General features: G+C 41.9%; 2 protein-coding genes across 13 annotated transcripts; one reads left to right on the plus strand and one right to left on the minus strand.

The window, feature by feature from the left end:
• The first annotated feature begins 26,969 nt into the window (after positions 1-26,969).
• Positions 26,970-66,664, plus strand: LOC110508777 (ATP-dependent 6-phosphofructokinase, platelet type). Of its 12 annotated transcripts, none has more exons than XM_090224823.1 (24): positions 26,974-27,474; positions 39,543-39,616; positions 41,472-41,549; positions 42,352-42,541; positions 42,755-42,920; positions 43,081-43,125; positions 43,369-43,477; positions 43,740-43,835; positions 44,087-44,182; positions 45,235-45,327; positions 45,682-45,807; positions 46,117-46,181; positions 46,422-46,491; positions 48,318-48,341; positions 50,965-51,111; positions 53,643-53,713; positions 53,838-53,925; positions 54,647-54,799; positions 63,165-63,329; positions 64,646-64,707; positions 65,018-65,129; positions 65,305-65,404; positions 65,608-65,713; positions 65,904-66,664. In XM_090224823.1, exons 1-24 carry the CDS (start codon positions 27,381-27,383, stop codon positions 66,043-66,045), a joined length of 2,472 nt encoding a protein of 823 aa, XP_090080949.1. In that variant the 5' UTR covers positions 26,974-27,380; the 3' UTR covers positions 66,046-66,664. The 12 variants fall into 12 exon arrangements, with proteins under 12 accessions (XP_021445263.1, XP_036822876.1, XP_021445265.1 ...); XM_090224824.1 differs by lacking the exon at positions 54,647-54,799 and adding an exon at positions 62,172-62,324; XM_021589588.3 differs by lacking the exon at positions 43,740-43,835 and having other exon boundaries at positions 26,970-27,474.
• Positions 66,665-66,822: 158 nt separating this feature from the next.
• On the minus strand, positions 66,823-87,186 carry LOC110508776 (presequence protease, mitochondrial). The gene is made up of 27 exons (XM_021589582.3): positions 86,804-87,186; positions 83,644-83,749; positions 83,372-83,478; positions 83,001-83,152; positions 82,803-82,917; positions 82,620-82,716; positions 82,307-82,467; positions 81,942-82,068; positions 81,570-81,658; positions 81,248-81,376; positions 80,931-81,044; positions 80,751-80,847; positions 79,506-79,640; positions 79,120-79,258; positions 74,747-74,863; positions 73,360-73,489; positions 72,877-72,997; positions 70,621-70,697; positions 70,286-70,451; positions 70,034-70,134; positions 69,808-69,928; positions 69,531-69,587; positions 69,147-69,259; positions 68,647-68,769; positions 68,131-68,276; positions 67,608-67,710; positions 66,823-67,422 (listed from the first exon to the last, which is right to left on the minus strand). The coding sequence occupies exons 1-27, from the start codon at positions 86,851-86,853 to the stop codon at positions 67,329-67,331; spliced, it is 3,087 nt and encodes a 1,028-aa protein (XP_021445257.3). The 5' UTR covers positions 86,854-87,186; the 3' UTR covers positions 66,823-67,328.
• Between the last annotated feature and the right edge of the window lie 56,993 nt (positions 87,187-144,179).

Raw genomic sequence — 144,179 nt, forward strand, 5'->3', positions numbered from 1 at the left:
CATAGCATGATCCGAGGTGAGAGGTCACTTGGTTGGGTCAACAGGAAGTATTATTAAAGAGATACTTTACATTGAAATACAGATAGAGATGTAGTAGTCCCAGAGTTAATGATCCAAGGTCAGTTTGGCATTTCCCCTCCTGATTATGATGATTGACAGTGATAGAATACAAAAAACACAAGGCTAAATCATGCTCTCTCTCTCTCTCTCTCTCTCTCTCCATTCTGTCTTTTGTCTGCAGGCATGTTTTGATGTGAGAGAGGATGCCAACCCCCAGTCCCGTCATCGCCACCTCACCCGCTCTTAAGATAACCTTCGGGCCGACTGGGAGCCCAAGGCTGGTTAAGAGACACCACTAGAGACACTATTATGTAATTGTGATGAACTGAGAGAATATTAGGGTAGCACTGTGATTCATTAATCATATGCCGTCTTCCCTGCTCCTATGTTCTTACCTCTTTCCCTTTCTGTCTTTTACACCTCTCTCACCACCACTTTCTTCCTCTGTTTTTATAATGCACAACAGATCTGCACTTGAACTTGTATTTATAATATAATATGACAATTAGAATATTTATAATGCATGTATTATGTGTTTATAATATTTGGTTAATTAACTTATTTCGATAAAACATTCCACATTCTCTACTGGTTGAAATTAAGTCTCTCATTTGATGAAATACTACACTTATCCTGTGTTTATCAGATCAATGCAGATGAAGGAAATGAGATATTGTGATTAACCGGTTTTAGAGTATTGACATGATGAATAAGAAGTGTAGTGTACTGTTTTCTTTTCATTCTGTTTCTGTATATATGAATTACAAATCAGCCTTTAACCCATTAAATCATGTTTCTAGTCTATTGCATAGTTACAATGTGTAAGCATTAATGTCCCAGCACCAGGATTGGTAAATACTGTTGAAGTGTATAATTGTAATTACATACATGCAAACACAGCATCATTCAAAGACTGGAATTTGATACTCCTGGTATTGGTTATGACTGAAAAAGAACATCTCACAGACATTCATACCTGAACTGCACCATTATTTGCCAAGGTAGAGTACATGGGGCATGAGAGTACATCAAAACAACTTGCACCAATTCTGTTTTTTTTCTTTTCTCAATCCAGTTTTCCCATTGTAGTGAGGTTCAGACTCCATGGAACCACGAAGGCTCATAAGGAAAGAACAAAGTGTTATTCAACTTCAATATGGTGACGAGGTGAAGCAACAACATTTTTTTCAGAACATGAAGCTCGTCTCCTATCTGTTAGTCCCCCAACACTAAAAAAAACGTTGCATCTTTCCTGAAGCGTATTTACCTCTTTGATCACTTTGTTGCATATGTTGATGAGAGGTGATGGAACAATCGGCTGACAACCTCCTCTTATTTACCTGTGAACAGCCTCTCTGAGGAAACCAACACAGTCAAGTAACATGAATGAAACTATGAAACTGACACAATTGGCTAGGCTACTGTCTGCCAAAAGTCTGCATCTCCACTGAGAGAGTGACATCAAATGAAGGGTGGGGGGGGGACACAGCCAGCCTGTCATGGTTAGGAGCCAAAGTGAGTTCCGTGGGCTCACTTTGATGCCACTTTTCCCAGACTCAAGTAATACATAATAATACATAATATACCGCAAACTATTCATGTAGTTGTGATGTTTGTTGTTCATAAGCAGGTTGTTCCCATCTGCAGGAATCAGAGAAACAGGAAGAGAACTTTATAATATTCTAAGAGAGAAGGAGCCATATGTCACCCTAGACACATCAACAGCGGACACTATAAGTTCAGTTTGGACTGGTTATGTACCAGACATTACACAATGAACATAGCTAATGAATATTAAAAACTTCAGAGAAAAAAATTGGCTTTCCAGTTTAGTTGGTATTTAAGAGAAAAATCAGGGGCTGTATGTATTAAGTATAGTATATGCCATTTAGCAGAAGCTTTTATCTAAAACAACTTACAGTCACGCGTGCATACATTTTATGTATGGGTGGCCGCAAGACTCAAACCCACAACTCTGGCGGTACAAGCGCCATGCTCTTCCAACTGAGCTACAGAGTAGGAGCGTTGAGCTAGGATCAGGTCCTCCCCCCGTCCATGTAATCTTGTTGATTGTGATCTAAAATGCAAAACTGATCCTAAATCAGAAGTCCTACTCTGAGACGCTTGACACATACAGTCCTGGATCTTTTTTTAAAACAGCCCACCCATATTATCTTTATTTATTTTTATTTCACCTTTATTTAACCAGGTAGGCAAGTTGAGAACAAGTTCTCATTTACAATTGCGACCTGGCCAAGATAAAGCAAAGCAGTTCGACACATACAACAACACAGAGTTACACATGGAGTAAAACAAACATGCAGTCAATAATACAGTAGAAAAATAAGTATATAAATAATGTGAGCAAATGAGGTGAGATAAGGGAGGTAAAGGCAAAAAAGGCCATGGTGGTGAGGTAAATACAATACAGCAAGTAAAACATAGATTTGCAGTGGAAGAATGTGCAAAGTAGAAATAGAAATAATGGGGTGCAAAGGAGCTAAATAAATAAATAAATACAGTAGGGGAAGAGGTAGTTGTTTGGGCTAAATTATAGATGGGCTATGTACAGGTGCAGTAATCTGTGAGCTGCTCTGACAGCTGGTGCTTAAAGCTAGTGAGGGAGATAAGTGTTTCCAGTTTCAGAGATTTTTGTAGTTCGTTCCAGTCATTGGCAGCAGAGAACTGGAGGGAGAGGCGGCCAAAAGAGTAATTGGCTTTGGGGGTGACCAGAGAGATATACCTGCTGGTGCGTGTGCTACAGGTGGGTGCTGCTATGGTGACCAGCGAGCGTAGATAAGGGGGGACTTTACCTAGCAGGGTCTTGTAGATGACCTGGAGCCAGTGGGTTTGGCGACGAGTATGAAGTGATGGCCAGCCAACGAGAGCATACAGGTCGCAGTGGTGGGTAGTATATGGGGCTTTGGTGACAAAACGGATGGCACTGTGATAGACTGCATCCAATTTATTGAGTAGGCTATTGGAGGCTATTTTGTAAATTACATCGCCGAAGTCGAGGATCGGTAGGATGGTCAGTTTTACGAGGGTATGTTTGGCAGCATGAGTGAAGAATGCTTTGTTGCGAAATAGGAAGCCAATTCTAGATTTAACTTTGGATTGGAGATGTTTGATGTGAGTCTGGAAGGAGAGCTTACAGTCCAACCAGACACCTAGGTATTTGTAGATGTCCACATATTCTAAGTCAGAACCGTCAGAGTAGTGTTGCTGGACGGGCGGGCAGGTGCAGGCAGCGATCGGTTGAATAGCATGCATTTCGTTTTACTTGTATTTAAGAGCAGTTGGAGGCCACGGAAGGAGAGTTGTATGGCATTGAAGCTCGTCTGGAGGGTTTTTAACACAGTGTCCAAAGAAGGGCCAGAAGTATACAGAATGGTGTCGTCTGCGTAGAGTTTGATCAGAGACTCACCAGCAGCAAGAGCGACATCATTGATGTATACAGAGAAGAGAGTTGGCCCAAGAATTGAACCCTGTGCGGTCATAACTTTGGACTAGAGAGGAGAATATCTCATAAGGTCCACTCAACCAGAGGCTCAGACTGGGTAATTGTTGTAAAAACCAGTCAAGCAGTGAGATGTATGAGCAAACCCTCACTGTGACAGTCAGATCACACACATTCTGTTCCTCAAATCAATCATACAGTAGATCAAATCAAAAACAAATACAGACAAAAGCCATTCAAAACTAAACCTTATATCAAAGCGCTCACAAACACTTGGAACTGAATTATGAACATTTTTCCTAAAACATATGGTGATGGCAATTTCATTGTAATATGGGATAATAACAATGGCATACTGTGGCACAAATCTGTGGCTCCCCGTTGATACAACAGCTGTGAAAATGGCCTCATTTCAACTAGTAACACCAATGACATCAAACCATTAAACCAAATACTATATTTCCTCTAATCTATGTTGCCTTCTAGTACAGTGAGCAATTTAACAAATGGGGTGGCAGGTAGCCTAGTGATTAAGAACATTGGGCCAGTAACCGAATGGCTGCTGGTTCAAATCCCTGAGCCAAATAGTTGAACAATCTGTCAGTGTGCCCTTGAGCAAGGCACTTAACCCTAATTGCTCCAGTAAGTCACTCTGAATAAGAACATCTGATTAAATGTAGCTTTTAATGTCAGTGAAATCAATCAATAAGAAAGGCTTGATTTAACTTTTTTTATTTTTGCAAAACAACAGCACTCTCTCAAACGATCTACTCACTGTCTGGGATAACATATTGAGGATATTGTTATGGGTTTCTTTACTACAGCAATGGTTAATGAATAATACAAGAAGTTGTTGAGTAACAGCAAATACAATAAGAGTAAGAGTAAGAGTAAGTCTGTTTCAGTTGTCGTCTGTTACAGTGGACAGTAATAATTAGAGCTTTATTACATCAATATAGATTTAAAGTTGACTGGTTTCCCTAATGCATGAAATAAGAGGAAAACATTTCCCTTGTGCTGATTGACAGTCTGTCTGTCTGTCTGTCTGTCTGTCTGTCTGTCTGTCTGTCTGTCTGTCTGTCTGTCTGTCTGTCTGTCTGGCTGTTTGTCTGTCTGTCCGTCCGTCCATCAGTATTTTTGAAAGCATGCAGCCTAGTTGACTGCACTTATGTCTGGTTTCACTGCAACTTCACACAACCAATACAGCTAAATGCAGACCTGACATTTTAACACTGCAATCATATCAAAAGCCTTTGTCTCCCTCCTAATATTGCACAACTTTCCCAAATAAACCAAGTACAGTATATAGCACTGAATAGTCTCTAGTCCATGCATGGTGTATATACTGTAACATGAGAGTCTGATCGTTGAAAATGGTAAGTCATTTACCAAATTAACAGTAACTTCTGTCAATCATCAAACCATTATTGTCTTTGAAGAAAACTTGTTCCAAGGCCATACATTTGTCTCATAATTTGCATGTTTGTATACTCAAATGTTTACCGCATCTGACTGGGACTGCTTTTAAGTATTTTGAAGGTAGGAAAACACTCTTCAGGAATCCATAACAACACAATACATAATTGCTCATACTGGGAATGACGGTTTTTGTATGGATCCTCCTCTGACCAAACATCCAATTGGCTCTTTCTTGATGAACACTGTAAAGATGACATTCATCAAAAGAGCAATATACACCCACACCCACAACCCTTCTGTAAATATATCAATTAAAAATAGCTTAACATTTTAGTTAAATCATTACAGCACAATACCCCAATAGAATGCCACTTTTTAGACATGGTGTGCTCTATGTTCAGCTGGCGTTAAGGCGGCGCTAATGTCAACATGGGAGGTCTGTCTTTAAATTAAAAACGTGTGCCAATTTCAAGCAGCGCTACCAGTGATAACTCACCAAAAGCTGGTCTTAGCGGTAACGCAATTGGTTATGGTATCGATTTTGCCAGTGGAGGCGCACAGTTGCCTATTCAGTAGCCTATAACCAATGCTTTATTGAAATATCATAAGCAACAAAACAGTCAGACATTCCCATTTTTTCATTATATATTGTATATAATTTTTGTCCATATGTACCTTCTGTGGACTCATTAGGCATATGTGTAATGCACATTGAATGGATGGTTCAGACAATGGTCGGCTTATTGTTTTTCCTTTATCATTTAGTTGAAATATGACAACTTCAACTTTCATCTGCTGGACTTAACTGTCAAATGGCGGGAATTCTGCTGTCCTTGGAGCTGAATCTGCTTGTAGCCTAGGCTATTTTCCTGTTCCTTTGTTTATGTTTTACATGGCTAACTCTCTAACAGCCCATATCAACAACGATGGTAGACTAATCTTATTATAATGTTTGGGACAATGTCTAAATGTCCATGGCTCAAACATGCAGTGCATTTTCGAAATCCGAACGCAATGACGAATATTTCCATGTTGAAGCCAATAAAATTAGCAACATGTTTGTTATAACTAGGCCTATTGTAGGGTTACTGTATACTATTTAAATTAATAAATGTCCTATTTAGAAATATTGTTGTTTTGTTTTTAAAAAATATATAGTTTTTTGTTTATTCAAAAGATTCATGGGTTTATGTTGAGAACATACATTGCTCGAATGCAATGCAATTTTGTCTGCTATTTCTGGAGAAGTGCAAATATGATCTATGGTTCCATAATGGTTATAAAACGTAACATTTTTGAGCAGTATGACCATAGAGATCCTATTAAATCAGCCTGGTCTCATACATTAGATGTAATATAGTAAACTAAACTCTGAGACACTCAAATTAGTATGATAAGTTAAGTTTGTTATGGTTACATAAGACAGAAGGTTACTTAATGCAAAAACGAAAAATTAGGCTTGTTGGTCGGGGTGGATGGGTTGGCATGTAACGGCACTGTATATCAACCTAAAGGTTACAAGTTCAAATCTCATCTTGGACAACTTTAACATTTTTGATAATTTGCAACTTTTAAACTTGGCTACTTACTGCTTTTTATCTACTTTGCAACTACTTAGCATGTTAGCTAACCCTTCCCCTAACCCTAACCTTAACCCTTTAGCGTAACTCCTAAACTTAACCCTCACCCTAACCCTAACCCATAGCCTAGCTAACTTTAGCCACCTAACCAACTAGCTAGAATTTGTAACATATCATACGGTTTGCAAATTCGTAACATACAGTACATTTTGCTAATTCATAGCATATAATACGAATTGTAATTCAAAACATATTACACAAAATAGGTGATGGATATCCACAAATTACTACATCACAGGTGATTGGTGGCACCTTAATTGGGGAGGACAGGCTAGTGGTAATGGCTGGAGCGGAATAGGTGGAATGGTATCAAACACATAGACACATAGTTTCTATGTGTTTGATGCCATTCCATTTGCTCCGTTCCAGCCATATTATGAGCCGTCCTCCCCCCAGCAGCCTCCACTGTACTTCAGACCATAAGAAAAATAACATATACTAAATGGAGTGTCTCGGATTTAGAATAGAATAATATGAAATACTGTGAGACCAAATGGATTACATTTGTATTCTAATTCCCAATTACATGAGTATAGTATAACAGTGAGTGGGCATTCACCCTTTCTCTTTATATTGGATATTTTTCCAACTCCTGTGAAAAGTTTGGATGTGCGTAAAAACCCCTCCATAGTCTAAGTTGCCTTGTCTGCATTATACGCCCAAAGGGAGCAATTATGGTGCCTGTAACTGTATCCATATTGAAACAATGTAATTAGAACAATGTGGACCGCAAACATGTTTAAAATATTTTGCAAATATTGGGCAGGCTAATAAACAAACTAGGCTATAACAGACTAACATTCAAATTGGAGTTGATGACAACCCTATACATAAAATACTATAAATACACAACTTGAAGAAACCACATATTTAGCCATGGAGCACGTTCTGATTGGCCAGTGAGGGGCCAAGCCTTACACACTCACAACTTGTTAATTTATCAAAACTCCCTTCGAGCCACCGCCAGCTACTGCGGCCATTATTCCAGCTGTGAAGAATATTTCTGACATACCCCTGGACCTATAATTATATAAAAAATTATAATAAAATACAAAATATTGTTGTATATCAACAATGACAAGACCTGGGGTCTGACAACTTTTGGATGGAAAATTACTGAGGATAATAGCGGATGATATTGACACTCCTATTTGCCACATCTTCAATCTAAGCCTACTAGAAAGTGTGTGCCCTCAGGCCTGGAGAGAATCAAAAGTCATTCCCCTACCCAAGAATAGTAAAGCCCCCTTTATGGGATCAAATAGCTAACCAGCCTGTTACCAACCCTTAGTAAACTTCTGTAAAAAATGGTGTTTGACCAGATACAATGCTATTTCACAGTAAACAAATTGACAATAGACTTTCAGCACGCGTATAGGGAAGGACATTCAACAAGCACAGCACTTACACAAATGACTGATGATTGGCTGAGAGAAATTAATGATAAAAACTTTTGACATTATCGATCATAGTCTGCTGCTGGAAAAATGTATGTGTTATGGCTTTACACCCCCTGCTATATTGTGGATAAATAATTACCTGTCTAACAGAACACAGAGCGTGTTCTTTAATGGAAGCCTCTCAAACATAATCCAGGTAGAATCCAAATCCAGGTATTTCAAAAACTAAAAGCATTGTATTTGGGACAAATCATTCACTAAACCCTAAAACGCAACTAAATCTTGCAATGAATAATGTGGAAATTGAGAAAGTTGAGGTGACTAAACTGCTTGGAGTAACCCTGGATTGTAAACTATCCTGGTCAAAACATGTTGATGCAACAGTAGCTAAGATGGGGCGATGTCTGTTTATAATGAAGTGTTACTCTGCCTTCTTAACAACACTATCAACGAGGTAGGTCCTACAAGCCCTAGTTTTGTCGCCCCTGGACTAAATCAAATCAAATCAAATTATATTTGTTACATACACATGGTTAGCAGATGTTAATGCGAGTGCAGCGAAATGCTTGTGCTTCTAGTTCCGATTATCCAGTAAAATCGAACAAATAATCAAACAAATTCACAACAACTACCTCATACACACAAATACACACAAATGTAAAAGAATGAATAAGAATATGTACATATAAATATATGGATGAGCCATGGTGTGCGGCATAGGCAAGATGCAGTAGATGGTATAGAGTACAGTATATACATATGAGATGAGTAATGTAGGATATGTAGACATTATTAAAGTGGCGTTATTTAAGGTGACTGGCGAAACCTTTATTAAGTCTGTTTATTTAAGTGGCCAGAGATTTGAGACTGTATGTTGGCAGCAGCCTCTCTATGTTAGTGATGGCTGTTTAACAGTCTGATGGCCTTGAGATAGAAGCTGTTTTTCAGCCTCTCGGTCCCAGCTTTGATGCACCTGTACTGACCTCACCTTCTGGATGGTAGCGGGGTGAACAGGCAGTGGCTCGGGTGGTTGTTGACCTTGATGATTATTTTTGGCCTTCCTGTGACATTGGGTGCTGTAGGTGTCCTGAAGGGCAGGTAGTTTGCCCCCGGTGATGCATTGTGCAAACCGCACTACCCTCTGGAGAGCCTGGTGCAATTGCCGTACCAGGCGGTGATACAGCCCGACAGGATCCTCACAATTGTGCATCTGTAACAATTTGTGAGTGTTTTAGATGACAAGCCAAATTTCTTCAGCCTCCTGAGGTTGAAGAGGCGCTGTTGCACCTTCTTCACCACGCTGTCTGTGTGGGTGGACCATTTCAGTTTGTCCGTGATGTGTACGCCAAGGACCTTAAAACGTTCCACCTTCTCCACCACTGTCCTGCCGATGTGAATGGGGGGGTGCTCCCTCTGCTGTTTCCTGAAGTCCGCGATCATCTCCTTTGTTTTGTTGACTACTGTTCAGTCATGTGGTCAGGTGCCACAAAGAGGGACTTAGGAAAATTACAATTGGCTCAAAACAGGGCAGCACAGGTGGCCCCTAAATGTACACGAAGAGCTAATATTAATAACATACATGTCAGTCTCTCCTGGCTCAAAGTGGAGGAGAGATTGACTTCATCACTACTTGTTTTTGTAAGAAGTGTTGACAAGTAAACTACTAGCACACAGCTGGGACACCCATGCATAACCCACAAGACAAGACATGTCACCAGAGGTCTCTTCACCATCCTCAAATCCAGAACAGACTATGGGAGGTGCACAGTACTACATAGAGCCATGACTATATGGAACTCTATTCCACATCAGGTAACTGATGCAAGCAGTAGAATCAGATAACAAAAACAGATACAAATACACCTTATGGAACAGCAGGGACTGTGAAGAGACACACACATAGGTACAGACCCACGCTAGCACACGCGTACATTGTAATTTTGTTGAATGGTTTTATTATACATGTTGTATTGTAGATATAAAGTGGTGTAATAATTGTATATGATGTACTGTTTTATAATTTAAATGTTTTATTTCACTAGTCCTGCATGTTGGAGCTCAAGGCCTAAGATATTCACTGTACCCTGCAATCACACCTGCAACCCTGTACATGTGACTATTAAACCATCTGAATCTGATCTTTTGTTTTATGTGTGATGTAAGTGCATTAATGTGTTTGGACCCCAGAAAGAGTAGCTGTTGCCTTGGGGATACCTAAAATAATGCAGCACTAAGATTTACCTTTGCATTAGGTAGGTTTGTTAAAACAGAGCCCTGTGAAACCAAGGCTGCATCCCAAATAGCTCTGGTCAAAAGTAGTGCACTATATAGGGAGCAGGGTTCCATTTGGGATGTATCCTTGGTTTCACAGGGCTCTGTTTCAACAAATGTACCTCATGCAAAGGTAAATCAGGGAATAGGGTGCCATTTGGGATGCATACAATGTATTCACCCTGTGTATCCTTATATACTCTCCCATTAATTCACCTTGAGCAGCAAAAGGTCGATAGATCATAAATGGAAGAGAATAGGCTTAAGCACTTTGAATGAGCATAGGTTTTAATATAAAACCCCTTATGAAATAATCTGTAGCATGTTCTGAGGATTAGTGTGTCCAGAACAAACGGCTGTTTAATCCTAAAATATGACCTGTTGCCAAGAGGACAATAGAAATGATTGTCAGGGCTTTCATGAAAATGAGAGTGAATTTAAATAACAGGAGATGGAGGCGGAGAATTGTCAAAAGCCATTTTAATTGTTTATATTTTTGTATATATATTTGACCATTTATTTCATATCCGAAACATACAATGTACTTGCAGTGAAGCCACTCAACAACTACATCACACCAGTCATCCAACAGCCAAGAAAATGAACTAAAAAGAAAAAGACAAAAGAAAACATCCAACAGCAATGCAAAATAATATATAAATACAAATAAATACATAAACTAAGGATATCAAGGACAACTAAAATCATAACAGCAATGCCAACTGTATATGTTTGTGTGCATGTCTGGCACTACGTCCGTCAGTGTATGCGTGTATTCGATTAAGAGTGTGTGTATATAAGTATTTGTGTACAAACACCAGACTGGCATCAGTCTCAGGCAAACCGGCATTAGTTGTAAAAACACTGCCCCTCAGTGTCATTCAAACTTACTTACTTTTAAATCTTTATTTTGACTTTATTTTTGACTTTTATCTTTGACCATCATTCTATCTCCCACACAGCAACTCCACTCCCACTTCTCCAATTCCACATCCCAACCCTCAGCATTTGAATTATTGCTCAAAGGCATTCTGTTGATTGGAGTTAGCGTATTTTTATACTATTCTTACTGATCAACTCAGGGCCAAAAGCCCTTAGTCAATGTTCCCTCTATTATTTTGGGGCACTGAGAAAATGTTAGGGCTTGTGAGCGGAAACTTGAACACTGTGACAATTTTGTGCAACTGCCTGTACACGTTTACAGTGAAGACTGAGGCTGTACCCTTACAGGTTTAGACAGTAGCCAATAGGCTATTGTGGCTATTGAGCATAATGTAGGCCTACCAACAAAACAAATGGAGCAAATCACATAACATTTTCACATGGAAATAGCTTTTGATTTCTACGATATAGCCTACAGAGGCCTATATGTGGTGGTCATTGCAGGCCTAGATTGCATGAGACTTTTAAAAACGTTTTTACATTATGAAGGGGTTCCCGAGTGGCTCAGTGCAAGAGGTGTCACTGCAGTACCTGGTTCAAATCCAGGCTGTATCACATCTGTCTGTGATTGGGAATCCCATAGAGCACTGCACAATTAGCCCAGTGTTGATTGGGTTTGGCCAGGGTAGGCAGTCATTGCAAATAAGAATTTATTCTTAACTGACTTGCCTAGTTAAATTTTTAAAAATGAAGGGTTTGACATTAATTAATGATTTTTTACTTGGTCTGTTAAACCATGGGCCAAATAGGTGACTGTAAATGGCATTGTTTTGTGTTTACGAAATACAATGGATTATTATTACCACACAGATAATTAGACAGTGTGGGCTACCCCTCTGCCTATTGGCTTATTTGCATATTCAACCCTGTCTGAAAATACAACACTGCCCCTTTAATTAGACATACACTTTTTATCTGACGGGTTTTTCAAAGACAGCTTGAAATGTAGCCTACACGTTTTGTGCTCGTCTAGGAAGCAGTAACTCCCTATTAATGACCTATAATTATTCATAACTGTGCTAATAACTTGCTAACTATAAAAGAATATCAACAAATGTGCACACGCTTGGCTTTGCGCTGTGACCTGAACCGATCTGAAAAGCGCATTCACTCGCGTGTGATTGAAAGACCGCTCGTGGGCTACCCCAGCCAATAGAATTCTACCCCGTTGCGCTCTGGCTCTGCCTACAATAAAATCAATCTTGCAAAGTTAGATTTGTTTTGGTTTGTTGATCACAAATTTTTCTGTATTTAAATAGTGCAAATTAAAGGGGCGAACTCAGTGAAGTTCAATCTCTTACGTCTCTGCGCAGCATGGCATTTCTTGTGCGCGGCAGTACTGGAGGAAGTGCGCGACCGCGCACGCGTACAGTTTAGCGTGAACATTGCTTACAGTATAACAATATGAGAATCAAATTCATCACAGTGCATTTTTTTGTTGCCTCCAACATGAGATACATTTATATAGTTCTTAAATCACTTTACTCCAGGTGATTCGTTTTACGGTGATCCTATTTGTAATCATGTATGTAGATTTATTTTTATGGCCACTGGCAAACCTTAGCATAAATAACATAAATATATTCACAATAACCATCAGTGACAAATTATTCCTGCGTTTATTTCGGGCTATGGGCTATGATTTATTGCCTACAAAGGCACCCTCAAGGCAAACGTTATAATCTTAACAAATCAAATGGTATATTGTTTGATCTTCTGTCCACATTCAACTCCTTGCAACAACTCATCATTTGTCTACTGACCTTTTCTTGTCGACCTCCTCCTTCTCCTTTTGAACTGGCTTCTCAGCTCACAATCTGAAGTTCCCATAGTTCGGGTGCTGTTTCCAAGAACCGCAGCCATGAGGCACAAGAATAAACTCCTACAGTGGCCGTGGAAGGCTGTTCCCTCGTTGAGAACTGGTGAAATGAGAAACTGAGACTTTCCAAGTAAAGTCCCGTACTATTTCGCCGAAGCGCGGTAGTGATGTGTGAGTTTTACCGCTGGAATCTCCCTGCTGCTGTTTTGGGGGGCCACCTACATTCTTGCTGTGACAGCCTTTTTATAAAGTGACATCATTTAGACTGGATAGGAGAACCAGCACACGCTCGAAGGGCTTAGCACTGTATTTTGCTCTAATGCGAAGTGATGTGTGCTTTGTTCCCTTTTCAAAATGAACAATAATATGCATTAAACATAGTTTTATGTGCAAGAACGCAACACATTTATGCTGTTTTTTGGGGGGAATGTGCGCAATTGCACATACCTCAGGAAAGCGCAAGTGTATTTAGGGTTGGGGAGTAACGGATTAGAGTAATGGATTACAGAAAAACAGTAACTGTAATCAGTTACTTTACCAGCAAAAATATTGTAATCAGATTACAGATACTTTTGAAAAACTAGATGATTACTTCGAGGATTACTTTTAAATTCATCCAAATCAGCGTTTGAAAAAAATGCCCGTTTAAATTTGTTGCACCTGAGGGAGTCTGACCACAAATCAGACAACACTATGATGACACACATAATGGGTTTGATGGATCGCGGGAAAAGAGCGGGAATAGGCTTTTGTAGACTACAGTCCCTGCTATGTCTTCCAATGTTAAGACTGCTGTCGGCATCCAAAAATTATCCAACTTGAATAGATGCTTGGAGGTATGGATGACAACAGTGGTGTAGTCTACGGCGATACAGATATCACTTATTATTGATATCTACATATCGCATTAATGTGAATCACACTGCTGCTCTCTCATTTAGCTATTTGCGCCTTACAGATTGTGGTTGTTATGGATGGCTGTTCACAAATCTAAATGTGTATTTGAACCCAATATTGGGAGAAGCTGCCTATCAATCATTGTTTTTGAAACCAGTGGACAGCCAGTGAAAAATGGCTCTTGCAACAGCTGCACATTGCGGGTCACAGCCTATGGGAAAAAAATGGGGCTTTTATTATTGCTCAATCTAATTCATGCTGATACATTGTTTCAATCCATAGACCTAATAGACACATGTTTAAACTCGCACACTTTTGATAGACTTAAACGGGCAATATGTACTTGCTACATCCATTTTGGACTTATAAATTCAAATAGCCACCCTTTGCCTTGATGACAGCTTTGCACACTCTTGGCATTCTCTCAACCAGCTTCACCTGGAAAGCTTTTCCAACAGTCTTGAAGGAGTTCCCACATATGCTGAGCACGTGTCGGCTGCTTTTCCTTCACTCTTCGGTCCAACTCATCCCAAACCATCTCAATTTGGTTGAGGTCGGGGGATTGTGGAGGCCACGTCATCTGATGCAGCACTCCATCCCTCTCCTTCTTGGTAAAATTACACAGCCTGGAGGTATGTTGGGTCATTGTCCTGTTGAAAAACAAATGATCGTCCCACTAAGCCCAAACCAGATGGGATGGCGTATTGCTGCAGAATGCTGTGGTAGCCATGCTGGTTAAGTGTGAATTCTAATTCTATCAATCACAGACAGTGTCACCAGCAAAGCACCCCCACACCATAACACCTCCTCCTCCATGCTTTACGGTGAGAAATACACATGCGGAGATCATCTGTTCTCCTACACGCGTCTCACAAAGACACAGTTGGAAGCAAAAGTCTCAAATTTGGACTCTAGACCAAAGGAAAAATTTCACCGGTCTAATGCCCAATGCTTGTGTTTCTTGGCCCAAGCAAGTCTCTTCTTATTATTGGTGTCCTTTAGTAGTGGGTTATTTGCAGCAATTCGACCATGATGGCCAGATTCACACTGTCTCCTCTGAACAGTTGATGTTGAGATGTGTCTGTTACTTGAACTCTGTGAAGCATTTATTTGGGCTGTTCTTGCCATAATATGGACTTGGTCTTCTACCTTGTCACAACACAACTGATTGCCTCAAACGCATTAAGAAGGAAAGAAATTCCAGAAATGTACTTTTAAGAAGGCACACCTGTAAATTTAAATGCATCCCAGGTGACAACCTCATGAAGCTCGTTGAGAGAATGCCAAGAGTGTGTATAGCTAGGGTGGCTATTTAAACTATCTCAAATATAAAACATATTTTGATTTGTTTAACACTTTTCCATCAATTCTTGAAGAATATAACTCATGAGCTTAGTTCAACTGTCACACTCCCAAAATATAAGCTTGTTTTACTCCAATGTTTGTAAACATTGTACATGTAATCAAACACTGTATAGCCTCATAACATAGTTAAAACAATCATTTAGATATCATGGATGGTCAGTCGTTGCATCCACAGCTCTGTCTATTTAAACAGCTGCATATTATCAAGATGTCAAAGTGTCACCAACAAAAAGTTACAAAAATAGGCAATGCAGCATATGGCATTCATTTTTCACATGTAAATAGCACTTTTCAGTAGTGGTCAAAGCAGGTACAGTAACTAGTAACTGTAACAAATTACATTTATAAAGTAACCTACACAACCCTAAGTGTATTACAGTGCCTTGCGAAAGTATTCGGCCCCCTTGAACTTTGCGACCTTTTGCCACATTTCAGGCTTCAAACATAGATATAAAACTGTATTTTTTTTGTGAAGAATCAACAACAAGTGGGACACAATCATGAAGTGGAACGACATTTATTGGATATTTCAAACTTTTTTAACAAATCAAAAACTGAAAAATTGGGCGTGCAAAATTATTCAGCCCCTTTACTTTCAGTGCAGCAAACTCTCTCCAGAAGTTCAGTGAGGATCTCTGGGAATACTTTCGCAAGGCACTGTATATGAAAAAGAGAAAGAGTGATGACTATTATTTTCTCTTACAACAATCAAGTGACCATCCATTCAAATGAATTAACACATGACATGTAAATAGGCAACTGTTTTCATTGATAGTTTCAGAGTTTAGTCCCTCTTCCGGTCATGGAAACTCAGGCTTAAGGCAATCATATTTGCTTTCCTGTCTGAATCATGCATTGCAAACAGTCATTATCGTAATGGTGGAACCATTACCTGCTTTCATTTATCCACAGCTTTAAAAAACCACATCCATGAAGAATGCTGAAGCAATCACTTTTCAGTGGACGCATGTTTGAATGTGGTTCATGCAATCCTCAAACTCATGTCGTTTGTGTCATAATACCTATTTTGAATAATCCTCCCAATAAATACCATTCAAACTTTACTTTTAATTAACAGGTGTTTAATCCCTGCCAGTCACATACCATTATTGTCCTCAGAATGATAATGATCATAAATCATATCCCAATTATTGTTCCAATTATGGCACACTTTGTACACAGGGATGTAACAATACCATATCAATATCTTTCTAATTGTGGCTGTCATATTTGTTTCATTTCCAGCTGTATGGAGAGGAGAGATGCAGGTTCAGGTTGTTTGGGTGCTGACTATAACTATAAGCCTCCTCGAGGGGATTAGTTTGATACTGTAACCTCCTCCTTTATCTCTGCCTCTGGCTATGTGTCTGGGGGTTTGTGTTGGGCCCTTTGGAACCCTTCTTCCAGATAACATTTTACCTCACTGCCTTTGTGTGTTTTTAGTCTCTACCACAGGAGGTTGGTGGCACCTTAATTGGGGAGAACAGGATCGCGGTAAGGACTGGAGCAGAATGAGTGGAACAGTATCAAATACATCAAACACATGGTTTCCAGGTATTTGATTCCATTCCATTTGCTCTGTTCTGGCCATTATTATGAGCCGTTCTCCCCTCAGCAGCCTCCTGTGGTCTGTACCCCACAGTTCCTTTAGATACTGAGTCACAAATCTCACCCTATGCCATATTTAATGCACTACTTTTGACATTTCACTCTGAAATGGTCAAAAGTAGTGCACTATATAGGAAAAGGGTGCCATTTGTGATGCAGACCATCTCTCATCTCACCCTGTCCCTCCATTTCCATCCCAAACTTGGGACTTATCCTTGTACCCTGAAATTATTCCACATGGACACAGACCGTAAGAGAGGCACGAGTAGTTTTCTCCACGCCATGAAGATTATTTTAGCTGTAGTTTATATATCTGTGTCCTAAATGGCACCCTACTCCTTATAAACCCTTGTAAAAGGAATGCACTACGTAGGGAATAGGGTGCCAATTGGGACATATGAAATAGCTCAAGCAGTGACATGCCTCCAGATATCAGCCAAAGGGAAGCATTTGAAAAAGGGCCACATGAGAGAGTTCTCAAGATCGCATTATGAGTTAAGGTTCCGTGTGTGGTTTGCAGACGTTTCCATTTGTTTTGTTTCAGTTTGAATCACAAGAGTTTACGACAACAAACCAACCTCATGTTTATGCCAACAGGACTGCAGGAGACAGACACACATGAGTGGCCACAGATATGTTGTATACATACTTAGAAACTACAAATTAGTGGCTAATATGTGTACCTCAAAATAAAGTGTTACCCAGATTTTGTATTAGACAACCTATGGAATAACACCTAGTTGTAACTGCCAGGATGCTCCCAAATTGCACCCTATTCCCTATATTTCCTAGGTAGGAAATAGGGTACCATTTGGGACATAGCTAGTGATGTGACCTCTCTTCCCCTCAGTTCAGATTGAATTCATTATGAGATATCAGCATTGTTTTGGCATCAGAGGCAAGCCTCATCGTGCCTCATAAGGAACATAGAACACATGCTCCAACCAGTGTCTGAGACCCCAGAGGATAGGCAGGGGGAATGAGCTGCTCTCACAATGAGCCCATGGGCCGCTCAGCCAAATGGGGTACAACATCTTGCATACGCTCTCCTGAGGCCAAGCAGATTAGAGAATATAGATCTGACCCAATTCCAATGGAAGTGTCTCTTCCTCCAAGATATGAGGAAAAGTGCTTCTCTTTAAAGAGATGTTTACCCTATAATGTTTGGCTCTCTATTCTCTCTTAGTTTTTTTTCAACCAGATTTGGCATCAGAGTGGAAATGTGAAGGTAAAATGCTTTCTATTTAGTTAAATGCAGCATTTGGCATGAAACCTGACTCTAACCTTTTTTCATATATAACCTACTACAGTTGTCAGAATTAGATTTTGACTTTGTTCCTCATATTTTGGATGGAGACGGTTGTCAAAGGTTGTTTTTTTTCTATCTATGAGCCACTAGTCAACTAATCACGTCATGCTTGATTGAAAATTCCATACTAGGATCTTTCATTAAGACACGGAGTAAAGATTATGATTAGCTTGATTACATTTCCTGAATATTTGAAAGGCATATCAAATAGCTGATTAAATATTTACAGGCAGTTTAATTCTAGAGGAGTGAGGTATCATTTCATATTTCCCAAACTCCTTACTGTATCTCTGTCTCTATTACTAACTCATGATGATCAGATGTGTATAGTTATATAGTATTTCTTATGTTCTGTTATTGCATTATCAAATATTTATTTAATTTCATGTGTTTTACAAGAAATAATTTACAGCTGTCTAAAAACAATATATCAAAATTGTAGTTGATAGGTTTGAGTTTTTCCTGACCACTTGACCTGATGAGAAAAAAAGTCCTTCATGCTCTGAATAATAATACATCCTTAGACCAGAAGTGGACCATAAACTGTCTGATTTAGGCAAAACACAAACCAGATTCATCTAAATGTGTCATGTATTGTCATGTTGTGTCTTTCTGTCCTTTCCTTTCACCCTGTCTCCCTCTGCTGGTCGTATTAGGTTACCTTTTCTCCCCCGCTTTCCCCCAGCTGTTCCTTGTCTCCTCTTGACTACCTCGTCACCCCTTCTCCCACCTGTTCCCCTTTTCCCTCTGATTAGGTCCCTATATCTCTCTCTGTTTTTGTTCCTGTCCTTGTCGGATTCTTGTTTGTTGTGTTTCATGCCTGAGCCAGACTATCGTCATGTTTGCTGTAACCTTGTCCTGTCCTGTCGGAATCTGCCGGTCTATCTGAGCCTACCTATGTTTGGTTATTAAAGAAGCTCTGTTTAAGTTAGTTCGCTTTTGGGTCCTCATTCACTCACCGTAACAGAAGAATCCGACCAAGAATGGACCCAGCGACTTCGGATCCTCTCCACTCAGCCGTCGAGATCCAGGGAGCGATGCTAGGCAGACACGAGCAGGAATTGTCTGCTGCTCGACATGCCGTTGAGACCCTGGCCACCCAAGTCTCCAACCTCACAGAACAGGTTCATCATCTCCGCCTCGATCCACCGGCCACTTCCAGGGCTTTCGAATCTCCGGAGCCCAGAATCAATAACCCGCCGTGTTACTCTGGGGAGCCCACTGAATGCCGCTCGTTCCTCACCCAGTGTGATATTGTGTTTTCTCTCCAGCCCAACACTTACTCCAGGAGCACTGCTCGTGTCGCCTACGTCATATCTCTCCTTATTGGACGGGCTCGTGAGTGGGGCACGGCAATCTGGGAGGCAAGGGCTGAGTGTACTAACCAGTATCAGGACTTTAAGGAGGAGATGATACGGGTTTTTGATCGATCTGTTTTTGGGGAGGAGGCTTCCAGGGCCCTGTCTTCCCTATGTCAAGGTAATCGATCCATAACAGACTACTCTATTGAGTTTCGCACTCTTGCTGCCTCCAGTGGCTGGAACGAGCCGGCTTTGCTCGCTCGTTTTCTGGAGGGTCTCCGCGCAGAGGTAAAGGATGAGATTCTCTCCCGGGAGGTCCCTTCCAGCGTGGATTCCCTGATTGAACTCGCTATTCGCATTGAGCGACGGGTTGATCTTCGTCACCGAGCTCGTGGAAAGGAGCTCGCGTTCTCCGTTGCCCCCCTCTCCGCATCACTACCATCTTCCTCTGCCGGCTCGGGAGCTGAGCCTATGCAGCTGGGAGGTATCCGCATCTCGACTAAGGAGAGGGAACGGAGAATCACCAACCGCCTCTGTCTCTATTGCGGTTCTGCTGGTCATTTTGTCACTTCATGTCCAGTAAAAGCCAGAGCTCATCAGTAAGCGGAGGGCTACTGGTGAGCGCTACTACTCCTGTCTCTCCTTCAAGATCCTGCACTACCTTGTCGGTCCATCTACGCTGGACCGGTTCGTCAGCTTCCTGCAGTGCCTTAATAGACTCTGGGGCGGAGGGCTGTTTTATGGACGAGACCTGGGCTCGGGAACATGACATTCCTCTCAGACAGTTAAGGGAGTCCACGGCCTTGTTCGCCCTGGATGGTAGTCCTCTCCCCAGGATTCAGCGTGAGACGCTACCTTTAACCCTCTCTGTTTCTGGTAATCATAGCGAAACCATTTCTTTTTTGATTTTTCGTTCACCTTTTACACCTGTTGTTTTGGGCCATCCCTGGCTAGTTTGTCATAATCCTTCCATTAATTGGTCTAGTAATTCTATCCTCTCCTGGAACGTCTCTTGTCATGTGAAATGTTTAATGTCTGCTATCCCTCCTGTTTCCTCTGTCTCTTCTTCACAGGAGGAGCCTGGTGATTTGACAGGGGTGCCGGAGGAATATCACGATCTGCGCACGGTGTTCAGTCGGTCCAGGGCCACCTCTCTTCCTCCACACCGGTCGTATGATTGTAGTATTGATCTCCTTCCGGGAACCACTCCCCCCCGGGGTAGACTATACTCTCTGTCGGCTCCCGAACGTAAGGCTCTCGAGGATTATTTGTCTGTAGCTCTTGACGCCGGTACCATAGTCCCCTCCTCCTCTCCCGCCGGAGCGGGGTTTTTTTTTGTCAAGAAGAAGGACGGGTCTCTGCGCCCCTGCATAGATTATCGAGGGCTGAATGACATAACAGTTAAGAATCGTTATCCGCTTCCTCTTATGTCTTCAGCCTTCGAGATCCTGCAGGGAGCCAGGTTTTTCACTAAGTTGGACCTTCGTAACGCTTACCATCTCATGCGCATCAGGGAGGGGGACGAGTGGAAGACGGCGTTTAACACTCCGTTAGGGCACTTTGAATACCGGGTTCTTCCTTTCGGCCTCGCTAACGCTCCAGCTGTCTTTCAGGCATTAGTCAATGATGTCCTGAGAGACATGCTGAACATCTTTGTTTTCGTTTACCTTGACGATATCCTGATTTTTTCACCGTCACTCCAGATTCATCTTCAGCACGTTCAACGTGTCCTCCAGCGCCTTTTAGAGAATTGTCTTTTTGTGAAGGCTGAGAAGTGCACTTTTCATGCCTCCTCCGTCACATTTCTCGGTTCTGTTATTTCCGCTGAAGGCATTAAGATGGATCCCGCTAAGGTCCAAGCTGTCATTGATTGGCCCGCCCCTAAGTCACGCGTCGAGCTGCAGCGCTTTCTCGGCTTCGCGAACTTCTATCGTCGTTTCATCCGTAATTTCGGTCAGGTGGCAGCTCCTCTCACAGCCCTTACTTCTGTCAAGACGTGCTTTAAGTGGTCCGTTTCCGCCCAGGGAGCTTTTGATCTCCTCAAGAATCGTTTTACATCCGCTCCTATCCTTGTTACACCTGACGTCTCTAGACAGTTCGTTGTCGAGGTTGACGCGTCAGAGGTGGGCGTGGGAGCCATTCTTTCTCAGCGCTCCCTCTCTGACGACAAGGTCCACCCATGCGCGTATTTTTCTCATCGCCTGTCGCCGTCGGAACGTAACTATGATGTGGGAAACCGCGAACTGCTCGCCATCCGGTTAGCCCTAGGCGAATGGCGACAGTGGTTGGAGGGGGCGACCGTTCCTTTTGTCGTTTGGACTGACCATAGGAACCTTGAGTACATCCGTTCTGCCAAACGACTTAATGCGCGTCAGGCGCGTTGGGCGCTGTTTTTCGCTCGTTTCGAGTTCGTGATTTCTTATCGTCCGGGCTCTAAGAACACCAAGCCTGATGCTTTATCTCGTCTCTTCAGTTCTTCAGTAGCCTCCACTGACTCCGAGGGGATTCTCCCTGAGGGGCGTGTTGTCGGGTTGACTGTCTGGGGAATTGAGAGGCAGGTAAAGCAAGCGCTCACTCACACTCCGTCGCCGCGCGCTTGTCCTAGGAACCTTCTTTTCGTTCCCGTTCCTACTCGTCTGGCCGTTCTTCAGTGGGCTCACTCTGCCAAGTTAGCCGGCCACCCTGGCGTTCGGGGTACGCTTGCTTCCATTCGCCAGCGTTTTTGGTGGCCCACCCGGGAGCATGACACGCGTCGTTTCGTGGCTGCTTGTTCGGTCTGCGCGCAGACTAAGTCCGGTAACTCCCCTCCTGCCGGCCGTCTCAGGCCGCTTCCCATTCCCTCTCGACCGTGGTCTCACATCTCCTTAGATTTTGTCACCGGACTGCCTTCGTCAGCGGGGAAGACTGTTATTCTTACGGTTGTCGATAGGTTCTCTAAGGCGGCTCATTTCATTCCTCTTGCTAAGCTTCCTTCTGCTAAAGACACGGCACAAATCATCATCGAGAATGTTTTCAGAATTCATGGCCTTCCGTCAGACGTCGTTTCGGACAGAGGTCCGCAATTCACGTCTCAATTTTGGAGGGAGTTTTGCCGTTTGATTGGGGCTTCCGTCAGTCTCTCTTCCGGCTTTCACCCCCAGTCTAACGGTCAAGCAGAACGGGCCAATCAGACTATTGGTCGCATCTTACGCAGTCTTTCTTTTCGCAACCCTGCGTCTTGGTCAGAACAGCTCCCCTGGGCAGAATACGCCCACAACTCGCTTCCTTCGTCTGCGACCGGGCTATCTCCTTTTCAGAGTAGCCTCGGGTACCAGCCTCCGCTGTTCTCATCTCAGTTCGCCGAGTCCAGCGTCCCCTCCGCTCAGGCTTTTGTCCAACGTTGCGAGCGCACCTGGAAGAGGGTCAGGTCCGCACTTTGCCGTTATAGGACGCAGACTGTGAGGGCTGCTAATAAGCGTAGAACTAAGAGTCCTAGATATTGTCGCGGTCAGAGAGTTTGGCTCTCCACTCAGAACCTTCCCCTTAAGACGGCTTCTCGCAAGTTGACCCCGCGGTTCATTGGTCCGTTCCGTATTTCTCGGGTCATTAATCCTGTCGCAGTTCGACTTCTTCTTCCGCGATACCTTCGTCGCGTCCACCCGGTCTTCCATGTCTCCTGTATTAAGCCCGTTCTTCGCGCCCCCGCTCGTCTCCCCCCCCCCCCCCCCCATCCTTGTCGAGGGCGCACCCATCTACAGGGTCCGCAGGATTTTGGACATGCGTCCTCGGGGCCGTGGTCACCAGTACCTCGTTGATTGGGAGGGGTACGGTCCTGAGGAGAGGAGTTGGGTTCCCTCTCGGGACGTGCTGGACCGTGCGCTGATCGAGGATTTCCTCCGTTGCCGCCAGGTTTCCTCCTCGAGTGCGCCAGGAGGCGCTCGGTGAGTGGGGGGGTACTGTCATGTATTGTCATGTTGTGTCTTTCTGTCCTTTCCTTTCACCCTGTCTCCCTCTGCTGGTCGTATTAGGTTACCTTTTCTCCCCCGCTTTCCCCCAGCTGTTCCTTGTCTCCTCTTGACTACCTCGTCACCCCTTCTCCCACCTGTTCCCCTTTTCCCTCTGATTAGGTCCCTATATCTCTCTCTGTTTTTGTTCCTGTCCTTGTCGGATTCTTGTTTGTTGTGTTTCATGCCTGAGCCAGACTATCGTCATGTTTGCTGTAACCTTGTCCTGTCCTGTCGGAATCTGCCGGTCTATCTGAGCCTACCTATGTTTGGTTATTAAAGAAGCTCTGTTTAAGTTAGTTCGCTTTTGGGTCCTCATTCACTCACCGTAACAAAATGTGCAAATTTAGGCATTTTTTACTTGAGAAACTTGACTTTGGTAAACTTTGAATGTGTGGCTTAGGTTGTATTCACTAGGAACCAAATGGCAGCAATTGAAGCAAAACTGTGAGGCACCTACTTGAATTTATCCAATAAGAAAGGCTTGTTTTCCATGCAAAATGTTTTGTAACAATGTGCACTAATGAATACGATCCTCAGCTTGGGATGATCAGAACCAAGCATTTGACATTTAAGCAGGACAACTTTATGTTGATTATAAGAGAAAGATCATCCTCTAGATGCAACATTTCCAGACAACTATCTATATAAATAGAGAATACATGTCATTGAATATCTCATGTTTAGTCTTCATGTTGGATGTTGTTTGCCTGTGACTCACCAAATGGGGTGTGTTGATGCAAGATTGCATGATTAGGAGAAGCTGGTTCTAGAAAGAGTCAGTCTGTCTCATCTTTAACCTGAAGACAATAAGATGCAGGCACAGATACAAAATCTGACAGAAAAATGTATTTATTTGGGGGTCCTGGCTAAGTTTTTTGTAGTTGTTTTTCCAGATAAATCCTACTGTCCCAGCCAGGGTTGGAGAGTAACTGATTACTATTACGTTTCAGGTAAGACCCAAATGTAACAATGTTTATTACAGCAACAGGGGCAGGCAAACGACAGGTCAAGGCAGGCAGGGGTCGATAATCCAGAGTAGTGGGACAAAGGTACAGGATGGCAGGCAGGGTCAGGTCAGGCAGAGGTCTGTATCCAGAGTAGTGGGGCAAAGGTTCAGGACGTCAGGTAGGCTCAGGGCAGACAGAAAAGGTCAAAACCGGGAAAAACAGGCATAATCAATAGACAGGAACCGAGGGGAAAACTGCTGGTAGACTTGACGAAACAAAACAAACTGGTAACAGACAAACCGAGAACACGGTTTGTGGAAAATGGGGAAAATGGGCGGCACCTGGAGGGGGTGGAGACAAGCACAAGGACAGGGGAAACAGATCAGGGTGTGACAGATTACATGTAACAAAAACATTGTAATCAGATTACAGATACTAAAAAAAACTAAATGATTACTCCTTGGATTACTTTAAAATTCAGAAAGAATGTTTTTGAGAAAAAAAAACCATTATGACACCTTTCTGATTTCTCAATGACATTGAATTCAGCATTGAAAAAAGGCACAAGTTTAAATTTGTTCCACCTGAGTGAGTCTGACCAGAAGTCAGAGACCACTATGATGACACACCAAATGTCTTTGATGATCCTTTTTGTCTTCTAATGCCTCAAGGGGAAAGTCATCCAAAAGTAACATAAAGTAATCAGATTACGTTACTACATTTGGGTAATCCAAAAATGACATAACTGATTATAATTTTGTACAGGCAACTAGCAACTGTAACAGATTACATTTAGAAAGTAACCTACCCAAACCTGGTCCTAGCAACAAAAGATAAGCCACATAGTTTTCCGAAGTCTAATTTTAGAGTCATTTTTTGGGGGTTGAGCTCCCCTTTCTGGTTGGAAAGCAGAGTACATTCATAAAAGGCCACAACAGCCTGCAGAGATGCAATATGCCACTAGATGTCTCTCTTTACTGACAGTAAAAAAACAGATGCAAATTTAAAAAAATGCATCATCAAACAAACCTCCAATGAACTGGAATTCTATGACAAAAGTAATGAATTTGGACTTAATGTGCACATTAAGGAAAACAGTAAAATTGAGGAAAACAGTGATGCCTTTTTTTCTTAAATTTTTTGACAATATGCTGTTTCATTAATTAAATCTAGCAGTATCACACCAACGCTGGTCAAATTATTTCAGACCCAGTGTTTAGAGGACTTTCACGCCTGCTTTGCTTGCCCTTTTTGACATGGTTAAATAACCAACACTGAACAACCAACCTGCGAGAGGCCATTAAAACAAAGGAGATGTTTACTCAATATGAGTAAACACGAGTAGCACCCAGAACCTAATCTTGGGTGAGCACTAACTCCTGGCCAGTTAAGCCTGTCAACCAGAGACTGGTCATTGTGAAATGCAGGACCAAAACTGCTCGGTGCTGTATGTGCAATATCAGACCATGGCATTCCAAGAGCTGTGTGGGCTCTCCCCTCTCCTCTCCCTCTCCATCACCCCCAGCACCAGCCTGACCCAAGGCAACTCTATATTTAGAAGTTCTGCATCACTGCTTGTCATATCTTCTCAGAGAATAACATACACACGAAAGGCTCTACTACTCCCCCACCTGGACTTTCATTAATATTTTAGGGCTTTGTAAGGAGAGGCTTTCCAGGAATAATATAACATTTAGGCAGACAATAGCTTTGTGTCAGTATGGCTGCGTTCACACAGGCATCCCAATCTGAACTTGTTCACTAATGGGTACATATTTCAGTAAGATCAACTCTGAAAAAGAGTTGATGTGAAAAGATCTGATATGATTGGTCAAAATACCAATTAGTGGAAAAAGTATCAAAATTGGGCTGCCTGTGTAAATACAACCAATTAGGTAATGTGGTGTGGGGCAGAATAATATTGCATGCTACTGACATCCTTGTGTCTGTTCTTCATCATCCATGTCCTTTCTACCAGTAGGTGTGCCCCTCTCTCTTTTCTGGCCAAGCAATTGATTCTTCACATAAATATTCTATAGCCACCCCTTTCCAGAGTAGTATCATTTCAGTCTGGATGAAATCTGAAAATAAGGATGTCTGGAGGGTAACAAGCTTGGTGGGGGCTATTAGTATGACAGCGGATCGTCTCTGAGATGCCATCTTGGTTTCTTGCTCATGATAGGGCTGTGGCCTGTTATGTAATATGATGCAGTTGGTCTAGGCTGAAGGAGTGATGCAGAACAAAATAGTTATAATCAGACAATATTAGAGACTATATTTCATTACATAGTAAATTCACTTTGAGGTTAAAACTCAACTATGCCTATGGACAGATTTATAAAAAATAAAATAAAAACTAGTAAAATGCCAGCTACTTCATTGCTCCCTGTTTAACTGTTCCTAGTCCCTACCTCATCGTTGTCCCTGCCTTATCGTTGTCGCGCTAGTAATTTCTACCGGCCCAATTGGTCAGAATAGTTGGAGGAATATACGTGATGCAGCATTCTATTGGATGACACCACTGTCAATTAATTACAGGATGATTGCGTTATAGGCTCTCCGCTGGGTTTTGACTAGATGGGATACAGTTTATATCATAATTTAACAGATTTTGTTTAAGCAGCACGTTAAGATAATTAACTTATCAGGTTATGATAATTAGATTACGGTTATGAAAAGGTTTAGGGTTAGCTACCCCACCCCCCCCCCCAAAAAAAAATATACTTTAGACGTTAATTTGACACAAACTGTATCCCATCTAGCCGTGACCTCACTGTTGCCATCGGTGACTGTCAGAAGCGAGTCAGCGAAGCAGGGAAAGGAAGGGGGCGTTAACCACTGCATTAATTTACAGTCGGTCTCTCAAATACCGACACCTATTTAATTTCAAAACCTACATACCAACAAAAAATAAGACTTTTCGTATATAATCTTGTGAAGGGTAGAAGAGGGAGCCATGGCGAAGCGGCAGGACACCAAGAAATTCTTTGAGAATCTTTCCGGTGCTGGAAAATCCATCGGCGTTCTGACAAGCGGAGGAGATGCTCAAGGTATCAGTTACTGTTAGGCTACAAGTGGATTAGAGTGATACTGTAATAAACGCTGGAATTGTGTAATCATTACGATACTAAAAGGGAAACAAAGTGTCGAATTAATATCAGTATTACAAGTGCTGTCATTGTGTTTAGCCTAAAGGAACTTAGTATTTTGTTCTCATATGTTTGACTTAATTATTCAAAAGATAATGTAGGCTAGTTGAGTATTGACCAAAAAAAGCTGTTCAACATTAAATAAAATTCATAATAACATTATTTGTGGAGTATGTAGGCAATTGGTAGGCTATTTTTGGTTAGAATTGTCACACCATTGGAAAAGGGAGATGATGCATTATTGTAATCAACAAAAACACGGAGCAAAAAAGTGTATCATACTGAAGGGTCGGTGCTATCCGGCAAGGGATATTTATGTTTAAGGTTAGAGTTAGGGTAAGAGTGTGGACGTCCCAAGAATCCCGGATAGCACTATCCGACACTGAAGCCTGCATTGCGGAATTCCATTCGTTGATAACCTATGGCGCAGATATGTCATCACGTCTGCAGGCGCACGCCCTGGATGTTAAACTCAACTTGCCAATTGCAGAGAGCTAAGCATATGTGCATAGTAGCAGTTGCGATTTTAGCATGTAAATCTTGGTGGGGCAAACTCAACAAAAACAAAAAATTGGGATCCATGCCAGCAAAGCCACTACACAACACAATACATTAATTGCATTATAACCGTGACAAACAATGCCCACAAACTGTTAGGGCCTACATAAAGCTGTCCCAAGAGCAGAGCTTTCTTTTCAGCACCATGGAGTGAATCCTTACCACTGCTACACCTGGCTATCAGAGGAGCCTTGTCTGGCAGCTAAACAGTTAATTCAGCCTCATTTACTGCCTTAAAAAAACAGCTGATATAGCTGACTTGCTTAAACAAATGTGGTTTCTACTAACAATTGAGATGTACAAACTATAGCATAAGGGGACGACAATCGGATAAGAGGCTATTTGTCATTTTGATTAAGACATTAATGAGCGAGCTTGGACGGACGTAGACGGACGTAGTCAACTATTTGTTCAGCACTTTTGAAATGTGCATTAATAGAATTAAGTTAATGGGCCATTCTTACAGTATTTTCCCTGTACACCAAGATAGAACCGTGGGATAAATGAAGGGGGCATATAAGCAGACAATGAAAGCTCTTAAAATATGAAATGATTACATTTCTCTCAAACAGGCTATAGGCTACATGTGCACCACCAAGTAAGAACAGTAGGCTAGGTTATGAGGGGGAAAGGGACCAAATTAATAGGGTGCGCCACATGGGCTACTAATAGCTTATTACACAACATACACTTAGTATTGCTTTCTTAGCTACAGTATACATATCTCCCTGGCATATTACATAATTTATGCAGTAGCATACAATATATTTTGTGCTGTGCTTACTTGAACAGGAAGGTGGCACAGCGGTCCTTCTTGTGGGCAAATTTAGTCATCAAAGTCTGGCATTTTCTGGATTGATGGTGCTTTCAAGACAACTGGGAACTCAGAAAAAAACAAGGCCGATTCATGACGTCAGTGATCTTCAGGTCGGAGCTCTAGAAAGAAGCCCAAGTTCCCGACATCCGAGTTGGATAATCGTTCAAAATGTATTTTCCAAGTCCGAGCTAGTTTTTGTCAGCGTTCCCATTTCTCTTGAACTCACTGAAGTCTGTTGCATGTGAATTTGTATTATTTTAAGCTTGGAAAAGAGACCCTTAATCCCAGACTTGGACAACACACCCACTCCACTGAATAGCAGGCTAGTGATTGCTTAGCAATGCTTGCAGTTAGCCACTGATTCCTTCGAAGCTTCTCATTGTTGAATTTCCATCTTGTTGTGTAATGTTTATGTTCAATGGCCGATGAGCACCGATACGTTTTATCTATAATTTATCTTCATATGAAAAGGATTTGCCAGTAGATTGTCGACTTGATTCATGAGGATAACTGCTTGTCTAGCTTGCTAGCTAAGATTTTGAAAGTTTGAGGTTGACATGATCAGTCCAACCTAAGCTACAGTAGATATAATGTGATTTGATGTCATTTTATCTGTGGTCAATGACCTTGAGCCTTTGATGGGCACTTCTAATGTAACTGTATGTCAGCACCAAAGGGCCTAGAATTTTCGAGTTCTCTCCGTAGATTTTGCGATGACGTAGTGTCCCCGTGAGTGACAGAACACTTAGCCAATCACGGCGCAACAAGAGAACATTACCAACCCCTACGCTCCGTATTTTCCACTGGCTGCCCCACCACCACAGAAAGCACTGAGCTAGGCTGAAACACCTTAATTTTAGAGCTGCCTTACTCAAGAAAGCAAAAAACAGACCATGTTTGTGTGCGGCTTTATTAACTCAATGATATTTTATTTTTTACATTGTTTGCAAACTGATATTAGCATGTGTTAATGCAAAACAGGCACTTTTTTTCAGCTCTGCCTCACCTGTCCTGAATGATGGGTTGCCACTGCATACGAGCCTATCAATATTGTAATGTATTTAATTTTATATCAGCCTATTTCAATGTGACTATCATTATAAAGTTCCCTGTGCATTAAAACATCTGAGGATTAACATTTGTGCCAGCCTGGCAGGAAGTGGCAGGGGCTGTATCCCAAATTACCAATTCAGCGTACTACTTTTGACCAGGTGTACTTTACAGGGAATATGGTGCCATTTGGGACACTGCCACAGTGCACCTTATCATGGGACACAGAGGTGGCTGCCAATTAAAACACATCTTGACTATTGTAGCGCGCATGGCATTACTAATGGGCAGACAAGCACTTAAAGAGGAAGATGGGGATGAGAATAGGGTAGACCTACGTGAGGCGCTGCAAGTAGTGGAGTTGTCCCCTGGGTTTCTCAACTCCGAAATGTAGCCTACCTCTCACAGAGTTGAGAAATTTGGCTACCTCTATGCGTCACTATAATGTGGAAACACAACTGACATCTCAGTAAAGGACTGTGGTAGTAATAAGTGTGACTCAGCCATTCATTGTTCCATGCCTGGCCCTGGCTGTCATTCACTAATAATATTGTACTCTCTTTACATGGACTATCTTATTGGCAGACTACAGCAGGCTGAGATTTCCACTGAATGTATGATACTGTAGTACATTTGCAACAATAGTCTACTGTATCTGTCATTAAAGTGTGACATAGTGGGGAGTAGAGTAGTAGGCTACTCCCTTTCTCATCAGAGTACTAGTTCTAAAAAGCCTACACGTGTAACCATGTAATGACGCTTTATCTCTTCACAGCTTTAAAGATTGTTACTGGCATGGCCCAAATATTTTCACCTTGCTCAAAGCCTTCAAACACACTGTTGTGTCGCTTTGTTTCATTGGCCTGCTGTTCTTTACTTTGCTTGATCCTATCTTGAAGGGTCAGTAGTGCTGGAAGGAAGAGGTTGTATGCATATGTCTGTGTTGAGAAATACACTGCATCCTGTTACTGTAGAGCAGGGATCATCAACTAGATTCAGCCGCGTCCAAATACATTTTTTTGAGTGGCTGGTCAGTGGGCCAGAACATAATAACACTTTTTTTTATTTTTTTACTGCAAATGGACCACAAGAAGACCATAATATTTGACTAAAACATCATTTCAAACCTTGCTTACAGTTGTATACAATATCTCTATTATGTGTGGGAATACATGGGAACAGATGACCAAAATTAAAATCACTATGGCTGATTTCCTGGTGTTGTTATTGTCTTCTATGTCCAACAATGAAAATGCATAAAAATAATCTTGGGTGGGCCAAATAAACTACCAGTTGGGGAACCCTGCTGTCAGTTGAGTGAGTGGGTAAAATCACTGGAGAAGCCAAGCACCCCCCCGTTAATTAACAAAAACACGTTTACCATCTTTTGGCTTTCACTGATGCTGACCTTCTGAACATCTACATTTTAAAAAGTCTAATAAATACATGTAATATAGCCTACACCTTCACAATAAAGAACAGAATAGCATACTCTGAGTTGTCCTTATGTTAGGTCCTGATCTGGCTAAGCCAAATGGCTGTGGGCTACAAAAGTGAATTTAGCAGACAAGATTTGCTTAGAATTCCATGGCATTATTTTATAGTATGAAGAATACAACTGAACAAAGCTGAATAAAATAGAAACTATCAGGAATCAAGGTAAGACCCAAGTGCAGACTGTGTGAAGTAACAATGTTTATTGTAACAACAGGGGCAGGCAAACGACAGGTCAAGACAGGCAGGGGGCGATAATCCAGAGTAGGAGCAAAGGTACAATACGGCAGGCAGCCTCGGGGTCAGGGACAGGCAGAGTTCAGCAATCCAGAGGTGGAGCAAAGGCACAGGACGGCAGGCAGGCTCAGGGACAGGCAGAGTGATCAGGGGGGTGGGTACTTGGTCAGGACAGGCAAGGGTCAAAAACCAGGAGGACGAGAAAAAGAGAGACTAGGGAAAAACAGGAGCTGAGACAAAACGTTGGTAGGCTTGAACAAACAAGACGAACTGGCAACAGACAAACAGAGAACACAGGTATAAATACACAGGGGATAAGGGGGAAGATGGACGACACCTGGAGGGGGGTGGATACAATCACAAAGACAGGTGAAACAAATCAGGGTGTGACAGAAATAATATTTTCTCCAAACGATTTGAGGGAGTGCGCACATGCAGCTATTCTGTGTTGAGTGGTTAACAAATCAAATCAAATCAAATTTATTTATATAGCCCTTCGTACATCAGCTGATATCTCAAAGTGCTGTACAGAAACCCAGCCTAAAACCCCAAACAGCAAGCAATGCAGGTGTAGAAGCACGGTGGCTAGGAAAAACTCCCTAGAAAGGCCAAAACCTAGGAAGAAACCTAGAGAGGAACCAGGCTATGTGGGGTGGCCAGTCCTCTTCTGGCTGTGCCGGGTGGAGATTATAACAAAACATGGTCAAGATGTTCAAATGTTCATAAATGACCAGCATGGTCGAATAATAATAAGGCAGAATAGTTGAAACTGGAGCAGCAGCACAGTCAGGTGGACTGGGGACAGCAAGGAGTCATCATGTCAGATATTCCTGGGGCATGGTCCTAGGGCTCAGGTCAGTTGAAACTGGAGCAGCAGCACAGCCAGGTGGACTGGGGACAGCAAGGAGTCATCATGTCAGGTAGTCCTGGGGCATGGTCCTAGGGCTCAGGTCCTCCGAGAGAGAGAAAGAGAGGAGAGAATTAGAGAACGCACACTTAGATTCACACAGGACATCAAATAGGACAGGAGAAGTACTCCAGATATAACAAACTGACCCTAGCCCCCCGACACATAAACTACTGCAGCATAAATACTGGAGGCTGAGACAGGAGGGGTCAGGAGACACTGTGGCCCACTCCGAGGACACCCCCGGACAGGGCCAAACAGGAAGGATATAACCCCACCCACTTTGCCAAAGCACAGCCCCCACACCACTAGAGGGATATCTTCAACCACCAACTTACCATCCTGAGACAAGGCTGAGTATAGCCCACAAAGACCTCCGCCACGGCACAACCCAAGGGGGGGGGGGGGGGGGGGGGGCGCCAACCCAGACAGGATGACCACATCAGTGACTCAACCCACTCAGGTGACGCACCCCCTCCAGGGACGGCATGAGAGAGCCCCAGTAAAGCCAGTGACTCAGCCCCTGTAATAGGGTTAGAGGCAGAGAATCCCAGTGGAAAGAGGGGAACCGGCCAGGCAAAGACAGCAAGGGCGGTTCGTTGCTCCAGAGCCTTTCCGTTCACCCTCCCACTCCTGGGCCAGACTACACTCAATCATATGACCCACTGAAGAGATGAGTCTTCAGTAGAGACTTAAAGGTTGAGACCGAGTTTGCGTCTCTGACATGGGTAGGCAGACCGTTCCATAAAAATGGAGCTCTATAGGAGAAAGCCCTGCCTCCAGCTGTTTGCTTAAAAATTCTAGGGACAATTAGGAGGCCTGCGTCTTGTGACCGTAGCGTACGTGTAGGTATGTACGGCAGGACCAAATCAGAGAGATAGGTAGGAGCAAGCCCATGTAATGCTTTGTAGGTTAGCAGTAAAACCTTGAAATCAGCCCTTGCTTTGACAGGAAGCCAGTGTAGAGAGGCTAGCACTGGAGTAATATGATCAAATTTTTTGGTTCTAGTCAGGATTCTAGCAGCCGTATTTAGCACTAACTGAAGTTTATTTAGTGCTTTATCCGGGTAGCCGGAAAGTAGAGCATTGCAGTAGTCTAACCTAGAAGTGACAAAAGCATGGATTAATTTTTCTGCATCATTTTTGGACAGAAAGTTTCTGATTTTTGCAATGTTACGTAGATGGAAAAAAGCTGTCCTTGAAAAGGTCTTGATATGTTCTTCAAAAGAGAGATCAGGGTCCAGAGTAACGCCGAGGTCCTTCACAGTTTTATTTGAGACGACTGTACAACCATTAAGATTAATTGTCAGATTCAACAGAAGATCTCTTTGTTTCTTGGGACCTAGAACAAGCATCTCTGTTTTGTCCGAGTTTAAAAGTAGAACGTTTGCAGCCATCCACTTCCTTATGTCTGAAACACATTCTTCTAGCAAGGGCAATTTTGGGGCTTCACCATGTTTAATTGAGATGTACAGCTGTGTGTCATCCGCATAGCAGTGAAAGTTAACATTATGTTTTCGAATAACATCCCCAAGAGGTAAAATATATAGTGAAAACAATAGTGGTCCTAAAACGGAACCTTGAGGAACACCGAAATTTACAGTTGATTTGTCAGAGGACAAACCATTCACAGAGACAAACTGATATCTTTCCGACAGATAAGATCTAAACCAGGCCAGAACTTGTCCGTGTAGACCAATTTGGGTTTCCAATCTCTCCAAAATAATGTGGTGATCGATGGTATCAAAAGCAGCACTAAGGTCTAGGAGCACAAGGACAGATGCAGAGCCTCGGTCCGATGCCATTAAAATGTAATTTACCACCTTCACAAGTGCAGTCTCAGTGCTATGATGGGGTCTAAAACCAGACTGAAGCATTTCGTATACATTGTTTGTTTTGAGAGGAATGGAAGATTCGATATAGGCCGATAGTTTTTTATATTTTCTGGGTCAAGGTTTGGCTTTTTCAAGAGAGGCTTTATTACTGCCACTTTTAGTGAGTTTGGTACACATCCGGTGGATAGAGAGCCGTTTATTATGTTCAACATAGGAGGGCCAAGCACAGGAAGCAGCTCTTTCAGTAGTTTAGTTGGAATAGGGTCCAGTATGCAGCTTGAAGGTTTAGAGGCCATGATTATTTTCATCATTGTGTCAAGAGATATAGTACTAAAACACTTGAGCGTCTCTCTTGATCCTAGGTCCTGGCAGAGTTGTGCAGACTCAGGACAACTGAGCTTTGAAGGAATACGCAGATTTAAGGAGGAGTCCGTAATTTGCTTTCTAATAATCATAATCTTTTCCTCAAAGAAGTTCATGAATTTATCACTGCTAAAGTGAAAGTCATCCTCTCTTGGGGAATGCTGCTTTTTAGTTAGCTTTGCGACAGTATCAAAAAGGAATTTCGGATTGTTCTTATTTTCCTCAATTAAGTTAGAAAAATAGGATGATCGAGCAGCAGTAAGGGCTCTTCGGTACTGCACAGTACTGTCTTTCCAAGCTAGTCGGAAGACTTCCAGTTTGGTGTGGCGCCATTTCCGTTCCAATTTTTTGGAAGCTTGCTTCAGAGCTCGGGTATTTTCTGTGTACCAGGGAGCTAGTTTCTTATGAGAAATGTTTTTAGTTTTTAGGGGTGCAACTGCATCTAGGGTATTGTGCAAGGTTAAGTTGAGTTCCTCAGTTAGGTGGTTAACTGATTTTTGTCCTCTGGCGTCCTTGGGTAGACAGAGGGAATCTGGAAGGACATCAAGGAATCTTTGTGTTGTCTGTGAATTTATAGCACGACTTTTGATGATCCTTGGTTGGGGTCTGAGCAGATTATTTGTTGCAATTGCAAACGTAATAAAATGGTGGTCCGATAGTCCAGGATTATGAGGAAAAACATTAAGATCCACAACATTTATTCCATGGGACAAAACAAGGTCCAGCGTATACAAATAAATAGGTATTATTATATGCTTAATTTAGAGTTATTAATGTAACTTTAGTTGTTCTACAAATGTACGTTCATCTCTAGGAGACAGAACGCGTATCCTTCCTGAGCGGTATGACGGATGTTTTGATTTTTTAATTTTTAAGGCTGCATGATGCGACTCTAATGATGATTTGAAAAAAGTTGCTTGAAAGGCATGATCTCTGCTTTGTTTTTTGCCTAGGCTGTACACACTACATCAATCACTCATTCACAATTTGACAAGCACTTGAACATGTCTAGAATTTTATGGCGGCATCCCCTTTGTGTGGCCGTAATGCACCCTAAAAAAATCCATGCCTTTTGTGGCCAGTGAGTGCTGCACACTCAATCATGTGATCAGGTCTTTCTCACAGGCTACAAGTGAAGACAGACACATCAGGGACACAACTGCGCACGTCTTTATCCAATTCCGAGGTGAACTTTGAAGATATTGGAAGAACTGTCCACATTTACTTTTGTCAGCCAACAAGATGAGTAGGTTGAAGTCGGAAGTTTACATACACCTTAGAAAAATGCATTTAAACTCAGTTTTTCACAATTCCTGACATTTAATCCTAGTAAAAATTCCCTGTCTTAGGTCAGTTAGGATCACCACTTTATTTTAAGAATGTGTAATGTCAGAATAATAGTAGAGAGAATGATTTATTTCAGCTTTTATTTATTTTCTCACATTCTCAGTGGGTCAAAAGTTTACATACAATTAGTATTTGGTAGCATTGCCTTTTAAATTGTTTAACTTGGGTCAAACGTTTCAGGTAGCCTTCCACAAGCTTCCCACAATAAGTTGGGTGAATTTTGGCCCATTCCTCCTGACAGAGCTGGTGTAACTGAGTCAGGTTTGTAGGCCTCCTTGCTCACACACACTTTTTCAGTTCCGTCTTCTATAAGATTGAGGTCAGGGCTTTGTGATGACCACTCCAATACCTTGACTTTGTTGTCCTTAAGCCATTTTGCCATAACTTTGGAAGTATGCTTGGGGTCATTGTCCATTTGGAAGACCCATTTGCGACCAAGCTTTAACTTCCTGACTGATGTTTTGAGATGTTGCTTCAATATATCCACATCATTTTGCTCACTCATGATGCCATCTATTTTGTGAAGTGCACCAGTCCCTCCTGCAGCAAAGCACCCCCACAACATGATGCTGCCACCCCCGTTCTTCACGGTTGGGATGGTGTACTTCGGCTTGCAAGCCTCCCCCTTTTTCCTCCAAACATAACAATGGTCATTATGGCCAAACAGTTCTATTTTTGTTTCATCAGACCAGAGGACTTTTCTCCAAAAAGTACGATCTTTGTCCCCATGTGCAGTCGCAAACCGTAGTCTGGCTTTTTCATGGCAGTTTTGGAGCAGTGGCTTCTTCCTTGCTGAGCGGCCTTTCAGGTTATGTCGATATAGGACTCGTTTTTACTGTGGCTATAGATACTTTTGTACCCGTTTCCTCCAGCATATTCACAAGGCCCTTTGCTGTTGTTCTGGGATTGATTTGCACTTTCGCACCAAAGTATGTTCATCTCTAGGAGACAGAACATGTATCCTTCGTGAGCGGTATGACGGATGCATGGTCCCATGGTGTTTATACTTGCGTACTATTGTTTGTACAGATGAACGTGGTACCTTCAGGCGTTTGGAAATTGCTCCCAAGGATGAACCAGACATGTGGAGGTCTACAATTAGTTTTTTTTTATGTCTTTGCTGATTTCTTTAGATTTTCCCATGATGTCAAGCAAAGAGGCACTGAGTTTGAAGGTAGGCCTTGAAATACATCCACAGATACACCTCAAATCGACTCAAATGATGTCAGAAGCTTCTAAAGCCATGACATAATTTTCTGGAATTTTCCAAGCTGTTTAAAGGCACAGTTATCTTAGTGTATGTAAACTTCTGACCTACTGGATTGTGATACAGTGAATTATAATTGAAATAATCTGTCTGTAAACAATTGTTGGAAAAAATACTTGTGTCATGCACAAAGTAGATCCTAACTGACTTGCCAAAACTATATTTTGTTAACAAGAAACTTGTTGAGTGGTTGAAAAATGAGTTTTCTTGACTCCAACCTAAGTGTATGTAAACTTCCGACTTCAACTGTAGATGGTTGTCACGTAGAGAGACAGAGGAGCACTGTTTTGATCACTCGGATGCTTTCTCCTGTGAGAAAATTATGAAACATAGAGAGATGAAAGATACATTATTTTATGTGTTTTTATTTTTTTCTTGATACGTTTTTGGGGGAAGCCTGGTTTCCCTTGGTATTCATGAATACACACCACTACCTGCTGTAGAGAAATCAAACATAACTAAACATACCTAATCCATCATCTCTACGAACACTACTTGGCCGTCGTAAAGATACATTTGTCCCTCGCTATCAAATAAACACCCGAATCAAACTTTTGTCACAATCACACTACATTCCTGCTGTGTCAACAGTGGGCTACCATTAGACCAAGCACTTTGTACGAGAGTACCTACCATGAAATCTACCATTGTCTACACAGCAGGAATATAGTGCAAAAGTCCCGTCAGAATCCAGCTGTGGTCGAAGCTAGAAAGCATCCTGTAGCCTACCCTGAAGACTAGAACATTCACATGATGTAAGTAAAAACCACTAAGACTTCTGGCAGTCTTATCTGCCAGAAAATATCAGTTGGTTCTGTATATAGGGTGATTCCTAAAATTAATTACAGAACCATTGGCCATGCTTCAGGAAATCTTCCAGTGGGATTCAGTGTTTATCATTGTTAACCTACATTGGCTAATATATGCACAATTTTCTGTGTACACACAGGTCTCCTTTATCTTATATTGTTACTGGTCTCCTAGCAACAGTGACTGGCACCAGCCAACCCACAGTACCAGAATCAGTGCTCGTTAGCATCGACCCAGACAACAGACCCTTAATATCTGTGCCAGACCAACCATGCACTCTGGTCTCGCTACAGTCTGTTTACTGTGAAGGCATGCTGATTCTGAAATGAAACCCTATATCATATATAGTGTACCCTATGTGGGCCCTGGTCAAAGTAAGTGCACTATATAAGGAATAGGGTTAAAAACTAGTGCACTATAGGGAATAGGGTCCCATTTCAGATACACGTGAGTTCATTGTTGTGGGCCTAAGAAGCTCTTGGAGGCTGACACTAACAATAATGACATCCAAGGCAGCGCCTGCTCCCGCCCACACTCAGAGTGCTCTGGGAAGCCAGTGAATAGCAGCCTTGTTGTGTGGTGTGGGAGAAGTGGAAGGACATCAGCATAGAGCAGTCTTGGCACCACAGGGCTGCCCTACTGTTCTTGGCTGCGTGTACAGACTAATGAGAATGTAGCTGTAAGCAGTAAGTGCTACACTCTTAGAAAAAAAGGGTTCTAAAAGGGTTCTTTGGCTGTCCCCATAGGATAACCCTTTTTGGTTCCAGGTAGAACCCCTTTGGGTTCTATGTAGAGCCCTCTGTGGAAGGGGAATTAAAAAGGAACCAAAAGGGTTCTTACCTGGAACCAAAAATGGTTCCTTAAAGGGTTCTCCTATGGGGACAGCCAGATAACCCTTTTACTGTAGGTACTAGATTAGAGTGTATTGTCTTGTCCGTAATAAGTTAACCAAAGATACTGCATTCAAAATGATTCCCACACTTGTATAACAATATTAACGTAGTTTTGGTGCAACTAAGATGCAAGTCTTTGTAATCATTATGACCAATTTCCACACTGTCAATGGAAAATGTACTAGATACTGAATCAAGGTCAATGCCTATGCAAGTATCTTTCTCTGCTGGACGGAGCACACCATGTTAACTTGATTTACATGATTCATCCCATCTCCCTGATTTGTATTTTCAGCCTGTAGCCTACCAAATATAACATGCATTGTCATATAATGAATGTATTTTTCATTCTCTCTGACTCTCTCTGCCTCTGTGTTGTTGTTGTTGTGCAGGTATGAATGCTGCTGTACGGGCTGTGGTCCGCATGGGTATTTATGTGGGAGCTAAAGTCTACTTCGTCCATGAGGTGAGATCATGATAGACACTCCCGCGGGCTTGTACTGTTCTACCACTGACACTGAGACAAATCAACACCGACAAGCTCTGTGCTCATAGGGCAAAGCTTTTTCTTTGAGCAGTAGTGGTTTGGATAAACAAAATGTTACAGAATGAAATAGAACACTAAATTAAATTGGTGATTAAAAGGATCTCTATGCAGAATGTGTCATGTTTAAATAAAACAGAGGAGGAGCGATTCTTCGGCATAAATGTTCAACGAGATGACTTTTAGTTTATTTAAGGGTCATGAAAATGAGAAGCATTTGAATTGGAAACTTGTGAAGTCATGGTGTTGGTAGCGGGAGCAGTTTCCCATACATAAGCAGCTAATTAATTTTCTGAGGAAATCATACTCTGGAGGTTATCTAATAATGTTCCTGTCCACTGGGGTCAAATCAAATTGTATTTGTCACATGCTTCATAAACAGGTGTAGACTAGAGTGAAATGCTTGCTTACAGGCCCTTCCCAACAATGGGGTCAAATAAAATAATTTCAGGGCTTAAGAATGAACTTAGGTGTGATTCTGTCTCTACAGATTCTGTCTCTACTTTCACTTAATGCTTTTATAAGGATGACGTAACGCCTGGTCATAAGAGGTCATGATGGAATACTGTATGAGAATATCAAATCAAACTGTATTTGTCACATGCTTTGTAAACAACAGGTGTGGACTAACAGTGAAATGCTTACTTACGGGTCCTTCCCAACAACGCAGAGAAATAATAGAAAAATAATAACACAAGGAATAAATACACAATGAGTAATGATAACTTTGCTACTGTATATACACGGGGTACCTGCATACATAGACAACTTGAGGTAAGATCAATCTGGCCCAAACATGAAAATTAGATGAACCATCCCTTTAACACTAGCACAAATGATGCCCACTTATTAAAGGTACACTGATGTATCTCACAGCATGCTGTTGTTTATTCAGACTCATGGCGATGGCACTACAGGGACGTCTGAAACTTCCTGTAATCCAATTATTTAGACATTGACACCAGAGCTCTTATCCTCCCGCCTCTGTTGAGTCAGACAGAGTAGATAACAACATGTTACAGTTAGCCTCTTGCAGAGTGTATGTCCCAAATTCCAACCTATTCCGTATAGTACACTACTTTTGGTGTGCATAGGGCTCTGGTAAAAAGCTGTGCACTATATAGGGACTAGTGTGCCATTTGAGACACAGAGAGTGAGTGTGCTGTGAGCCTGCTCAATGGAATACCTTTCATCAGTCATCAAACACTGGAGTCTCTAACAATAGACGACACTTAAGCAAAGACTCCAGCCACCCAAGTCAAAGGGTTCTCTCTACTAGCACACAGCAAGCACTACCGATGCAAGTATGGAACCAACAGGACCCCGAACAGCTTCGACCCCCAAGCCATAAGACTGCTAAATAAATAGTTAAAATAGTTAACTAATTAGCTACCTGCATTGACCCTTTTTGCACTAACTATTTGTCTCATCACAAACTGCTGTTACTGTTTATCATCTATCCTGTAGCCTAGTGACTTCATCCCTACCTATATGTACATATCTACCTCAATTACCCCTGCACATCGACTTGGTACTGAGAGACAGCCTCCATGATAATCTGTTGTTTACTTTTGCTACAGGTAGCAGTTAGCATGATTTAGCATTGTCCTCTCAAAATGAATGTAAGTCAATATCCCTGATGTTATCAAAGATGCGTTGCAGAGTCAACGACTGTTACTATGTAACAACATTGTAATTCATGAATATGTTCATATTACTATTAGGAAATATAGGCCTATGCTGTGAGATAATTTTCATATGTATTTTCTCTATGCAGGGTTACCAGGGTATGGTAGATGGTGGGGATAACATTGAAGAGGCATCATGGGAAAGTGTCTCCAGCATGCTGCAAGTGGTAAGTAGTGCAATGAATGCCTTTAGGCAAAATACTATGGATTTGTTTAACATTATCATCACAGTCACAGGCTATATATATAGTATACATAGTGGTTAATGAATATTTTGGCCAGAGGCTACAGTATACTATACAGTATATGATGGTTAATGGTTTGAATATATCAGTGGTCCCAGAATTGACAAATTGCATGTGACAGATGAGCGCAGCTGCATTTCTGGCCGATGCTAAACAGAGTGGAAGGTGGATTCTGCATGAACCTGATAGTTAATGACAACAAAACACACCACACAACACAACACTAAAACAATATGTGAGAGGTTGAATTAATGACACCTATCAATGCAGCAGTGCTCAATTGTGTCAGATAATATCATCCATTGGTTTGCTCTAGAGCTGTTTTGTTCCATTCATCCTACCTTCATCCATCCATCCATCCATCCATCCATCCACATTCATCCGTCTATCCTTCTAACATTAATTAATTCAGTCATCCATCCATCCCTCCATCCCTCCATCTATCCTTCACCCATCCATCCAATCTTCATTCATCTATCCACCAACCTCAACCTATCCATCAATCAATTCAGTTGTCATCCATCCATCAATTCAGTTGTCATCCATCCATCAATTCAGTTGTCATCCATCCATCAATTCAGTTGTCATCCATCCATCAATTCAGTTGTCATCCATCCATCAATTCAGTTGTCATCCATCCATCAATTCAGTTGTCATCCATCCATCAATCCATCTTTCCAACTGTCATTCATCTGAATTCTTGACTGTTGTGTTTTCCTGTCAGGGTGGCACGGTCATTGGCAGTGCCCGCTGCAAGGAGTTCCGCAGCCACGAGGGGCGTCTGAAGGCTGCCCACCACCTGGTGCAGCGTGACATCACCAACCTGTGTGTGATCGGAGGGGACGGCAGCCTCACTGGGGCCAACCTCTTCAGAGAGGAGTGGAGCGGACTACTGGAGGAACTGGTCCAGCAGGGTATCTCAATGTTATAGTCAATGGAGTGGACCAAATGTTCACAGTAATCTACTCCATCATTCATTTCTACACAAATGTTTTTATTTATATGCCGGACATGTTGTAGTAAAACATGTATTACTATGTATTACCAAAGCCTGTATACAGCCATTCCATCTATGAGTGTACACTACTAAGCCAGTGGGTTCATGTTGCGTTGCATTGTGAATAAAGGTCTGATTGATGAGAAGGCTGCCCAGAACAATTCAGAGCTGCACATCGTGGGAATGGTGGGCTCCATCGACAACGACTTCTGTGGCACTGACATGACAATCGGGACAGACTCTGCCCTGCACAGAATCATAGAGGTGGTGGACGCAATCATGACTACAGCCCAGAGGTACTGACATAGATGATTGTTGTTGAATGGTACATTTCTTAACTTTTAGATGAGCCAACATTTACACAGACAGAGGTACTGACAGATACAGTGCCATATTTAGCTCAGTGGTGTTGTTTGTACACATACAACATTTACAGACTTATCTCATTTCTCTCAGCCACCAGAGGACGTTTGTGCTAGAGGTCATGGGAAGACATTGTGGGTATGGAATGGCATTTCATTTCTGCTTTAATTTCCTGCTTTATTCTTGTACTTGCTACAATTTAGCAATGGACTCTCAGCAGTCCTGCTTTGAAAATGTTTGTACATAATACATACAAATGGGTTTGTATTGCATGTATTTATATTTTATTGTATACTAAATGTAGTGTGTGTGTGTGTGTGTGTGTGTGTGTGTGTGTGTGTGTGTGTGTGTGTGTGTCTGTGTGTGTGTGTGTGTGTGTAGGTACCTGGCCCTAGTAAGTGCTCTGGCCTGCGGGGCTGACTGGGTGCTGATCCCTGAGATGCCCCCTGAGGACGGGTGGGAGGAACAGATGTGTCAGAAACTGTCTGAGGTAACCACACACACACACACACACACACACACACACACACACACACACACACACACACACACACACACACACACACACACACACACACACACACACACACACACACAAAGGTAACATCCGACATCTGCAGATCTAACAAATACATTTCAATCTATACCTCACATTGAATAGGATTTACTGCTTAGTGATAACACTGTAGTGTATTGTATTTCCTTCAACCATAGCAAAAGCAGCAGTGTTCATTGTGTTTCTTAATGTCCAGAGCCGATCCAGGGGTTCAAGGCTGAATATAATCATTGTCGCTGAAGGAGCCATTGACAGACAAGGAAAGGCTATTACTGTTAATAATGTCAAGGATGTGAGTACCTGACTATGCAACGTAGGGGGAACCAAAAGCAGGTCCTACAGATGTGTGAATAGCTCCATGCTTTACAGATGAAAGGACTCTGTTAAGTGAGAGATGGACAGAGGTAGTAGGCAGATCTGTTATTTCTCTCTCTCTGGTAGGCATGCAGCTGTTTCAGCATAAACCGGGTCCAGCTTTTGAAAACAAATGCAAAAATGTTCTGTCATGTACTGTATATCTGTGCTTTGTTTGTATTCTTATAGAATCGCGCAGATAAGAAACGGCTCAATATCATTATTGTAGCAGAGGGGGCGATAGATTCTCACAACAAGCCTATCACTACAGACCATATTAAGGAAGTAAGTACTCAGCTGTCCTGTACTGGTGGAGTACTCCTCTGCAGACCTGGGTTCAAATCCTATTTGAAATCTTTTTGCGACTTTTCTATTGGTTTAATTGTGCCAGACAAGCTCAATCAAGCCCACATTAAGTATTTGAAATTATTTCATATTGTATTTGAACCCAGGTCTGGTACAGTACTTCTGTGTGCCGTGGTTACTTCTGGCTGCACATCGTCATCTCTCCATCTCTCTGTCCCATTAACAACATGCTGTCCATGTTTTAGCTCTTCATCTAAGTATTTTATTGGATCTTTCTTAGTGATGTGAACTTCTGTGAATTATTCTTCGTCCTGTTTGTGCCTTTGCAACCTTGTTCTTCATCAGCATACCTAACCTGGTAAGCATAGAAATCCATATAGAACTTATAGGATCTCTGTTCTGGTAAGAGTCTTATACAGTACAGTTTACCTGGCAGAACAAAAGAACAAGGTCTGAGTCCAAAATGGCACCCTATTCTCTATAATATACTGTACTAGTTTTGACCAGCTCTGGTTTAAAGTAGTGCACTATATAGGGAATAGGGTGCCATTTGGAACACACAGGTGTAAGTGTTGGAGACTCACTTACAGTGTACATGACAGGAACTGTTTTGCATGGGTGTACAGTGCTTGCGCTTTCCCCTACTGTCTTTCTTCCTAAGGTATAGCATGCCATTGTCATTCTCTTTCTACCATACAATACAAATAGACAATTGTTGCATTCCAAATGGCACCCTATTCTCTATATCATGGTCTTGGGGACCCAAAAGGGTGCACATTTTGGTTTTTGCCTTAGCACTACACAGCTGATTCAGCTCATCATCAAATCTTTGATTAGTGGAATCAGATGTGCACTCCTTTGGGTCCCCAGGACCAGGATTAAGAAACACTGATCTATATAATGCATTACTTTTGTAGTAGTGCACTATATAGGGAATAGGGTGCAATTTGGGACGTAAGTGTTATTTGATTACTCTGCTAATTTGAGGAAACGTACATTGCTCAATACCTGGCCTTCCTCTCCTACTATAGTTGGTTGTTAGCTGTCTGGGCTTTGACACCCGAGTCACCATCCTGGGTCACGTCCAGAGAGGAGGAACCCCCTCTGCCTTTGACCGGATCCTGGTGAGTGTTACCCACATACTCACATACAATGAAAAGGCACTTATAGACTGGGTTGCTTCCTAAATGGCCCCCTATTCCCTATATAATGCACTACTTTTCAGTTAGAGGCACAGCCATTTGTGCTGCCATCTGTCTAATAGCTGAATAATATCCCTGGTTTGTTTGTTTTGGTTAGTAACCATGAGGAAGTTTCAGTATGGTAATCATCATTTAAAGAGCACGCCATTTCATACTGTTATGCAATTTCTAACTTGAACTTGAAGTTATTTTCCCAGTGTCCCAAATCACCATGAATTCTAAGTTGACCCCAGTTTAAATATTATTTGACCTTTTCCCTCCACCCTGTCTGTCCAGGCCAGTCGTATGGGAGTGGAGGCGGTCCTGGCCCTGTTGGAGGCGTCAGCCAGCACACCGGCCTGCGTAGTGTCTCTGTGTGGGAACCAGGCTGTCCGTCTGCCCCTCATGGAGTGTGTTCAGATGGTACACTTACACTGTGTGTTCACATGCTATACAGTCCCTGCTGGGACCCTGGATTAGTATTCTGTACAGGGTACAGATGGGGATGGCCGCCAGCCAAGATAGTGGGTGTGAGATTGCTTTACTCAACAGTAATGAACACGTATGAAGTAATAGCCTACCCCTTTGTGATGTTTTCAGGTTCTACACCATTCACAGAATGCATCAAGTACTTCTACCTACTGTATACATTATATATCTATTATGAATAAAGACGATTGATAGGCTGTTGATTCCAGACACATTAACCACTCGTATTTATGTTCTCAATAGACACAAGACGTCCAGAAAGCCATGGACGAGAAGAATTTTGAGGAAGCTGTGAGACTGCGTGGCAGGTACATTATCTGACTCTTGTACCAATTCTACATTCTTTGATAAAATAAAGTGATATCTCTGTATTTCTAAGATGCATATCTTTATTTGGCCAGCAGTCTAGTCTAGCAGGACCATTACCGCGTTACAGGATTCAGATTAATTTTCCTCTTGCCTTTAAAAGTTTATGCAACTTAGTAATGCAGGTTTCTGGACAAAAGGTAGATGGATGAATAACAGTATGTTTCATTCATATTTTACAGGAGTTTTGAAAACAACCTGAACACCTACAAACTCCTGTCTTACCGGAAAGCAGACTCTGAACTCCCAAATGTAAGTATCCTCAGATAACCCAAGGCAAACATTTACAGTGGAGCAAAAAAGTATTTAGTCAGCCACCAATTGTGCAAGTTCTCCCACTTAAAAATATGAGAGAGGCATGTAATTTTCATCATAGGTACACTTATGACAGACAAAATGAGAAAAAAAATCCAGTAAATCACATTGTAGGATTTTTTATGAATTTATTTGCAAATTATGGTGGAAAATAAGTATTTGGTCACCTACAAACAAGCAAGATTTCTGGCTCTCACAGACCTGTAACTTCTTCTTTAAGAGGCTCCTCTGTCCTCCACTCGTTACCTGTATTAATGGCACCTGTTTAAACTTGTTATCAGTATAAAAGACACCTGTCCACAACCTCAAACAGTCACACTCCAAACTCCACTATGGCCAAGACCAAAGAGCTGTCAAAGGACACCAGAAACAAAATTGTAGATCTGCACCAGGCTGGGAAGACTGAATCTGCAATAGGTAAGCAGCTTGGTTTGAAGAAATCAACTGTGGAAGCAATTATTAGGAAATTGAAGACATACAAGACCACTGATAATCTCCCTCGATCTGGGGCTTCACGCAAGATCTCACCCCGTGGGGTCAAAATGAGAACAAGACTGGTGAGCAAAAATCCCAGAACCACACGGGGGTCCTAGTGAATGACCTGCAGAGAGCTGGGACCAAAGTAACAAAGCCTACCATCAGTAACACACTACGCCGCCAGGGACTCAAATCCTGCAGTGCCAGACGTGTCCCCCTGCTTAAGCCAGTACATGTCCAGGCCCGTCTGAAGTTTGCTAGAGAGCATTTGGATGATCCAGAAGAAGATTGGGAGAATGTCATATGGTCAGATGAAACCAAAATATAACTTTTTGGTAAAAACTCAACTCGTCGTGTTTGGAGGACAAAGAATGCTGAGTTGCATCCAAAGAACACCATACCTACTGTGAAGCATGGGGGTGGAAACATCATGCTTTGGGGCTGTTTTTCTGCAAAGGGACCAGGACGACTGATCCGTGTAAAGGAAAGAATGAATGGGGCCATGTATCGTGAGATTTTGAGTGAAAACCTCCTTCCATCAGCAAGGGCATTGAAGATGAAACGTGACTGGGTCTTTCAGCATGACAATGATCCCAAACACACCGCCCGGGCAACGAAGGAGTGGCTTCGTAAGAAGCATTTCAAGGTCCTGGAGTGGCCTAGCCAGTCTCCAGATCTCAACCCCATAGAAAATCTTTGGAGGGAGTTGAAAGTCCGTGTTGCCCAGCAACAGCCCCAAAATATCACTGCTCTAGGGGAGATCTGCATGGAGGAATGGGCCAAAATACCAGCAACAGTGTGTGAAAACCTTGTGAAGACTTACAGAAAACGTTTGACCTCTGTCATTGCCAACAAAGGGTATATAACAAAGTATTGAGATAAACTTTTGTTATTGACCAAATACTTATTTTCCACCATAATTTGCAAATTAATTCATTAAAAATCTTACAACTTGATTTTCAGGATTTGTTTTTCTCATTTTGTCTGTCATAGTTGAAGTGTACCTATGATGAAAATTACAGGCCTCTCTCATCTTTTTAAGTGGGAGAACTTGCACAATTGGTGGCTGACTAAATACTTTTTTGCCCCACTGTATATTGTACATTGACAAAGTTACTGTGACATTCACATGTGTTTTCCCTAACGTTTGTGTCTTTCCAGCGTTTCTCAGATTTGTGCGTTAGGATCAGGTACTTCCTGTTGAGGTGCATTGTGGCTCATACTGAGGTCTTTTTGTGACACTAACAGAGTGTGTTTGTTAAATTGTTTTCTGTCTGAGGGGATAGGAAGAGGATGAGCTCCCATATAATGTACGTACTGTACTGTAACCTACTATAATATACCAGCTTTAGATCAGTGCTAAGTTCTCCTATATGTATACCGTTTGTGCTAACATGCCAACTCTCCGTGTTTGGCTTGACAATGACAGCAATGGAGTTGGCAAGAGCACAAACAGATCTGGGACCAGGCTTCGTTTGAAATACTAATTTGCTGCATCAATGGCCCTGTAGAATAGAACAACAAGTAGCTTTTACAGTGTCTTGCGAAAGTATTCGGCCCCCTTGAACTTTGCGACCTTTTGCCACATTTCAGGCTTCAAACATAATGATATAAAACTGTATTTGTTTGTGAAGAATCAACAACAAGTGGGACACAATCATGAAGTGGAACGACATTTATTGGATATTTCAAACTTTTTTAACAAATCAAAAACTGAAAAATTGGGTGTGCAAAATTATTCAGCCCCTTTACTTTCAGTGCAGCAAACTCTCCAGAAGTTCAGTGAGGATCTCTGAATGATCCAATGTTGACCTAAATGACTAATGATGATAAATACAATCCACCTGTGTGTAATCAAGTCTCCGTATAAATGCACCTGCACTGTGATAGTCTCAGAGGTCCGTTAAAAGCGCAGAGAGCACCATGAAGAACAAGGAACACACCAGGCAGGTCCGAGATACTGTTGTGAAGAAGTGTAAAGCCGGATTTGAATACAAAAAGATTTCCCAAGCTTTAAACATCCCAAGGAGCACTGTGCAAGCGATAATATTGAAATGGAAGGAGTATCAGACCACTGCAAATCTACCAAGACCTGGCCGTCCCTCTAAACTTTCAGCTCATACAAGGAGAAGACTGATCAGAGATGCAGCCAAGAGGCCCATGATCACTCTGGATGAACTGCAGAGATCTACAGCTGAGGTGGGAGACTCTGTCCATAGGACAACAATCAGTCGTATATTGCACATCTGGCCTTTATGGAAGAGTGGCAAGAAGAAAGCCATTTCTTAAAGATATCCATAAAAAGTGTTGTTTAAAGTTTGCCACAAGCCACCTGGGAGACACACCAAACATGTGGAAGAAGGCGCTCTGGTCAGATGAAACCAAAATGTAACTTTTAGGCAACAATGCAAGACGTTATGTTTGGCGTAAAAGCAACACAGCCCATCACCCTGAAAACACCATCCCCACTGTCAAACATGGTGGTGGCAGCATCATGGTTTGGGCCTGCTTTTCTTCAGCAGGGACAGGGAAGATGGTTAAAATTGATGGGAAGATGGATGGAGCCAAATACAGGACCATTCTGGAAGAAAACCTGATGGAGTCTGCAAAAGACCTGAGACTGGGACGGAGATGTGTCTTCCAACAAGACAATGATCCAAAACATAAAGTAAAATCTACAATGGAATGGTTCAAAAATAAACATATCCAGGTGTTAGAATGGCCAAGTCAAAGTCCAGACCTGAATCCAATCGAGAATCTGTGGAAAGAACTGAAAACTGCTGTTCACAAATGCTCTCCATCCAACCTCACTGAGCTCGAGCTGTTTTGCAAGGAGGAATGGGAAAAAATGTCAGTCTCTCGATGTGCAAAACTGATTGAGACATACCCCAAGCGACTTACAGCTGTAATCGCAGCAAAAGGTGGCGCTACAAAGTATTAACTTAAGGGGGCTGAATAATTTTCCACGCCCAATTTTTCCGTTTTTGATTTGTTAAAAAAGTTTGAAATATCCAATAACTGTCGTTCCACTTCATGATTGTGTCCCACTTGTTGTTGATTCTTCACAAAAAAATACAGTGTTATATCTTTATGTTTGAAGCCTGAAATGTGGCAAGAGGTCGCAAAGTTCAAGGGGCCGAATACTTTCGCAAAGCACTGTAGGTTACATTTTCTCTAACAACATATTTATTTGAATAGAATAATACCTCCATAGGGCCATGATTGAACTAGACAGCTTCTGACGCAGTACATGTTGGATTAGACCATTTTGAACATAAATAGTGCCACAAAACGACAGATGTCTGTTGCTGTAGCCTCATTGCTTATTTCTTCATGACTCTGCTTAGTAGAAGCACAGTAGATCTGTGTTCTAAGAAGTGCCCTGTTCCTGCACTTTCAGTATGCTTGCTGTTGTCATAGTAGCCTACTAACTAGTTCTGCTGCATAGAAGTATCAATCAGACACATGCTTGTGATCTGCTCAAAGTAAGAGATTACTTTGAGATTACCACGCCTATGAGGGCACTCATATACGTGGGGTCTATCTGTCCATGAGCACGCTGTGATCATGTGATTGAGCTCAGAGCCAGTGGTCTATGTGAAGTACAACAACAGCCTATACAGATGCAGCATTTTGGGGCCGTAGCATGAGGCCTTGCTAGGCTTGTCTCTGCATGCTGCTCCATTCTCCACGGAGACAACAGCTTTGCCAGGCTTGTAGAGCATCTCTACCCAGTATCAACCACTATGAGCAGGTGTATGTATACAGAGGGGTTTGGTGATATGGGTATCAATGAGCATTTTGAATTTACTGAATAGAAATTGAAATGACCCCAACTCTGCTGGTTTAAAATGTGTATGTATTTTTGTGTGTGTTTTTGTGTGTGTGTATTTCTAAATGTGTGTGCGTGACGACTGTGCTGTTGATCCTCAGAGCTCCTTCAACGTGGCGGTGCTGAACGTGGGTGCCCCTGCTGCGGGCATGAACGCAGCTGTCCGCTCGGCCGTCAGGGTGGGCATCACCGAGGGGCACAAGATGTTCGCTGTTAACGACGGCTTCGAGGGATTCTACAAGGGACAGGTACTGGAGTTAAGACACATGATTATAGTCATTGTATTCTTGCCCAATGAGAATGATGGTCTCACTGCCACATGATCAACAGGTTGTTTTCTCACTGTTAAACACATTTGATCATATTTGTCCCCTAGTATTGTTTACACCATTAACCTTGAAATGAAGTCTACACCATATTTTGAAAGCCATTAGAATAACAAGAACATATTTAAAATGATTAATATAAACATGACAGCGAAGCCAGGTAATCTAAAGGTTATAGTGACCTTGTTGACTGGCTTTGCAGAGTAGAAAAGTAGCTGCCCTCTGTAAGTCACCTTTACTCTTGTGTCCCCTGCCACAGACACTGATGGTGTTTTTCAGATAAGACTTGTGTGGGGAGATAAACAGGAGTGCTTACAATTGTATTGTCAATTTTGTTTTGTATTTTGTATTTAAACGTGTACATGACACTGCAACAAAATGATCCCCATGGGGACAATAAAGTCAGTAAGTAAGTCAGTAAGTAAGCCAATTACTCTCACCTCCACTCTACTTTACCCAGGCCAGGCCTCTCAATCTACCCCTGTCCTTTATCCAGAACAGGCCTCTCACTCACCCCCTGTCCTTTATCCAGGCCAGGCCTCTCAATCTACCCCTGTCCTTTATCCAGAACAGGCCTCTCACTCACCCCCTGTCCTTTATCCAGGCCAGGCCTCTCACTCACCCCCTGTCCTTTATCCAGGCCAGGCCTCTCACTCACCCCCTGTCCTTTATCCAGGCCAGGCCTTTCACTCACCCCCTGTCCTTTATCCAGGCCAGGCCTTTCACTCACCCCCTGTCCTTTATCCAGGCCAGGCCTCTCACTCACCCCCTGCCCTTTATCCAGGCCTCTCACTCACCCCCTGTCCTTTATCCAGGCCTCTCACTCACCCCCTGTCCTTTCTGCAGGCCTCTCACTCACCCCCTGTCATTTATCCAGGCCAGGCCTCTCACTCACCCCCTGTCCTTTATCCAGGCCTCTCACCCCCCCTCTCTCCTTTATGCAGGCCTCTCACTCACCCCCTCTACTTTATGCAGAAGAGGCCTTTCACCCCCCCCCCTCTAATTTATGCAAGCCAGGCCTCTCACTCACCCCCTCTACTTTATGCAGAAGAGGCCTCTCTCTCACCCCCTGTCCTTTATGCAGAAGAGGCCTTTCACCCCCCCTCTAATTTATGCAGGCCAGGCCTCTCACTCACCCCCTCTACTTTATGCAGAAGAGGCCTCTCTCTCACCCCCTGTCCTTTATGCAGAAGAGGCCTTTCACCCCCCTCTACTTTATGCAGGCCAGGCCTCTCTCTCACCCCCTCTACTTTATGCAGGCCAGGCCTCTCTCTCACCCCCTCTCCTTTATACAGAAGAGGCCTCTCACTCACCCCCTCTCCTTTATGTAGAAGAGGCCTCTCACTCACCCCCTCTCCTTTATACAGAAGAGGCCTCTCACTCACCCCCTCTCCTTTATGCAGAAGAGGCCTCTCACTCACCCCCTCTCCTTTATACAGAAGAGGCCTCTCACTCACCCCCTCTCTACTTTATGCAGAAGAGGCCTCTCACTCACCCCCTCTCCTTTATAAAGAAGAGGCCTCTCACTCACCCCCTCTCCTTTACACAGGCCTCTCTCTCACCCCTCTCCTTTATGCAGGCCTCTCTCTCACCTCCTCACCTTTACACAGGCCTCTCTCTCACCCCCTCTCCTTTATGCAGGCCTCTCTCTCACCTCCTCACCTTTACACAGGCCTCTCTCTCACCTCCACTCTCACCCACCCTCTCTTTTACACAGGCCTCTCTCTCACACCCTCTCCTTTATGCAGGCCTCTCTCTCACCCCCTCTCCTTTACACAGGCCTCTCTCTCACCTCCACTCTCACCCACCCTCTATTTTACACAGGCCTCTCTCTCACCCCTTCTCCTTTATGCAGGCCTCTCTCTCACTTCCACTCTCATCCACATTTCCTAGGCCTCTAACCCCTACGTTCTCACCCTCACACCCACTCCCTTTCTCTGTCACTCCCTCTTTCTGTCACTCCCTCTCTGTCACCCACTCTCTCTGTCACCAGACCTCAAACAACACTGCCTGGGTCAGTCTTTGTTTCAAGGGCCCTGGGCACTCAGCTGGAGGAAAGCATGAAGGCAGGGATAAGTGATTGAAAATAATGGCGTGCTTCTTCGTCCATGGTCAAATGCTACTTTACCTTGCCCAACACTGAGGGATGAGTGAGACCTTGGTAGAGTACTGTTGGTAGATTAGAGCCTGTGTGCTTCAATGAGCAATAATACAGTACAATCAAGCTATCATACAAAGCAGGATAGATGTTATATGTCTATATCATTGACTGCAAATCTGATGTGTGATTGTTTTTTAGAATGTCATTCCTTCTTTTAGCATGTTTTGTGTCCCATTGAAATGAATGTAATGAATGAGGATGTTAGCAATTAGGAGAGCTTTATGGAGACTACTCAGAACACATTTGAAACCTCAATCTCAAACGCAGTTTTGTTGTGTTTGTGTCCACACAGATAAAGGAGATTAAATGGGGAGATGTAGGTGGTTGGACTGGACAAGGGGGGTCCATACTGGGAACAAAGAGGTAGGCCAATGAACAGAGCCCATAGAGTGCCATTTGGGACACAACAAGTGTTTCAAAAGGTGCAGCATGGACACTGACATATCGGGTACTGTAGATTAACACAGATTTTCATTCCTTATTTCAGAACCCTTCCAGCGAAGCATCTTGATAAGATAGCTGAACAAATCAGGATACATAACATCAATGCTTTGCTTGTTATCGGTGGATTTGAGGTATGTACAGCTCATCACAGAATCAAATGCATTGGACATTGAAATAGCAGTTTAATATTATTACAGTATTATACCACTACTATGCATTACCAAATTGTATATTGTACTTTTTATAAATGTGAAAAGTTTTTAGCATAGTCTAGTAATCCTCAAATACTTTAAGTACTTGGTTAAATGCATAGTCCGGCACACTGAAAAGATCTTACATTAGAATCCTATATTTTGAGTAAAATTTGAATTTTAGTATTATTAGTATTACTATTAGAGTGTATTACTATTAATCTTTGAGAAATACACTGGAATATACTCCTGTCTCTTATATTTTTCTACGTTTGTCACACTGTTGTATTCATTCATTTCACAATCTAAAGTGACAAAATATTCTCCATTATTCCCTCCTATGATTATTAAGAACATATTTCTCCACAATTCCTAGCACCCTTCAGGCTCTCCTCCCTGTGTCCCCCATATCTGTGTCAGTTACACTGTGTGGTGCTTCCTATGTCACACTGTCCGTTTTGATAGGCCCGGCTCCCTCACACTGGCTCCGCCCACCTTGTCCTGTCTTTATGGCTGTGTCCTAAATGGCACCCTATACACTGCACTACTTTTGACCAGCCCTGGTCAAAAGTAGTGTACTATATAGGGAATAGGGTGCCATTTTGGGATGCTACCCAATTAACTCTCCGCTCTAAAGCCCTGGCTCTGCCCTGTACTGTAGGCCTTCCTGGGAGTCATGGAACTGTCCGCTGCCCGGGAGAAATATAATGAGTTCTGTGTCCCCATGGTTATGGTCCCTGCCACGGTCTCCAACAATATACCGGGCTCTGACCTCAGCATTGGCGCAGACACAGCTTTGAATGCTATTACTGATGTAAGTCTGGCTGGGGGTCAGAGGTCGCAAGTTTACGTGTTTTAAGAACACCCTCCAGCCAATCAGAATTGGGGGCTTCACTGATCGCAGCTCGGGCGTGACATTTACCAGCATCACAACTGGCTGAATGTAACTGAGCGTTACCTAAAGGCACCAAACTGATTTGTGTTGACCGAGGTATGCATGTGCTACTTTATCATCTGAAAGGAAATAGTTAGGTAGAGTTTAAAAAGCCACAGTAAACACTAAGTGAAATAGTTAGGTAGAGTTTAAAAAGCCACAGTAAACACTAAGTGAAAGAGTTAGATATAGTTTAAAAAGCCACAGTAAACACTAAGTGAAAGAGTTAGATATAGTTTAAAAAGCCACAGTAAACACTAAGTGAAAGAGTTAGATATAGTATGACAACTTATCCTCTGATCAGTTGCAAGAGACTCTATTGTACAAACAGCAAGAAGTTAACAGTGATTTCATTAAAGTTCAACCCATGTAAAGAGGTGGAGTAGTATATGATTAGTAGTGGTAGGAGTAGGATTAGGGATATTAGGGGCAGGGGTGTAATTTGGGTTAGGTATATTAGGGGTAGGGGTAGTATTAGGAGTAGGTACAGTGTCTTCACAAAGTATTCATACCTCTTGACTTATTCCACTTTTGTTGTGTTGCAGCCTAAGTTCAAAGTTCAACATTGATTACATTTGGGGGGGGGGGGGAGGGGGGGGGGGGGGGTTTCTCTCACCAATCTACACACAATACCCCATAATGACAAAGTGAAAACCTGTTTTTTAGAAACTTTTGCAGTTTTATTGTAAATTAAATACAGAAATATCTAATAAGTAGTCACACCCCTGAGTCAATAATTTGTAGAAGCATCTTTGGCAGCCATTACAGCTGTGAGTCTTTCTGGGTGTGTCTCTAAGAGATTTCCACACCTGGATTTTGCAACATTTGCCTATTATTCTTTTCAAAATTCTTCAAACTCTGTCAAATTGCTTGTAGATGACTGCTAAACAACCATTGTCAGGTCTTTCCATAGATTTTCATGTAGATTTAAGTCAAAACTAACTCAGCCACTCAGGAACATTCACTGTCATCTTGGTAAGCAACTCCAATGTAGAGTTGGCCTTGTGTTTTAGGTTATTGTCCCGCTGAAACAATCTCCTGGTGTCTGGTGGAAAGCTGACAAGGTTTTTCTCTAAGATTTTGCCTGTACTTAGCTCCATTCCATGTAGTTTTTTATCCTGAAAAACTCCCCAGTCCTTAACGATTACAAGCATACCCATAACATGATGCAGCCACCACTATGCTTGAAAGTATTGAGAGTGGTACTCAGTAATGTGACGTGGTAAGGTTGGACCCAGGTGCAGAGAAGACCAGACGAGGAATCAGTGGTTAAGGATAAACATAATACTTCACTGAGAAACAGTAGCCGCAGGACCACAGTACACTTGAAAAAAATAAAATAAAAAATAAACACTAAGTCTCAAAAACTCACTCTGGAAACGACCACACACAGTAAACAATTCAAGCTTCTGCAAAGGACCACAGAAAAAAAAGAATAAGACATACCGGAGTCCAATAAAAAGTCCAATAAAAGTCTCTAGGGCGGTCTCTGCCACCCTCTGTCAGGAGGAACCATGACAAGTAATGTGTTATATTGATTTGCCACAAACATAACATTTTGTATTCAGGACAAAAAGTGAATTGCTTTGCCAGGTTTTTTGCAGTATTTCTTTAGTGCCTTGTTGCAAATATGATGCTTCCTTTTATTACTCTGTCAATTAAGTTAGCATTGTGTAGTAATTCCAAATGTTGTTAATCAAACCTCAGTTTTCTCTTATCACAACCATTAAACTATGTAACTGTGTTAGTCACCATTGGCCTCGTAGTGAAATCTCTGAGCTGTTTCCTTCCTATCTGAGTTAGGAAGGACGCCTGTATATTTGTAGTGACTGGGTGTATTGATACATCATCCAATGTGTAATTAATAACTTCACCATGCTCAAAGGGATATTCAATGTCATATTTTTTTTACCCATCTACCAATAGGTGCCCTTCTTTCTGAGGCATTGGAAAACCTTGCTGGTCTTTGTGGTCAAATCTGTTGAAAATCACTGCTTGACATGGGACCTTAGGTACAGAGACGAGGTAGTCATTCAAAAATCATGTTAATCACGGTTATTGCACACAAAGTGAGACCATGCAATTATTATGTGACTTGTTAAGCATTTTACTTATTTAGGTTTACCATAACAAAGGGTTTGAATACTTATTGACTCAAGACATTTCAGATGTTCATTTTTGTATTAATTTGTAAACATTTCTAAAACATAATTCCACTTTGACATGATGGGGTATTGGGTGTAGGCCAGTGACACACACATCTACATGTAATCCATTTTAAATTCAGGCTGGAACACAACAACATGTGAATACTTTCTGAAGGCACTGTATATTAGGGGTTGGAGTAGTATTAGGGGTAGGTAATTAAGGGTTGCGGTAGGATTAGTTTTAGGGGTAGGTAATTAAGGGTCGCGGTAGGATTCATTTTAGGGGTAGGTAATTAGGGGTTGGAGTAGTATTAGAGGTAGGTAATTAAGGGTCGCGGTAGGATTAGTTTTAGGGGTAGGTTATTAGGGGTTGGAGTAGTATTAGGGGTAGGGGAGACTTAGTTTTAGGGTTAGGTATATTAGGGGTTGGAGTAGTATTAGGGGTAGGTAATTAAGGGTCGCGGTAGGATTAGTTTTAGGGGTAGGTAATTAAGGGTCGCGGTAGGATTCATTTTAGGGGTAGGTATTTAGGGGTTGGAGTAGTATTAGAGGTAGGTAATTAAGGGTCGCCGTAGGATTAGTTTTAGGGGTAGGTTATTAGGGGTTGGAGTAGTATTAGGGGTAGGGGAGACTTAGTTTTAGGGTTAGGTATATTAGGGGTTGGAGTAGTATTAGGGGTAGGTAATTAAGGGTCACAGTAGGATTAGTTTTAGGGGTAGGTAATTAGGGGTTGGAGTAGTATTAAGGGTAGGTAATTAAGGGTCGCGGTAGGATTAGTTTTAGGGGTAGGTAATTAAGGGTCGCGGTAGGATTAGTTTTAGGGGTAGGTATTAGGGGTTGGAGTAGTATTAGGGGTAGGTAACTAAGGGTCGCAGTAGGATTAGTTTTAGGGGTAGGTAATTAGGGGTTGGAGTAGTTTTAGGGGTAGGTAATTAGGGGTAGGGGAGACTTAGTTTTAGGGTTAGGTATATTAGGGGTTGGAGTAGTATTAGGGGTAGGTAATTAAGGGTCACAGTAGGATTAGTTTTAGGGGTAGGTAATTAGGGGTAGGGGGTACTTCGTTTTAGGGTTAAGTATGTTAGGGGTTGGAGTAGTATTAGGGGAGGTATATTTGGGGTAGGAGTAGTATTAGGGGTAGGTATATTAGGGGTAGTGTTAGGGAGAGGTATATTAAGGGTAGATATATTAGTGACAGGGGTAGTATTATGGGTACTATATTATGGGTAGGGATAGTATTATGGGTAGGTGTATTAGGGGTAGGGGTAGTATTAGGGATAGGTATATTAGGGGTAGTATTACGTGTAGGTGTATTAGGGGTAGGTAATTTATGGGTAGGGGCTGGTATTAGGGGTAGGTGTGTTAGGGGTATGGGTAGTATTAGGGGTAGGGGTAGGTAATTAGGGGTAGGATTAGTTTTAGGGGTAGATATATTAGGGATAGGTATATTAGGGGTAGGGGTATTATTAGGGGGAGGTATATTAGGGGTAGGGGTATTATTAGGGGGGGGTAGATTAGGGGTAGGAGTAGTATTAGGGGTAGGAGTAGTATTAGGGGTAGGTATATTAGGGGTAGGAGTAGTATTAGGGGGAGGTATATTAAGGTTAGGGGTCGTATTAGGGGAGTAGTACTATATTATGGGTAGGGGTAGTATTAGTGGTAGGTATATTGGAGGTAGGGGTAGTATTAGTGGTAGGTATATCGGAGGTAGGGGTAGTATTAGTGGTAGGTATATCGGAGGTAGGGGTAGTATTAGTGGTAGGTATATTGGAGGTAGGGGTAGTATTAGTGGTAGGTATATCGGAGGTAGGGGTAGTATTAGTGGTAGGTATATCGGAGATAGGGGTAGTATTAGTGGTAGGTATATCGGAGGTAGGGGTAGTATTAGTGGTAGGTATATCGGAGATAGGGGTAGTATTAGTGGTAGGTATATCGGAGGTAGGGGTAGTATTAGTGGTAGGTATATCGGAGGTAGGGGTAGTATTAGGGGAGTAGTACTATATTATGGGTAGGGGTAGTATTAGTGGTAGGTATATCGGAGATAGGGGTAGTATTAGTGGTAGGTATATCGGAGATAGGGGTAGTATTAGTGGTAGGTATATCGGAGGTAGGGGTAGTATTAGTGGTAGGTATATCGGAGGTAGGGGTAGTATTAGGGGAGTAGTACTATATTATGGGTAGGGGTAGTATTAGTGGTAGGTAAATCAAATCAAATGTATTTATATAGCCCTTCTTACATCAGTTGATATATCAAAGTGCTGTACAGAAACCCAGCCTAAAACCCCAAACAGCAAGCAATGCAGGTGTAGAAGCACGTGGCTAGGTTAGGTATATTAAGTTAGGTATATTAGGGGTAGGGGGTGTATTAGGGGTAGACATACTATTAGGGGTACGGGTAGTATTAGGGGTAGGGGTAGTATTAGGGGTAGGGGTAGTATTAGGGGTAGATATACTATTAGGGGTACGGGTAGTATTAGGGGTAGGGGTAGTATTAGGGGTAGATATACTATTAGGGGAGGTGTATTAGGGGTAGGGGTAGTATTAGGGGTAGGGGTAGTATTAGGGGTAGGGGTAGTATTAGGGGTAGGTATTCTATTAGGGGAGGTGTATTAGGGGTAGTGTTAGGGGTAGGTCATGTATGGTTAGGGATAGTATTAGGGGTAAGTACATTAGGGGTAGGGGTAGTATTAGGGGGAGGTATATTAGGGGTACGGGCAGTATTGGGGCAGGTCATTTACGGGCAGGGAGAGTATTAGGGGAGGCATATTAGGGGTAGATGTAGTATTAGGGGTAGGTCATTTTGGGGTAGGTATATTAGAGGTAGGATTGGATTAGGGCTAGATTGGTTAGGGGTAGTATTAGGGGTAGGGTTGGATTAGCGGCAGGTATTTTAGGGGTGGTATTAGGGGTAAGGTTAGTATTATGGGTAGGTATATTAGAGGTAGTATTAAGGGTAGGTATATTAGGAGTAGTATTAGGGGTAGGGTTAGTATTATGGGTAGGTATATTAGAGGTAGTATTAAGGGTAGGTATATTAGGAGTAGTATTAGGGGTAGGGTTAGTATTATGGGTAGGTAGGTATATTAGGGGTAGGGCATTTTTCCTATTTTGTTGCCGTACAACCTGGAATTAAAATAGATTTTTCAGGGGTTTGTATAATTTGATTTACACAACAAGCCTACCACTTTGAAGATGAAAAAAATATTTTTTCTTGTGAAACAAACACTCTTCTGTAAAGCCCAGCTCTGTGGAGTGTACGGCTTAAAGTGGCCCTATGGACAGATACTCCAATCTCAGCTGTGGAGCTTTGCAGCTCCTTCAGGGTTATCTTTGATCTCTTTGTTGCCTCTCTGATTAATGCCCTCCTTGCCTGGTCCGTGAGTTTTGGTGGGAGGCCCTCTCTTGGCAGGTTTGTTGTGGTGCCATATTCTTTCCATTTTCTAATCATGGATTTAATGGTGCTCCGTGGGATGTTCAAAGTTCCTGATATTTTTTATAACCCAACACTGATCTGTACTTCTCCACAACTTTGTCCCTGACCTGTTTGGAGAGCTCCTTGGTCTTCATAGTGCCGCTTGCTTGGTGGTGCCCCTTGCTTAGTGGTGTCCCTTGCCTAGTGGTGTTGCAGACTCTGGGGCCTTTCAGAACAGAACAGAACAACATATACTGAGATCATGTGACAGATCATGTGACACTTAGATTGCACACAGGTAGACTTTATTTAACTATTTATGTGACTTCTGAAGGAAATTGGTTGCACCAGACCTTATTTAGGGGCTTCATAGCAAAGGGGGTGAATAAATAAAGTTATTTTTTTCACTTCACCAATTTGGACTATTTTGTGTATGTCCATTACATGAAATCCAAATAAAATATTTTTAAATTACAGGTTGTAATGCAACAAAATAGGAAAAACACCAAGGGGGTGAATAATTTTGCAAGGCACTGTATATTAAGGGTAGGGGTAGTATTAGGGGTTGGGGTAATATTAGGAGTGTAGTACTATTAGGGCTAGTTCTTTCAGTCTGAGGCCTCTGATGTCTGTTGTTTTTGCTGGTAAATGTCATAGTGGAGCTCTCAGTTAGGTCCCAGGTAAGTGGTAGATAGGGGCATGCACTAGTGACGTGGCATGTTTTGCACCCTGCCACTTCCATTGTTCTCCCTGCACCTTGTTTACTAAACATGATGAGATGTCTGGTCCCTGGTCTGGTTAAATACAACCCGTAGCTCTACAACACTCCTATCCTGCTATCCAAATGGCTACAAGCCAGGTGGATGAGGTGGATAAGGTGGAGGTTTGGAAGAGAAGGGTATGAATGAAGTAGAAGTAGTAGTTGTACTAACATTTAGATGTTTTCTCTAACCAATCATTTTACTTTACCCATCTAGTTGATTTTATTTCTATTATCAACAAAAGCTAGATTCTCACGAAGCATCTGAAACAAATATACACTATACTCTATTGGAGAAAGAAGTTAATTCACTTTAATAACTTTAATAAAGGGAGATTAAATTATTCATAGAACAGTAATAGCCTATCTAATTGTTGTCTTCAACCAGGACAGACCACCATTTTGTTTTGAACACGATTGTCTGCATGGGTAGTGGACCTGATGGATAACGACCAGCATTTTGCCACTTGCGTACAAAAGTTCCCTCACGTTGTGAGGTCAAGTGCAGTATCGCCAGGCTGCATTGTGACTGACTGAGTCTACTGTAGTTTCCACGACAACACTTCTGTCTGTCTGCCAGCTAGGGTGACCAACCAACCCCGCCCCTCTTCGGTCTCCTCTTTGCCAATGGGATACCAAGCCAACTCCTCTCTTGCACGGAAAGAGCCTTACACACACAGATACTACATGGGTTAGGGTGTAGATCAGGCCTTAATAGGGTAACATATAGTATGATCTGCCTCCCAAATGAGAGCCTATTCCCTTTATACTGCACTACTTTTGACCAGAGCCCTATGGGCTGTATATTGCACTACGTAGGGAATAGGGTGCCATTTGGGACACGACCCATACTAGGGTACCGTGTAGTAGGGTCTCTCTGAGTATGAGATGCTCCACCTAGTGGTGTAACGCGTTTGTGCCGCACCACTTCACCAGGCGTTTGAGTGTCTGCTGCAGCTCTATGAGGCCCGGACCAGCCATGAGGACTTTTGCATCCCGATGTGTGTGCTGCCTGCCACCATTAGTAACAATGTACCTGGTACTGATCTGAGTATCGGGGCAGACACTTCCCTCAATGCCATCGTAGAGGTAAGGTAGAACTCACATAGCCTGGTCCCAGATCTGTTTATGCTTTTGCCAACTCCATTGGTGTCATTGTCAAGCCAAGCACGACAAGGAGTGGCAATGAGTTGGCATGATAGCACAAACAGACTGGCACTCAGGCTAGAACACAGCTTTTAACAGGGTTGAAATGATACTGTACCATTTGAAGTTATCAGTGATCACTACATTTGTATTATTATGTGGTCTGCTTTCCTAGAGATCTACAAGTCATAATTATTTGCTCAAAAACTAGTTCACTTATTGGACCGATGTGCGACCCTAGTTGACATTGTGAAACTATTGTGGGAATATAGACTGACAACAGACAGATATTTCCCATGATTTCTCTTCCACATTCACACAATGTAAACAACCCCATTTGTGTACACTTAGAACATACATGCTTTACTAGTTAGAATTAGACTTCCTGTTCCTTTACTAACTGGTTTGATGTTATGGAAGAATTCTTTGAGACTAGAGCTGCATCCTGGTAAATCTTGAAATGCTGTTTGCATTTTATGATCGTATTATATTGTGACATGGAGCATGTTTTGGGTAATTGTGTGAGCATGTTTGATACCAATACAGAGCATTTTGTATGTACAGTAGCTATTACCTAACAAAACAACATTGTCTGCATGCTATTGATAATCGTAACATTGGTCTGTGTCACAAATGCCACCCTATTCCCTTATAGTGAACAACTTTTGACCAGAGCCTTATTCGCCCTGGTCAAAAGTAATGCACTAAAAAGGGAATAGGGTGCCATTATGGACAACCTGTGTGCCTATTCGATCTGACTATGAGCATCTGTGTGTGTGTCAGACATGTGACCGCATCAAGCAGTCTGCCAGTGGGACTAAGCGGCGTGTGTTCATCATTGAGACCATGGGGGGGTACTGTGGGTACCTGGCCAGTGTCGGGGGGCTGGCTGCGGGGGCTGACGCTGTCTACATCTATGAGGAACCTTTCGACATCAGAGACCTCCAGGTGAGGGACATTGTTTTACATAAGGTAGAAAAATTCTAGTAACTTTCCAGAAATTCCCAGGTTTTACAGAAATTCTGGTTGGAAGATTCCTGGCATCAGGAGGGAATATGCAGGATAAGACTGCTAAATAGCTACCCGGACTATCTGCATTGACCCTTTTTGCACTAACTCTTTTGACTCATCACAAACTGCTGTTACTGTTTATTATCTATCTGTTGCCTAGTGACTTCATCCCTACCTATATGTACATACAGTATCTACCTCAATTACCTCGTACCCCTGACAGTAGCAAAGTTATCATTACTCATTGTGTATTTATTCCTTGTGTTATTATTTTTCTATTATTTATCTGCGTTGTTGGGAAGGACCCGTAAGTAAGCATTTCACTGTTAGTCCACACCTGTTGTTTACAAAGCATGTGACAAATACAATTTGATTTGGAATCCTCCAACCAGGAATTATAGAAAACCTGGCAATTGTGGAATCTCAGTTTTATAGTTTTATACATATTCCTCATTGGAATCCATAGTAACTGATGTACATATAATCACTCTCTCCTCCCTCAGTGCAACAGGGCCTCTATTTTAGGAGTGCTCAAGTGACCCAGATTACAGTACATTACGTAGCTATGGTGGTTATTAATAGGTAGAACGCATCATCATTCCAGGAGTGTTAAGCTCTGATCAAGACAGATCTCATTGTTATGGTTTGAGGAGGCCTACTCAACAGCACTAGAGTGTTGTTGTCGTGCTAGTTGTTATTGTCTGAGAGACATTCTGCTGTTGTCAGGTACACAAATGTTGTAGAGCCCTTCAGATCATGGATAAAATATGCAGTCTCCTAAGACCTGGTCCAATATCAGATGAAATCATTTGTATTATTTAATGCAATGAATATTATATATATGCTACATTATTATTTAATGTAATAAATGTTATATATATGCTCCATTGTGGAACAAGGTGATGTCGATATTTACCCATGTGTTGCAAAGTACACACTCATTATAAACAAAATATAAAGTTGAGTGTAATTCAGTGTTCTAGCATATGTTCCATCGGCATGCTGTATACTGTAGCCTACTTTAATTGGAGTGAATGGCGACAACTCATCCAAGTAGGGGACAGAACAGCAGTAATAAGTGTGCCACCTCATGGTCACCAGAGCACTCTTGCAGAACTGTCCCTGAGACACAGCAGAGAAATGAGCTTCGTTCTGCAGCTCGGAAAGCTCACGTAGGTTACAGATGGAGGTGGAAAACTCTAGAATACTTCAGACTTATCACAGATAATGTGAGGCTTTTCGCTCTGCTTCAGTCCAACGTCGAGCATTTGACAGAGAAGATGAAGACGGGCATCCAGAGGGGCTTGGTGCTGAGGTAAGGAAGAGCTCATGTCTGGCATGATCACCTCTTTACAAATGTACAGTATGTTAACAATAAAGGCACACATGTACGTAGCCAGCTATGTATGATAGTCTTACTATATTTATGCCACACTGTGTAGGCTACTAATACAAATTATTTGTATGTTAAAATACTCTACCTTTTGTGATGGTCTATCGAGGCTCTAGAGACCACTCAATATTTCTCAGTATTACTGAACACAATAGGAAGAATCACCCTGTAACGCAGCAGCAGGACAAATGGAACCTTGACATTGTGTGTGTGTGTGTGTGTGACGTTACAGGAATGAGAACTCCAATGAGAACTTCACCACAGATTTCATCTACCAGCTGTACTCTGAGGAGGGGAAAGGAGTGTTCGACTGCAGGAAGAATGTCCTTGGACATATGCAGCAGGTGTGGTTACAGACCCACACACTGTAGCCCGATTGCAACTGATACCACTCAGATGTGAATTGAATGACAGCATACTGTATATTGATCATGTTACTGTGTAATCCACATATTACCTTAGTTTATTATGACATGAACCTGACCTGAGTAAAACAGATTATTTATTATATTTCCAAAGGGAGGTGCTCCTTCCCCATTCGACAGGAACTTTGGAACGAAGATTGCAGCCAAAGCGATTCAATGGATTTCAAGAAAGCTCAAGGAGTCATATAAAGAAGGTACATGTTCTGAATTTAATACCAAAAATACTACCAAAAAAATACAAAAATGCCTTTTTAGTTTGCATATTGGTTAATATACATCCTAAATGGCACCATATCAACAATATAGTGCACTACTTTTGACCATGGTCCATAGGGGGAATAGGGTGTAATTTGGACTCAAATAAGTGTGCCTGGCTGTATTTGTTCTCCTTGTGCAGGGAAGGTGTTTGCTAACACAGAGGACACTGCCTGTTTGCTGGGGATGCGTCGCAGGGCCATGGTCTTCCAACCAGTGGTGCAGCTCAAAGACCAAACAGACTTTGTGTAAGGCAACTTTTACATGTTGTGTAGACCATGGTAGCACAAGGTTAAAACATTCTTCCTTCAGTTTAACTGACAATGTCCACTCGTATAAAACAAAGTGCCAAATTGAGTGCATTAACTAAAGCTTCAAACTGTTTTATTTTATGTCATCATGGTCTCATGTGTGTTTTGTCCTATTCTACCCTATCAGCCACAGGATCCCTAAGGAACAGTGGTGGTTGAAGCTCCGCCCCCTGATGAAGATCCTGGCTAAATACAAGACCAGCTACGACGTGTCTGACTCTGGCCAGCTGGAGCATGTGACCCGGGTCAGGCCCAAGAAGGTGGACTGAACTGACCAGCACCTAGTCTGGGTAGGCTAGATCAGCACAGTCTGGATAGGCTAGTCTTTAGATAGAGCAGACTGGCCCTGAGCTGATCCAATCATGGTAACTCTTACCAGCACTTTCACTCCGTCCCATACTCATGTCCCCTCAGAAGCTACTTAGGGCTCAATTGTCCACCCTTCTTCTGAAGTATGCACTTGCACACTTTCTCATATGGATTTTACACTGGTAGAAACTGCTTCCAGCCAATGCTTACACCAATCCTATGCTTTTAAATTCATGATGGGCAGTGTGCAAGTGCACACTTTTGGAAAAGGGTGGAGAACCAGGATGTAGCCCTAGTCTACTCCCATAGGTGCTTCTTCCCTCTCCGTCTTCTTCTAAAGGGAGAGCTGTTCATCCCGCCACCTACTGTAGGTCTACTCCATTGTTACGTTGTGTTGTCACTCCGTACTTGCACTTTGTATCAATCCTGGGTTGGCATCTAAGAGTAGGTCATGTTAGTTCCGCTGCTGTATTGTGTGGCTTAGCTGAGGATCTGTTTGTGAAACGCATTTGAATGTTAACTCACTGTGTGATCCGAGTGTTTTCTCTAAGTATTAAAGAATATTTATTGTGATGACAATTGTGAAACCTCAATGAAGTTCACGTCACCTCTCCTCACCACACTATTCAACATTTGAGGTCAGAAGATGGGCATGGAAATCTCACAGGATAAAGCTGCATGTAGCATTGTGTCTGGTATGGAAGGTATGAGTTCAGGATTAGATAATAACACATTGATTACAACATCATGATAATTTAATGGTCATATTTTTGTATACACATGTACTCTATAGAAATACAATATTTCAGTAAACAGGAGCCATCGCTGTACATACTTGTACACATTCTGAAGCCAGAGGTAGGGTTCTATGCCATAAAGAAATTCTGATGTTTTGAATGAAATGTACGTTGTCATATTTGATACATTATGAATATGGTATTCAGGTGAGGTTAGACGTGATATTATCTATGAAATTATCTGTTTACTGTTGTGCGCATTCAGTTTGCCTACAAAATAGCTTTACACACATACCTCAATGGAATATTAAACTTTGTAACACAGCGCCGTAACATCAAAAACCAAAGCAACTGTCTGGTTAATTCAATAATAAATGTATATTATAACACTGTAGCAACAGTCCAGTTTTTTAGGACAATCAAGTACCACTGATCACTTACCATCAAACACAGTGTATCTGAAGTCTCTTAATTGGAGAAGATACATGTGGATCATTTCCCTGATGTTATTTTACCACCCATGAGGGGTCTTTCTTGATGATGTCATTCTCAGGACCAAGAATAGCAACTCCACATGTCCTCTGTCCAATGCCAAGGTACCTGTGTAAAACATGGATATAAACTATGAAAATGGCCACTCTTCATATTCACTTTCATTCAAAGTCCAAAAATAGGGCATGCTCAATAAACTTCCAAAAAGGACTGATTCATGGTAAACAGGAGTTGGAGCACAAAAAACAGATTCAACAACACCTGAAATAATATTAAACCAAAAACCACATTACCTGCCAGCCACATCGACCAGGCTCTTGTCTGTGACAGCGAAGAGTCTCTCTCTGTGGGCCTGTTTCAACTCATCTGTGATTCCACTCAGGAAACGGCCCATACCTGCAACATGATAATGTGATAGTGATCACATTTCAAGACAAGGTTTGACACTTGGTCTTTTTCATCTCTTATCATTGTCCATTTATAACATGTCATTTAGAAGACAGTCATGTTTCTTTCCAAAGTGAGACCCAGGTAAGGGACAACCTCTAAGTAAATGCCTCTCTGTAGAGCTGTCCTCATGTTATACATGTGTTATAATAACAAGTTACTACAGTAAAACTTAACAGGACATAAAATAACAGAATGTTAAATGTCAGGTGAAGAGGTTTAGAGCTGGCATTTGGGCTCTGGTAGCATCCCAAATGGCACCCTATTCCCTATATAGTGCACTACCTTTAACCAGGGCCTGAAGGGCTCCGCTCAAAAGTAGCACTATATAGGGAATAGGGTGCCATTTGGGACACATCATCTGTTCACCTTTATTGGAGGGGGCGACGGGGGAATCCACGGCTGAGAACACGGACAGCTTGGCCTCGTCGATGTCCTGCTGGGTAAACTGTCCTGATCTGACCCAGTCCACACTCTTACGGAAGGTTGACAGAGTCTGCACCGAGTTGGGGTCTCTGAAATCAACACAGGGACATGGAACAATGGGTTAAAGCTAATGAAATATGCCAAGAAGTGATCTAATACATGTATTCAAACAGTACAGTACATTCATTAAAAATGTGTAACTCCCCTTAATGTACTCTGAACATTTCATGACTCTAGGATCAAGAAAATATATTCAAAATAGCTTGTCATGTTTTGTGATTGTGTGTTCAATGGTAAAATATGGCAGTTTCTTCAATTTCCTGAAAAGTTATAGTTTGAGATTTTCCGCAACATGTCTTTCTGCAGCTTTGTCAGGTCTTAATCTCTATGACTACTGTTAAAACCTGTTTAGTTACAGTATAATCCTGTTGTATTACAGTACATTAATACACTACACACCTGTATGAATAGAAGGTGAATAGTCCTCCTCCCACCCTGGCCCCTCCACCATAGGCCCCACCCTTCTCTCTGATCTCTCTGTGCAGGTACTTAGCAGTCATCATCCGGGACAGGATATTCAGGCTGAGGGAGAGAGAGGGGAACGAGCATGGGTAAATACGGGGTTACAATATTTGTAACTTTCAGAAATATCCTACATTTTCCAGAAATCTTGGTTTGAGGATTCTGGATTTTGTGCTTATTCCCTCCTGATTCCAGGAATATCCAAACCAGATTTCTGGAACATCAGGGAATTTGGGGAAAGTACGTTTTTTGCAACCCTAGTAAATATGAACATGGATCTACAGAAACAGCTAGCATTTGTGCTAATGCTAGTTAGCAACTTCCTTCAAACTGAACGCAGAGACATAAAAATGGTATCCATGAGTTCATCTGACTCTAGGGAAGTAGATAAAGGGTTTCATTGCCAAAATCCCAAATTATCCCTTTAAGACAGTCACCTCGCATAGTCCTCATGGGTGAAGGGCACGGTGCGGATACACTCGCTGACAAAGTTGATTGGGAAGGGCATTGGGAAAAATGTCTTCATCTGGCAGGGCTTGAAGTTGGGCTCCTGTGGGGTGATGATCAAACACACTTACATTAGCTCAATGGTAGATTAAGAAGGTCAGAAACCAATGATAAAAGTGTTACTCAACAATAATGAAAGGAAGACCAAACTAATGTTCAGAGGCCGTATGGATCAAGTGTCTCAAGAGTAGGAGTGCTGATCTAGGATCAGGTCCCCCCTGTCCAACATGTAATCTTATTCATGATCCTCAATCAGTATTCCTACTGAGATGCTTGACACATAGGTCTAGTTTAAAAGTGGAGGCGGTACGCACAGTGATTAGTTTTCTACTTGGGCCAGATCCAGGAGCTGCCAGTGAGTCAAGAGGTCTCTGTTAGGATTAAAAGAACACCTGTCAACTCACAGCAATATTCAGGTTTTGTCCCAAATGGGACCCTATTCCCTACATAGTGCACTTCATATGAGCCATGGTCAAAAGTAGTGCACTTTGTAGAGAATAGGCTGCCATTGGGGACATATCCCAAGTATTTATTTCACTTTGTTACAGTGCAGTCTTAGTACAGTACTAAGATAGTTTGAAAAATTCATACCTCAGTGATATCGGAGCGGACGGGTTTGCGATCCTTCTTATTGGAAGCAACGTTAGACATGAAGTTATCCAACTGTCCAGCGGCATCAGACATCTTCTGAGGAGTTGAGTTGACCGCACATCTGTCCGAACAACGAGAAGTTGTAATATACTTTACCCTCAAGTCAAAAATACAGAAATTATAGTAAAATCTTGAAGTAGCTGTCACGTGTAAAGACTATACCCACCTCATGTTCAGTGGGTTGAGAATGTGTCTCTTTATTCTAGGAAGTGTCCGTAGAACTTGGGTGAGGTCTGGCATCTCCGCAATCCTTTTCATGAACTTGACCTGATATTCAAGATACACAAGAAAACAGATGTATTTCATTTGAGGGTACAGAAGTGCATTATATTCTCATTCAGATGTTACAATAACCCTTTTCCTTCATCATACAGCTTTTTCTTTGCTTCCAAACCCTCATTGTCCTCCCCCTTCGCACCTGCTCCATCCCTCCGAAGGTCTCCTGTAATTCTCCTGTTGGGGTCAGACTGCGAGCCGCCCTCGTCATGGCGTACATGTGACCAGAGTAAGAGATCCCATTGGCAAGTTCCTGAGCCGACATCATGACCAGCACACGCAGACGCTCCTCATCATCAAAGTGCGGGCTGTAGGTCAAGTTAAAGGTTCAAAGGTCAGAGCACAGAGAGAAAAGGGCTTAAATAATATCAATCAAATGAGTCATTAAAAAACTATGGACATGTGGTTTATTAGTGAACATGCGACCATAGATGGATTACGTGCCATGGCATTATTCTGATGGACATGCGACCCTACCTGTTGAATATGTCACTCCACAGGTGAAACATATCAGGAAGATTCCTCTCCAGACAGGAAGATGAGAGGAGGACTCCCTGTGAATCAGACTGTGAATGAACAATGCTCTTTCTTATAGCGAATTGTGTTATACTTACATAAAGGTATACATTAGACTTCATTATAACTGACTGGCTGGCTGGCTGGGGACTGAGCTAGAGCTGGGCGATATGGCCTAAATATCATATCTCGATTTTTTTCAAACTTATGGGCGAGTCACAATATACAGTATATCGGAAAAAAACCTGTTCTCTCTAAATAAGCATTGTTGTAAAATTAAAGGTCAAATACACTGCATTTCAAACAGTCAGCAATAATCAAATGAATTCAGGGCTTGTACCTAGGCTAAATATAAGCCTTCCACAACAAGACCCACTAATAATTTCATTATTCTATCAAAATACACTGAAAATAATATAAACGCAACATGTAAATGGTTGTTCCCATGTTTCATGAGCTTAAATACAAAATCCCAGAAATGTTCCATACCTACAAAAAGCTTCTCTCAAAGTTTGTGCACAAATTTGTTTACACCACTTTTAGTGAGCATTTCTCCTTTGCCAAGATAATCCATCCATTCCAAGTGTGGAATATCAAGAAGCTGATTAAACAGCATGATCATTACACAGAAACCTTGTGCTTGGGACAATATAAGGCCACTTTAAAATGTGCAGTTCTGTCACACAACATAATGCCACAGATGTCTCAAGTTTTGAGGGAGCGTGAGATTGGCAAACTGACTGCAAGAATTTCCACCAGAGCTGTTGCCAGAGAATTTAATGTTAATTTCTCTACCAACAATAGGCTGCCCCTAATTTCGTTTCAGAGAATTTGGCAGTACGTCCAACCGGCCTCACAACCGCAGCTCACGTGTAACCACGCCAGCCCAGGACCTCTACATCTGGCTTTTTCACCTGCGGGGAAAACTCATTCTGATTGGCTGGGCCTAGCTCCCAAGCGGGTGGGCCTGGCTTCCAAGTGGGTGGGCCTGTACCCTCCAAGGCCCACCCATGGCTGCACTCCTGCCCAGTCATGGGAAATCCATAGATTAGGGCCTAATACATTTATTTCAATTGACTGATTTCCTTATATGAACTGTAACTCAGCAAAATCCTTGAAATTGTTGCATGTTGCGTTTAGATTTTTGTTCAGTATAGTTTAACCTGCTTTTTTTGTTGTTGCAATATTCACTGATCTGTCTTGCAAGTCAGTCTATGAAAATGCCCTTTTTGTTACAAATGTAGCTATAACCATGCATAATGCACATTCACTAATAATGACTAAACTCTTGTAGCAGGCATTAGGCTACAGAAAATGAACACAGGTCTCATCAACAATCTCTCAAGCCCATGAGCTAGTAAATAACAAGGTTGAACAGTTGAATTGCTATGAACACACCCTTCTGTCTGCCTCCAACTGTTTGAACAGCATGTTGGCCTGTCCACTTTGTTCAGATGTTGAAATCAATTGGCCTACCTTATTTCTCAGAATTAGAACGAGTTTGCCAATTATTCATATAATTGAATTTAATACTTAGTGCACATTTAAAAAACACAGACTAGAAAGCTAGTATAACAGTCTTAAGCTAAAATGCTGCTAGCAGTACGTGGTACCCCAATGCCGCGCTCGACAAACTGCGCATTCATTTGACAGAATCAATGTTCATTGATATTCTCGTTTTAGTAGTGTCTGCGATGCGCAATTTGAGTAGTTGAGACATAAAAAGGGTATCGTTAGAAATGTTTAAATAATAATGTGTTTTGGTGTCCATATGACCGATTATGTTGGAAAACCTCAAATGGAAAAGCGAGTTAAAACTGCATGTCAGAGAGGACAATGTGATCTCTCAACTTTGTTGGCGTGAGCGGCAGGGGCTTGGTGTGTAAACCATAGAAAAGGCAAAGCAATAGGTTTCGCTCTCAATAAAATCTGTCCAAAGTAAGGCCAATGCATTTGTATGGGCATATTTTGGACCTAAACCTGTAGCTTGCCTTCCCGCCTTTGGGACAACGTCTCCCATTGTTAGGGCGGAGACGTACATCTCGTCATTATATACAGATCTCTGGTGTAAATGGGAAGTTGCACACAGCACAGAAGGAGACGCTCATAAAAATTAAAAATATCAAAACCTTGATTCTTGTGATACAGGCATTTGGAATATCACGCAAAAACATAAATTCGAATGAATACAACATACCGCCCAGCCCTAGGACTGACCTGTTCATACATGTCCATGTTAGAGTAGTCAGGGTTGACTGATGTGGAGATGGACATGCCTCCAGTCTTCAGCTCCATCTGCTGGGCCTGCTGCCTGTAGTCCAGCCCTCCACAGCCCATCCTGGTAACAACACACTCCCATTAGCATGTCTCATCTCACAGCCTGGACCAACACATACTCCTCATCAAATCACACCCCATCCTAAAATAACACACACCTCCATTACCTGATCACAATTCACACGGATCATTAACGGATCACAAATACTACCTACCGGTAGCTCAACCTGGACCGACGCAGCACGCCTTTTCACAATCACCTCAGTAACCCAGTCAGACACACATTCTCAAGACAAAAACTCAATACTCATCACAATTGCAACTAACTCCATTACCTTCAACACATGTTTATGAAACCACACGAGCTATGCCTTCTAGACAATACACAAATGATTGGTCATATTATATGGGGTCTGGACTCACTTGGTGATGACACTGCAGAAGAGGGGCACATATAGTTTGAGGTCTTCAGGGAGGGTGTTGAGACTACACATAGCCCTGAAGTAGACCATCCCATTGGTTGGCTGCTCACAGTACTGCACAGGGACACCTCCTAGTGGGGTGAAGAGAGTAGAACAGGACAAATGTCAGAGGGAGACAAAACCATGACTCCAAGAATTTCTGTCTTGACATGTGGACCAGTTTATTTGCCAGTCTACCAATACTTGGAAATTGTACATCAAAACATATCTACATTTTGTCAAGTTAGTCTTATTCTAAAATGTATTAAATTACATTTTCTCCTCACAATAATCCTAATGACAAAGTTAACTGATTTTTAGAATTTTTTTCAAATTCATTAAAAATAAACAGAAATACCTTATTTACATAAGTATTTAGACCCTCTGCTATGAGACTCAAATTGCGCTCAGGTGCCTCCTGTTTCCATTGATTATCCTTGAGATGTTTATACAACTTGGAGTCCACCTGTGGTCAATTTAATTGATTGGACATGATTTGGAAAAGGCACAAACCTGTCTATATAAGGTCCCACAGTTGATAGTGTACGTCAGAGCAAAAATCAAGCTATGAGGTATAAATAATTGTCCGTTCTGAGACAGGATTGTATTGAGGCACAGATCTGGGGAAGGGTACCGAAACATTTCTGCAGCATTGAAGGTCTCCAAGAACACAGTGGTGGCTTCCATCATTCTTAAAAGGAAGAAGTTTGGAACCACCAAGACTCTTCCTAGAGCTGTCCGCTCGGCCAAACTGAGCAATTGGGGAAGAAGGGGCTTGGTCAGGGAAGTGACCAAGAACCCAATGGTCAACCTGACAGAGCTCCTCTGTGGAGATGGGAGAACCTTCGATAAAGACAACCATCTCTGAAGCACTCCACCAAATCAGGCCTTTATGGTAGAGTGGCCAGACGGAAGCCACTCTTCTGTAAAAGGCACATGACAGCCTGTTTGAAGTTTGCCAAAAGGTACCTAAAGGACTCTCAGAACATGAGAAACAAGATTCTCTGGTCTGATGAAACCAAGATTGGCCTGAATTTGTTTTTAACCTTTTATTTAACGGCAAGTCAGTAGTGTCTGGGGAACTGGAGGACAGGAGGAGATGTGGTGTCTGGGGAACTGGAGGACAGGAGGAGATGTGGTGTCTGGGGAACTGGAGGACAGGAGGAGATGTGGTGTCTGGGGAACTGGAGGACAGGAGGAGATGTGGTGTCTGGGGAACTGGAGGACAGGAGGAGATGTGGTGTCTGGGGTACTGGAGGACTGGAAATGGGAAACACTATTAGAGTGTTATCTCGGAGCCTAGAGTAACTAGAGTGTAGCGTCTGCGTGTACTACAGGTAGTACTGTACCTGCAGTGCCCATCTCTACAGGTGTGACTGCTATCGTTGGCTCAATGTCAGACACTTTCAGGGCAGGGAGACATGAGGCATCCTGGATCTTGCTCTGAATCGATAGCAGCTCAAGACCTGAATAAAAAGTCATAAATTAGTACAAAAATACTGAAAAAACGTTATGATCATGAATGGTTTATAAAGTTTTGATAATGAAGTGAATGAGTATTCTCCATTTTCCTCAAAAGACAGGTGGGTTGTTAAGCAACAAAACCAATGAGTGCCCAACTTTGGGGCAAAACAAGGATTATTGAAAAAGTGAATTATAATTGATCTCCAAATGTGTATTGAAAACATAAATACATTTGCACAATGAGCACTTGGTGTCTCTCAAATACATCATTACAGATATTGGTTAGCTAGCTAGCATATGTATTAGCATAGATATGACATCAGTCAAAACACCTCAAAACAAGACCTACACTATATATACAAAAGTATGTGGACACCCCTTCAAATTAGTGCATTCAGCTATTTCAGCCACACCCGTTGCTGACAGGTGTATAAAATTGAGCACACCGCCATGCAATCTCCATGACAAACATTGACAGTAAAACGGCATTAATGAAGAGGTCAGTGACTTACAATGTGGCAACGTCATAGGATGCCACCTTTAAAATTTCTGCTCTGCAAGAGCTGTCCCGGTCAACTGTAAGTGCTGTTATTGTGAAATGGAAACGTCTAGGAGCAACAACGGCTCAGCCGCAAAGTGGTAGGCCACACATGCTCACAGAACGGGACCGCAGAGTGCTGAAGCGTGTAAAAATCATCTGTCCTCGGTTGCAACACTCACTACTGAGTTCCAACCTGCCTCTGGAAGCAATGTCAGCACAAGAACTGTTCGTTGGGAGCTTCATGAAATGTGTTTCCATGGCCGAGCAGCCGCACACAAGCCTAAGCCCACCATGTGCAACGCCAAGCATCGGCTGGAGTGGTGTAAAGCTCGCCGCCATTGGACTCTGGGGCAGGGGAAACGCGTTCTCTGTAGTGTAGTGATGAATCATGCTTCACCATCAGGCAGTCCGACAGATTAATCTGGGTTTGGTGGATGCCAGAAAAACACTACCTGCCCGAATAAATAGTGGCAACTAAAGTTTCGTGGTGGAGGAATAATGGCCTGGGGCTGTTTTTCATGGTTTGGGCTAGGCCCCTTAATTCCAGTGAAGGGAAATCTTAATGCTGCAGCATACAATGACATTCTAGACAATTCTGTGCTTCCAACTTTGTAGCAACAGTTTGGAGAAGGCCCTTTCCTGTTTCAACATGACAATGCCCCTGTGCACAAAGCGAGGTACATACAGAAATGGTTTGTTGAGATCGGTGTGGAAGAACTTGACTGGCACCTGACCACATGACTGAACCGTAGTCAACAAAACAAAGGAGATGATTGTGGACTTCAGAAAACAGCAGAGGGAGCATCCCCCCATCCACGGCACAGTAGTGGAGAAGATGGAACGTTTTAAGTTCCTCGACGTACACATCACGGACAAACTGAAATGGTCCAGTCACACAGACAGCGTGGTGAAGAAGGCGCAACAGCACCTCTTCAACCTCAGGAGGCTGAAGAAATGTGGCTTGTCACCTAAAAGCCTCAAACTTTTACAGATGCACAATTGAGAGCATCCTGTCGGGCTGTATCACCGCCTGGTACGGCAACTGCTCCGCCCACAACCGCAAGGCCCTCCAGAGGGTGGTGTGGTCTGCACAACGCATCACCAGGGGCAAACTACCTGCCCTCCAGGACACCTACAGCACCCGATATCACAGGAAGGATCTTCAAGGATAACAACCACCTGGGCCACTGCCTGTTCACCCCACTAACATCCAGAAGGCGGGGTCAGTACAGATGCATCAAAGCTGGGACAGAGAGACTGAATAACAGCTTCTATCTCAAGGCCATCAGACTGTTAAACAGCCATCACTTACACAGAGAGGCTGCTGCCAACATACAGACTTGAAATCATTGGCCACTTTAATTAATGGATCACTAGTCACTTTAATAATGCTACTTTAATAATGTTACAAGATCTTGCATCACTCATCTCATATGTACAGTGCCTTGCGAAAGTATTCGGCCCCCTTGAACTTTGCGACCTTTTGCCACATTTCAGGCTTCAAACATAAAGATATAAAACTGTATTTTTTTGTGAAGAATCAACAACAAGTGGGACACAATCATGAAGTGGAACAACATTTATTGGATATTTCAAACTTTTTTAACAAATCAAAAACTGAAAAATTGGGCGTGCAAAATTATTCAGCCCCCTTAAGTTAATACTTTGTAGCGCCACCTTTTGCTGCGATTACAGCTGTAAGTCGCTTGGGGTATGTCTCTATCAGTTTTGCACATCGAGATAATTTTTTCCCATTCCTCCTTGCAAAACAGCTCGAGCTCAGTGAGGTTGGATGGAGAGCATTTGTGAACAGCAGTTTTCAGTTCTTTCCACAGATTCTCGATTGGATTCAGGTCTGGACTTTGACTTGGCCATTCTAACACCTGGATATGTTTATTTTTGAACCATTCCATTGTTGATTTTGCTTTATGTTTTGGATCATTGTCTTGTTGGAAGACAAATCTCAGTCCCAGTCTCAGGTCTTTTGCAGACTCCATCAGGTTTTCTTCCAGAATGGTCCTGTATTTGGCTCCATCCATCTTCCCATCAATTTTAACCATCTTCCCTGTCCCTGCTGAAGAAAAGCAGGCCCAAACCATGATGCTGCCACCACCATGTTTGACAGTGGGGATGGTGTGTTCATGGTGATGAGCAGTGTTGCTTTTACGCCAAACATAACGTTTTGCATTGTTGCCAAAAAGTTCAATTTTGGTTTCATCTGACCAGAGCACCTTCTTCCACATGTTTGGTGTGTCTCCCAGGTGGCTTGTGGCAAACTTTAAACAACACTTTTTATGGATATCTTTAAGAAATGTCTTTCTTCTTGCCACTCTTCCATAAAGGCCAGATTTGTGCAATATACAACTGATTGTTGTCCTATGGACAGAGTCTCCCACCTCAGCTGTAGATCTCTGCAGTTCATCCAGAGTGATCATGAGCCTCTTGGCTGCATCTCTGATCAGTCTTCTCCTTGTATGAGCTGAAAGTTTAGAGGGACGGCCAGGTCTTGGTAGATTTGCAGTGGTCTGATACTCCTTCCATTTCAATATTATCGCTTGCACAGTGCTCCTTGGGATGTTTAAAGCTTGGGAAATCTTTTTGTATCCAAATCCGGCTTTAAACTTCTTCACAACAGTATCTCGGACCTGCCTGGTGTGTTCCTTGTTCTTCATGATGCTCTCTGCGCTTTTAACGGACCTCTGAGACTATCACAGTGCATGGTGCATTTATACGTAGACTTGATCACACACATGTGGATTGTATTTATCATCATTAGTCATTTAGGTCAACATTGGATCATTCAGAGATCCTCACTGAACTTCTGGAAAGAGTTTGCTGCACTGAAAGTAAAGGGGCTGAATAATTTTGCACGCCCAATTTTTCAGTTTTTGATTTGTTAAAAAAGTTTGAAATATCCAATAAATGTCGTTCCACTTCATGATTGTGTCCCACTTGTTGTTGATTCTTCACAAAAAAATACAGTTTTATATCTTTATGTTTGAAGCCTGAAATGTGGCAAAAGGTCGCAAAGTTCAAGGGGGCCGAAAACTTTCGCAAGGCACTGTATATACTGTATTTTATACCATCTATTGCATCTTGCCTATGCCGTTCTGTCATTTACATTCTTATTCCATTCCTTTACTAAGATTTGTGTGTATTAGGGAGTTGTGTGGAATAGTTAGACTACATGTTAGATATTACTGCACTGTCAGAACTAGAAGCACAAGCACAGTAACGCAGTAACATCTGCTAAGCATGTGTATGTGACCAATACAATTTGATTTGATCCCCATCGAACACCTTCGGGATGAATTGGAACATTGACTGTAAAACCAGGCCTAATTGCACAACATCAGTGTCTGACCTCACTAATGCTCGTGGCTGAATGGAAGCAAGTCCCCGCATCAATGTTCCAACATCTAGTGGAAAAGTGGAGGCTTTTATAGCAGCAAAGGGGGACCAACTCCATATTAATGCCTATGATTTTGGAATGAGATGCTCGACGAGCAGGTGTCCACATACTTTTGGTCATGTAGTGTAGTACCAAGAACAAGATACAACTAGCTGAAACAAGCCACATGGCAGCTTCTTGTCATTGTTGCTTGCTATCTGACTGTTCAGGTTCATAACACACAACCTTCTGCCCCATCGATGAGAACGCATCTTTTTCGTGATGTTGTCAGGCAACCCGTCTATAGCTGTTGGCGTATAACTTACCTTTCTCATAGATGTCTTTCTTGTCACTCTCAGACAGAGCCTGTACCTTCTTCTGGAGTTTCTCCTCCTCTGCTTTGACTTGTTTCTCCAGGTACGCCTCATCGGGACTCATAGACAGAGTCAGCCTGTGAGTGTTGTCCTGCATGGGCACCAACAAGATGCTAATGTGACATGACATTACCATAACACTAAAGTCAGTGACATGATTAAACTGATGTAATTTCCTTCTTTCAACAACCCCCTGGTCTATGACCCCTGCATGATGACATCAACTTTCTTGATTAGACTGCTTTATCCCATTACAATTTACTGTTACATAGGCTATTCAGATTTAGATGCCATGTATACTGAAAGAAACGCAACGTATTTCTCCTGTCTGGTCTCACCTTGAAGTAGTGTAGGACTTTCTCCTGGAGGAAGCGAGGGTTGTCCTTCAGGGCTTCTCTGAACTGGGTCACACTGTCACTGATCTTCAGCAGCTGGACCGGGTCTCCATCATGGTTCCAACAGGAAGCGATGTACTGTTAGCAGAGAGACAACACACAGGGTAAAAGGTCATACTCATTTAATGAGCAGCACCTAGGTGTGTATATTTCCATTGTAGTTCCAGCAGGAAGCTACTGTATGTTCTGCAGAGACAAGTATAAAGTTGACAACACGCACCCAAAATATACTGAACAAAAATACAACAATTTTACTTAGTTACATTTCATATAAGGAAATCAGTCAATTGAAATAAATTCATTAGATCCTAATCTATGGATTTCACATGACTGGGCAGGGCTACAGCCCACCCACTAGGGAACCCAGCAAATCAGAATGAGTTTTTCCCCGCAAAAGGGCATTATTACAGACTGAAATACTCCTCAGTTTCATCAGCTGTCCAGGTAGCTGGTCTCAGACAATCCGCAGGTGAAGAAGCCAGATGTGAAGGTCCTGGGGTGGAGTGGTTACATGTGGTCTGTGGTTGTGAGGCCGGTTGGATATACTGCCATACTGAGAAATGGACATTCAATTCTCTGGCAACAGCTCTGGTGGACACTCCTGCAGTCAGCATGCCAAATGCACACTCCCTCAAAACTTGACATTTGTGGCATTGTGTTTTGTGACAAAACTGCACATTTTAGAGTGGCCTTTTACTGTCCCCAGCACAAGTTACACCTGTGTAATGATCATGCTGTTTAATCAGCTTCTTGAAATGCATACCTGTCAGGTGGATGGATTATCTTGGCAAAAGGTGAATGCTCTCTAACAGGGATGTAAACTAATTTGGACAACATTTTACAAAAAGCTTATTTTTCTGCGTTTGGAACATTTCTAGGATCTTTTATTTCAACTCATGAAACCTCGGACCAACACTTTACATGTTGCGTTTATATTTTTGTTCAGTGTAGTTAGATAGGTGCTGACTAATGGAATAGTAAACTTACTAGAGGGTTAATATGGTCATACTGTATACAGGAGATGCAGCTGCCAGGACAATCACTATGGTATTCGTGAGTCTGTCTTTATATACATTTCAATTCCCTTCACATTTCACCTCTGTTTAGAGTGTGTATAGAAAACAATAAAATGTTCATGGTTAAAACATCACAGTGGAGACACCAGACAAGCTGTGGCCTTGTACTCACTGAGGCCAGTGACAACCCGAAGCTGGTAGACTGATGTTTCATCTGGATTTCAATCTTATGAAGCAGGGCCTCTATCCTCTCCTCCTCAAATCCATTGCTGCATCGTTAGGAGAGAAGTACAGTTAGATTACATTATTGTGATGACTGTTATTGTACATAACACATCAGCAGTATACTTACGCAATGATCTCATCAATGGTTTGGACAATGATTTGCTTGACTTTCTCAGTGTCTTCTTCAGCCATTCCTTGCAAGCCTATGCTGAATGATGCCTCTTTGGTGCTCCCATCGTATCTGGAAAATAACAAGATACTGGTAAATAAAGAATTTTACTGTTCAGTATATATCAACATTCCAAAGTGCTATGCCAATGTGTACCTCACAAGTTCTTTAACTTCGTTGAGATAAAGTGCCTGTATTCTGGGACTGTATGTCTTTTAACGTGTTTTATCAATGTTCATTGGTTTCTAAATCCATCTCCAAAGAGGTTAACCCACCCTACGACAGAGGAGAAGTTTGTTCCTATCTTGGGTTCTATGAGGGTCTTGTAGAAGGGAGAGTTGGGTCCAGAGATCATCAGAGAGGACAGCAGGCTCAGGGTGAAACCCTCAAATGTATCTGTGATGCTGCAGAGCGAAGGACACCTGAATGAGACCACTACTGTGTCGCTTACTGATTTTAAATGACCAAAATGCATACGTAAATCTCGACATGCAACAATTGAGGTTAAAGTCACTTTAAAACAAATCAATGTATACTATCCCAGAAAGAAGTTTAGAGAAACAACTGATAGTGTTGCAGTAGCTCAGTATTACGTACTCTCCTAGCAGGTAGCTCATACACAGCGTGTTCTGTTTGGCTGCATCAGGAGCCATAGCATCGGGACTGCAGGTCACATGGTCCTCTCTCTGTGGAAAAGTCCATTACAATTAGAAACACTTCTGTCCACACAAATGTGGAAATGTCTTTGGCGTCAGACATTAAAAAAAACTGACATTAAAACATCATCAAACAGGATCATTCAAATAAGCATTACGGTGAAATTAATTCAAACTTCCAAACCATAGACCTTGCCAAAGTAGCTCAAGTGGAGTGCATAGAATTGTAATATGTGGGAGCTGATGATGAATAAAGTAATATCTGACAGCAGGTACTGAAAGAGCTACAGTGATACTGGATGGGCAGACGCACAGGCCTGTCCCAGTGGGGTTGGTTAGGGACAGCAGTGTCAGGCTCAGTGCGCTCAAACTTGGACAGAGCCTCCTCCTGGATCTGTTTCAAGTGCTGCTCTAAGGGCAGATCCCCGTAGGTGAAGAACCTGAGGAGCAGAAAAGGGGAAACCCTGTTACTGCCAAGGCCCAACAGAGTTGTGTGAGACACAGTGCTACTGTGCCGAGTATATAATATTGGGGTGTGTGACAGTGTGTTGTGCCGTGCATTGCTAAGTGGTAATGTGTGACAGTGTACTGTACAGGTCATGGCGTATCACAATGAGCAGTAGCTCATGTTGAAGCATGGTGGTGGTGGTGTATTGTGCATGTCATAGTGTACTGTACCTTGCATTGCTGGGGTGGTAGTGTGTAGCGTGGAAGTGCTTCAGTTGTTCCCAGGAGAGGTCAGGGATGGCCAGGGGTTCCCCTCCAGACACCACACCGTATGTGTGGTCAGGAAACAGCTTGTTCTGCAGGTGCTGGGCATATACCCTCTCGTTGTCTGACTGAAATCACATACAGAGAGGAAATGTAAGATTCCAATGTGACTTCTATTTGTCCATCTCCTGACCAAATTATTCTGTAATTCTCACAAATTAATCACAATAAATCTAAATAACAAATCTCTAAATAAATAACTTGGAATGAAGTCACTCACAAAAGCGCCCTTCATTTCATTGAAGACAACTCCTTTGAAGACCAAAGGGGAAGTAGGATCTGTAGGTTTTTCATTCTCCAGTCTCCATCCCTCCTGCCTTTAACAAAACACAAGGATATGAATGCAGACTTCTGATGTCAATGATTTTGATTAAAGAGGCAGCTATTTAAACACCACACTTACCAAAAATCAAGTTCTCGTAGACAAGGGAAAAACACTGCATCCAGATACACGGAGAGGAGATTCTGGAAGTCTTTCCCGTTTTGTGTGGAGAAGGGATACATAGTGAAATCACTAGCTGTGGGGGAAAAAAACAATGATGTTTCAGACACCATGTGTGTACACACACACACACACACACACACACACACACACACAGACCTGTGAATGCGTTCATGAAGGTGGAGAGGGATCTGTTGAGCATCTTGAAAAAGGGGTCTCTGCAGGGGTACTTCTCTGAGCCACACAACACTGTGTGTTCCAGGATGTGTGGGACCCCTGTGTTGTCCATTGGGGTCGTCCTGAGCTGAACACTGCAGAGGTGTTACGACAAGAGATGGAAACACTGTCGTTAGAAAAAGCACTGGCTTAGAATAAGTATTTTATTACTAAACTAGAACATTTAATTTTATCTAATCTCTTCAACCAGCCGGCTCTCTATCAGGGAAGCAATTGAGTCTGGGGACAAGGTTCCATTTTAACATACAAACTTAGCCAAATAAAGTATACTTCCACAAATGTGGGATTATTACCTAAAGAGATTGTTCTTGTCATCTCTAGCTGCGTGTAGATACTGGGCGCCTGTGTTGTCATGGGTCAGTTTGACAGCTGTAAGGAACAGGTCAGGAACAGTAACCACCTGCAGAAACACAGGAGGATAAGATCACATTTATCCTGACTTTATGCTAAACTTTGACTAGAAGTGTATGTGAATTTATCAGAATTTTACTCTTGTTGTGGGTCAGTGTTTTCCAATCCTATTGACCCAAAGGGATTGACATTAGTTTTTGGCCCGGCATTTTACCTCCTTAACTGTGAAGCCATGGATCTTCTGTCCTGCCTGGTACTGCAATGCCCTCTCTGTTGCTGAGGTGCTCCTGAACCTCCATGAAGGATTCTGCCACTGGAAACTGGATTTGCCAAGAGAGAGATCATTGCTGGCTTGCATCAGATGATACCATTTGAAAGGAAACACTTTGAAGTTTGTGGAAATGTTAAATTCATGTAGGAGAATAAAACACATTAGATCTGGTAAAATATTTTTTTAAAGATTATTTTTGTACCATCATTTTTGAAATGCAAGAAAAAGGCCATCATGTATTATGCCAGCCCAAGCGTCATTTAGATGTTGGCCACTAGATGGCAGCAGTGTTTGTGCAAAGTTTTAGACTGATCCAATGAACTATTGTGTTTCTGTTCAAAATGTTGTATCAAGTCTGCCCAAATGTGCCTAACTGGTTTATTAATACATTTTCAAGTTCACAACTGTGCACTCTCCTCAAACAATAGCATGGCATTCTTTCACTGTAATATCTACTGTAAATTGGACAGTGCAGTTGGATTAACAAGAATTTAAGCTTCTGCCAATATCAGATATGTCTATGTCCTGGGAAATGTTCTTGTTACTTACAACCTCATGCTAATCACATTAGCCTACTTTAGCTCAACCGTCCCGCGGGGGACCCACCAATTCTGTAGAGGTTAGATAACTACATGATTCCATAGCTGTTATTTTGTAGTTTTGATGTCTTCACTATTATTCTACAATGTAGAACATAGTAAAAATAAAGAAAAACCCTTGAATGAGTGGGTGTGTCCAAACTTTTGACAAGTACTGTTGTTTACAATAAATACATAAAATACAAATTTTTTTCCTAACTTTATACCACAAATTAAAGAAATCATAGACTGCTTGGAAATTACTGACAAAAATATTCTCTACACAAGTAATATTTACCTAGATATTTCTTCAACTTTTGGACAACTGCCCACTGCAGCCATTTTCCATGGTAGCTCTTCACAAAACTATATTAAAGAGGAACTTGCCCTCAGTGGTGTAAATTACACCATTACCAAAGGACAGGTATATTTTGTGTAAATAACAATATAAAGGGCATACTCACAATAAATATTGATATAGATTTTATTTAATTGACTCTTTCTCTAGTAGATAACATTATATGAGTAATTATTAATGTTCTCTCATAGAAAAACATAGTAGAAGCTCAAAAGTCTGGGTCAGGGACAAGGGCAAAACAGTGAAATGTAGGTGGAAAAAATGCAACTGAAAAGTAGATAAAATACTTGATGTGTTAAAACATACGGGGTGATTGTAGTATGAATTTAACATATTTTTTCGAAATTGACCCCGAGGACATAGAAGTGCCCGTAGTTGTAGAATCACTCATATACACAGTTGAAGTCGGAAGTTTACATACACTTAGGTTGGAGTCATTAAAACTCGTTTTTCAACCACGCCACAAAATTCTTGTCAACAAACTATAGTTTTGGCAAGTCAGTTAGGACATCTACTTTGCGCATGACACAAGTAATTTCTCCAACAATTGTTTACAGACAGATTGTTTCACTTATAATTCACTGTATCACAATTCCAGTGGGTCAGAAGTTTACACACACTAAGTTGACTGTGCCTTTAAACAGCTTGGAAAATTCCAGAAAATTATTGTCATGGCTTCAGAAGCTTCTGATAGGCTAGACATCATTTGAGTCAATTGGAGGTGTACCTGTGGATGTATTTCAAGGCCTACCTTCAAACTCAGTGCCTCTTTGCGTGACATCATGGGAAAAACAAAAGAAATCAGCCAAGACCTCAGAAAAGAAATTGTAAACGCCTGAAGGTACCATGTTCATCTGTACAAACAATAGTACGCAAGTATAAACATCATGGAACCACACAACCGTCATACCGCTCAGGAAGGAGACGTGTTCTGTCTCCTAGAGATGAACATACTTTGGTGCGAAAAGTGCAAACCAATCCCAAAACAACAGCAAAGGACCTTGTGAAGATGCTGGAGGAAACGGGTACAAAAGTATCTATATCCACAGTAAAACGAGTCCTATATCGACATGACCTGAAAGGCCGCTCAGCAAGGAGAAGCCACTGCTCCAAAACCGCCATTAAGCCAGACTATGGTTTGCAACTGCACATGGGGACAAAGATTGTATTTTTTGGAGAAATGTCCTCTGGTCTGATGAAACAAAAATAGAAATGTTTGGCCATAATGAACATTGTTATGTTTAGAGGAAAAAGGGTGAGGCTTGCAAGCCGAAGAACACCATCCCAACTGTGAAGAACGGGGGTGGCAGCATCATGTTGTGGGGGTGCTTTGCTGGGACTGGTGCATTTCACAAAATAGATGGCATCATGACAAAAGAAAATTATGTGGATATATTATAGCAACATATTAAGACATCAGTTAAAGCTTGGTCGCAAATGGGTCTTCCAAATTGACAATGACCTCAAGCATACTTCCAAAGTTGTAGAAAAATGGCTTAAGGACAACAAAGTTAAGGTATTGGAGTGGCCATCACAAAGCCCTGACCTCAATCCTATAGAATATTTGTGGGCAGAACTGAAAAAGTGTGTGCGAGCAAGGAGGCCTACAAACCTGACTCAGTTCCACCAGCTCTCAGGAGGAATGGGCCAAAATTCACAACTTATTATGTGGGAAGCTTGTGGAAGGCTACCCAAAACGTTTGACCCAAGTTAAACTATTTAAAGGCAATGCTACCAATTAATAATTGAGTGTGTGTAAACTTCTGACCCACTGGGAATGTGACAAATAGGCTGAAATAAATTATTCTTTCTCCTATTATTCTGACATTTCACTTAAAATAAAGTGGTGATCCTAACTGACCTAAGACAGGACATTTTTACTATGATTAAATGTCAGGAATTGTGAAAAACTGAGTTTAAATGTATTTGGCTAAGGTGTATGTAAACTTCCGACTTCAACTGTACATTTTTCCCCCACCAGGTTATAGCCTATATCCACATAAAATGTCCCGTAAAAAAACATCCCCCTATGGAAATCAAATACCCGTTCAACGGGTTTGTTCTGGTGCCAGACGTGAGATTTACTCATAAAGATCCTACGGTTATGTGCAATGTGATATAACGGAGTCATGGTCCAGGGCTAGCTGGCTAGCTAATATATACTCACCGTAGATTTCGAAGTTTCTGGAGAACTGTTTTACTCTGCCTAAACATCATTTCCTTAATTTAGTGACAATATATCTAATTGGTATTTATCAATGAACGTGCATATCCGAATAGTATACGCTGAACAGCTTTACTATCATAAAGTCAGCACAATTTGGTTTGCTGCACATCCATATCCTCTCATGCTGTCAGTAGTTGACACACTGAAATTGAAGTGGACATGTTAACGTGGCATCTGCGCATATTACAGACAAACCAATACATGCAATGGGGCAAGTCACACACTCTTATAGGTATGAGTGGGTTTATGCTGTTTATAGATCTACACAAGCTGCGGTTTGCTATTTAGAGCCAGTGGGCTATTCCTTTTAGTGTTGTACAATCAAATGTTTTATTGGCTAAACTGGCAATAACACCAAATATGATTGGGTAAACGTGGTATGACGATTATGACACATCCAATACGTCTGGAAGTTTTCGAAGGGCAAAACATGGACCAAGATGGCGTCGTTGTGAAGCGGGAGTGTTTAATTGTGGAGTTTGTGATTAATTCTCGCAAATTTGATGACTGTTCTTATTATTTCACCCGTTTTAATTTGTTGCAACAAAATGTGATTAAGACGAGTTGGTCGCAGTTTTCATGGGCACAACAAATAATATGCGCGCAGCACAGGAACACCTTCCTAAAATGAATTAGATGGTTAGACAAAGATTGTGTATGTCCTCTCCACCCAAACTATAGGTAGTCGTTGTCCACAAATCCACTCGGCATAGTTTCTAGATCCCGTCTATTCTTTCTCTGGATTGGTGGACATATATCTCAATATTTTTATATATTTGAATATTCGATGAGTTGTTGACGTCAGCAACCTGTTTTCAAAGTAGACAGAGGGACGGACTTTGATTACTAGCCTCATTCATAGCCGTCTCAAGACAACTCCGATATAAAGTGTTTTTTTCTCAAAGTTGTGGAGATGTCACACTCGTAACAACCTAAGCATTACGAAACTTCGATTCAATCAAATAAACCTCATTTAGCAAATAAGACATTATGTTGTTGTTGACCAAATTCGACATTCCAAACAAGTCCTTGCTTGATGGGTCTGAGGGAGTCACATGCAAAGGGGTCGTCACTAGTTACCACAGCCACAAAGTAAGAAACCTCGCCTATTTATACAATTCCTCTTCTTCTATCTGATTTTAGAGCTTTGGTTAACCATACTGCTAACCTCATGCCTAACCTTAAATTAAGACAAAAAAGCAACATTTTGTTTTCATAGAATTTTATGATATAGCCAATTGTGACTTTGTGTTTGTGGTAACTAGTGGAAACTCAATGCACAGGTTAGAGATGTAATTGCAGGGTACAGTGACATTCTTGAGAAGTGAATTAAATAATAATACATATTTACATCTGTAACAATAAAGAAATGACCATTGTTGGGAGGGGGGCTCGCCGTGTCTATTCAGCAGCCTGATGGTCTGGGGGTAGAAGCTATTGGCCAGTCTGACAGTTTTGCCATGATACTCCTATACTGCCCGCGTCTGAGTGATGAAATCAGGAAGAATAGGCCATGGCTTGGGTGGCTGAGGTCATTGATGATTGTTCTTGGCCTTCCTACGACACCTGGTGTTCTCTGTGTCCTGGAGGGCAGGCAGTGTGTGCACCCAATGGTGCGTTTGGCTGAGCGTACCACCCTCTGTAGAGCATTGCGGTCAGCGACAGTAAAGTTGCCGTATCAGGCTTTTAAATATCTCTGCGAGCACAGATTAATACAAATGTAAAGTCACTGTATTCAATCGATCAATACTAAGTCAATACTTAGCCTATCTTTCTATTTTTCTGTGTTAATTTTGTGCACACTTTCCAGTCATGTTCCCAGCAGAGAAAGAAGCTAGATAAACAGTCTTCTTTTCCCATTTCTCAGTCTGGCTGTAAGTTGCTCTTTCTACCAGCAGATGAAGGCAGAGGGTCATGTCTGTCAATTCGTGTGACTCTGCAATGTAGCAATTTCAGTCAATTTCTGTATTATGAAGTATGCAGAACATGTTACTTTGTAGCCCATGCTCAGTTGTTGCTTTACTGTTTACAATATCTCTGCAGTATGTCATGTTGAAGTGTGTGTCTTTATGCAAATGCAGGTCACAAACTAGGCTATTTGCTCATACACTACACTGTCAGTTTATTTCTTGGAGAAAATAAAGTACTCTTCATCACAGCCCCTAATGATATAATACCCTACTGTATTCACTAGGTCTGAATGTAATGCATGGACATGATGGATGCATTCAGGGTTATTCGGTGCGTTTCGATTGACAGCAAACTGAAGTTATTCCACCATCAGCATGAGGAGATCTTGAGCTGGTGGCATGGAGCCACTGCCAGGAGCCGAGTGGACACCTGTGAGTAGTATACCTTATCATACAAGGACCTCTGACACACAAGACATCTACTACACATGAGCTATCCCATTGAAATACCACAGTATCAGTACAACAGAGGTTGTATGTAGAGGAATCAGATTGTATATTTTGAATCTTGACAAATTAAGCTCAACTTGTTCAGAAAAGTGGGCCTTTAAAGATTATGTAGAAGCAGGGGCGCCCCCTACATTCTGAAATAGCATTTCCCCCCTCAGAGTTTTATCATTTGAATGTCATGGAATGTGAATGAGGTAAAGGTGTGCTTTAGGACCACGTGGACGCCTCAGAGCGGTCGGGGAGGCAGTTTGGAGTGTTTTGGATTAAAAAACAAAAAATTAATAGTTATGTACCCCCCCATTTCTAAAACCAAAGTTGGCCCCCTATGTAGAAGCGTACATAGTAGTGTATCACATTCAGTGTCTGTAGTGCAGCATTTTCGAACACAACCCTAGAGCCCAATAATTATTGGTGTGCTTAACAGTGTGCTCTCTAGGCTAGCACAGTCTGCTTTTATGGCCAGTGCTATGCAGGACAGGCCTGTCTCGACTCCCAAGATCTTAATTCAGGCATCTGCGCAGTATAGTGCATTGATCAGAATTCTGATATTGTCTTCCTTTGAGCTATAGCTGTTTTTGCCACATTTGCGCGCCCGCAACTATATAAATGAAGAGAATCAACCATTTTAGGTTATCAAGTATGCACTTACTTGCACTGTGCACACACAAGCCGAACGCATCTCTCTCGCGCGCTCTCTCTATATGATGTGTTTGGTTTGAAATATTATAGTTGATCTCAGTGTGACATTTATCAGGACAGATATCCTCCCGCAGCCACTCAACACATATGGACCTCAGATGGCTTCTCTCTCTGACGGATGGCCCTGGGTCCTGTTCTCTTTCATTTGGACGCAGTAAAAACCATACTGTGGCACTATATAGAAATCTGACAGATTGTAAGAGCACAATGAACAGTAGCTTGTGAGATTGAGATTTAATGGAGAGAGCAGAGAGGTCAATAGCATGTGAAGTAACTCAGTTCGACTCCAACACCATCATTAAATTTGCCGATGACACAACAAGACAGCCTATAGGGATGAGGTCAGAGACCTGGCTGTGTGGTGCCAGGACAACAACCTCTCCCTCAACGTGATCAAGACAAAGGAGATGATTGTGGACTACAGGAAAAAGAGGACCGAGCACGCCCCATTCTCATCGACGGGGCTGCAGTAGAGCAGGTTGAGAGCTTCAAGTTCCTTGGTGTCCACATCACCAACAAACTAACATGGTCCGAGCATACCATGACAGTCGTGAAGCAGGCACGACAAAACCTATTCCCCCTCAGTAGACTGAAAAGATTTGCCATGGGTCCTCAGATCCTCAAAAGGTTCCACAGCTGCACCATCGAGAGCATCCTGGTTGCATCACTGCCTGGTATGGCAACTACTCGGCCTCCGACCGAAAGGCACTACAGAGGGTAGTGCGAATGGCCCAGTACATCACTGCGGCCAAGCTTCCTGCCATCCATGACCTCTATACTAGGCGGTGTCAGAGGAAGGCCCTGAAAATTGTCAAAGACTCCAGCGACCCTAGTCATAGACTGTTCTCTCTACTACCACACGGCAATCGGTACTGGAGCGCCAAGTCTAGGTCCAAGAGGCTTCTATGAACAGCTTCTACCCCCAAGACATAAGACTCCTGAACATCTAGTCAAATGGCTACCCAGACTATTCACATTGCCCCCCCTCCCCTCTCCACACCACTCCCGCTCTCGGTTGTCATCTATGCATAGTCACTTTAATTAACTCTACCTACATGTACGTACTACCTCAACTAACCAGTGCCTCCGCACATTGACTGTGTACCGGCATCCCCCTGTATATATTGTTATGTTTTACTGCTCCTCTTTAATTATTTGTTACTTTTATCTCTTATTGTTATCCAGATTTTTTGAAACTGCACTGTCGGTTAGGGGCTCGTAAGTAAGCATTTCACTGTAAGGTGAAATACCTGTTGTATTCGGCGCATGTGACTAATACGATTTGATTTGATTTGAGTTCAAACCTATTAGGGTTTTGAACTGCGTAACCCAAAAATATTTTTGGCATCTCAGGTTGTTCAGTTTGTTGAGGCAATTCTCACATGTAAACTTCATTGGGAGGAAGGATGTTTGACATGCTTTTTACATTTGTATCACAAACCATTTTTGAGAAAATCATAATGAAAGTGGCAATTTTAGGCCTTTTTTAGACTGATACCTGCCTCCTGTAAGATCCTATGATCTGTGAACTGTACATGATACAGACAACATCTTTGTGTCGTTATACTCTTTATATTGTGCTCTAAAATATGGAGTATGTCTAGATTCTGAAATAAAAATGTTCACATTAATTTATCCAAAATAAAAAATATGAATAGTACCCTTTTTGATTTAGCTTGTTTTTATACATTATTGTTTGTAACAATATACTCTAGTGGGCTCTCTGGTGTAAATTATAGGTTATTAACCAATCACAACACTCGTTTAGGATTGTACATGTAGCAAATCACCAGGAGAACAATCTGACATACCAAAAATATTTTTTGCCCAGTAATCAGTAATCAAGTCGTTTTTTGGGGCATATCTGTACTTTACTATTTATATCTTTAACAACTTTTACTCTTACTTCACTACATTCCTAAAGAAAATAAGGTACTTTTTACTGGCACCCAAAAGTACTCATTACATTTTGATTGCTTAGCAGGACAGGTAAATGGTCTAACTCACACACCTATCAAAAGAACATCCCTGATAATCCATACTGTTTGTGATCTGGCGGACTCACTAAACAGATATGCTTCCTTTGTAAATTATGTCTGAGTGTTCCCCAAGCTATCCGTAAGTTAAAAAAACAAGAAAATTGTGCTGTCTGGTTTGCTTAAAGGAATTTGAAATGATTTTGACTTTTACTTTTGATACTTAAGTACAGTGCCTTGCGAAAGTATTCGGCCCCCTTGAACTTTGCGACCTTTTGCCACATTTCAGGCTTCAAACATAAAGATATAAAACTGTATTTTTTTGTGAAGAATCAACAACAAGTGGGACACAATCATGAAGTGGAACGACATTTTTTGGATATTTCAAACTTTTTTAACAAATCAAAAACTGAAAAATTGGGCGTGCAAAATTATTCAGCCCCTTTACTTTCAGTGCAGCAAACTCTCTCCAGAAGTTCAGTGAGGATCTCTGAATGATCCACTGTTGACCTAAATGACTAATGATGATAAATACAATCCACCTGTGTGTAATCAAGTCTCCGTATAAATGCACCTGCACTGTGATAGTCTCAGAGGTCCGTTAAAAGAGCAGAGAGCATCATGAAGAACAAGGAACACACCAGGCAGGTCCGAGATACTGTTGTGAAGAAGTTTAAAGCCGGATTTGGATACAAAAAGATTTCCCAAACTTTAAACATCCCAAGGAGCACTGTGCAAGCGATAATATTGAAATGGAAGGAGTATCAGACCACTGCAAATCTACCAAGACCTGGCCGTCCCTCTAAACTTTCAGCTCATACAAGGAGAAGACTGATCAGAGATGCAGCCAAGAGGCCCATGATCACTCTGGATGAACTGCAGAGATCTACAGCTGAGGTGGGAGACTCTGTCCATAGAACAACAATCAGTCATATATTGCACAAATCTGGCCTTTATGGAAGAGTGGCAAGAAGAAAGCCATTTCTTAAAGATATCCATAAAAAGTGTAGTTTAAAGTTTGCCACAAGCCACCTGGGAGACACACCAAACATGTGGAAGAAGGTGCTCTGGTCAGATGAAACCAAAATTGAACTTTTTGGCAACAATGCAAAACGTTATGTTTGGCGTAAAAGCAACACACCATCCCCACTGTCAAACATGGTGGTGGCAGCATCATGGTTTGGGCCTGCTTTTCTTCAGCAGGGACAGGGAAGATGTTTAAAATTGATGGGAAGATGGATGGAGCCAAATACAGGACCATTCTGGAAGAAAACCTGATGGAGTCTGCAAAAGACCTGAGACTGGGACGGAGATTTCTCTTCCAACAAGACAATGATCCAAAACATAAAGCAAAATCTACAATGGAATGGTTCAAAAATAAACATATCCAGGTGATAGAATGTTCAAGTCAAAGTCCAGACCTGAATCCAATCGAGAATCTGTGGAAAGAACTGAAAACTGCTGTTCACAAATGCTCTCCATCCAACCTGACTGAGCTCGAGCTGTTTTGCAAGGAGGAATGGGAAAAAATGTCAGTCTCTCGATGTGCAAAACTGATAGACATACCCCAAGCGACTTACAGCTGTAATCGCAGCAAAAGGTGGCGCTACAAAGTATTAACTTAAGGGGGCTGAATAATTTTGCACGCCCAATTTTTCAGTTTTTGATTTGTTAAAAAAGTTTGAAATATCCAATAAATGTCGTTCCACTTCATGATTGTGTCCCACTTGTTGTTGATTCTTCACAAAAAAATACAGTTTTATATCTTTATGTTTGAAGCCTGAAATGTGTCAAAAGGTCGCAAAGTTCAAGGGGGCCGAATACTTTCGCAAGGCACTGTATATTTAAAACCAAATAAAACCAAATACTTTAGTGATAATGGCGCCGGAGGTGATGGCTGCCGTTTTACAGTCTCCTAACCAATTGTTCTATTGTGTGTGTTATTTTTGTACAAAATGTTTCTGGCACCGTCTCTTATGACCGAAAAGAGCTTCTAGATATCAGGACAGTGATTACTCACCTCGTACTGGATGAAGATTTACTTCAGACACCCGACAAGTACCAAATCCCTGTGATTCACATGAGAAAGAGACCGAGATATCGAGGACGTAGGTCGGGGTGCCTTGTAAGGATCTGACGGCGAGTGAGTAATCTGCCTCTACCATCAATCCTATTAGCCAACGTACAATCATTGGATAACAAAATAGATGAGCTACGATCACGAATATCCTACAGACGGCACAATAAAAACTGTAATATCTTGTGTTTCACAGAGTCGTGGCTGAACGACAACATTAATAAAATACAGCTGGTGGGGTTTAGGCTGCATCAGCAAGATAGAACAGCCTTCTCTGGTAAGACAAGGGGTGGTGTTCTGTCTATTTTTGTAAACAACAGCTGGTGCATGAAATCTAATATTAAGGAGGTCTCAAGGTTTTGCTCGCCTGAGGGAGAGTATAATGAATGATAAGCTGTAGACCACAATATTTACCAAGAGAGTTTTCATCCATATTTTTTGTAGCTGTATACTTACCACCACAAACCGATGCTGGCACTAAAACCTCACTCAATGAGCTGTATAAGGCCATAAGCAAACAGGAAATCGCTCATCCAGAGTCGATGCTCCTAGTGGCTGGGGACTTTAATGCAGGGAAACTTAAATCCATTTTACCTCATTTCTACCAGCATGTTAAATGTGCAACCAGAGGAAAAAAACTCTCGAGCACCTTTACTCCACACACAGAGACTTGTACGAAGCTCTTGTTCGCCCTCCATTTGGAAAATCGGACCATATTTCTATCCTCCTGATTCCAGCTTACAAGCAAAAACTAAAGGAAGAAGAAGTGGTCAGATGACGCAGATGATAAGTTTCAGGACTGTTTTGCTAGCACAGACTGGAATATGTTCCTGGATTCTTCCGTTTGGCATTGAGGAGATCACCACATCAGTCACTGACTTCATCAATAAGTGCATCGATGACGTCGTCCCCACAGTGACTGTACGTACATACCCCAACCAGAAGCCATGGATTGCAGGCAACATCCACACTGATCTAAAGAGTAGAGCTGCCGCTTTCATGGAGCAGGACTCTAACCCGGACGTTTATAAGAAATCCCTCAGACGAAACATCAAACAGGCAAAGTGTCAATATAGGACTAAGATTCAATCGTACTACACCGGCTCTGATGCTCGTCGGATGTGGCAGGGCTTGAAACCTATTACAGACTACAAAGGGAAGCACAGCCGCGAGCTGCCCAGTGACACGAGCCTACCAGACAAGCTAAATTACTTGTATGTTCGCTTCGAGGCAAGCAACACTGAAGCATGCATGAGAGCATCAGCTGTTCCGGACGACTGTGTTATCACGCTCTGCGTAGCCGATGTGAGCAAGACCTTTAAACAGGTCAACATTCACAAGGCCGCAGGGCCAGAAGGATTACCAGGACGTGTTCTCCGAGCATGCGATGACCAACTGGCAAGTATCTTCACTGACATTTTCAACCTGTCCCTGACTGAGTCTGTAATACCAACATGTTTCAAGCAGACCACCATAGTTCCTGTGCCCAAGAACACTAAGGTAACTTGCCTAAATTACTACTGACCCGTAGCACTCATGTCTGTATCCATGAGGTGCTTTGAAAGGCTGGTCATGGCATGTCATTATCCCAGAAACCCTAGACCCACCCCATTTTGCATATCGCTCTAAGAGATCTACAGATGATGCAATCTCAATTGCACTGCACACTGCCCTTTCCCACTTGGACAAAAGGAACACCTACATGGGAATGCTACTCATTGACTACAGCTCAGCGTTCATCACCATAGTGCCCTCAAAGCTCATCACTAAGCTAAGGACCCTGGGACTAAACACCTCCCTCTGCAACTGGATCCTGGACTTCCTGACGGGCCGCCCCCAAGACATTTGCCACGCTGATCCTCAACACGAGGGACCCTCAGGGGTGCGTGCTCAGTTCCCTCCTGTACTCCCTGTTCACCCAGGACTGCATGGCCAGGTAGGACTCCATCACCATCATTGTATTATTATTTTATTTTTTGTGAATATTTAAAACATACAATATACTTGCAGTGAAGCCTCTCAACAACTAAACAGCCTCTCATCCAGAGCGACACACAGAAGCAACCAGGGTGTGTATGTGCAGGTGTGCATTTGAATGATAGTGCGTGTATATTACATGTGTGAAAACACCTGCATGGCATCAGCCTCAGGCAAACCGGCATTAACTGTAACAACACTACCCCTCAGTGTCATTCAAACGTACTTTTTGTTATGTTTTATTTTGACTTAATTTTTTACCAGGGTAGTGCGTACGGCCCAGTTCATCACTGGGGCCAAGCTTCCTGCCATCCGGGACCTCTATACCAGGTGGTGTCAGAGGAAGGCCCGAAAAATTGTCAAAGACTCTGGCCACTCTGGTCATAGACTGTTTTCTTTGCTACCGCACGGCAAGCGGTACCGGAGCCTCAAGTCTAGGTCCAAAAGTCTTTGTAACAGCTTCTACCCCCAAGCCTCCTGAACAGCTAATCAATTGGCTACCCATACTATTTGCATTGTCCCCTCCCCCCTCTGTTACACTGCTGTTTATTTTCTATTTTACTAGTCAGTTAAGAACAAATTCTTTACAATGACAGCCTAGGAACAGTAGGTTAACTGCCTTGTTCAGGGGCAGAATGACATATTTTTACCTTGTCAGCACAGGGATTCAATCTAGCAACCTTGCGGTTTCTGGCCCAACGCTCTAACCACTAAGCTACCTGCTCTATGCATAGTCACCTTAACTCTACCTACATGTACATATTACCTCAACTAACTGGTACCCCCGCACATTGATTCAATACCGGGACTCCCTGTATATAGCCTCGCTACTATTATTTTACTGCTGCTCTTGAATTATTTGTTATTAACATTTTTTATAATCTTTTTTTTTATACATCTATATTCCTTTTTTTTTGAAAACTTGCAAGTAAGCATTTCACTCTAAGGTCTACTACACCTGTTGTATTCAGCACGTGACAAATAACATTTGATTTTATTTAAAACTTTTACTCAAATAGTATTTTACTGGGCGACTTTCAATTTGACTTAATTCATTTTCTAATAAGATATCTTTACTTTTACTCAAGTATGACAATTGGGTACTTTTCCCACCACTACCAATAGTCACTTTCCGTTGTTGTATTCTGAGCCAGGTAGATTGATAGAGTTCAATAGCTTCTTCAAATGCCTGTCTGTGACCAGTTTCATTCAAATGTTAAAATGTCCTGGATATCTCAAGCATTCACGGCAGCCTTGGTTGTGACAAAAATAAAGGTAGAGCAAATTCTCAGAGCCAAATTTTAATTGAGGCAAATTCACATGCTTCACCATTAGCTACTGTACTGTATCTCACCAGTTTCTCACATTACTTTTATTAAAGTAAGCTGTGTTTCACTACTAGTGGATCATCCTCCTCAGACTGGACCCCAATGACATTATCATTCTGCTGTTTGATCAAAAACAGATCCCCAAAGATGAATTCAGTCAGTCAGGAGCTCCCAATCCAGTTTGCTTTGCATGGGCTGCCTCGGAACCATAAACGGATGCTGCGTATCTCCATGCGTGTCCCCCAAATGGCACCCTAATCCCTACAGTGCCCTCAGAAAGTCTTCACACCACTTGACTTTTTCCACATTTTGTTGTGTTACAGCCTGATTTTAAAATGTATTACATTTAGATTTTGTTTCACTGATCCACACACACAATAACCCATAATGTCAAAGTGGAGTTACACTACTGTTCAAAAGTTTGCGGGCACTTAGAAATGTCTTTTTTTTAAAGAAAGCTACTTTTTTGTCCATTAAAATATCATCAAATTGATCAGATTGTTGATTGATTGTTAATGTTGTAAATGACTATTGTAGCTGGAAACGGCAGATTTTTAATGGAATATCTACATAGGCACACAGATGCCCATTATCAGCAACCATCACTCCTGTGTTCCAATGGCCCGTTGTGTTAGCTAATCCAAGTTTATAATTTTAAAAGGCTAATTGATCATTAGCACAGCTGAAAACTGTTGTGCTGCTTAAAGAAACAATACAACTGGCCTTCTTTACACTAGTTGAGTATCTGGAGCATCAGCATTTGTGGGTTCGATTACAGGCTCAAAATGGCCAGAAACCAAGACTTTATTTTGAAACTCGTCAGTCTGTTCTTGTTCTGAGAAATGAAGGCTATTCCATGTGAGAAATTGCCAAGAAACTGAAGATCTCGTACAACGCTGTGTTCTACTCCCTTCACAGAGCAGCGCAAACTGTCTCTAACCAGAATAGAAAGAGGAGTGGGAGGCCTGTGATTCACTCTGTGTGTAAGAATAGTGCTTACCATGATATTTTAATTACTACTAAGATTGTACCCCACACATCAAATGATCTAAAAGGTCCGTTAGTCGAGAAGTGAATTTCAAGCACAGATTCAACCAAAAAGACCATGCATGTTTTCCAATGCCTCGCAAAGATGGGCACCTATTGGTAGATGGGTAAAAATAAACAAAAGGAGACATTGGATATCCCTTTGAGCATGGTAAAGTTATAATTAGGCTTTGGATGTGTCACGGCCGTTAAAAGAAGAGGACCAAGGTGCAGCGTGGTAGGCGTACATTTTCTCTTTATTTGGATGCCAAACAAAACAATAAACACTACAAAACAAACCGTGACGCTAAAGGCTATGTGCCCTAAACAAAGTCAACTTCCCACAAAGACAGGTGGAAAAAAGGACTACCTATGTATGGTTCTCAATCAGAGACAACGATAGACAGCAGAGAACCCTAACCGGCCAAAACATAGAAATATAAATATAGAGTATAGAATACCCACCCCAACTCACACTCTGACCAAACCAAAATAGAGACATAAACAGGATCTCTAAGGTCAGGGCGTGACAGGATGGTGTATCGATACACCCAGTCACTACAAAGATACAGGCATCCTTCCTAACTCAGATGCCAGAGAGGAAGGGAACCACTCAGGGATTTCACCATGAGGCCATGAGGCCAATGGCGATTTTAAAACGGCTTCAGAGTTTAATGGCTGTGATAGGAGAAACTGAGGATGGATCAACAACATTGTAGTTATAACACAATACTCACCTAAATGCCAGAGTGAAAAGATGGAAGCCTGTACAGAATATATATTCCAAAACATGCATCCTGTTTGCAATAAGGCACTAAAGTAAAACTGCAAAAAATGTGGCAAAAAATGTATGTACTTTATGTACTGAATACAAAGTGTTGTGTTTTGGGAAAATGCAACACAGCACATGACGGTGTACCACTCTTCATATTTTCAAGCATGGTGGTGGCTGCATCATGTTATGGGTATGCTTGTCATTGGCAAGGACTAGGGAGTTTTCTGGATAAAAATAAACAGAATAGAGCTAAGCACATTCAAAATCCTAGAGGAAAACCTGGTTGTCTGCTTTCCAACAGACACAAAATCCCCTTTCAGTAGGACAAAAATTGAAAACACAAGGGCAAATCTACACTGTTGATTACCAAAATGACATTGAATGTTCCAAAATGGCCTAGGTACAGTTTTTAAATCTGTTTGAAAATCCATGGCAAGACTTGAAAATGGCTTTCTAGTAAACAACTAACTTGACAGAGCTTAAATAATTTTTTAAAGAATAAATGGTCAAATAATATAATAATCGGGAAGCAAATACAGGGAGTTTTTTTACCTTTATTTAACTAGGCAAGTCAGTTAAGAACAAATTCTTATTTTCAATGACGGCCTAGGAGCAGTTTTTTATATTTATTTTTTATTTCACCTTTATTTAACCAGGTAGGCAAGTTGAGAACAAGTTCTCATTTGCAACTGCGACCTGGCCAAGATAAAGCATAGCAATTTGACACATACAACAACACAGAGTTACACATGGAATAAACAAAACACAGTCAATAATACAGTAGAACAAAAGAAAACAAAAAGTCTATATACAGTGAGTGCAATTGAGGTAAGATAAAGGAGGTAAGGCAATAAATAGGCCACAGTGGCGAAGTAATTACAATATAGCTATTAAACACTGGAATGGTAGATGTGCAGAATATGAATGTGCAAGTAGAGCTACTGGGGTGCAAAGGAGCAAGATAAATAAATAAATAATGTATGGGGATGAGGTATGTAGATAGATGGGCTGTTTACAGATGGGCTATGTACAGGTGCAGTGATCTGTGAGCTGCTCTGACAGCTGGTGCTTAAAGCTAGTGTGGGAGATCTGAGTCTCCAGCTTTAGAGATTTTTGCAGTTCATTCCAGTCATTGGCAGCAGAGAACTGGAAGGAAAGACGACCAAATTAGGAATTGGCTTTGGGGGTGACCAGTAAGAAATACCTGCTGGAGCGCGTGCTACGAATGGGTGCTGCTATGGTGACCAGTAAGCTGAGATAAGGCGGGGCTTTACCTAGCAGAGACTTGTAGATAACCTGTAGCCAGTGGGTTTGGCGATGAGTATGAAGCGAGGGCCAAGTTCAGTTTGTTTCATCCAGTTTGTTGAGAAGAGTGTTGGAGGCTATTTTATAGATGACTTCACCAAAGTCGAGGATTGGTAGGATGGTCAGTTTTACGAGGGTATGTTTGGCAGCATGAGTGAAGGATGCGATATAGGAAGCCAATTCTAGATTTAATTTTGGATTGGAGATGCTTAATGTAAGTCTGGAAGGAGAGTTTACAGTCTTAAGGTATTTGTAGTTGTCCATGTATTCTAAGTCAGAGCCATCCAGAGTACTGATGCTGGACGGGCGAGCAGGTGCGGGCAGCGATCGGTTGAATAGCATCGAAGGAGAGTTGTATGGCATTGAAGCTCGTCTGGAGGTTAGTTAATACAGTGTCCAACGAAGGGCCAGAAGTATACAGAATGGTGTCAACTGCGTAGCGGTGTACCAGAGAATCACCAGCAGCAAGAGCAACATCATTGATGTATACAGAGAAGAGAGTCGGCCCGAGGATTGAACCCTGTAGCACCCTCATAGAGACTGCCAGAGGTCCGGACAGCAGGCCCTCCGATTTGACACACTGAACTCTATCAGAGAAGTAGTTTGAGAAACCAAGGCTGTCGAGTCTGCCAATAAGAATGTGGTGATTGACAGAGTCGACAGCCTTGGCCTGGTCGATAGATGGGCGACGATAGTTGGGTGACAGTGGGTTAACTGCCTTGTCCAGGGGCAGAACTGTATCTTGTCAGCTCGGGGATTTGGCTCTGGGCTTCCTTGCCTGCTGTTCTGGTGTGAACTTTCTCTTTTGTACAATTATGAACACATGTAGTGTAGCCTTTTTAATAGTAGGCCTTGTGTACTCTACATCTCCACATGTGGTTGCCAACAGTTGTTTTTGAAATGGTAATCACAAAGAATAGTATATGTGATGTGATCTGACATTGTATCCTTGATGAATGCCAGTGTTTGTGTCACATTTGAAGTGACACACAGACATTTTTAGGAATAGTTGACAGCGATATCAATTTAACATGCCATGGTCATGAAAGGCAAACCTTTTTGGCAGTTTCTAAAAAGCTTCCTTTAATGCAATGTGTTGTCATAAATGTAAATTATTCATTAGAGTTATAATAGACAGGAATATCATTATATACTTTGACAATGTTGCCGAAAAATCCCCAAATAAATGTTCATCTCTCCAACATTCATGCATAATTAATGAGCAGTGCCAAGAACTTCACAGAACAATATTAATCCCAATATGCAGACACTCGTTATCACTGTAATATGCAGTAATTCCTCGTACCACTTTGGAAACCAAACAGCATGCGTCTCGTATTTAAAAAAAAGCTAGGGCTCCAAAGTCGAACCCCAGAGTTTGAATTCCCTGGGTGTCGTTCTTTGTACTCTGCAGCCCTATTGACGGGCGATGTTAACTCAGTGACAGTCCTTGATTGGCTCCTTGTTCTCCTCAGGGGCTCCATTGCCATGTAAAGCCATCACAGACGTCACAAAACAGCTAGAGTTTTTTTTAGGAAGGGGACTAGAAAGTGCAGCTATAAACATATAATACAGGAATGAATTCCCTTGCTTTACTTGGTAAGTTTGTCTCCCTCTCAAACAAAATGTATTTCATCAAAGGTGCATCTGCCAAACAACGCATGAAATTACTTTTTTTGTGCAGACATTTTTTATTGAAGACTGTCAGTGTGTCCCCTGTGACTTTAAGATTGCATGAGTGATCAGAAAATATCTACTCCAAAAAAGATGCTCAATAATGTAGCTAACCACCATCAGGAGAGCCGTAAAAATGCAAAATGAAAGACAACAGAAAGACTACGTGCCACATAGACAGCAGCACGCTCAATAAAACTCCCTCAAAGGGATAGAAAGCCAGCAACATAAAAGGGGCCAACACTATTTACCATGACTTCTTGATTTGCATCTTAAAGGCAAGGTTTTTATTCACATTTAATGGGAGGAGGGGGGAAAGATGTTCTTGTCTATGAAGCACAAATAGAGTCAACGTGCCAGAGAACATCACACAGGCAAAAGTCTCATCGCGACTCCCCTCATAGATCATTCATTAGGCTCCTGGTCAACAGGTAATGCTGCAGCCTGAATCCCTGTCTGCATCCCAAATGGCACCCTATTCCCTATATAGTGCACTATAGGGCCCTGGTCAAAAGTAATGCACTTTATAGGGAATACTCTAGAGTACCATTTGGGACGCAACCATGGTGAGACCATACCGATGCCTTTGAGAGCCACCTGTTTTTCATGAGTCTCTGGTGAGCTATTTGTGTCTGGCGCATTTAAAAATGTCAGGTAAATTACAGACGTCGACCTCGACCTGACGGTCATATAATGTGGGACGCGCATAATTAACTGGAGATCGTTTATTACCTTGGATAGACGCAACACAGCACTATAGCTATGAATGCGTCCCAATCGGCACCCTATTCCCTATAGTGCACTACTTCTGCCCTGGGCCCTTAGGCTTCTGGTCAAAATTAGTGTCATATGTAGGGAATAGGGATGCAGCCTGGGTGTTGATTTGTGTCTGTCTACTGTATGACGGAATTTAAATGGATGTTTGTTGATGTTGAAATTAATTCACTGTGACCTCAGGCGGTGGCCTTGCATTGATGTTTAAGATGGGTTCGGGCTACGGAGCTACAGCTACGCCATAGAAATGTTAGTGTGACTTCAAATCACTATTTTCAATACTAATTATTTTGGACCATTCATCATTGTTTTTGCAGGGGCATCTGACAACTGCCTGAAGTCATAGGGAACGAAACAATTATGCTATCTACGTTTCAGTGACATTGACTTGTGAGTGTGTGACAGAGGTTGTAGACTATAGAGGGTAGGAGGTTGACTGGCTGCCAGGCAGGATGTTCTGAGACACAGGATGCATTTGATGTGCGCCTCACTTCCTTCCAGAGTCCTTGGCTCGTTATCAATGTGCAGCAGTAGTTTCTCTGGCTCCGTCTCAAATGGCACCCAATTCCCTACATAGTGCACTACAATATACAGTAGGGAATACGGTGCTCAGTCAGTTTTTCAGCTTACTGTTGAGAGTTAGAATAATAGAATACACAATTTCTAAAATGTTGTTGTGCATAAGCAGTCACTTAATTAGTCCATGTCAGCAATTTTATTTTAGATTGTTAAGTTAGTCTAGCGGCTGGCACTGCATGTGGGTACGCAGACCCATGAGCCACTGTGGCCCCTCATGATGAGTTTGGTTCTTTTGTGGCCCCTACCCCCATCAATGATTCCCATCCCTGAGTTACAGCCTGAAGTTAAAATTGATCTATTTAATCAATTTTGAATTCAGGCTGTAACACAACAAAATGTGGAGTAAGTTCTGAAGACAATATATTTCCCTCAGGGCTCACTCACCTGGAACCTCAGAGCTCAGTGGGGAAAATACGCTTCCCTGTGTTAGATGCTAACCTTTTACAGCTCTCCTTGTATACTGATATCTACATGACTATGTATCAGACATCTGATATCTAATGAGCTAGAAATGGTTTGGATATTATAACACACTTTTATGTACGGTTAGATAAGACCAGATTTGACCTTATTCACCTTCAAACATTCATGAATGCAAATGTTAGTGTACACACTGTATGTATGTCAACAACAACAGCAGGTTGCAGTGACCTACTAATCTGTTGTAGACATAAAGTAGATTAGCCTATTACAGACAATAAAATATTACTTTTTTCAGTTTACCGTGTATATTATTATTATGTCAACTCTAGTGTGTGTTTTGTTTGAATGTCATTATCATTATCCACTATCCTGTTTTCCATGGAAACAGGCTCAACCAATGGCACATGTGTTTGAGAATGGATGGATAACACATGGTAAGAGGGAATAGCTGTTTGTGTGTGTATGTAATTGTGTGTGTGTGTGTACAAACACGTGTGTGTGATGTGTAAACATGTCAGAATAAAGGAAAACTATTTGGAGAGAGGAGAGGACTGTTTTGAACAGACTTTGTTATCCTCTTTTCCACCCACAAAACACAAAGCGACTTCCCCATTGAGCATCCACTGTGGAGTTGACACAATTCAGCGCACTGTATCTCCACAGGCAGGCAAAGGCAGCTAGCTGTCTGACATTTCAATGTTAAAGGAGAACTAATCTGACCGATTTGACTCTTCTTTATCCCTTATTAATGGCAATTTAGTTTATCCTCTGTATATCTGAGGTCTCCGGAAGAGTTCAGCTCATCAGGGAATCTTTTCACACAAGTCAATTTATGACATCTTTAATCTCAATAGCATCATTTATTAATAGGCATGCTCCCTCCATGTCTCCCTCCCCCTCACTTTATAGTGCCATGACACTAGACTCCCTTAAGCTTGCTCCACTGAATGTTACACCAGTTGATGGACTGCTTCTGAAACAGCAGAGCTGCATGTCCCTGGATCTTGCCTTTATGAAATCACCCCCCAGTGCACTGTGCACCACCACTGTGTCTGAATTAGTCTGGGTGCCTGCAGCTACTTCCATCTCAATAAGTATGTTGTTTATGGGCCCATAAGCAAAATTTTGCCTGCACTGCTCATTATTGCTGAGTGGGGGGAAATCCCATGAGGCCTGCCTGCCACGCAGTTAAAACAATTCATATCTCTTCTTATGGCAAATCCAAGGAAACTGATATTAAAGAGAGTTAGTGGAGCTGCTGCTTCTCTCACCAAATGGCACCCTATTCCCTATATAATGCACTACTTTTGACCCGAGCCCATGGGATAGGGTGCCATTTGGGAAGGAGGTTCTGAGTGCCTCTAAAAAATAATAGATTCTTCGGCCCACTATGAGGACTGTGAACACTTATTAGTGTCAGCACCGTAGTTTAAATGGTTCAGTGGTTCTGTGTTATTGTTACTGTACCAATCTAAACTGTACCGAGTGAGTCGTAACACTGCGATATAAAAGAAGATGACTGGGTATCCATCCCAAAAGCAATGCACTATAAAGGGAATAGGGTGCCATTTGGGACAGAGCCTAGGTTCTAGTTTTTACATCAGTCTTCACTCATCAGACCATGTCTATATTGCCCAATAAAGGGAAAGTAACTGAACAGAATGGCTACCGAACAGCAGCACTAACTTCTGTCATCATGATTTGCTTCAAGAGGCTAGTCAAAGAACACTTCACCTGCACCCTCCCTCCCGGACACACTCAGCGCTCTCCATTTCGCCTACCACCCTGATCCAAGGACAACGCAAATGCCATTGCACAGCACACTGCCCTCAACCACCTGGACAAAAGAAATGCTCCTGTAGTCCCCTCCTGTACTCTCTGTATACCCATGACAGCATGGCCTCACACTGTTACAATTCCATCATCAAGTATGCTGACGACATGAAAATATTAGGCCTGATTACCAACAACAACGAGACGGCCTACAGGGAGGAGGTAGGACATCTGACGACGTGGTGCCAGGTAAACAACCTCTCCCTCAACGTCAGCAAAACAAAGGAGCTGATTGTGGATTTCAGAAGGAACCAGGTTGGGCAAGCCCCCATCCTCATAAACGGGGCTGCCGTGGAGATAGTCAAAAACATCAAGTTCCTCTGTGTACTCATCTCTGCCATACCACACGGACACCACGATGAAGAAGACACGGCAGTGACTCTTTAACCTCAGGAGGCGGAAGAAATTCTGCCTGTCCCCGATGGCCCTCAGTGTTCTACAGGAGCACAATCGAGAGCATACTGTTGGGCTGCATCACAGCCTAGTACAGCAACTCCACCGCCGCTGATCGCAAGGTTCTAGAGAGGGTGGTACGCTCACCCGAATGCGCCATCTCTGCCTGCCCTCCAGGGGGGTGTAGGTGTCCTGGAGGGCAGGCAGTGATGGTGCATTCGGCTGAGCGTTCCATGCTGTGATGCAGCCCGACAGTATGCTCTCGATTGTAGAAAAGTAAAAAAGCATGTTGACTCACCCTACTTGTAAAGAAACGCCAATGCCATCCTCCTCTCTTTCATGTTGACAAAACTTTCTATTACTTTGTCATACTGTATACGCTTTTATTTTTTGTTGTCCTAAGCTACCTGGCTAAAATGCTTGTTCGCTAGCCTAACTTCCATTCATGTGCAACGTTAGCTAGTTAACATTAGCCTTCTACATCTAGCTACATGATGAACTTCCATACTCTCAGGCCAGGGGCACAACAATGTATTAATGGTTGGATCAGAATCACCGTTATAATCATTGGTCAGTATGGAGAATTAAGTAAAACCACAAGTCCAAATCCCTATCTTCATCCAAGGCTAATTTAGGAAAGGGACAATTTTAGCTAGCTGGCTTGCTAGCCACCGGAGGACAACAACACAATGAGATGCAACAATTCAAGTTTTTCTGTCAATGACCTAATCCAAGTTGTCTTCCCTTGACACTTTTTTTTTTTTGGTGTGCCAGAACCATTTACGGTTCAGTTTAGCTCAATGCCAATTGGCAAATTCTTATACTGTTTTTGTTAAGGGAGGCCAGATGTTCGCTGGCTACAACAATGCGGCAACAATGTCATACTCATTTGGATCATAGAACATCAGATAGATTGTCTACACGTAGAGAGACAGAGTGGCTCTGTTTCACCCGCTCTAATGCTTTTTTTCTGTGAGATATATTCAGCCTCTTGCCAATTGTAGGGAAATTATGAAACACATCCATGAATACACGCCACTGGTCTCGACCTAAACTTTAAAGTAAATAAGATCATGTAGCCTCGTGTCCAGGGCCTCTGAAGTTTCGTTATGGTTTAATGGAAATGCCTCGAATGAATAAAAATAAAAAATACTAATAACAATTCCCACAGTGACTTTACGACACATTTAAGATGAGCTATCAACATCACCTGGCATCTCTCCACCTACAGAAGATTACATTTTGACCTGTATAATGTATATTGTGTAGTACATTAATACATGCAATACAACAGAGGTTACAGTGTGGCTGGATGAGGTATTTATGCCAAGTTGCTGTAAATCCCAAGAGATATAGAATTAAAATAATTGCATTTAATGAAACTTGTACATATTATTCTCATTTAATTTAGTAAATAATTGAATCCAATTCCCAGAGGTAGCCTTTAACACCACTCTCAATTTCTTTAAGAAATACAAAAGATTGTCACAAAATTATGAAATTTAGTCCACTGTCATTTTATTATCCTCAACGACTGAACCATGAAAAGGCACTGATAGGAATCTACTTAATATCGGTATAAAAGATTTAGAATTGATTGACAATACCAAGACCAAAATAATTGCCCTAAAAATAAGCAATTAATGGAGCTCACACACACTGGACTGCAAAGCACGTCGTGGCACTAATATTAGCATGTTGAGCTTTCATCAGATTTGATGTCACACTGATGGAAGTTTTCAGTTCTTGAATCTGTCTTAAATTGCACCCTATCTTCATATAGTGCACTACTTTTGACCCAGAGCCCTATGGGTCCTGGAAAAAGTAGTGCACTATATAGGGAATAGCGTGCCATTTGGGACACTGCCCTTGTCTCTAGTTGTCTAATCAAAGAACCCAATTATGGTTTTGGGCCATTCTGTGCGAACTGAACAAGTCTTCTCTTTTTGTATTTTCCTGAACTTTAACACGTTCTTTGGATGAACACATTTTCACATATATTTGACATTTATGTCTACAATTATAATTGAGAAGAAACCAATCAAGTACAATTATATTAACTTTTTTCTATTTGCACAGAATTGTTGAGTGAGTTCTCCAGTAACTTACTTCTCCATGCAGACTTACAGTTCATCCATACAGTACATGACTGAACTGAAGGAAATACAGCATAGAAAGACCATATAGAATTCATAGCTTGGCTATATAGCCCAGCTGTAAAATTACTTAGGTGTGCACTCCCATTTACCCCATTGCCCCACTAGTCCCTGGGTTGCAGTGTTACATACAGATGTTGGATCTTAATTTGAGACAGTTTGCTACAGCAGGAAAATAATCCTGCAGCAACAGGAAATGTGAATTATTATGTGGATTATAATTAATAGATATTTCTGTAGGTTTTGCTACATATTTCGTTAGGGAAAATCCCAGACCGCGTCCTCAGAGCATGCGCGGACCAGCTGGCTGGTGTGTTTACGGACATATTCAATCAATCCTTATCCCAGTCTGCTGTTCCCACATGCTTCAAGAGGGCCACCATTGTTCCTGTTCCCAAGGAAGCTAAGGTAACTGAGCTAAATGAATACCGCCCCGTAGCACTCACACTGCCCTAACCCATCTGGGCAAGAGGAATACCTATGTAAGAATGCTGTTCATCTACTACAGCTCAGCATTTAACACCATAGTACCCTCCAAACTCGTCATTAAGCTCTCATCACCATATCACCATCTTCATCACCCTATTTGAGTCAGACCCCTTGACTTTTTCCACATTTATTTTTATGTTACAGCCTTATTCTAAAATGGATATAATTGTATTATTTCCATCATCAATCTACACACAATATCCCATAATGAAAACAGTTGTTTATTTTTCAGACCCTTTAATCAGTACTTTGTTGAAGCACCTCAAGGGTATGAAAAACATGCCCACAGCATGATGCTGCCACCACCATGCTTCACTGTAGGGATGGTGCCAGTAAAAGGCACATGACAGCCCGCTTGGAGTTTGCCAAAAGGCACCTAAAGGACTCTCAGACCATGATAAACAAAATTCTCTGGTCTGATGAAACCAAGATTGAACTCTTCGGCCTGAATGCCAAGCATCACATTTGGAGGATACCTGGCACCATCCCTACGGTGAAGCATGGTGGTGGCAGCATCATGCTGTGGGGATGTTTTTCAGCGGCAGGGACTTAGAGACTAGTCAAGATTGATGGAAAGATGAATGGAGCAAAGTACAGAGAGATCCTTGATGATAACCTACTCGAGAGCGCTCAGGATGTCAGACTGAGGTGAAGGTTCACCTTCCAACAGGACAATGACCCTAAGCACACAGCCAAGACATCGCAGGAGTGGCTTCGGGACAGGTCTATGAATGTCACTGACTGGCCCAGCTAGAGCCCGATCGAACATCTCTGGAGAGACCTGAAAATAGCTGTGCATTGACGCTTGAGAGGATCTGTAGAGAAGAATAGGAGAAACTCCCCAAATACAGGTGTGCCACGCTTGTAGCATCATACCCAAGAAGACTTGAGGTGCTTCAACAAAGTACTGATTAAAGGGTCTGAATTCATGCTAGAACGTGCCAATATGATTTCGCTAGCTCTGGCTTGGCTCTGCCCCCTCCTCGCTTCATCTGCCCACTATGTCTCATTTATTCCCATTGAAATGACAGGCTGTGGTCTAGCTTGAGTTAGTCACAAAAATGTTGGGATTTGAATGTCTATATGTAACGGATGTGAAACAGCTAGCTTGGTTAGCGGTGGTGCGCGCTAAATAGCGTTTCAATCGGTTACATCACTTGCTCTGAGACCTTGAAGTAGTAGTTCCCCTTGCTCTGCAAGGGCCGCGGCTTTTGTGGAGCGATGGGTAACGATGCTTCGTGGGTGACTGTTGTTGATGTGTGCAGAGGGTCCCTGGTTCGCGCCCGGGTATGGGCGAGGGGACGGTTTAAAGTTATACTGTTACATTTATAATATTTTGAATTGCTACCAGGGGGCACCTGGAAGTGGTGTTTGTAGGTTACAATAACTTAGAATACAGGTCCACTGGACATCAGTTCAAGTAGCCTATGTAAACTACGTGCAGGTTACAGCGCGTCTCCTGTAAAATTTTATATAGATTATAAGAAATGGACAACATTTGTAGAGGGTAGATATATTTTTCGTTTAGATCAATTGTTTTATAATATGTTCAAGGCAATCAATAGGCAAAATAAATTCATGATTATCTCAGCACCTGAGTGGTTCATCGGGTACAGCCACTGAGAACAGCATACAACCCCAACCCAAGGTATGAGTTCAAATCCAACCTACTACTGTCCTTTGACGTTTTGGAAGAACTAGTAACGTTACTTTTCTAGTTACTCTGTGTGCTGTACTTGTACTGTTACTCAAGTAATTTCTGAAGGAAGTAACTTACTTTTTACTCTGTTATATTTTACCAAATCACCACATAGATTCATGTTATTATATTGTCGCTGTCAGATTTAAACCTCCTAACAAAATGTGGCGATTTTTATTTGTTTTTACATGAATCAATACTATTGGTTCCCCTTTACATCTGTATGAACTTTTCACAACCCCTTGACCAATGTACTGTATTCAAAATAGCTTGTCATCCAAACTCTTGAGACCAGTGCCTCTCAAAGTTGTCTGCCAAACCGTTTTATCTCACCACGGCTCTTGAAGTGAAGCCACTTCACACCTGAGGATATTTTGGTTCTTGGGTTCTTAGCTAGATACGATCAGAGGTAAGTTGCACTTGAATTACCTTCTGCCATTGTAATACTATATATTTATGGAGAAAGATAAGTATTTCTAAGATAATGCTGAGCGATTAACCATTTAGTTATTTTCCGTTTTTTAAACAACTAATTGACTGATGTTGGCTAAATTATTTGAATTCCATTTCATTACGTTTTTTCTGTGAGCTCAATGCGCACATGGCACAGTTTCTCTAGAGATAAATTAGATCCAGCCTGAAATGTGTGATGTTGTAGTTTCCAACAGGCCAATAATTTACATAGTTTTACATAGTTTAGTTAACTACAATGACCATAATGCGCACCTTCTTGTCCAGTCTGTGTTTCTTTTAGAACTATGGAAGAGAGAAGAGTGGGTGTTCCTGAGGCGATTTAGAGAGCAGCTGTTGCTTTGCCATGTATTTCTACCTGAAAATACATGATAAACTGTTAGTGATTGATAGTTGGTCTAAGGCAGTCATAAATGTATTGTCACGACTTCTGCCGAAGTCGTTGCCTCTCCTTGTTCGGCGGTGCTCGGTGGTTGACGTCACCGGTCTTCTAGCCATCATTGATCCATTTTTCATTTTCCATTGGTTTTGTCTTGTCTTCCTACACACCTGGTTTCAATCCCATTCATTACCTGTTGTGTATTTAACCCTCTGTTTCCCCTCATGTCTTTGTCAGAGATTGTTTTATGTCAGTGTTGTTTATATGGTTGTATAGGTGCGCAACGGGTCCTCGTACCCATGTTTATTTATGCATGTACATTTAGTGTTTGGAGTATGTTTTGTGGACATATATATTAACACTCTCCTGACTTCCCTGCCACCTATACACACGACTCTGACGTATGAAATATGTAAAGATTTAATATACACACTGAAGTATTTTATTAAAGTAAATGATTAAATGATGGTTAAGTGATAAACAGTAATGGGCAGTCACTACCATCATGAGACTTAATTGTTTTATTCTGTATTGTTACAACATTCAACCCACATAATGCATAGTGCCTTTAATGTTTAAAAAAAAGAATCAACCGAAATCGAAAACAGTGATTATTTTTTGAATCATCAAACCAAAAAAATAACAGATTTAAAAAGCACTACTCTCTCAGCACTATTCTAAGATTCTGCTGTTGAAATTGTGTTTTGAGAACAAGTGCAAATCAAATGGTTAGTTAGCTATCAGGAGTCATGGTAAGACCCAAGTGCAGACTGTGTGACGTAACAAAGTTTATTGTAACCACAGGGGCAGGCAAACAACAGGTCAAGGCAGGCAGGGGTCGATAGTCCAGAGCAGAGGCCAAGGTACAGGACGGCAGGCAGGCTCAGGTCAGGCCGATAATCCTGAGGTGGCGCAAAGGTACAGGACAGCAGGCAGGCTCAGAGAAAAGCAGGGGTCAGGCACAGGGTCAGGACAGGCAAAAGTCAAAAACCAGGAGGACGAGGAAAAAGAGTGATTAGGGACAACCAGGCGCTGAGACAAACCGCTGCTAGGCTTGAACAAACAAGACGAACTGGCAACAGACAGACAGAAAACACTGGTATAAATACAGGGGATAGTGGGGAAGATGGACGACACCTGGTGGGGGGTGGCGACAAGCACAAGGACAGGTGAAACAGATCAGGACGTGACAGTTAGCTGATTCATTCTATAAACTAGGGTACCAATTTGCCGTTATAGGATATAAAGGGGAAACATTCAATATATTTAATGAGTTGAATCAAAACCTATGTTTATGCTTTCCCATGCTTGGAGTCTTCACAGATTTGGCAAAAATCGTGTGACATAAAACACTACCTTTCTTTCCTTACATTTATGATACTGTGGTTTGTTGTTATATCATATACTAAGCATTTATCAATTAAATTACATATTGACCTTGATCCTGTGAAATTCCTGGATGTTGCTTTCAGACTCTTTTTTTATTTATTTTTTATTTCACCTTTATTTAACCAGGTAGGCAAGTTGAGAACAAGTTCTCATTTACAATTGCGACCTGGCCAAGATAAAGCAAAGCAGTTCGACACATACAACGACACAGAGTTACACATGGAGTAAAACAAACATACAGTCAATAGTACAGTATAAACAAGTCTATATACGATGTGAGCAAATGAGGTGAGATAAGGGAGGTAAAGGCAAAAAGGCCATGGTGGCAAAGTAAATACAATATAGCAAGTAAAACACTGGGATGGTAGATTTGCAATGGGAGAATGTGCAAAGTAGAAAAATAATGGGGTGCAAAGGAGCAAAATAAATAAATAAATAAAATACAGTAGGGAAAGAGGTAGTTGTTTGGGCTAAATTATAGGTGGGCTATGTACAGGTGCAGTAATCTGTGAGCTGCTCTGACAGTTGGTGCTTAAAGCTAGTGAGGGAGATAAGTGTTTCCAGTTTCAGAGATGTTTGTAGTTCGTTCCAGTCATTGGCAGCAGAGAACTGGAAGGAGAGGCGGCCAAAGAAAGAATTGGTTTTGGGGGTGACTAGAGAGATATACCTGCTGGAGCGTGTGCTACAGGTGGGAGATGCAATGGTGACCAGCGAGCTGAGATAAGGGGGGACTTTACCTAGCAGGGTCTTGTAGATTACATGGAGCCAGTGGGTTTGGCGACGAGTATGAAGCGAGGGCCAGCCAACGAGAGCGTACAGGTCGCAATGGTGGGTAGTATATGGGGCTTTGATGACAAAACGGATTGCACTGTGATAGACTGCATCCAATTTGTTGAGTAGGGTATTGGAGGCTATTTTGTAAATGACATCGCCAAAGTCGAGGATTGGTAGGATGGTCAGTTTTACAAGGGTATGTTTGGCAGCATGAGTGAAGGATGCTTTGTTGCGAAATAGGAAGCCAATTCTAGATTTAACTTTGGATTGGAGATGTTTGATATGGGTCTGGAAGGAGAGTTTACAGTCTAACCAGACACCTAAGTATTTGTAGTTGTCCACGTATTCTAAGTCAGAGCCGTCCAGAGTAGTAATGTTGGACAGGCGGGTAGGTACAGGTAGCGATCGGTTGAAGAACATGCATTTAGTTTTACTTGTATTTAAGAGCAATTGGAGGCCACGGAAGGAGAGTTGTATGGCATTGAAGCTTGCCTGGAGGGTTGTTAACACAGTGTCCAAAGAAGGGCCAGAAGTATACAGAATGGTGTCGTCTGCGTAGAGGTGGATCAGAGACTCACCAGCAGCAAGAGCGACCTCATTGATGTATACAGAGAAGAGAGTCGGTCCAAGAATTGAACCCTGTGGCACCCCCATAGAGACTGCCAGAGGTCCGGACAGCAGACCCTCCGATTTGACACACTGAACTCTATCAGAGAAGTAGTTGGTGAACCCGGCGAGGCAATCATTTGAGAAACCAAGGCTGTCGAGTCTGCCGATGAGGATGTGGTGATTGACAGAGTCGAAAGCCTTGGCCAGATCAATGAATACGGCTGCACAGTAATGTTTCTTATCGATGGCGGTTAAGATATCATTTAGGACCTTGAGCGTGGCTGGGGTGCACCCATGACCAGATCTGAAACCAGATTGCATAGCAGAGAAGGTATGGTGAGATTCGAAATGGTCGGTAATCTGTTTGTTGACTTGGCTTTCGAAGACCTTAGAAAGGCATGGTAGGATAGATATAGGTCTGTAGCAGTTTGGGTCAAGAGTGTCACCCCCTTTGAAGAGGGGGATGACCGCAGCTGCTTTCCAATCTTTGGGAATCTCAGACGACACGAAAGAGAGGTTGAACAGGCTAGTAATAGGGGTGGCAACAATTTTGGCAGATAATTTTAGAAAGAAAGGGTCCAGATTGTCAAGCCCGGCTGATTTGTAGGGGTCCAGATTTTGCAGCTCATTCAGAACATCAGCTGAGCAGATTTGGGAGAAGGAGAAATGGGGAAGGCTTGGGCGAGTTGTTGTGGGGGGTGCAGTGCTGTTGACCGGGGTAGGAGTAGCCAGGTGGAAAGCATGGCCAGCCGTAGAAAAATGCTTATTGAAATTCTCAATTATGGTGGATTTATCAGTGGTGACAGTGTTTCCTATCTTCAGTGCAGTGGGCAGCTAGGAGGAGGTGTTCTTATTCTCCATGGACTTTACAGTGTCCCAGAACTTTTTTGAGTTAGTGTTGCAGGAAGCAAATTTCTGCTTGAAAAAGCTAGCCTTGGCTTTTCTAACTGCCTGTGTATAATGGTTTCTAGCTTCCCTGAACAGCTGCATATCACGGGGGCTGTTCGATGCTAATGCAGAACGCCATAGGATGTTTTTGTGTTGGTTAAGGGCAGTCAGGTCTGGGGAGAACCAAGGGCTATATCTGTTCCTGGTTCTAAATTTCTTGAATGGGGCATGTTTATTTAAGATGGTTAGGAAGGCATTTTAAAAAAATATCCAGGCATCCTCTACTGACGGGATGAGATCAATATCCTTCCAGGATACCCCGGCCAGGTCGATTAGAAAGGCCTGCTCGCTGAAGTGTTTCAGGGAGCGTTTTACAGTGATGAGTGGAGGTCGTTTGACCGCTGACCCATTACGGATGCAGGCAATGAGGCAGTGATCGCTGAGATCTTGGTTGAAAACAGCAGAGGTGTATTTAGAGGGCAAGTTGGTTAGGATGATATCTATGAGGGTGCCCGTGTTTAAGGCTTTGGGGAGGTACCTGGTAGGTTCATTGATAATTTGTGTGAGGTTGAGGGCATCAAGTTTAGATTGTAGGATGGCTGGGGTGTTAAGCATGTTCCAGTTTAGGTCGCCTAGCAGCACAAGCTCTGAAGATAGATGGGGGGCAATCAGTTCACATATGGTGTCCAGAGCACAGCTGGGGGCAGAGGGTGGTCTATAGCAGGCGGCAACGGTGAGAGACTTGTTTTTAGAGAGGTGGATTTTTAAAAGTAGAAGTTCAAATTGTTTGGGTACAGACCTGGATAGTAGGACAGAACTCTGCAGGCTATCTTTGCAGTAGATTGCAACACCGCCCCCTTTGGCAGTTCTATCTTGTCTGAAAATGTTGTAGTTTGGAATTAAAATGTCTGAATTTTTGGTGGTCTTCCTAAGCCAGGATTCAGACACAGCTAGAACATCCGGGTTGGCAGAGTGTGCTAAAGCAGTGAATAGAACAAACTTAGAGAGGAGGCTTCTAATGTTAACATGCATGAAACCAAGGCTATTACGGTTACAGAAGTCGTCAAAAGAGAGCGCCTGGGGAATAGGAGTGGAGCTAGGCACTGCAGGGCCTGGATTCACCTCTACATCGCCAGAGGAACAGAGTAGGAGTAGAATAAGGGTGTTCGTATGGAGATCTCATAAGTGTACTGTATAATGTCTGTGATTGCAAAATCAAAACTTCAAACAGAAAGAGTAACTTTAAGATGATTAATAAAACAAACATCGATACTGTCATTAAGGGGGTTCTTCAATAGTGATGCATAATAGTTGTTTGATTGGGGACAATTATTGCACAACATCAGCTGATTCAGGAAAGGATTTTTCGGAATGACAGTCAAGAGGATAAAGAGCTTGTGTGATACTGGACTCAATTTAACAACAGCCAAAGTGTGGGAATAAATGTTGATCTCGAGAATTGACAGAACATTTTGGTGTCTATGTCATTACTGCAGTCAAGATAATTATCCTACTTCGTGGACAGCATTAAATCAAGATTCCCGAGGTAAGATTATGGTCCGTGTAGCTTTTGATCATTTGCTCCGTTTTAACTCGAAAGACAATCAGGAATGTGAAAACGGTATGTCCATTCGTCTTTGAGTATAATAAAAAATTGTATTGCTTGTTTTTTTGTTTTTGTATATAAAACGAAAAAACAACTTGATATTTTGATGTTCAAATGTGGGTGGGGTTAAATGTGGAGTGCCTGATCAAGTGCACGGCCAACACTTCCTGTCCTTTCAAAGTAGTAGGTCACCCTTCTAACCACATTCTATGAATCTATTATCTATTAATGAATTGATTAATACCTGCCCATACTGTGCCACAGTGCCAAGATAAGGTAAGCTTTCTCAATTTCTGCATAAGATTTAGTGTGTATTGACACACACACACACTGCTTGAAGAATTTACTGATTCAAATTATTTTATTATTGGTTATTATTATTGCAAATGATTTTGGTTGACAGAACCCATTGTATTATATTATTGTATTAAATTATTATATCAATTATTACAAAATATAGAAATACTGTTGTTTATGTTTTTCATTCTTCTGGAAAATTTAGCATGGTTATAAATGATAGAGAAGTTGACTAAAGCACAAACAGACATGGCTACTAGGCATGACAAAGGAAAATGCAGTGTCCATGTTTCATGTGACAATTTGAATGACATGATGATTTGTTGTTGCTAGGAGTTATGGTCTCATTGTGCTTATCTAGACTACACATGTGAAGCTGCAAGAAAACCATATTTAAATGCATTTAAATGTTGACCCTGATGTTTCTCACATTGAGCCCTTTATTCATTTAAAGACCCAGCTATCTAGAATTGGGTTAAGGTTAGGAAAAGGGTTAAGGTTAGGAATTGGGTTAAGGTTAGGAATTGGGTTAAGGTTAGGAAAAGGGTTATGGTTAGGAAAAGGGTTAGGGTTAGTTAAAATGCACAAAAACACATGTTTTATTCCATGTTGAAAGTGTCTGGTTTACATACTAGTAACATGATTGATAGTGACATTTCTCCATTGATTATTGTTTGACTGTTAAAACTGTTAATTCTGAACACAACATTTTACATCACATTTGGTGTAAATCTTTTTCAACATCACTTGGAGTAAATCTTTTCAACATCGCATGTACTTGAAATGTTATTGTGAAATACATTTTCATGAATACTGTTGAACTTGTAAAATGATTCCAATGTCTCGAGTACCATTTACCTTTTTATGAAATCGTGCACATATTCAGTCAACATTGAAAGACTAATTGAAACTGTACAGCCTATGGACTTTGTTTGATGTCAGTCTTCATTAGAGAGTGCCTGTGCTGGGGGACATCTGCAAGGTGGTGCTGGCAGGCTTTAATAATAAATGAATGTCAAATCAATTGTACTAAGTTAGTGTCCTATTTGTTTTCTGTCACAGTTTACCATAAGGTGTAAATAATTACCAAACAAAATTTGTAACTAGTACTTAAGTAGTTTTTGGACAGGATACTTTGTTACTCTTACTTGAGTAGGCTCATTTTACTTGAGTGAATTACAATCTAAGTAACAATACTTTTACTTAAATACAGATTTTCAGGACTCTACCCACCACTGAAAATTATACATAGCTTAGCTATCAAACATTGGCGAGCATCCACACTGGAGGAAAGTTTATCATTCTACAGTCGACCTACCTCTGTCAATCAACTTTTGCCCCAAATCATCTTATCAATTTAACCTGGGAAACACAAACAATATATTAGCGTTTTTCATTGCCTTTCAATAATCACATAATGAAATGTAACAGGTCGCGTACCACATTTTGTAAAAAATGTAGTCTGTTGGAATATAATCAAATAACAAGGGGCCTATTACAACCATCGATGGCACTAGGTTATCGCAAATTGATGTCTCGTTAAACCATCAATATGCACTAAATTCACCCGCACAGCTGATCTCTAAAAATGTGAGTCGGGCCTCCCGGGTGGCGCAGTGGTTAAGGGCGCTGTACTGCAGCGCCAGCTGTGCCATCAGAGTCCCTGGGTTCGCGCCCAGGCTCTGTCGTAACCGGCCGCGACTGGGAGGTCCGTGGGGCGATGCACAATTGGCCTAGCGTTGTCTGGGTTAGGGAGGGCTTGGTCGGTAGGGATGTCCTTGTCTCATTGCGCACCAGCGACTCCTGTGGCGGGCCGGGCGCAGTGCGTGCTAACCAAGGTTGCCAGGTGCACGGTGTTTCCTCCGACACATTGGTGCGGCTGGCTTCCGGGTTGGATGCGCGCTGTGTTAAGAAGCAGTGCGGCTTGGTTGGGTTGTGTATTGGAGGACGATAGTAGCTACTACAACAATTGGATACCACGAAATTGGGGAGAAAAAAAGGGGTAAAATTTAAAAAAATAATAATGTGAGTCGTCCCATAGGCAGTAAGGCAGTAGGACAAGGTTTGCATATTAATATTAGAATATATTATTAGAAATGCATTGAGCTCATTTTGGTGAGAGTGAGCCCTCTCGCTTCGCTTCTTCCTCTCTGCCTTAGTCCTGCTTGGTAGTCGGTTTTTGATCTGACTAAGTGCAATTTATCTATTTTACATAAATTCTGTACATTTGAAATAAAGTATTTCCTCGTTTACAATGGAAAATCTACTGTGGCAATTTACTTGACACTTTGTATGAATAGAAACTAATGTTGGTGTACTGTTATTTTTTATTTGTTTACTATGTACAGTATGTCATCCAAAATTGTCTGGTATAGTCATTTATTTTCAAGATCGGGGGTAAAATAGCCCTGGACTGTCCATATTTGAAGTGTGTAACTACATCAAGACAATCAGGAGGCTGCGTTATTTGTGCCAGAAGGGCTTGGGCTGGAATCGAACCTATGCCAACACAGTGGGCTTATACAGTGCCTTGCGAAAGTATTCGGCCCTCTTGAACTTTGCGACCTTTTGCCACATTTCAGGCTTCAAACATAAAGATATAAAACTGTATTTTTTTGTGAAGAATCAACAACAAGTGGGACACAATCATGAAGTGGAACGACATTTATTGGATATTTCAAACTTTTTTAACAAATCAAAAACTGAAAAATTGGGCGTGCAAAATTATTCAGCCCCCTTAAGTTAATACTTTGTAGCGCCACCTTTTGCTGCGATTACAGCTGTAAGTCGCTTGGGGTATGTCTCTATCAGTTTTGCACATCGAGAGACCGACATTTTTTCCCATTCCTCCTTGCAAAACAGCTCGAGCTCAGTGAGGTTGGATGGAGAGCATTTGTGAACAGAAGTTTTCAGTTCTTTCCACAGATTCTCGATTGGATTCAGGTCTGGACTTTGACTTGGCCATTCTAACACCTGGATATGTTTATTTTTCAACCATTCCATTGTAGATTTTGCTTTATGTTTTGGATCATTGTCTTGTTGGAAGACAAATCTCCGTCCCAGTCTCAGGTCTTTTGCAGACTCCATCAGGTTTTCTTCCAGAATGGTCCTGTATTTGGCTCCATCCATCTTCTCATCAATTTTAACCATCTTCCCTGTCCCTGCTGAAGAAAAGCAGGCCCAAACCATGATGCTGCCACCACCATGTTTGACAGTGGGGATGGTGTGTTCAGCTGTGTTGCTTTTACGCCAAACATAACGTTTTGCATTGTTGCCAAAAAGGCACTGTATGTGCATGCTGAAGGAAGTGGCTCTAACCGTTGGACCAACCCAGGCTGTGATTGAACTCAATGTTGACAGTTCATTCGTAACTTTAGGATACACCTTTACACCTTACACATTTGTAAGTCGTAGCCTAGTGGAGACCAATGTCTATCTTGTGTTATTAAGCTATATAAAACGACGGTTGTTGATGTGCATGACTGCATTTCAGATACATTTCTGTACATTTGAATGTTGCAGTAATAGAACGTAGGCCTATAGCGTTTGAGCGAGCGAGAGAGAACATTCTACCTACATGTACATATTACCTCAACTAACCGGTGCCCCCGCACATTGACTCTGTACAGGTACACCCCTGTATATAGTCTCAGTATTGTTATTTTACTGCTGCTCTTTAATTACTTGTTGCTTTTATTTCTTATTCTTATCCATATTTTTTTTAAACTGCATTGTTGGTTAGGGGCTCGTAAGTAAGCATTTCACTGTAAGGTGAATTCGGCGCATGTGACTAATAACATTTGATTTTATTTTATTTTTAAGATAGCGAGCCCTGATCCCAATGACTTGACTGCCCCCGCATGGAGCAAAAGAGATCTGCAATTTTTTTGCCAATTACGAAGCTCATTTGAATTTCCCGATGCATCAGGAAAATTCTCAGCAACAAAAGAGTGATCCGACATCTGTACATCTGTACAGTGGCATAGGGACTAACTGCAAACCCCAACCCCTGAGGTGTAAAGACACAAAGCACAGGATGGGAGCCAGCACTCTCACACTAAGCATAAATGTAAATCGGGTTTTTATTTTCGTAATAAGGCTTGCTTCCCACTTATGGCTAGAAAGAAGCTTGTTCAGGCCACCTTTCTCTCTGTAATTGTGTCACGGTCGTCCTCCTCTTCATCTGAAGAGGAGAGGCGAAAAGGATCAGAGGACCAATATGCGGCGTGGTAAGTGTCCATGGTAAATCTTTAATAAAGAAAGACTGAACACTATACAAAAGAGTAACAAAAACAATAAACCAAATTCGACCGTGAAGCTACAAAATGAGACCTGTGCTGACACAAGCCACTAACATAGACAATCACCCACAAACAAACAGTGCAACCCAGGCTACCTAAGTATGATTCTCAATCAGAGACAACTAATGACACCTGCCTCTGATTGAGAACCATACTAGGCCGAAACATAGAAATGCCCCAAAACATAGAAAAACAAACATAGACTGCCCACCCAACTCACGCCCTGACCATACTAAATAAATACAAAACAAAGGAAATAGGTCAGAACGTGACAAATTGATTAGGGTGACTTGTTGTATATGCATGCAACCTCCTCCGTCTTACAGAGACTGGACTCTGTTTATTATGCATCTTTGCACTTTATTACAAATTCCAAGTCACTCACCCACCATTGCACATTGTACCAAATGGAAGGTTGGATCTCACTTTATATGCGCAGAAAGATACATTTGTATGTGTTCATCAAATCAAATCAAATCAAATGTATTTATATAGCCCTTCGTACATCAGCTGATATCTCAAAGTGCTGTACAGAAACCCAGCCTAAACCCCAAACAGCAAGCAATGCAGGTGTAGAAGCACGGTGGCTAGGAAAAACTCCCTAGAAAGGCCAAAACCTAGGAAGAAACCTAGAGAGGAACCAGGCTATGTGGGATGGCCAGTCCTCTTCTGGCTGTGCCGGGTGGAGATTATAACAGAACATGGCCAAGATGTTCAAATGTTCATAAATGACCAGCATGGTCGAATAATAATAAGGCAGAATAGTTTAAACTGGAGCAGCAGCACGGTCAGGTGGACTGGGGACAGCAAGGAGTCATCATGTCAGGTATTCCTGGGGCATGGTCTTAGGGCTCAGGTCCTCCGAGAGAGAGAAAGAAAGAGAGAATTAGAGAGAGCATATGTGGGATGGCCAGTCCTCTTCTGGCTGTGCCGGGTGGAGATTATAACAGAACATGGCCAAGATGTTCAAATGTTCATAAATGACCAGCATGGTCAAATAATAATAAGGCAGAACAGTTGAAACTGGAGCAGCAGCACGGCCAGGTGGACTGGGGACAGCAAGGAGTCATCATGTCAGGTAGTCCTGGGGCATGGTCCTAGGGCTCAGGTCCTCCGAGAGACAGAAAGAAAGAGAGAAGGAGAGAATTAGAGAACGCACACTTAGATTCACACAGGACACCGAATAGGACAGGAGAAGTACTCCAGATATAACAAACTGACCCTAGCCCCCCGACACATAAACTACTGCAGCATAAATACTGGAGGCTGAGACAGGAGGGGTCAGGAGCCCATTTGGGTAAACTCCCTCTTTACCTCTGTAGTCTGGTCTCCTTCACCACCAGCAGTTACCATACCCGGTCTGCTAGGTGGTTGCTACTTAAAGTCCCCAGGACATTCACAGTATTAGGCAAGACTGCCTTCTCTTCTTGTGCACCAGACACATGGAATAGTCTACAGTCCATGCTTCATCTAGATATGTTAGTGCCACTGAAGGAATTTAAAATATTGATGGGAGACTCTGTTACAGAGGAGTGTAAATGTTTTTTAGGTTGGATCATGTTGTTGTATTGTATTGTTGTATGTTTTAATTATGTAATGTATTGATTGTTTCTGCCTTCTTGGCCAGGTCTCCATTGAAAAAGAGACTCTGGGTCTCAATGGGCTTTTCCTGGTTAAATAGGTTAAAGGTTAAATAAAAATAAGCAGAGTACCACTCAACTATGCATTGTCTTTACATTACATCCTGTGTTGGAAGTTAACACACTTTGTTATAGTCTACCTTTTGTATTTCACACATTGACTCAGTATCAACATAAGTCACCAGGTGCTTTTGATGTTGGCAATGGTATGTGATCAAAACCAAGTGTAGAGGCTGTTTGTCGGAAGGTGGACAGTGAGAGGCGATGAGAGGCGTTGGGGGGAGTGAATTGTGTCAAGGCAGGCTATCCCCTTGAGTCATGCAGTTACCCATGATGCCTTCCTTAGTTATGATACCCCAATGAGCTCATTTATGATGAGCTCACCATCTCTGTCTCTTCTCTTTACACTTTCAAGTCCAAGACACTTTAAAAGGGGCAATCAGTGATTGGTACAGTATATCAATTTTAGGATTTTTAAATGAATGATATATAGCAATTGCACTTGAAGAATATAACTTATTAATGCATAATGAGCTCAGTTCAACTATCATAGCCCATCAGAGCCTCAAACCTTATCTTAAAAATACAGTGCATTCGGAAAGTATTCAGACCACTTGACTTTTTCCACATTTTGTTACTATAGCCTTATTCTAAAATTGATTAAATCATTTTTCCCCTCATCAAGCTACACACAATGCCCCATAAACAAAAACAGAAACACCTTATTTCCATAATTAATCAGACCCTTTGCTATGAGACTCGAAATGGAGCTCAGGTGCATCCTGTTTCCTTTGATCATCCTTGAGATGTTTCTACAACTTGATTGGAGTCCACCTGTGGTAAATGAAATTGATTGGAGATGATTTGAAAAGGCACACACCTGTCTATATAAGGTCCCACAGTTGACAGTGCATGTCAGAGCAAAGAACAAGCCATGAGGTTGAAGGAATAGACCGTAGAGCTCTGAGACAGGATTGTGTAGAGACACAGATCTGGGGATGGGTAACAAAACATGTCTGCAGCATTGAAGGTCCCCAAGAACACAGTGGCCTCCATCATTCTTAAATGGAAGAAGTTTGGAACCACCAAGACTCTTCCTAGAGCTGGCAAACTGAGCAATCTGGGGAGAAGGGCCTTGGTCAGGGAGGTCTCTGATAGAGCTCCAGAGTTCCTCTGTGGAGATGGGAGAATCTTCCAGAAGGACAACTATCTCTGCAGCACTCCACCAATCAGACCTTTATGGTAGGGTTCTGATGGAAGCCACTCCTCAGTAAAAGGCACATGACAGTCCACTTGGAGTTTGCCAAAAGGCACCTAAAGGATTCTGACTATGAGAAACAAGATTCTCTTGTCTGATGAAACCAAGATTAAAATATTTGATCTGAATGCCAAGCGTCACGTCCGGAGGCAACCTGGCACCATCCCCACGGTGAATTATGTTGGTGGCAGCATCATAATGTGGGGATGTTTTTCAGCAGCATGGACTGGGAGACTAGTCAGGATTGAGGAAAAGATGAACGGGGAAAAGTACATAGAGTTCCGTGATGAAAAGGACAACAACCCTTAACACACAGCCAAGACAACGCAGGAATGGCTTCGGGACAAGTCTCTGTTCTTGATCGGCCCAGCCAGAGCCCGGACTTGAACATGATTGGAAAATCTCTGGAGAGGCTTGAAAATAGCTGTGCATTGACGCTCCCCATCCAACCTGACACAGCTTGAGACGATCTGCAGAGAAGAATGGGAGAAACTCCCCAAACTCCCCTTCTCTGCTTAATTAAAGGCATACATTTCTCTCTCACTTTTCTACATGAACAACGAACAGTTCATTCTCCACAGTGATGCTGGCTGCTTCCATAAAAACACAGTAGTGATAAAATGAGTCACTGAACTGTCTCATTACGCACACCTGATTCCAATTCCCCTGATTAGTAATTCTATGTATGTGCTCTCTGTTCACCATTGTCTTGTTGGTTATTGTTCCCATGTCTATTGGTCTTGTGAGTACCTGTGCTTTGTTGTTTTGGCTTTCGTGTGCGTGTATTGTGTACTCGTTATTACCTGTCTCGTCCCGTGTATTTATTAGAGGTTTAACCTCGCTCTTTTGTTTGGGTTACATCCCTGTGTTTTTGTATACGTGTTTGTTTTGGGCTTCACCCCTGTGCCTTTTCATGGCATGTTGTATTTTTGGGTGGAGATTAAAACCCCCTATTACGTATTCCTGCGCCTGTCTCCAATCATTTATACAATGTGACAGTCTCTGTGCTTTGCTTTGCTGGCGTTCCTCAAGGAACCATGTCCTTGGAGTGTTAACATTTACATATTGCTTGTTATATGTAGCAATAGACTGACTGGCTTTTCACAACTCTTGGGACGCTGTCAAAAACAGTACATCAAATCCACTAGAGTGTCTTATGTCTTGCATTGATAGATTTGTCTCATATTGGTCAACATTTAGGCTTAGTTTGGGTGATTAACTAATGACTAGTCAGTCCCTAATAGCTTGTGTGTGCCTGAATCTAATTGGATGAACATTCAAGGCTAATTAACTACCAATTAACAGGTAATGAATTAGATACATATTCATGAAGCCATGGTCAATTAGCTTGTAATAAATATTTAGTAAGATGTTAGACGTCCCATATCCTAAAGTAATATTAACTGTTCGCTGTTGGTTGTCTGTTGGGGATTCACTTCATTTATTTCCACAATAAAAAGCTGCCCAAGGATGCATCCGAAATGGCACCCTATTCCCTATATAGGGCACTACTTTTGACCAGTTCCCCATTATCCCTGGTCAAAAGGAGCACACTATATGGGGAATAGGGTGCCATTGTGGCCAATTGATAGGCCTTTCTGTGTGATCACCCTGTAAATGCCAGCAGTCTTATTTGTCCTGACAGATCTATAACCCAGCTGCTTTATGAAAGATTGACTGTGTTAGTCGGTAGCAGCTGGAACTCAGGGAACATTTGAATGGAGCAGCTTTGGCTGAGAAGACGTCGATTTGGATCACAGACAGACAGGCTGTTATTGGAAGACACTCCAGTAGTCAAATCACAGCAACATACTGTATATGAGGTGACATACTGTAGAGCAATAGGCTGTGATGCTATATCTAATAGATTAAAGTAGCTACCTGCAAAACCTACAGTAGATGACAACAATTCTAAGACAACTTTGATTGATAGCTTCTGAAATAATTATTCATTCACAGCGACTCACTATTTAAATATTCCTTGTAATCTTTTTGGTGTTTTGAAAATTAATTTGTCAACCTTTTATTGTGCTCCAGTTTAAGCGGGACTTTTATTTGTGTATCTCTGTATACAGCTAGCCTGCGTTTTGAGTCCCATAGCTGTTGTTGGCTTACATGGTTTCTATGGCAACAACGGGATGCACTCATGCTGGATTCCACCCAGCTGAGACCCTACTGTGTAGAACCTCAGGGGAATGGTGGGAGGGAAGGAGGGAGGAATGTAGGGTGGAAGAGAACACGGAAGACATGCAGAGGAATCTGTGTATTAATTATGTTAAGGCCTTGCAACGTTCAATAACTTCACTCTAAGGTATTGACAAATAACAGACTCTGTGTTTAACTGAAATGAAACAGAACAGAAAACCATAGAAGCAAACATACTGTAGGAAACACACTTTTTCCAGCACAAATATATATAATAGTCATACAATAAAATAATGAATACTATAAATAGTACATTAAAAGGTGAAAAATGTATTTCCAGAAAATATTTATACAATACAGGTGTAAGATTTTAATTTGATAACACTTTTGTTGCTAAGAATTTTCCTGCCCTGCAGGAAATGCAGACGAGCTTCATGATTCACATGAATTCATTGAAAATCTGCACTAAAACACATGTTTATATTAACCATGTTGCACTTTTCATGTAGCCTAATTTTGGCCAGCTATTAGCCTAACCACCGATCAAGAAGGATTATTTTTCTGTCACATTAATGGTCAAATTAAGATCCTGCATCTGTACCTACATCTTGGGCAATAATGCTCAAGATGAATCTAACAGGTATCTAAATTGAAATGCTCAGATAATGCTTTAAACTTGGGCATAGAAATAGGCCTACAGTGTATCAAGCGTCATTATAGCTAGACAGTCAGTTTACAGGCATGGCACATGAATCAGGCCAGTTGCCCTTTCTGTTTCTGTCTCATAAACGTGAAGGTCAACACAAACAGCCAATATAGACATAAATGGGTCATATATTGTAACAAGGCCGAGGGGTCCGAGTAAATATGACCACCAGGTTCAGGATGAATTCCCAAAGGATCCACTCTCACAGCCTCCTTTATTGGACACTTTTATGACAACGGCAGGCTTGGTCATTGGCAGGTGTGGATTGCCCTTAATGGTTAATGGTAAGCTGCTGGTATGGAAATAAAATAGTATAGAATAGCCTTCGGCTCGCATGACATTTATAGTAGAGCAAGCCAGCCATGAATGTATGATGCGAACGGCCTTACCCAGGACGGACATTGCACTGTGCATTCCCAGCCCCCATCCAATCCTGCCCGGCCAGCAGCCCCAGGGAGAGACAAAGATAATAATTGGCTCCAGTTTATCGTTGACTACATTGTCTATCCCACATTTGATCTATTAATTGACCCCAAACAGCACCAGCACAAAGGGGGTCATTCTCAAAAAGGCAGTGATCTCTTCCATGAAACATCCCTCTGGAGTTAGGTCCTATCAACAGCTTAATCAAGTGTGTGTGTGTGTGTCCATGTGTGGTGGGGGGGTTAGTCGCTTTTTAATGCTTTCATTCATCGCCATGGATGATATCATCTAGATCTGGAGAGGCAGTGTGAGGCGGTTTCTTTATTCTTTACATTTTAAAGTGATAGTTTGTGATTTTGGCAATGAGGCCATTTATCTACTTCCCTAGAGTCAGTTTAACTCGCAGATACCATTGTTTTGTTAGGCCTAGCTGCATTCTGTTTGAAGGAAGTTGCTAACTGGCGTTAGCGCATTGACTAGAAGTCTATGGGAACAACGAGCGTGTTTCCAGTCATTGTACTAACGCTAGTAAGCATTGGCACATGCAAAATTACCTCTAACTTCCTTCATACTGGACACAGATACATATACATTTTATCCACAAGTTCATCTGACTCTAGATAAAGGGCCTCATTGCCAAAATCCCAAACTATCCCTTTAAATCTAGTCTTGATTGGAGGGATAGATGTTTAGGAGAGAGAGAGACATGGAGAGATCGAATGAAAGAGAGAACGGGTTCCTTTCTTGCCTAGGGACCCCCACCCCAGGCAAACCGTCAACCCACGTGTCTTGTCATCAAGTGAATGATAATGAAAAGGAGAAGTAATCAACATTTTTAAATTAATGAATATTAGCTGGAAATTTAACTCCATTTCTCCTTTTGTGAAGGGCCGATTCAGACCTTGGAAATGTCTCATCTCTTATGCACACCTTTTCCATGCACCTCTACTACACTGTTGGAGCTCAGAACACAAGACCTCCACTACACTGTTGGAGCTCAGAACACAAGAACTTCACTGCACTGTTGGAGCTCGGAACACAAGAACTTCATTACACTGTTGGAGCTCGGAACACAAAAACTTCACTACACTGTTGGAGCTCGGAACACAAGAACTTCACTACACTGTTGGAGCTCGGAACACAAGACCTCCACTACACTGTTGGAGCTCGGGAACACAAGACCTCCACTACACTGTTGGAGCTAGGAACACAAGACCTCCACTACACTGTTGGAGCTAGGAACACAAGACCTCCACTACACTGTTGGAGCTCAGAACACAAGACCTCCACTACACTGTTGGAGCTCGGAACACAAGACCTCCACTACACTGTTGGAGCTCGGAACACAAACTTCACTACACTGTTGGAGCTCGGAACACAAGAACTTCACTACACTGTTGGAGCTCGGAACACAAGACCTCCCCTACACTGTTGGAGCTCAGAACACAAGACCTTCACTACACTGTTGGAGCTCGGAACACAAGACCTCTACTACACTGTTGGAGCTCAGAACACAAGACCTTCACTACACTGTTGGAGCTCGGAACACAAGACCTCCACTACACTGTTGGAGCTCGGAACACAAGACCTCTACTACACTGTTGGAGCTCAGAACACAAGACTTTCACTACACTGTTGGAGCTCAGAACACAAGACCTTCACTACACTGTTGGAGCTCAGAACACAAGACCTCCACTACACTGTTGGAGCTCGGAACACAAGACCTCCACTACACTGTTGGAGCTCAGAACACAAGACCTTCACTACACTGTTGGAGCTCGGGAACACAAGACCTCCACTACACTGTTGGAGCTCAGAACACAAGACCTCCACTACACTGTTGGAGCTCAGAACACAAGACCTTCACTACACTGTTGGAGCTCAGAACACAAGACCTTCACTACACTGTTGGAGCTTGGAACACAAGACCTTCACTACGCTGTTGGAGCTCAGAACACAAGACCTTCACTACACTGTTGGAGCTCGGGAACACAAGACCTCCACTACACTGTTGGAGCTCAGAACACAAGACCTCCACTACACTGTTGGAGCTCAGAACACAAGACCTTCACTACACTGTTGGAGCTCAGAACACAAGACCTTCACTACACTGTTGGAGCTTGGAACACAAGACCTTCACTACGCTGTTGGAGCTCGGGAACACAAGACCTTCACTACACTGTTGGAGCTTGGAACACAATACCTTCACTACACTGTTGGAGCTCGGGAACACAAGACCTTCACTACACTGATGGAGCTTGGAACACAAGACCTTCACTACACTGTTGGAGCTTGGAACACAAGAACTTCACTACACTGTTGGAGCTCAGAACACAAGACCTCCACTACACTGTTGGAGCTCAGAACACAAGACCTTCACTACACTGTTGGAGCTTGGAACACAAGACCTTCACTACGCTGTTGGAGCTCGGGAACACAAGACCTTCACTACACTGTTGGAGCTCAGAACACAAGAACTTTACTACACCCGTAATAAAACTCTGTTAAATATAAGTATGTGACCAATAAAATTTGATTTAGTTGGAATTCGGACTTCTGCAGGTGCGTAGGGGCTTTGCAGGTGTGGTTCACTTGCGCGCACTGCATAAATGTAAGTCAACCACTGAAAACCCTCCCACTTGCTGACCAACAGATTTTCTCAAGTTTTCATTCGATACAGTTTTCAGTACATCCATTTCAATTTGCTGTAGCTTTAATTAGAATGTTCATGACAGACTAGAATATATGAAGAGAACAGTTCAGATTATTAGGGATCAATTAAAGAACTCTATGTAGGCCTAAATACACGCATATTCATCTCATTTTCAGCACCAATAGGTAGATTAAAAAATAATTGAATATTATTTAGGTTTAGGAAAGTATTTGTGAATCAAAAATACAGTGGTTTGATTCGTCCAGAAAGTTGCTATGTTCAATTGTTCAATCCGTGAAATATTGGACGGTGAGAAAAGTGTACAATAGGGGTTGAACAGAAGTCCTTTAAATCTACCCTAATAATCCTCACTAATCAGAGAACTGTGGTGACAAAGGTTCAGTCGCTGTGAACCATGCACCAAGCTCCAGGTTTTAACTGCTACATATGTTCTGTGCTCCATAACGATTCAAATAGGCTAAATGTCCCAAATTATTGTGCAACAAATGGAATAGTGTACTGTTTGGGATGTAGACCTCTTGTTTACAGCAATGCTGCTTTTGTTTTCTCCTCCTGTCGCTATCTGTGGGGGAGGACGACGCATCGGGGTAAACATTCAACCTTGACCCAACCGTGTCTTAATCATAAAATCAGCTCCACAAAGGAAGAGATGTGAATAGATAACAGCATTCTTTATGAGTACTGTCTGTAGTGCAGTGCAGTGTGTGGGGTATTGAAGGTTAGCAAACTCAGAGGTTGTTGAGTGTGTGCTACTTTTTTCAGATGTTCTTTTTGCAACAGCTGCAAATCTTTTCACTTGGTCTCCCATTTTCTTTATTCTGACATAAAGTGTATTTTGGGGTTACTTTTTCTAGCTCTGCTGTCCTTAATATAGCAGAAAACAACACTATATTCAACCAGTTTTTATCATAATACATTTGGAAAGTGTACAGCTTCTGAACGCAAACGCACCTTGGTTCTGACTGTTGGACGTGAACGTCTTGTGATGATGACAAATTAGGCTACATGACAGAACCACAGTACTCAGTCATTAGGAGAGAGTAGGGTAAGTTGAACCAAAGGGGTAAGTTGAGACACGCATGTTTCTAGGAAACCATACACAAAATGTACCATTTGTCCAAATAATTAGGAAAAGGATACAATTTCATGGAATCTGTGAAGGAAGAAACCACATAGAAAAAGTGGTAGTAAAAAACAACAACACTTTTCGCCAAGTCAAATTCATTTATTGTGTTAGAGGTTTCATGATGCTTGTATCTCAACCAAATGAAATAGTTTTAAGATTGTTCTATACATCAGTTGGAGTCTCCATAAACTTCAATATGAGGTCCTAAACCAAGCATGAAATGAATCCTTGTAGCTGTGTGGGCTAATATAGTCAAAATGTTTGCCTCTGGGTAAGTTGAGACAATGGTTTAGCCAATGTGGCAAGTTAAGCAAATCTAAGTGTTTTCTTTCCAGGCGTAATGCAAGGCATTATCGCTGTGATATGAGGTAACAACAGGGCCTGGCCTTTGTTAAAAGTGTTTTAAAAAGCACAAAGCGTTTGTTAGGCGCTAAGCCTGTGTTCATAGTTTCTTAAAATGATTAAAAAACAAAAAATAAATAAAGATACACATTGTTTAAAAAAGGTAGTGGTGGCCTCCCAAATGGCATAGTGGTCTAAGGCGCTGCATCACAGTGTCGAGGAGCCACTGCAGCCTCTGGTTTGATCCCAGGCTGTTACAGCCGGCCGTGACCGGGAGTCCCATGGGATGTCACACGATTGGCCCGAGTTTGGCCAGGGGGATTTCCTTGTCTCATCGTGCTCTAACGACTCCTTGTGGTGGAACGGGTGCCTGCAGGCTGACTTTGGTTGTCCGTTAGATGGTGTTTCCTCCGACACATTGGTGAGGCTGGCTTCCAGGTTAAGCGAGCAGTGTGTCAAGAAGCAGTACGACTTGGCAGGTCATGTTTCGGAGGAGACTCTCAAACTTTGTCTCTCCCAAGTCCGTTGGGGGGGGGGGGGGGGGGTCGCAGTGATGAGACAAGACTGTAACTACCAATTGGATATCACTGAAAAAGTGGGTAAAATATATATATTTTGTAAAAGGTAGTGGTAATATATAATTCAGTACAGACATTTGTAAGTGACTTAACTTCCCCTGTCCCGCGAAGCGACTTACACCATACCATACCCAGGGTAAGTTGTGCCAAGTGACAAGCTATGTTTTGAAATTCTGATTATATGTAGACATCTTTGTTAGAAAGAATACTATATCTCCCATGACAGAGTGATGCTGAATGTAAATATTTAGAAATCTGTAGGCTCAGACACCAGCTGGTTGAACTCTTCTCCAAAGTATACACCGGAAGAGTGGAGAACATTATTTGGTGTTATTAGCTAGAGAAAGCTAAAGTCCTTTTTCATTGTCTCAAATCTAGACTGGCTCCAAATCAAATATTTCATTACTAAGCGGACCACAATAAGCACACCTTGCAAGGGTCTGGAGGAAAGTCCCACAGGAGAGTCTTGATATGAAAACACAAACATTGACAAAATCCTCTCTGTTCGTGTGTTATTACTCTCATAAACGGCTCATGTTGCAGCTAAATGTCAGATTTGACCAGTCTGGGGATAAGCAGGATTTGAATAATGTTTTGTGTCAGCTGCTGGCCCAATAATTTACCAACACAAGTCCATTCCCCTCAGGGGAGGAAAGTGCTGTACTTCACTAACAACCCCCCTCTTACCGTACCTTGTGCTGTTTTCAACTGAGAGGGAAGGAGACCAATTTACTGCATTTCACAAGCTGTCATTTGAAGCTTAATATCAAAACCCAGGCACTTACTTCTGTTTTTATGCTTGACAGTCATGTCTTTGTTCACAATTGAGTATTTTTGATATATCATGTGGGATTTAGTCACCTTTATTGGATCAAAATAAGCAAATACAGTGATTCAAGGAGTACAATCACAAAAATATATAGGAAGTAAAACAGTTCTAAGAAATATATATATATATTATATATATTTCAGAAATGTTCACAACCATAAAACCTTCTAAATCCGTAATACACCATGGAAAATGTACAGATAACCCACTATAGTAATCACATGCATGTGTAAATTGACCTGAAAACACACTATGTGATGTGGGTGAAAAGTGTTACAGTAAACTATGACATAGAAAATAAATGGAGCAGCAAGAGCTGCTCTGGCATTGCTGTTATATAATTAGTGTGTCAAGCTCAGGGCCTAGGGGACTAAAATAGTGCTGTCGCCTCGCTTAGAGTGGTAGAAGCTTACTATAACATGGGGTTAACAGTGTCAGTCAGGCCTGGGAGAAAGTTCTCAAATCAGACGCAGCTTATAGACCCAAAATCCGTTAGTAAGGAGACGTTGTTCACAGATCAAGGCTATTTTACAGCTACAGTATGTTCCCTCCCTTGTAATCACATTTTGAATGAACAGGCCACTATGGCCTACTGCGTTTGGATCAGATCCTTACCTCAAAAAATGTCATTGAGATACATTTTCTCCTGCTACTCACACTGTTCAAAAACACTGTTCGGTCAAAAGGGAATCACTGTCAGAGGGAAGCACCGCCACCATGGAATCATCAGGCAAAACAAATTCTACCTCTCAGGTATTCATTCAAAGAAATACAAAATTGAATCTTGTCTTTATCCATTTGATAAATACATTCATAAAATATTTGAATAATTCTGGTCTTAATGTATATCTTTTTTTACAACCAAATCTCTATTTGTGATGTAAATTTGCATGTTATAGAAGGGTCCAGACAACTTTTTTTGTGATTTCACGTTTTCACTTCCTTATCCTGGTTCTGTAGTATGGGGGATCCGAAAAAAACATGAACAAGGCCTCCAAAAACACCAAAATACATAATTTTAGAAACTGCAAATCTCTCAGTATAGTGATACAGTTCTCTAGATGTTGTACACATTAAATTGTGTCATTCCACAACGTTATATTCCATTTTCTTTTGCGACTTGAATGATACCTCTCCGTCCAGTTTGCAGGTTACTGCCAAGATAAAGAAAACACTTGAGGGATAGCAGAGCAGAAGAGAGAGCCCAACTAAACAACAAATCTGTCTCCCTCAAGCAGGTGGCGTGTTTTTGTTGTTTTGCCCACCAAGCAAGGAGCTTTTGTATAGAGGTCATTGAGAGACTCGATTTTGGTCAACAACAAAAATTAAAGGCTTATTTGCTATGTGAGGTTTATTGATCAAATTGTTTTTTAATGCTTAAGTTGTTACAAATGTACTGATATAAGTAGGACACATGACATGCCGTCAACTTTGGAAAAAAACACTTTATATCGGAGTTGTCTTGAGATGACTATGGTTATACATGGCATGAGGATAGTAGCATAGCATCTCTTTCCATTGAATACAGGCGATTGACGTCAACAACCCTCATCGAATAGTAAAAAAAGGATTACAATCATGAGATGTATCCACCAAACCAGAGAAAGGATAGGCGGGAGCTAGACAGCCCGCCCTGTTGCTTTGTGGACAATGACTCCCATTATTAGGGTGGAGAGACATGTGTCTTGTTAGTATATCCATAATCTTTAGGGATACAAAATATATATAATATATAAAATATATTTAAGGAGGACGCATGACTCCACCTTCGCCTCTCCCGAGCCCTTTGGGGAGTTGCAGCAATGAGACATGATCAAAAAAGGGGGATAAAATGCACACACACAAAAATCTACATGTTGGTGTTTCCTTTGTTTTGGCAGTAACCTGTAGCAGCAGACTGGACGAGCCATGCAAAAGGGAATATAACATTGCGGATAAAGTTTGGAATGACACAACTTCATGTGTACAACATCTAGCGACCTGCAGCATTATACTGAGAGCTTTGACATTTCTAAAAGGACGTTTTTAGTTGTTTTTGAAGATGTTTTTTCAGGGCCCCCATAATACACAATGAGGATGAGGATGTAATTTTCTGTTTGGGATAAGTTTCTCGAAAAGTTATAAAATCACAAAAAAGGTGGGTGTACCCTTCTATAACATTTACATCAAAAAATAGAGATTTGGTTGTAAAACAGAAAAGTCAATCAAATGTCATAGTTTAGTACTGTGCACTCCCCTCCTTACAGTCTGCATTTTTGCCAAGCACTGAGAACTCCATCATAGTGCACTTGTCAGATAGCTAACATTGCTGCTCATTTGATTTAGTTCGCAACAGTAGACTTGTATAGCTTACCTGTATATAGGCTATAAATTTGCTTCACACACCCCATGCATGGTAGCCTTTTGAAAAACCTGTTCAAATAACAGTATGTTTAAATAGTAGGCCAATGTTTTGTGCTCTGGGGCCTCTGCATTCTTTCCTCTTCCTCCTTCATTGTGAGTGTCAAAAGGCCACGCCAGATGATGAATGAGTATGTGAAAAAAAAGAATAACATGGGTGTGTATCACACAACTTTTTCTCTCAATTACTTATGTTGGCTGGTAGCCAAAGTGCACATTTAGCCAGTTACGTAAAATACAGATAAGTTGGTATAATGTTAGATAGAGCCAGGGAGCTGCATATTATTGACACTTAGAAGTGACAGCATCGTCATTATATACCTACTTAACATGTCTTACTGTCCAGACAATGTGCCTTGTAAGAATCTGACAGCGAGTGGGTAATCCACCTCTACCATCCGTTCTATTGGCCAACGTGTAATCACTGGAGAATGAACTGGATGAGCTCCTTTCCAGACTATCCTACCAACAAGACATTAAAAACTGTAATATCTTATGTTTCACCAAGTCGTGGCTGAACGACGATATGGATAACATACAGCTGTCTGGGTTTTTAGTGCATTGGCAAGATAAAACAGCTGTCTCCGGTAACACAAGGAGTGGCGGTCTGTGTCTATTTGTGAATAACAGTTGGTGCACAAAATCTAATATTAAGGAAGTCGCTGGGTTTTGCTCGCCTGAGGTAGAGTAGCGTAGCACCACTTGTTATCGGCATATTCAACAGCGTTTAAGAAATATATTACCTTCAACAGTGATATCTTGTGATCAAGCCATCAATGTTTTGTGATATTGGCATCGTAAAAATGTTAGCTAACGGGTTAGCAATTAGCATGTTTGACATTTCAGAGGAAAAACTACTACTATCAGCTTTTTGATAAGTCAAAAAAGAGACACCAACCTCGTATCCAAAGTGTTTACTAGATAGTTGACTAGTTGGCAAGATTTCCAGTAAAAAAAAAATATTTGCCTGAAGTCCGTACAAAGTTAGATATTAAATTATGTGTGGTCTGTCACGCAGTTGAATTTTACAATATAAAGCGTGTCCCACAAAATGTGTATGTGTTACTTTTTTGAAAACTCTCAAAACCTAACTTAACTTACATAAATTGCAATGAAAATTGGTGGTCAGCTAGCAGAAGGGTGTCTTTAGTCGCAAAACGTACCGATATTTTCCAGTCCATTTAAATGTTGAGTTTGAGGTGATTTAATCCTCATCGAGTGGAGGGGATTTCCGATGTCGGGGGAAAATTTGTTATTTCATGATAAGCTGTAGACCATACTATTTACCAAGAGAGTTTTCATCTATATTTTTTGTAGCTGTCTATTTACCACCCTAAACCAATGCTGGCACTAAGACCACACTCAACTAGCTGTATAAGGCCATTAACAAACAAGAATATGCTTATCCAGAGGCGGCGCTCCTAGTGGCCAGGGACTTTAATGCAGGGAAACTTAAATCTGTTTTGCCTAATTTCAACCAGCATGTTACATGTGCAACCAGAGGGAAAAAAAACTCTAGACCGCCTGTACTCCACACACAGAGACACGTACAAAGCTCTCCCTCGCCCTCTATTTAGCAAATCTGACCATAACTCTATCATCCTGATTCCTGCTTCCAAGCAAAAACTAAAGCAGGAAGAACCAGTGACTCGCTCAATACGGAAGTGGTCAGACGACGCGGATGCTAAGCTACAGGACTGTTTTGCTAGCATAGACTGGAATATGTTCCCGGATTCTTCTTTCGGCATTGAGGAGTACGCCACATCAGTCACAGGCTTCATCGATAAGTGCATCGATGACGTCGTCCCAACAGTGACCGTATGTACATACCCCAACCAGAAGCCATGGATTACAGGCAACATCCGCACCGAGATAAAGGATAGAGCTGCCGCTTTCAAGGAGCAGGACTCTAACCCGGATGCTTATAAGAAATCCCGCTCCACTCTCCGACGAACCATCAAACAGGCAAAGCGGCAACACAGGACTAAGATTGAATCCGACTACAACGACTCTGACACTCGTCGGATGTGGCAGGGCTTGCAAACTATTATGGACTATAAAGGGAAGCACAGCCGCGAGCTGCCAAGTGACGCAAGCCTTCCAGATGAGCTAAATGACTTCCATTCTCGCTTCGAGGCAAGCAACACTGAAGCATGCATGAGAGCACCAGCTGTTCCGGACAACTGCGGGATCACGCTCTCCGTAGCCAATGTGAGTAAGACCTTCAAACAGGTCAACATTCACAAAGCTGCAGGGCCAGACGGATTAACAGGATGTGTACTCCGAGCATGCGCTAACCAACTAGCAAGTGTCTTCACTGACATTTTCAACCTCTCCCTGACCGAATCTGTAATACCAACATGTTTCAAGCAGACCACCATAGTCCCTGTGCACAAGGACACAAGGTAACCTGCCCAAATGACTACAGATCTGTAGCACTCACGTCTGTAACCATGAAGTGCTTTGAAAGGCTGGTAATGACTCACATAAACACCATTTTCCCAGAAACCCTAGAACCACTTCAATTTACAGACCGCCCCAACAGATCCACAGATGACGCAATCTCAATTGCACTCCACACTGCCCTTTCCCACCTAGACAAAAGGACCACCTACGTGAGAATGCTGTTCATTAACTACAGCTCAGCATTCCACACCATAGTGCCCTCAAAGCTCATCACTAAGCTAAGGACCCTGGGACTAAACACCTCTCTCTGCAACTGGATCCTGGACTTCCTGACAGGCCGCCCCCAGGTGGTGAGGGTAGAAAACAAAACACTTGCCAAGCTGATCCTCAACACGGGGGCCCCTCAGGGGTGCGTGCTCAGTCCCCTCCTGTACTCCCTGTCCACCCAGGACTGCATGGCCAAGCACGACTCTAACACCATCATTAAGTTTGCTGACAACACAACAGTAGTAGGCCTGATCACCCGCAACGATGAGACAGCCTTTAGGGAGGAGATCAGAGAACTGGCAGTGTGGTGGCAGAATAACAAAAGGCCCACATTAACATCGACAGGACGGAAGTGGAGCAGGTCAAGAGTTTCAAGTTACTTGGTGTCCACATCACCAACAAACTATCATGGTCCAAACACACCAAGACAGTTGTGAAGAGGGCACAACATCACCTTTTCCCTCTCAGTAGACTGAAAAGATTTGGCATGCGCCCTCAGATCCTCAAAAAGTTATGCAGCTGCACCAGCAAGAGCATTCTGACTGGTTGCATCACTGCCAGGTATGGCAAATGCCCGGCCTCTGACCGCAAGGCACTACAGAGGTGTTGCGTGCGGCCCAGTACATCACTGGGGTCAAGCTTCTTGCCATCCAGGACATCTATACCAAGTGGTGTCAGAGGAAGGTCCTATTTTTACTCTGCTGCTGCTCTCTGTTTGTTACCTATGCATAATCACTTTACTTCTAACTACATGTACATATTACCTCAATTACCTCGATTAACTTGTGCCCCCACACATTGACTCTGTACCGGTACCTCCTGTATATAACGTTGTTATTGTTGCTTTTCCTTTTTCTTTTTCTTTTTTCTTTCTTTTTTTCTTCAGTTATTTTAGTAAATACTTTCTTAACACTTATTTTTCTTAAAACTGCGTTGTTGGTTAAGGGCTTGTAAGTAGACATTTCACACTAAGGTCTACCTGTTTACCTGTTGCATACATGTGACAAGTTCAACTATTTGATGTGATAGAGTAGGTTGTTATTTCAGGGTGGAGTCTGGATCTTCATCCCAAACGACACCCTATGGACTATCAAGGGAATAGGGTGCCGTTGGGGGTGCAGCCTGGGGCATATACCAAAAGAAATAAATAACATTCTTGATCTCCTTGCATGCATAGACTGGTTTGACACAGGTCATTAGCCTAAAAATGTTGAAAACAACCTTTAATAACTTTGCAGTTGAGCCTAGTGAGCCAAATTAAATATATTTATTTTACAAGCGTTCACTTCTCGGCATGGTTTTCCTTTCAACAGTTACATGTATAGCTGAGCTTAGTATAGCTGATCTTATTAGAGCTGAGTTTAGTATAGCTGAGCTTATTAGAGATGAGTTTAGTATAGCTGAGCTTATTAGAGCTGAGTTTAGTATAGCTGAGCTTAGTATGTTGATACTGTCTGAATGAACCCCCCCAGAATAGCCATATATCGTAACTTATGGAGCCGAATTCCTTACAAGAGAGTAATGTAGATGAAAAGGGATGCATTTCTCAATAGGAGTTCCTTCTCTGAGTCTGATAAGTTCTCTGTGAGAGAGAGATCTAGAAGCAAATGACTATGAATCATTGTTATACTCAGGAGCATGGTGAAAGAAATGTTGCCCTCGTCAGTATTATGCAATACTAAGAGGGTAAACACGACCACATAGAAAGGATCGTTTGTCTAGCTGGCCTGTATTCATGAAATAGAGATCGTACAGAACTAAAATAATAGGCATTGGTAGAAATACCAAACCTTTATGCTGTTTTAAGTTTATTTGCCAGTGGTAGTCATCATACACACTATGAAACCATGAAAAATGTCATGGTAAAGGCTCGGATATTTTCCAGGTCAGATCATGTGGTCAGGAAAAGCTCATTGCCCTAGTTAGGATCTAGGATATTCCAGCTCTCTGTGAGGACTAAACTTGACTCTGAGAATGGACATGGTGGTCAAAGTGAATTGGAATGACAACAGATGTGTGGATGCTCTCAAAAATGTTGGGTCAATAGTAACCCAGCACTGGATCACTATAGTACATACCTAATCCTGGGTTATTTTGACCCAGCACTGTTGGGTTACATGAATGACCTAACACTTTGGGTTACATGAATGACCTAACACTTTGGGTTACATGAATGACCTAACACTTTGGGTTACATGAATGACCTAACACTTTGGGTTACATGAATGACCTAACACTTTGGGTTACATGAATGACCTAACACTTTGGGTTACATGAATGACCTAACACTTTGGGTTACTTGATTTACACAAAAATGTGGTTATTTTGACCCAGCAGTGGGTTGCATTTCACTCTTTTGCTGGGTTATTGTTATTAATGTATTTCTGACCCAGCAGTGGGTTATTTCTTACTTTATTGCTGGGTCATTTTTTTCTACCTTCTCTCTATTACAGAATCTGTTAATTTTCTAAAGGTACCAATATTTGAACAATAACAATCAATGCTACAACGTTACTTCACAGTCTATGAAATTATTAAAATGACATGGCCAATCATGACAAATTGTAGATAAAATACAAAATGTTTATTTTCAGATATTAATTTCAGCTACAAAATGAAGTTATGCAAAAGATAAACAACAAATAAGGAATACACAAATGAACCAACACTTTAGAAGCAGAATCCATTTTTGTACAATCACAGCAGACCTACCAATTAGAGCTGGGGAACAGGGCAGAAGAAAAGTACAAACTTTACCATCTACTCCCCCAACCCCTGCCAGGTATCAATTTTCAAGATGAATTCATGTAAAACAACAACAACGAAACATAATGTTTTCTGCTCCAGAGCCTGCCCACTCACAATGTTGACTGTCAGGGAGTAGAGGCGATTGTCCCCGAGAGTCAGAACAAAGGGATGGGGTCTCTTGTTCTTTTGGTCACTTGGCGGAGATATTCAGCCATATTAGTTCCAGCCTGGGGATTAGAGAATAAGATTATAAAATGTTGTACAATAATCAAGACACTCATTACACTATGGCGCAAGCCTGCACACACACACACACACACACACACACACACACACACACACACACACACGTTAATCTGCATTGAGATGAGTCAAGCCACTTTGTGAGTGGTTTACAGCACGCTTTGGGAAGAGTACTGAAATAGCCTAATCAAGTAGAAGTACTATAACTGACTGAAAAAATAAATAAAAAGTACAACTAACTTGGAAAAGCTACTCAATTACAGTAGCGATACATTATGACTTTTGGGCCTCATCAATTCTTGGGCGGGCAGTCTTCTTTCCAACTCGTTACACTGGTGGTGGGAAAAACACTCTCAGGATCATGCTGTCTTTAAGGGGCAAAGACATAAGGTTTTAGGGGACAGACAAAATAAACGTGAATTAACATTTGAGTAACTACTTTCATTTCAATTTGTAGCTGCCTGCATTCGGTACTGTTGGTGGGATAAGTACTCTCAGGGCCATGCAGCCTCTAGTATCTGGGCAGTGGGTGACAAAGACATAACATTAACAGATTAAGTGGAGAGTCAAAATTGATAAACTTGGATGAACAATTGAGACACGCCTTCGTTTCTGTATAACGTTAAAGTAACTGTCTGCATCCAGACTGAGACTAGCTAGCCAGCTAGGTATCTAACTCAGAAACAATTAGCTAGGATATAAAAACATACAGTAACTGAACCACCATTAAAGCATGAGTTATACGCTTGCCCACTAACATAAACTCACCCCATTCCGTACAAATGTGCGCAACCGCAACATTCAAACGAGGCTACAAAGAAAACTAATGGGACTGTAGAGACTGTGTTGACGTCAAAATCGGGGGTGTGAACTGGGTTTCTATTCAAGCGTTGATCAACATGTTAATGGCTCTATAGTATTGGAGAAAAGTTGAAAAAACTGACCCTCCGTTACATCTTGACGTGTCATGTCGTACCGTACAGCACGCATAAAGCAACTATTTCTGTCTTACAATCTCTCTCCACCAGGTGTAGCACTTCTGTCATCCTTTAAAAACAAGAAATGGACAGTGACGGGGGTAAGGGGGTAAGGGGGGGATACCTAGTAATTTTTTCATCATCATTGCATGCGATCATCATTCTCAAAGCCGCTGTTTACTTCTAAGATCACTTCAGCACCGCCCTAAAAACCCGATTCAAATTCAACACAAACCTTCAAATAGGTATGTAATGACACATTATATAAACTCTTTATAGTGTTTTATTTACATCTTAGAGGCGATAAGGTGATAAGTTGGACAGATCGAGTGAAAAAAAGCAATTTTCCCACACAACATCTCTCCTTCTCACTATCACGCATTAGTTTCGCTTCCCCACCCGCCATTTTTTAAAAGACCCGACGGGGATCATTGCCTGCTTGAATTATACAGAAATGGGCAGCGTTTAGGTCATGTAATTGATTATGTTGGAAAGGGGAGAAATTGTGCTTTACAATAGTATTGACATTACAATTGATCTGTATTAGTATTACGTTTTTGGGGCACTAAAATAAGGGCAATTGTACGGACCAAGGCGATGTACGAGTTTACGTTAGCAATAACCATGTTAAATTAATTCAGAGACAAGGAATAGGCCTAGCTAGCTTAGTAAAATCTATAGCTAGCTTGCTGGTCTTAGCTAGCCAAACCATGCAATAAACCTAGTTTGAGCTAGCTACCTAGCTAAGCTAAGTTATCTAGATAGCAACCTGATGTGAAACAATACACCACACAGTAACACACTGACGTTGCTAGCTAACTAGCCAAACTTCAACAAAAATCTAAAATGTTTGCTACCACAGAGCACAGGAAAATAGCTTGCTTGAGCTAGTATGCTTGGGGTTGTTTGCTAGCTAAACTTATCCAAAATCAATGACTGAGATAATATAGAATTATGATAGCTATCTAGGTCATTTATTCCTGAATAAATAATTAGTCATGTTAGCTAGCTAGCTTTTTACTCATCGCTTTTGATCAGCCACAAGCCTTGCCCATTTGTCCAGCTAAAAGTAGCTAATTCCACTCAGACTTGATACACAGCTGCAACAATCCTCATTCACGAGTTTGCCTGATCACTTTGATCTTCTGGATTTGGCGGGAGAAGTTACCCACCCATTGGGTCATATCTCAATAACCCAACATCAATAACCCAATATTAATAACCCAACCTTGCTATTTTTAAAGAAAATAACCCAACTAAGTGACCAAATGCCTGCAATCCAGGGTCATCCAAACAACCCAGCATTTTTTTTTGTTTAGTAATTCCGCTAGTTCCACTATTGGACATTTCCCTTATCCAATTAAGCTGGCAGTTCATTTGTTTTTGTCTTTTCTCTCTGTCTGGTTTTTCAACATTTGTAATGAAGGATATTGTTCTCCTACTGCATTGGTTCCCAACCAGGGGTTCTAGGAGTCCTGGGGGTACTTGGCCTATTCACAGGGGGTACTTGAGAAGACTCATGAGACCATAGGCCTACTGGTAAAATGCACATGAGTGGATCATTCAGGTGTACTTTGGGCAGAGCAAAATTCAGTTGTTGGCACAGTAACCGAAAAAGGTTGGGAACCACTGACCTACCGTCAGTGTTTAGGCAACCATGCTGCTCCCAGTTAGTGGAATTTCTACCAACCACTTAAGGACCCTTGGCTAGCCTTTACTGAAAAGGCCATGTACACAGAGGTTATGTCCCAAATGGGTCCCAACCTTTGACCAGGGCCCATATGTCGGCTCAATCAGAAGTTATTTCAAGTGCGCTATAGCGGTGAACTTCAACACTATAGCGCAGCTATAGAAGGGGGAAAACATATTTGAAAGACAATCTGGTGTTATACAAGGTATAAGACTCAAACCAGATTCAAGAAAAAAATGTGCACATGCCAAAACTCTTTTCACGGTCTGTGTATGCTACATTTGTTGTGCACGACAATGATGCCATTCTTTCTGATGTTTTTGCTCTTACACTCTGAGATTTAGTAACTACAGTGCCTTCAGAAGGTATTCATAACCCTTGACGTATTCCTCATTTTGTTGTGTTATGGCCTGAATTTTAAATTCATTAAATATATTTTGTCTCCCATCTACACACAATAACCCATAATGAAAGAGTGAAAACATGTTTTTAGATTTGATTGAAAATTTATTGAAAATTAAGAATCTGAAATATCTAATTCATGTAA

Source organism: Oncorhynchus mykiss, chromosome 28 (genome assembly GCF_057628025.1).
Source record: "Oncorhynchus mykiss isolate SJ-2025 chromosome 28, ASM5762802v1, whole genome shotgun sequence".
Taxonomy (NCBI): domain Eukaryota; kingdom Metazoa; phylum Chordata; class Actinopteri; order Salmoniformes; family Salmonidae; genus Oncorhynchus; species Oncorhynchus mykiss.

Bases quoted from the DNA above. Each gene is read 5' to 3' on its own strand.
- LOC110508777 (XM_090224823.1), top strand. From the start codon at position 27,381: ATGGCGAAGCGGCAGGACACCAAGAAATTCTTTGAGAATCTTTCCGGT. The intron at 39,617-41,471 runs GTGAGATCATGA...TTCTCTATGCAG, and splicing joins AAGTCTACTTCGTCCATGAG to GGTTACCAGGGTATGGTAGA. The intron at 46,182-46,421 runs GTACATTATCTG...CATATTTTACAG, and splicing joins GCTGTGAGACTGCGTGGCAG to GAGTTTTGAAAACAACCTGA.
- LOC110508776 (XM_021589582.3), bottom strand. From the start codon at position 86,853: ATGATGTTTAGGCAGAGTAAAACAGTTCTCCAGAAACTTCGAAATCTA. The intron at 82,717-82,802 runs GTAAGTGTGGTG...GTTTTGTTAAAG, and splicing joins CTACGAGAACTTGATTTTTG to GCAGGAGGGATGGAGACTGG. The intron at 81,377-81,569 runs GTACGTAATACT...TTCGCTCTGCAG, and splicing joins ATGAGCTACCTGCTAGGAGA to CATCACAGATACATTTGAGG.